Genomic DNA, 144,179 nt, shown 5'->3' with positions numbered 1-144,179 from the left:
ATCCGAATCACTCAACCAGTCAACCTGCGCAGGCGATCGATTAATGCGCGGTTGTATAGTTCCGTGCAAATCATTTCATTCTGTTAACACTTCTTGTCAGTTTCTCTGTTTTAGACTAAAATCAAGTACACAGATATGCTGTTATTCTGCTGTGGCGGTAAAGGCAGATATTGTGTGTTCTGTTTATGTTTTAGTATAGTTTAGGAAAATGTTCTTTCGTCAAATGGGACTAGCAGACGAACTTTTGCACCCGTGTTCCAACGTTAATTACTGTATGAAGTTCAGTTTTCTGGGGAAAATAGTGTATGAAACCGCTTTATGTTGTTTAAATTGATGAGATGTGTGCATTTGGTTGCGTGTGATCTGTTTATAAAATGAAATATTGTTGAAAACTGACCGTCGGATTGCAATCAGTGTTGTCGAAGAAACTGCGTTAAAAGAAGGGGAACTACTCTTGTCGGCAAGAGTATGAGTTACTTGCCTTGGGAATTTGCTTGTGATGAACGGTGTGTGCACGGCAGATCTAGATTCAGAAAACAACCTAACTCATGGATTTTATATGGAGATTCATGTGTTCAGGCCTGTAGTTGTTAATTTAAATGCGGTATGTGTGTATTGTTTGCTCCAGAGATGTATATTTCGTACGCATAGAGCGTTCGGAACTTTTCAGTCGCAAAAGTAGTACCAAAACAGAACAGCTTCTCAACCCATTGCACTATCAAGGATTCAGGCTGTTGCTGGCTCGTTATTTGTTTGGTTGCTGGGTCATTATCGAAAAATAACTAGCTCTACAAGTTTACAGAGGTAAAGAAGCAGAGGGGGGAATAAGTACTTGTCTTAATCCTGTCTGCAAGACAGTTTCTTTCCATCTGAAAGCAGTCTTGTTTGTGCTGCTCCATTCTTACTTTTTCTTCTTTGTTGTTCACGCCCCCCCCCCCCCCCCCCTTTGCTTACGCACGCACTCTTTCTCATTGTTCAGGCTTGTACACCCAGATGAACATAGAGGGCAGGGAAACTGCCAGTACTTTAAGCCACGTAAGTGTATTCTATTATTTGCTGATGGAAGATGTAAGACACACCTTCTTTTCCAGACTTCTGACAAAGAAAAAGAGAAAGGGTATGTTTTGCTTGGTTTCTTTTGATAATGGAATTTCAAGGTTTGCACGGCTACAAAGACGCACATTTCAGTCTCGAGTGGGCTAGAAAGACGCACATTTCAGTCTCGAGTAGGCAAGAAAGACGCACATTTCAGTCTCGAGGGGGCTAGAAAGATGCACATTTCAGTCTCGAGGGGGCAAGAAAGACGCACATTTCAGTCTCGAGGGGGCTGGAAAGACGCACATTTCAGTCTCGAGGGGGCAAGAAAGACGCACATTTCAGTCTCGAGGGGGCTACAAAGACGCACATTTCAGTCTCGAGGGGGCTACAAAGACGCACATTTCAGTCTCGAGGGGGCTACAAAGACGCACATTTCAGTCTCGAGGGGGCTACAAAGACGCACATTTCAGTCTCGAGGGGGCTACAAAGACGCACATTTCAGTCTCGAGTGGGCAAGAAAGACGCACATTTCAGTCTCGAGGGGGCAAGAAAGACGCACATTTCAGTCTCGAGGGGGCTAGAAAGACGCACATTTCAGTCTCGAGGGGGCTAGAAAGAGGATGGGAGAGGGTTGGGACCAAAGGAAAAATGTCTCGCCTTCAGAAAAAGCATTCATTCACAGTGGCATGAACTATGAATAAATGTGAAAGTTATGTGTTTTCTTTTTTTCTCGTAAACAGTTGTACTTTAAACAAAGGAAGAGAATGGAGCTTGTGAGTTCACATCGAGACAGTCAGAACCTGGGAGCTAGCCATTCTCTACGGGGCTGCTATGCTTTCAGTAGACACATTTTCTTCCGCTCCAATTCTTTCTCTCTTTTTTTCTTCTTCTTTTTTTCGTGAACAATAGGGTGGCGGGAACCTCAGTGAAAAGCGACTAGCACTCCGGGAGTGACTTAAAATTGCCTAATACGACACGACGAGGACTGAAATTAAGTTTGCTTCTTCTGCGCGCAGTGAATGAACCTGAGACCGCGAGACTCCATGTGCGGTCTTCCTGTTTTGTGCCCCGTGTTTTGATGGACTGGGGAAGACAGGAACAGATCGATACTAGAGGTCGAAGATGGAAGTGATTTTCTCGCGGACAACAGTACGTTACACACGATTTGTAAAGAAAACCGTTTAAAATCAATCTCTAATTAAAATTTTTTTGTAAAAATACAAAAGCAGAAAGACCGCCAACGCTCAATAATTCACAATAAACAAGTCGCGTAAGGCGAAAATACAATATTTAGTCAAGTAGCTGTCGAACTCACAGAATGAAACTGAACGCAACGCAACGCAGCAAGACCGTATACTCGTAGCATCGTCACTCCACCGCCCGTGGCAAAGGCAGTGCCCGTGGAATTGACAAGAGCGGGGTATTCGTTGCGCTAAGAAGGATAGCACGCTTTTCTGTACCTCTCTTCGTTTTAACTTTCTGAGCGTGTTTTTAATCCAAACATATCATATCTATATATTTTTGGAATCAGGAACCGACAAGGAATAAGATGAAAGTGTTTTTGAATTGATTTCGAAAAAAATTTTTTTATAATAATTTGTATATATTTAATTTTCAGAGCTTGTTTTTAATCCGAATATAACATATTTATATGTTTTTGGAATCAGCAAATGATGGAAAATAAGATAAACGTAAATTTGGATCGTTTTATAAATTTTTATTTTTTTTTACAATTTTCAGATTTTTAATGACCAAAGTCATTAATTAATTTTTAAGCCACCAAGCTGAAATGCAATACCGAACCCTGGGCTTCGTCGAAGATTACTTGACCAAAATTTCAACCAATTTGGTTGAAAAATGAGGGCGTGACAGTGCCGCCTCAACTTTCACGAAAAGCCGGATATGACGTCATCAAAGACATTTATCAAAAAAATAAAAAAAAACGTATGGGGATTTCATACCCAGGAACTCTCATGTCAAATTTCATAAAGATCGGTCCAGTAGTTTAGTCTGAATCGCTCTACACACACACACACACACACACACACACACACACACACACACGCACAGACAGACAGACAGACAGACACACATACACCATACCCTCGTTTCGATTCCCCCTCGATGTTAAAATATTTAGTCAAAACTTGACTAAATATAAAAACCACAAGAATCATATCGCAGGCTTGTATTTTGTATCTTTGATCCAAGCACACAACAACGTTGGTTTACCGACACTAAAGGCTATCCATACAAACTTGCAAAGAAAAACGGCCGTGCACACGAATGTCTATGTACAGTTTACTTTTACTAAGTGAGTTATCAACAGTTTGAATAAATTACCGTCGAACATTGTCACATTAGGAACACTCCATAACTTCATAAATTCTCTGGATAAATACTCGAAACAATTCATGTTTGCGGTTAATTTGAAGTCAAACCTTAAATTTTAAAGGAAAACATGCGAGAAAAACGCTGAACATTAGCGACAGAACTTAGAAAGAAAGAAAAACAGATGAAATCATATAGCAAGCAAAATGCTTATCAAGCCTACATGCCGTAAATACGATATGATGATATGATATGAACAAAATTGTGCATTTTTCTGTACACGATTCCATAATCCTTTAGCCTACTCAGAGAGATTGAACTGAAGTTTTGATGAATCGAAAATGTGTGTTGGTGCACAGGGTGACCTTAAAGGCACAGTAAGCCTCCCGTAAACCATCACAGAGCTCCCCGAACGTCTACATTATTGTACAAGCATACTTCCATTTGAACGCTCACCGAACGGGAACATCCTGGCTGCTTTCTGTCGAGCGTGAGAAATTTTCAAAGAATTTATTTTCGTGGACTTGGCCTCAACAGCAATGGCGCCTCGTTTTGGTGCTGGACGGTTGTTATGAATACCGGAATTCACGCCCGGGCAGTAAGCCTCCCCTAAACCATCACAGATACTGTCAGGCTTTTACACACAGTACAAACACCCTTCCATTTGAACGCTCACCAAACGGGAACATCCTAGGTGCCCTACGTAAAGAGCGAGCAATTTTTAAAGAATTAATTTTGCAGATTGTCTCGAACACTTTTTGGACCCATCCTGAACTCAGGTCAAACATGAATTACTTCCCTTCGGGTCTCATTCTATCGATGTAAACTGACGATAGCCGTGAATCGATGATTATCAAAATGTTTTTGGACCGTGGTGCGTTTTTGCGCTAGACCTAACTTTTAAAATCTAAATAATAAATGGACAGCTTGTTACACAAACATTCTTTAATCATAAAAGAATTCTTTTTTCATCAAGACAAGATCAGTACAATTCGAGGTTGTGAAAGTTTGAAAAAAGAAAAGCCCGGAAGCAGGGTCACGCAAGGGTCGTAGCAGACGACGCCGGTTTATCAGTGCATATCGCCGTTCCTCTCAACAGTCAAAAGCCATCGCTAGAGTTCTTGTGAACCACAGCCGTTTGTTTCGTGCATAAAAACGTGCTATTGTAAATAGTCGCATTCAAATAACTAACTGACGACTACATTGTGAAAAAGGGAAACTGGATCACACGGGTTCACGATGGCTCAGGGGTAAGATAAACCACGCAAAAATAAATTCTTTGAAAATTGCTCGCTCTTTACGTAGGGCACCAAGGATGTTCCCGTTTGGTGAGCGTTCAAATGGAAGGGTGTTTGTACTGTGTGTAAAAGCCTGACAGTATCTGTGATGGTTTACGGGAGGCTTACTGTGCCTTTAACCCAATACAACAGACATTTTTTGGACTAGTTTTGAAACTGGAAGAAATCACTTTTCGAAATAGATGTTTCCGGGAATAAACCTGTCGTTGTTGTTGTCAATTTTAATACCTACAATGAACAACATTTAATCAACTATTCATGAAAAAGGCCCATCATGACGTGTGCTTATCACACAAAAAGTACTATGCACACAATGCTCAGACGAAACGAAATCTTACATGGTTATTACATCAGAAAATCATCGCGGACTTGGTATCTCAGAAACAAAGGGACGTAAGCGTTCTAAGTGCATACCAGAGTAAGCGAACCAATCTCCTGGCATTGAAATGAACTAGCAACTTTCCTCCTCAAAAAAGAATGATCTCCGCAAGATAACATGTCCATCATTCTCCAAGGCACTGTAACTAACAGTTACGTACACAGCCATACACAAGAACCCGTCTTTATTCCTGGTCGGACATAGTCCTTAGATCAAGACTGGTTTTTACGAATAAATACACAATTATAAAAATTGTTACAGGGTTGCCTCGAAAGTATACGTGAGGCCGGTTTAGACTCTGTGTGTGTGTGTGTGTGTGTGTGTGTGTGTGTGTGTGTGTGTGTGTGTGTGTGAGTGTGTGTGTGTGAGTGTGTGTGTGTGTGTGTGCACGCGCGCGCGTGTGTGTGTGTGTGTGTGTGCGCGTGCGTGAGTGTGTGTGTGTGTGTATGTGTGTGTGTGTGTGTGTGTGCGAGGGAGAAAGAGTGGTTGCGTGAATGCGTGCGTGTTTATGTGCTTGAGTGCGTGTGTGTTGTCTCTACAGTTGAAATAATACAACTTTGTAACAGCATTCCAATTAAACACAGTTGTTCTTGCACGTTTGTCTTTTTATGTTTTCTTTTTATATTTAGTCAAGTTTTGACTAAATATTTTAACATCGAGGGGGAATCGAAACGAGGGTATGGTGTATGTGTGTCTGTCTGTCTGTCTGTCTGTCTGTGCGTGTGTGTGTGTGTGTGTGTAGAGCGATTCAGACTAAACTACTGGACCGATCTTTATGAAATTTGACATGAGAGTTCCTGGGTATGAAATCCCCGAACGTTTTTTTCATTTTTTTGATAAATGTCTTTGATGACGTCATATCCGGCTTTTCGTGAAAGTTGAGGCGGCACTGTCACGCCCTCATTTTTCAACCAAATTGGTTGAAATTTTGGTCAAGTAATCTTCGACGAAGCCCGGGGTTCGGTATTGCATTTCAGCTTGGTGGCTTAAAAATTAATTAATGACTTTGGTCATTAAAAATCGGAAAATTGTAAAAAAAAATAAAAATTTATAAAACGATCCAAATTTACGTTTATCTTATTCTCCATCATTTGCTGATTCCAAAAACATATAAATATGTTATATTCAGATTAAAAACAAGCTCTGAAAATTAAATATATAAAAATTATTATCAAATTTGTTTTTTCGAAATCGTTTTAAAAACACTTTCATCTTATTCCTTGTCGGTTCCTGATTCCAAAAACATATAGATATGATATGTTTGGATTAAAAACACGCTCAGAAAGTTAAAACGAAGAGAGGTACAGAAAAGCGTGCTATGCAGCATAGCGTAACCACTACCCCGCTCTTCTTGTCAATTTCACTGCCTATGCCGTGAGCGATGGACCACGAGTATACGGTCTTGCTGCGTTGCATTGCGTTCAGTTTCATTCTGTGAGTTCGACAGCTACTTGACTAAATATTGTATTTTCGCCTTACGCGACTTGTTTTTTAATTTGCATGTTTGTTTGTTTGCACAAGAGTATGTGAGGTTTTGCTGCCTAAGGAAAAACAAAATTTGAATTGTTTTCCCAAGCGCCGAAAATTTTCGCAATTAATTTTTGAATGTTCCCTCTTGGAATGCAATAGATGGAAGGCGACTCAACACCGTGCAATGTGTACTTTCTTGAAGCATAGTACAGTGATGAAAGATTAGAAGCATCCAAACCCCCCGCGGGTTAGGGGGAGTCCCATATTGGTTGGGACTAGAAAGAATTTACCCGATGCTACCCAGCATGTCGTAAGAGGCGACTAACGGTTCTGTTTCTTCTCTTCTTTTGTCTTATTTCTGCGTTACCAGTCCTTTCACCTATATTTCCTTCCAAGAAAACTCTCCCTACTATTCCCTGCAGTTTTCCAATTCTTTTCTTGTTGTCTTATTTCTACCTGACTGGATCCATCACCTTTATTTCACTTACCAAAAGTCTTCTTTTCCACATCCTTATTTCTCTGCACCCCGCATGTCGTATGAGGCGACTAACGGATTCTGTTTCTCCTTTTACCCTTGTTAAGTGGTTCTTGTATAGAATATAGTCAATGTTTGTAAAGATTTTAGTCAAGCAGTATGTAAGAAATGTTGAGTCCTTTGTTCTGGAAACTTGCATTCTCCCAGTAAGGTCATATATTGTACTACGTTGCAAGCCCCTGGAGCAATTTTTTGATTAGTGCTTTTGTGAACAAGAAACAATTAACAAGTGGCTCTATCCCATCTCCCCCCCCCCTTTCCCCTATCCCATCTCCCCCCTTTCCCTCGTCGCGATATAACCTTCGTGGTTGAAAACGACGTTAAACACCAAATAAAGAAAGAAAGAAAGAAAGAAAAGAAGCATCCAAGGCATTGCAACACAAACAAACAAAAAACTCTCTCTGTGTTCACAGTTGGCTCTTTGGATATTTTGATTCAGACTCCTGTTTATATTTTGTAATTTTTTCAGGCTACTTCATGCTCTCAAAAACATAGAGATACACATACACAACACACACAGACACGTCTCTCTCTCTCTCTCTCTCTCTCTCTCTCTCTCTCTCTCTCTCTCCCCCCTCTCTCTCCCCTCTCTGTCTCTCTCTCTAACGCACACACACTTGGCTCGAGCGGTCAACAACAAAACACACACACAAAAGAGCAAACAAACAACGAAAAAAAGGTAGGGTGAGTTCTGCACATGTTTGCAAAAAACACGTGCTGCATGCTTTGAGTTTTAGGAGGACGACTTTGCAGCATTGCGGGGATGTGTACCCTGTGAACTGCGGCTTATGGTTGTAGCTGAGTGGTAAAAAACTAGGCCAATTTTTTTTACCTCAACATTTTAGTATGGACACGGTTCATTGTTCTGCTTAATTTCTTTAAATTTATTTCACACCCAGTCATCCCCTCGGTGATCTCGACACAGTTGTAACATAGGTTTCCATATTGTGAAGATAACATGTTTGGTGTCGAGATCGCAAAACAGAACTCCTAAGGACGACAAACCCTCAGCATCAAACTGTCCATTCAGAATAAGACAGCTGAACTCTGGCCGTGCTCCCTTCACACGCGTAATTTACATATTGCTGAGCTTGTGGAGCTCTGAGATCGTTTTTTGAGGTATGATTTTTGATAGTTTCAATATTAATTACACTTAAAGTGTGAAAGTTTTTCTGTGGGATATGTCGAAAGTGTGCATATTCTATCATTTCAGGCATTTTTGACTCGTTTCTTGTTCATAGATGTTCAAATGCAATGAAACTCGATATCTCACGTCTGCAACCATGCCGAAAAAAAATGGCGTGCTGTCGTGTGTTCACGCGGATGAAGTTTAATTATTTCAAAGCTTAATTCCGATAAAAATATCTTGAAAAGAAAATGAAAGTAAAGTTCCATAATTATTACCAGTGGTGGACGTTCAAAGGTGGGGTATTTTAGATTTCACTGCAAAACAGGAAGCGAAAGGATAGGGTGTGTGTGCCAGATCAGAAAGCTCCAAAATCAAAACACTGCGTTTTTGTTTTTGTTTTGTTTTTCCTGTAGTTTCAGCGTAATATTTCAACTGTAAAACTTTCTGCTTCAGGTTTTGTACAACCCCCCGCGGGTTAGGGGGAGTCCCATATTGGTTGGGACGAGAAAGAATTTACCCGATGCTCCCCAGCTTGTCGTAAGAGGCGACTAACGGATTCTGTTTCTCCTTTTACCCTTGTTAAAGGACCAGACCACGCTGTTTTAGCGTCAAAAACGCTTCGAATCGTGTTCCTGCGCGACCGAACACTTCCCGATGTTTGCAGTTAGTTAGAAAACCACTTTCTTACCGTCTTCAACAATGTTTGGTTTACTTCGGAATCTTCTAAGGCCGTAATCCGACGAATTTTGTGACCGAAGCGACGGATTTCTTCTCCAAAACGACCCGCCATTGTGCCGCGTGATCTTCGCGAGACTGGCTTATGAATAAATTATCCGTGACGTCACACCGTGTGGAGATGGTAGTTTACCAACATGACAACAACAAGCGTAACTGCAGACGAAATTGAACCGTACATGTTCGAACTACCGGTTTCTCTCCTCGAATCAAGCATGAAAGATGAGGGCGGAGGCCACTTCCAGCAGTAGTGAAACAGTGACGATGAAAATTGCGACACTGTTTGTCTCAGCGATCAAAGGTAAACACGCCCGCTCTCTGTGCTGAACTTATCGTCTGCTTTCGAGTCTGTGCTATTTTTTCACTCTCGCCTTGTCAACGCACTCGCGAATAAGTGGGATATTGTTTAAGTGTTCATGCATTGCATTCACGAGTAAAAGAACAACAGCTCATCGCAGTTTTAACTGTTCTTGATTATTATGGGGGCGAGGACGCCCCCATTCTATACGGATAGTTTCGAGGTTGACCATGGGCAGCGCCATTTTGTTGTGAAATACGTCATCAGTTTGTGTACACAGGAAGTTGTGACATCCGTCACCCTATGGGAGGGGTGACGTCAAAATTGTTCATCTGTAGAAAGTTGTGAAATCCGTCACCCTATGGGAGGGGTGACGTCAAAATTGGTCATCACAGAGTTTGTGTAACACAGGAAGTTGTGAAATACGTCACCCTATGGGAGGGGTGACGTCAAAATTGTTCAACAAAAACATGATATGTCGCATTGTGCAGGGTCAACTGCAACAAACTCAAACCGAGCCATTCATACCTAGCTGTATTTGAGTGACTTATATACCCGACATTTTTATTTCTTATTTTTAGCACAGGTGTAGGAAAAATCATGAACCAAAATGTTATTTATTTTCTAATTTAACATTTTTTTTACAAATATGACCATGGTCTTTTAAACATACAGTGACATTAAACATTGTTATGTTAAAAAAAAGAAAAAAGAAAAAAAGCTTTTGTGCACAAATCAGAAAATACATTGTACATTTTACCTACAGGCCAAACCGTGAGTGTCTGTGGCAAAGCCCGACCCAGGAAATTGCACTGATTTTATATTTAGATCAGAGAGAAATTGTCAAGAACAGGCGCTTGCATTTGGATGTGTCCAATGATAGTAGGTTTGGTTGTGATCAATCAGAATAATGTAGGAATAAAAATGTATGACAGTTTAGTATGATGACATGTAATTCACATATGCTGAAATATGATATTATACATCATGTAATATTATTATGGCTGTTGCCATGACCATGAAACCCAACAAAGGTTTAATGTAATGTAATTCAAAATACCAAAACCGAGCACCTATTAATCTCGTCTTTGCGCGTGAAGATTGAGGCCGTCTGCCAGTAGCGGTTAGGTCATACAGTGGAACCCCTCTCTAGCGACCTTTAAAATGTTGACAAAAATCGGTCCTTGTGGAGGAGGGTCCTTACAGAGGGAGGGGGCGGAGTCAGGGGGCCACAAAGATTTAAAAAAAAAAAGAAAACAGAGAAGTTTGAGTTGCTGACGACCGTTCTCTCTGAAAGCAAACTGCTTCGATTTCATGTTTGTCCTTGGTGTCCACCAGTTCTGGTGCATGTACTACCCTGGCCAAGTTTCCTCTCAAGACATCAAAGAGACCGCCCCAGTATACTCTACAGCCTCTGGGCGAACCACCTCTCATAGCTAAAACTGGGTCAATGACCCCTGGGAAGAAGGTCAGTGTCTATAAAAATTTTACTCCTAGGCCTGCGGCCAGGGGGGGGGGGGGGGGAGTATACCGGTACCATTTGAGAATCAGACCAAATGAGAATTGAACCATTTGAGAACATCCTTTTTTTTCAATCACTACATCGAAGGCCTGCGGCCCGGGGTTCACATGGGTTGGTTTGTTTGTTTGTTTCAAACCCACACCCATATACACACATTTCCCATTTAAACCATTTGTCGGCCCCCTGTCGATATTTATCGACTAAGTTCCTTGTTTCAGAGACTGGTGTCAGAGTGGCCACTGTACCTGTTGTATTGTGTGGGAGGGGCAGATTTGAGAGAGAGAGGAAGCTAGCCTGAGGTACATTGTAGAATGAAAACTTGCAGGGGAGCAAGAATGCATCACCAGCCACGAAGGTGTACATACAACTTTTTTTGAGGTGCCTATATTTGTTTGATTGTTAAATGTATGTATTTGTTGTTGTTTTTAAAGGCTATCAAGAAAACTGTTGTCATTTAAATTTGTAACACTCAGTCACATATAGTTTCACACACACACACACAAGATTAACTCACTTGCATGCCCACAGAAGAAGTTTGCTCTTCACATTGTTCTGTTGTTGTTTTTATAATGTAATCATTGTAACATCAACACTCAGTAATAACCAATATTACAACACAATCACTTTTTCATCAGAACTCACTCACATACTACATGACTTTGTATTAAACCCTGGTTTATGGACACTTGCATTTGTACTTTGCATGGGAAAGCAGCCTGAATTTCAGTTAACCTGATGCCTGTTTTAGACAGAAAAAAAAGTTACCACAATCAGCAGAACTTTCACCGGAGAAAGGGCATAATTCTTTCATACTTTCTTTCTCATAGCTTTTTTTGGTTTTTATAATCTCTTCATTACACTAAATAACATCCATCTTAAGACCTATTTTGAGCCTTAATTTAAGTTGACTAGTAATGATATTAATCATAATGTATTTATTTTTATAATGTACAAACTAGAGTATGTATGTGGATATGTGTGTGATGGTGCTGGTATGGATATGTGTGGTTTGGGTTATGATGTGTACATTTTATGTGTTTTGTATGTTTTGCGAGTGCGATTTTATGTGATGTTATTCTGTACACCAGCCAAAACAAAATGTCTGGTATATTAGATAATAAACGCACCTTTAAATTTATTAGCGACTACACCCCGTCACCCTCCAGTCCCCCTCCCCCCCATTACACCCTACACTTTTAACATTGTATAAAAAATCATGCCCCAATATAGGTCCCTAGTTACCTGGGAGGACGTTAAGCTCCATAATCAACATCAACAACGCATTGAATTGAATTGAAAAGCTGGGGTTAGGAGGTCTAACTTCTTGAATTAAAGTTTTTTTTTTCTCAGGTGCATGTAGTTTTTTTATTTGCTTGAAATCATGGTGTATTCTGGTTGTAAGAGAAGAGTCAATTTCCTTGTAAGCCTGCAAAATTAAGATTTGTCATTTTTGAAGTAGCCTACATTTTTGTAAGAGTCCAAAATAGTCCAGGATAAGGAGGAAAAACATAGGGTGGGTCAGGAAATCTGAAACATTGCATAGTTTTGTTTTGCCTATGTAGACACAAAAAGTACTTAGAGCACTTTTTCCCCCCCAAGAGAGCATAGCTTAGTTTTAATTATTTTAATGCCACTGTTAGCAAGAGGAGTACTACAGACAGCAATCAAACAGTGGGTTTTTTCTGTAGACATTGCTATTTCTGTTTAGGTGTTTCAGTAGTTTTCTATGCGGATAAATCATGCTGCATGATCACTAGAAACAATCCAGCTCTGTTGCATGCAAGTTTTTTAAAGGTTTTTTTCCCCATGTTACTCCGAGAGAAAAAAAACAACCCACAGAGATAAAGTTGAACTGGCAGTTTGACTGAAGCAGTGGTAATAACACAGAGTGCTCTTCCTACAATCAATTTTTTTATGTGGATGATGATGTCCATACATGTACTTGGTTGTATTATTTTGCTAGACTATTTGTTTCTGTTAGATATATCTGCTCACATGATTGTTGTTCATAATTTGACATTACATTTACTGCTGATCAAAATGTATTGTTGGAATAGGTCTGCTTAATATTCTGACTGCAGTTTTGTAATAAAATCAAATAACACAGATGTTTTAAGTATCAAAGTGCTTTTCACACACACACACACACACACACACACTCACACACTCACACACTATGAGTATGACTGCAAACATGAATTTGTACTTGTATTAATTATAATTACTGTATTACAGAACCTGATCTGAAAAAAAGGACAACAGCAAATTATTCATGCAAGCTTGCTGTATTACCGATTTCTTTATCTATTTAATACAACACTGAATTAGATAACAACTATAACAACGTGTGTGTGTTTGTGTGAATGTCTATGTGTATATGGACGGACACTGATTAAACCTGAGACTCATCGATTACCCAGGTGAGTGTAAAAGAGGGAGAGAGAGAGGGAACTTTAAGGTGGGTGCATGGGGACGGACATGTAGTAACAGATATATGTTTTAATCTGTAATCTTAACACATGTGCTTAAAATTAGGAACAGATGCCATTCCACTACAAATACTGTCAGTCTGACAAAAACGCCCAGTGACACTGAACCCCTATCCCTTACAGAACACATTCAGTATACATGTACTCACTTCCTTTCGTCTGCGTTTAGTGAAAGCAGATCGTTCTGATGACATTGGTATCCGGTTTCTGACCTCCTGTGAGTGGTCAACAATTGTCGGAACTGGAACTGCGTTAGGCAACAGCTGTTTTGTGTGTGCCAGGTTTTCTTGCCGGCTTAACTGCGTTCGCATTGGAAGAAAGTGTCGCGAAACACAGCACATCGTGTTGGCCGTTTCCAGTTAATCAGTCTTGCTGCAGAAGTTGTAAGCCCATCGGAAAAAGGTGACAACTGATGCCTGAACCTTTTTTCTATTCTTCATAGCTATCAGCAGCCGTGCGCATTCCTTCGGCGTGCTGTTGATGCTCGATTTAGGCAAACGCCCACTTGAGCGTAAGCTGTAACTTTCGGTTTCCAAACACTAAGTGACGTCACAGCCGGTTCTCGTCTACTGGCGGCCATTTCGAAGTCTCGTTTAGCAGACGAATTTGGCGGAACGTTTTTAATTAAATCACAATGATTAAGCTACGAATCGGTGAATTTCTTTACATTTTTGGAATCTTTAGGTGCATTTCTCTAACCTTCAGTCATCGGTTAGTGGTTCTAATAACCTTTAAAACAGCGTGGTCTGGTCCTTTAAGTGTTTCTTGTATAGAATACTCGATGATTACCCGCTTCGCCGGGTACCGGCTTCGCCGGGAAGAAGTAGAGCCGAATACCAGGCTGCGCCTGGGACCCGGCAAAGTGTACGCCGGCGAACGCACGAAGGAAAGGAGATAAACGCGCAAAACACTGGAGACCTTCTAAAAATAGTAACGTGCAGTGACCTTCTAAAAATAGTAACGTAGTTACGGGAATATGGATTGACGCCACACGGAGGAAGGGAGATAATCGCGGCTGAAAACACTGGAGAAGATAAGGAAGAGTTACTGGTAGTGGATCCAGACCAAGAAAAACAAAATCGGTTCAGCGCGCACAGCGCTGCGCGCTGAGAGCACGTGTTGAAATATCTCATCGTCCAGGGTGTACCTGAATATGATCACCAAATTTGAAACAGATCCATCGAGAACCTTGGCCGCGCATCGCGCACAGACACACAGACAGACAGACAGACAGACAGACAGACACTAGTCGTATATATATATAGATAGTCAATTTTTGTAACGATTTTAGTCAAGCAGTATGTAAGAAATGTTAAGTCCTTTGTACTGGAAACTTGCATTCTCCCAGTAAGGTAATATTGTACTACGTTGCAAGCTCCTGGAGCAAATTTTTGATTAGCGCTTTTGTGAACAAGAAACAATTGACAAGTGGCTCTATCCCATCTCCCCCCTCCCCCGTCGCGATATAACCTTCGTGGTTGACAACGACGTAAAACACCAAATAAAGAAAGAAAGGTACGGTTTTGTACAGTCTGTTCACGTCTATGTGGCCGCTCAGTGGTATGGAACTGTATTGCCAAACTTGACAGACTTTTCATCTTGCTCGCTCTCTGTCCCAAGTCCCATATCCTACGCCTGCTTCCCTCGTTTATGTCAGAGAAATCAAGAAAACAGACATGCTTTCACTCAGATGTATTTTATATTCGATTTTTTTTGCAGATTATAATTGAAATTTTCTTCTCTTTTGCAGGCCAGCGCAACCACGGTCCAACGTCAGACAAGTCCAGTGAAAAAACGCCGCAGTGAAATGGATTTGACATGGACAGGACTATCCTTTTCTAATCAAGGACATAGCCGTGTGGAGCTTTTTACCGAGAAACAATTACCAGTTGTGCTTTGGATTCATCAGTGACGCTGCACCAGCTGAAACAGACAGTGCGTGCTTTTTGTGACACAAGTTCAGTGATGGATTTATGTTGTATCCGGCTCAAAAAGTACTGCAACAACTACATCAACAAAACATGGAACATTACCAGTGCTACCTCAAGAAAGTCGGACTTTCATCAGTTCCCCCCAAACAGTGACAAACAATTGTGTGTAACCAGTTGGTACATCTTCATCAAGTTCATGTCCAGTGTTCGCAAACTCTTGCTCAGATAACATACTCTGACTTCTGCAGCTCGGGAGATAAACTCGAGGAAGCCTATGTGTGCCTTGGCAGATAGACTGTGCCATCGTCTCATTCACTAAGGACAATGTGTGTTCATGCTCTGGAATATACTTGACACCTGATCAGAAGAGCCCGAGACGACCCAAGGCAGTAAGAGGTTAGGTTCATTGTCTTTTCATTTTTGTTTTTCAATTTTCGTACGTTATAGTGCTCAGTTCTTTTTGTTACATTTAGTCAAGTTTTGACTAAATGTTTTAACATAGAGGGGGAATCGAGACGAGGGTCGTGGTGTATGTGTGTGTGTGTGTGTGTGTCTGTGCGTGTGTGTGTGTGTAGAGCGATTCAGACCAAACTACTGGAACGATCTTTATGAAATTTTACATGAGAGTTCCTGGGAATGATATCCCCGGACCCTTTTTTTTTTTTTGATAAATACCTTTGATGACGTCATATCCGGCTTTTTGTAAAAGTTGAGACCCTCCGATTGGAGACGTCCTCCCTTTCAAGACCTTGCTTCTTCAGACTCCCTGTTCTTACTCTACGAAAATGTATCTCCAATGGGCAATGACTGAAAAACGTGACTCTTTTTACAACATGATTTTGTCATTTTGAGGTCTTAGAAGGGGATTTCTTTGTTATTCTTTCCAGTTTCCCGACCCTGCTCTTGTATTTATTGCGGGCCTTGAAGTTTGTGTAAAAGAAACCCATCAAAAACAAATAGACCCAGCTACCGTCTTTCAATTCTTCCACATTTTTGTTGTTGATCAGTTTTTGCCCCAATAATCCTGGTTTCCCAATTGCTTCGTTTCCGGCCGATTTATGTGGAGCACGTGATGCGCACAAAAAATATTGGCGGTCTAAAAGTGTCGTCTGCGCAATGATCGCGGCGGCTTTCTTGACCGCCAAGGACGACCACGCACGTTGTGAGACGTCATTCGTTAGACCTCAATACCGGAAAGACGTTGTTTGCAAGTGGGTGTGTTGTCTCGGTCTTAATATCTCATTATGTCGCATTAATAGTAAATTAAGCTTAACAAGCAGGCAGAAAAGTTATGCCTGTTTCTTTTTTTTTGTTCGTTGTGAAAAAGGAGGGTACGCGAATCGGAAGCGCGTAAATGTTGCAAGGGGAGTAATCCATGGTACAGGATGTTAGTTCTGGAGCAGTTACCTCGCTTGAGCTTATTTTCCTCCATATCATAAGTTGTTGTTGTGAGAGCAGTGATCGGCAACTGCACACGGCTCTAAAAAATCAGGGAAAGCAGGGTATTTGAAAAGGGGTGAGGCTTTCTTGAATTGAGGTCTAACGAATGACGTCTCACAGCGTGCGTGGTCGTCCTTGGCGGTCAAGAAAGCCGCCGCGACCATTGCGCAGACGACACTTCTAGACCGCCAATATTTTTTGTGCGCATCACGTGCTTCCCATAAATTGGCCGGAAACGAAGCAATTGGGAAACCTGGATAGGAAGGTCTTGAAAGTGTCACTAGAAATGACAGTGCCTGCCTTTGGTCAGTAAAATCAAGCGACTAATTATATATATTGCAGAAGTGAGCGAGGTTGGCACTGGCCACTGAATGACGCCGTCTGCCGCGAAGACTTTTGACTAATTACAATCCTGGCATCCTGACTTCCAAGATACCATGTTGTCATCTCCATTCATCACCAGGACCCTGAAGAACTGAAGCTAGGACTTGGTGAGGTTTATGTCTTGATCATGACCCTTTCTCGCAAGATGATTGCTTCTTCGTTAATGCTACAAATGAGGCATCCTGTTAAACATTCAACGTCAAATTTTCCAAAGCAGTGAAACAAATAATACAGTTTTGAAAATGTTGTTCTTCTTAACTCAGTAAATTTGCAGCAGCCCCCTCCCCCTTGTGCCGCCCCCCCCCACACACACACACACACACACACACACACACGCACACACACACACAAACACACACACACACGTCCAAAAGACGATAAATTAATCAACTATATCTTTTTGAAATCTCACTAATGGCTCTTAAAATAAAACAACCATTGCAAATTTTTTTTTTTTTAAATTTCATTATTCTGCAAGCTATAATTTTGATGACAAATGGAGAGGAAAATGAAAAGAAGCAGACTTAATTAAAGATCGGTCCAGTAGTTTAGTCTGAATCGCTCTACACACACACACACGCACACGTACACACTCACACACACACACACACACAGACCAGACAGACAGACCAGACAGACAGACAGACAGACAGACAGACAGAGACACAGACAGACAGACAGACAGACAGACAGACAGACACAGACAGACAGACAGACACAGACAGACAGACACAGACAGACAGACAGACACAGACAGACACAGACAGACACAGACAGACACAGACAGACACAGACAGACACAGACAGACACAGACAGAGACACACAGACAGGCAGACACAGACAGACAGACAGACAGACAGACACACACACACAGACAGACACACACACAGACAGACACACACACACAGACAGACAGACAGACACACAGACACAGACACAGACAGACAGACACACAGACACAGACAGACAGACAGACACAGACAGACACACACACACAGACAGACACAGACAGAGACAGACAGAGACAGACAGAGACAGACACAGAGACAGACAGACACAGACAGACAGACACAGACAGACACAGACAGACAGACACAGACAGACACAGACAGACACAGACAGACACAGACAGACAGACAGACAGACACAGACAGACAGACACAGACAGACACAGACAGACAGACAGACACAGACAGACAGACACAGACAGACACAGACAGACAGACAGACACAGACAGACAGACACAGACAGACACAGACAGACAGACAGACACAGACAGACACAGACAGACAGACACAGACAGACAGACACAGACAGAGACAGACAGACACACAGACAGAGACAGACAGACACACAGACAGAGACAGACAGACACACAGACAGAGACAGACAGACACACAGACAGAGACAGACAGACACACAGACAGAGACAGACACACACACAGACAGAGACAGACACACACACAGACACAGACAGACAGACACACAGACAGAGACAGACAGAGACAGACACACACACACACACACACAGACACAGACAGACAGAGACAGACACACACACACACACAGACAGACACACAGACACAGACAGACAGACACACAGACACAGACAGACACAGACACAGACAGACACAGACAGACACACACACAGACACAGACAGACACACACACACAGACAGACACACACACAGACAGACACACAGACACAGACAGACACAGACAGACACACACACACAGACAGACACACAGACACAGACAGACACACAGACACAGACAGACACAGACAGACACAGACAGACACAGACAGACACAGACACAGACACAGACAGACACAGACAGACACAGACAGACACACACAGACACACACAGACACACACAGACACACACAGACACACACAGACAGACACACACCACACCACACCACACCACACCACACCACACCACACCACACCACACCACACCACACCACACCACACCACACCACACCACACCACACCACACCACACCACACCACACACCACACAAACAAAACACGACCCTCGTCTTGATTCCCCCTCCATGTTAAAACAGTTAGTCAAAACTTGACTAAATGTAAAAAGATTCCACCCTGTACCCCACCACCCTGTACCCCACCACCCTCACCCTCCAGTTAAGACAGTATGACCTACTTGAAAGTTGACAAAACCACCTACAGATAGTGCAAAGTAAAGATAATCTAAAACTACTCTTTCCGTGAAGTTTGTCACAAGAAATATTTTTTGTCTTGCCTGATCACGAAAACGTGAAAGTGTATGTGACAGGGGAGGCTACCGCTCTTGGTGTAGCCGTGTGGCGATTTCATGTACTGTTGTCCCTCTCTTTTACTCCCTGTCTATTATCTTCCCCTGACCCAAGTTGTGTCTCCCGCTAGGATTATTGTGTGTTGTAGCTAATTGTAGGTGTGTATGGAGGCTGGTTTCTTAGGCCAAAAAAAAAAAATAGGTGTGGTTACGGTAACATAGCCAAAAAAAATAGGGTAGGTAGGTAGGCAATCACTTTTTTTTTTTTTTAAACTTTTTTTTCTAATGTGTACAAGTTAAACCTACTTGACAGGGAAATAACTTCGTGTGCGACTCGGGCGCTTTCGCTTTCATTGCGTTTTTTGCACTCGGGTTTTTTTTTGGTTTTTTTTGACAAATCTAATAAAAAGTTATAGGATCGGCCCCTAAAAATAGGGTAGGTCGGGTTACCGTAACCACACCTATTTTTTTTGTAGGCCTTATTGGTTGATTGTTTGAACGGGTGCGCGCGTGAGTCAGAATAATAGCGTGGGCTAGAAGAGTACTGACCCGGTGTGATTTCGAAGTGTGAAGACGTGTCAGTGTGCGTATCTTGGATTGTGATGTTTTAGTTGTAGTTGAACGATGTTTGTGTTTCTGTAATAATCAATGCAAGTAGTGTAGTTTGGGGAATACTAGACGTTTCGCACCTTTGACGGTTCGCACTTCGGACGATTCGCACTTAATCTACAACTTGGACATGACGTTTCGCACTTGTTATGTCTTTTCGCAGCCTGGTATTCGCCTCTACTTCTTCCCGGCGAAGCCGGTAATCATCTAGTAACATATATATTTATTAAATATAAGATATAAATTATCTCTAGATACCATTTGTTCAGCTTGAAAGCATCACAGTTATCTTTGTAAGTAATATACTTGGTGTTGTATTACTGGCAGACTTCACATTGGTGAGGCGGAAACTGATGATGCAGAAGCTCTGGAAGCTGAAGATGATGTGGAGGCTGATGCGGAGGCAGAAGCTGATGAGGGAGAAGGAAACTTCAGCTTGAATTTGTCTTCGTGAGTAGACCTATTGAATGTTTTTATTAGCCTATTAGAACAGTCACCTTAAAAAAATGTCTTTGACCAAATTTGTAGGTCTCAGAAGTACCTATAAATACGCCGTACGAGCCAACAAATCTTACCTCGGAAATGAAATTTTCAAACCGAGCAGACAGACACAATGCCCTTTCAACACACCAAATTTTGTATTTGCCTAAAAGCTATAAATTATCTTTCGATACCATTTGTTCAGCTTAAAAAGTGATGTCGAAGCTGAAGACGCAGAAGCTCTGGAAGCTGAAGATGATGTGGAGGCTGATGTGGAGGCAGATGCGGAGGCAGAAGCTGATGAGGGAGAAGGAAACTTCAGCTTGAATTTGTCTGAAGATGAAGAAGGTGATGTTGAAGCTGAAGGAGCGACTGCGTAAGTATTATTATAAATGTCTAATTGTTATTTGTGCACATCATTATCCAAAAACATTTTACACAGTTTTTGGCATGGTTCTAATGCCACAACAAAAAATAGGTGTGTTTAGGGTTTCCCGACCGACCCTGGTTTTTACCGCCGACCGTAGCCTTTTTTTGCGTTTGTTTTCCATTGTTCTTAAAAGACCACATAACTTTTTGTTTCAGTTCAATTGCCCAAATGAGAAAAGACCAAATATCACAAGATATACCAGTCCACGACGAATTAAACATCATCCCTTCGCAAAGAGCATTTGAGTGGAAGGCAAGTCATTTTTGGCTCACGTAAGTGTAGCCTATGCGATCGTAACTTTGTCTGTCTGTGCGTTTGTGCGTGTGTGTTTGTTTGTGCGTGTGTATGTCTGTGGTAGAAACTTTAACATTTCGTCATTTGAAGACGTCACATTATGACGTAAGAGGGTTAGACGTCACGCGAAGGAATTACTGAAAGTCTCGGTCATTGTTATTTTGAGCGGGCCGAGACTAGTTGGCCGTCGTGTCCCTGTAAGTAGACTACATGCAGACAGACAGATCTAGATCTAGTGTCTCGCTTTCTTGCACAGTGTCACCTATGCTTACTGTGTGTGTGTGTGTGTGTGTGTATGTGTGACGGAGTGATTGAGTTTGTGTTACTGTTTGTCGATTTCTTACGTGAGCCTTGAAGGCTTCGCCTCTTGTTGGTATTTATAAAGTTGTGCATGTTAGGGTTTCTCGTTGCTCATATACATATTCTGTGTGGAAAACAAATATGATTTTTTTTATCCGCGTAACATTAACATAAACACCGGTATTTTTTTTTTTTAAATGTCCTGGAAACTGGAAGCAAGGGAGGAAAGCCACTGTTAGTGAACACAGACGGATTTTCGTTCAACTTGAAGACAACGAGCGAAAAGTCGACTTACTGGATTTGTTCTAAACAACGCAATCAAAAGGTCCACTGCAAAGCCACAGTGTCGCAAAAGGGGGAGGAGTTCAAGGCAGGAAAAAATGACCACAACCACGTTGGAATGTTTTATTTTTGTATACTATAGGGTGACCCCCCCAAAGTATTTTCTGTGAAGGCAGTGAGTGGCGACTCAGTGCGCTATCTGTATTGGGTGAGCATTTTAGTCTATGTATGATCACTGGTAGAATTTTCATTTGTTCTAGGGGAACCAGGGATGTTTACAAAGAAGGAAATGAGATCCAAAAACATTTCCTCTTTGGGAGAGACCGGAAAACAAGTACTACAGATTGTAGAAGACGGTTACAAGGCAAGCATCGACGATTGCTCCACGCTGCCAAAGTTTGAGACGGAGCTGCGGGCAATATATAGAGCAGCCCGGGGAAGAATGCCAAAACACCCAAAGGATTTGACTTTCGAGGTACAATAACATTAAATATACACCTGCCATGTCACAGACGTGACGTCATTCCCTCTTTAAAACACTAACTTTAACTAGACTGATAACTATTGAATTTCGGTCAATGCAGACGAAAGGATACTGATATTCGCGGTGAGCACGGTTGGCCTAGTGGTAAGGCGTCCGCCCCGTGATCGGGAGGTCGTGGGTTCGAACCCCGGCCGGGTCATACCTAAGACTTTAAAATTGGCAATCTAGTGGCTGCTCCGCCTGGCGTCTGGCATTATGGGGTTAGTGCTAGGACTGGTTGGTCCGGTGTCAGAATAATGTGACTGGGTGAGACATGAAGCCTGTGCTGCGACTTCTGTCTTGTGTGTGGCGCACGTTATATGTCAAAGCAGCACCGCCCTGATATGGCCCCTCATGGTCGGCTGGGCGTTAAGCAAACAAACAAAACAAAAAAATTCGCGGTGACTAAGAAGCGCGATATAACCTTGAATGGTTGAAAACGACGTTAAACACCAAATGAAGAAGAAGGTGACTAAGAAGGCCAGACACATTTTCATTGATGGCACTTTTAAAACCGTCCGGAAGCCCTTTTATCAGCTCGTTACTGTCCATGCTTTTATGCGATCAGGAGAACACACCAAACAGGAGCCACTGGCGTTCGTGCTCATGAGCCGCAAAAGGGAAATGGACTACGTCGCGGTAAAACACTTTCACTCTTATGAAAGAGAGAGATAGAGAGAGAGAAAGAGGGAGAGAGAGAGAGAGAGAGAGAGAGAGAGAGAGAGAGAGAGAGAGAGAGAGAGAGAGAGAGAGAGAGAGAGAGAGAGAGAGAGAGAAAGATAGATAGAAAGATAGAAATAGAAAGAGAGAGTGAATTTTAATTTGCGTGGGTGCGGAACTTCTTATATTTTCAGGTTTTTGAAGCTCTGAAAACCAAGGCGAACCTGAAACCTGAGTCCATGACTATGGACTTCGAATTGGCTGAGTGGAAGGCAGGAATGAAGGTTTTCCCTGGCGTACAGCAACATGGCTGTTGTTTCCATTGGTGCCAGGTAGTATATTGCATATTTTACTTGTATGAGACTAATCTCTAATCTCTTACTGTACTCACAACGAAGAACTGCAGTTACAGTATTTAATTATTTAATTATTCAAGACCACATGTAACGTTTTGTGATGTTATAAACACAGTATTAACGTTTTTCTATTATCTCTCTCTTTCTCAACTTCTCAACTGTTTTATTAATACAAGGCTAATTAGGCTGTGTACAGGCAGATTTGTGAATTGGGCCTGACGACAGCATACCAGCAACACGCACCAACTCGAACACTGCTTCGACGTGTCCTCTCACTCCCATGGCTTCCCGTCGCAGACATAAGAGAGGCATTCTGCACTCTGAAAGAAATGGCTCTCCAAGGGTGTTCTGACGTTAGACTTCGGGACTTCTTCGTCTATGTCCAGTCCTGGTGGTAATAATATAAAAAACCATTCTGATTGTGATAAATAAGATAACAGGAAATTTATGTAACTTTTAAACAGTTAGGCAATTTTTGTGATACAAAGTTTTGGGCGAATTTTGTTTGCTCAAACTGTATTTTAGCATTATATTCTTCGATTTTTAAATGTTTTTTTTAAATAACACCTGAATACCTGTAAAGTTGGAATACTTTTGCCATATTTACATTTGGGATACAATATATATAATTGTAACTATTCGAGAAAATGTATATACAAAAATTCACATAATTATAATAGTTTTCTTTTTCCTTTTTTATTCTCCATTTTGTCTATGTGTGGGCAGGGTGGAGTCGACTCAGTTCCCCATCAAAACCTGGTGTGTCTACGGAAGAGTGGTGAGGACAAACAACGACGTAGAAGGCTGGCACAACAGAATGAACAAGCGTGTGGGAGCCAATCCAAACATGTACATCCTCATCCAACACCTCAAGGAAGAAGCAGACCTTCTTCCAGTCAACCTCAAACTGGTATCCTGCGGCATTCTCTCATCCAGGAAGCGACACCAGGCTGCCCAAGATAGGTTGTTTGACATCTGGTGCACATACGAGGAAGGGGGCATGTCCTTGATGGATTGCCTCGATATGTGCTCAAACTCCCATGTGCCATTTGCCTGCTAGAGAGAGAGGGACCTTGAGACTTGGACACATAACACCCAGTCGCACAGGCGGTGTCCAGTAGCGGTAAAGCGAAACCAGTAACCCCCCCCCCCCCCCCATTGTGTTCCCAGAGGACCACACGGGCTGACTCAAACTGTGTACAGACATTCTTCGCACAATGTGTGTAACATATTACTGTAGCGCATCTTGTTTATTACTATAGTGCATCTTGTTTATTACTATAGTGCTTCTTATTTATTACTATAGTGCATCTTATTTATTACTATAGTGCATCTTATTTATAAATATAGCGCATCTTGTTTATTACTATAGTGCATCTTATTTATTACTATAGTGCATCTTATTTATTACTATAGTGCATCTTCGTCGCGATATAACCTTCGTGGTTGAAAACGACGTTAAACACCAAATAAAGAAAGAAAGAAAGACTATAGTGCATCTTATTAAACAAGTCAACACGGTGAGACAGTTTGATCTAATAAACCGGAGTGCTGTTCTAATAAAACGGATTAAAATTGAAAATGTTGGGATTTGAAATATATAAGCATTCTTGCTCTCTTTCTCTCAGTCTCTCTCTCTCTCTTTGCCTTTGTGTGTGTGTGTAAGCCGGTGTGTGTGTGTGTGTGTCGCTCTCTCTCTCGCTTTTCTCTCTTTCTCTCTCTCTATTTCTGTCTCTATATGCTTCTCCTTGTCCATTTCTAGCATTAAAGGAGAAAGGAAAAAACAAAAACAAAAACCCAACATAAATACTTATTGTTATATTGTTAGAACCATATTCTCCATTTCGCAGACAGAGCTCGCGTCACATCCGCCACCAGACATAAGACCTTATAAAACCTGTATAGGGGCCTAAGACCTTGCTTTTTCATATACCTTATTCATGACCTGTGAAAAGGGTATACTTTTTTGTGACAGTCGAAGGGTTGCCATTTCTAAAACGAGGCAGCTCGTTTCCGGAAATGCGGCGCTTTGTTGGAAATCAAATGAGGTTTCGGGAAATCCCGATCAAGTTATTCCAACTCTGCACTGGATTCTTACTTCTTACAACACCAAAATCGCTCACTTATGACTATGACGATTCGCACCTTATTATGCTGACGATTCGAACTTTTTCCTTGTGACGATTCGCACCTATCACTATGACGATTCGCACCTTATGCTGACGATTCGAACTTTTTCGAATCGTCAAAGTGCGCCACGGCGAAAGTGCGAAACGTCTGTATACCTAGTTTGGGCCATTATAACTGTATTTTGGCGAAGGAGAGATTCGAGGATTGAATCGAGAGATTTTGTGCACAGTGTGTGTGTTCAGTTGAACAAACGTTTTAGAGCTGGGTTTACATCAGCGAAGTGACTTTCGACCGGGATCGTAATTCAAGTTCCGACGACTGAGTTGTGTGCGGCTGTATATTGAGGAAGGAACTACACTGCTTTCTGGTGTCTGCTTTCTGGTGTACGTTAAATAAAAGTCACGTTATCGCAACCTCTGTCTTGGCGTCTCATTTATGCTTCCTGGCCTATTTCCCCCTTTCACTCCACCCTATCACATCCTGGCGATTTTGACAGGGGAGGCTACCGCTCCTTTCACGGCAGACTCTGCACCCGAGTTGTTGGCCTTTAAGTCAACACCGGTGGATTGTGGAATTCTGTTTGTGATGGGGTCTGGTGGTTTCCGATTGTCTGTATGTTCATTGAAACCTTCGGGTTTGCATAAGTTTTTATAGGGCTAAGAAATTAGCCCTAACATTTTCAATCCTGTTTGATTGCACTTCGCCTACCGAGGTGATCGTAGTGTTTTGGCACTCGGTTACATGTACATACGACCGCTCATGCATGCACAGAAACGCACAGAACAATCAGTCTCCCACAACAAAATGCAGTTTTGTTCCCAGGATCAGAGGACAAAAGTTCAATTGAACCTGGATTGAAACTATGTGTCCTGCATGGCTCTGTCCGTGTAGAAAAAGTGATGGTCAGAAGACCTACGTGTCATAATTATCGGACGGTCAACCAGCAAGGGGTCAGACCGTCAAGGCGTCAGATCAAAAAAGTATGTCAGTGACCGAAGACCTACACCAAGGAACAGCTCTGCAATGCATACAAGACACAAAGTCAGTTCTCACCGTCAACATTGCGATGAAGGGATCCGTGCAGCTCTCCGGTGTTAGCACATGTAGCAGCACGTACGTCAGATTGGTGACGTCAAGGAGAAAGCGATGCCAGCAGTCTTCATCAGACAGCTGTTATCAGGAGGATTCATCAATGAGAGTGAAGAGAAGGGGTAGGTATAGCAGGTAAGTAATCACCTTTGCAGTGGAGGACAGAAAGGAGAGAAAAACACTTAAAAGTCTGGCATCTAATTTCAGGGATGTCATCGGTCATAGTCAAATTACATGCTTCAAATGTCCGATTCATATGGTCAGCAGGAGCGGATCAGTTCATTTTATGGGGGGGGGGGGGGGTTTCCAAAAGTATATTGTGAAGATATGGGTGTGAAGCGCCGAGCCGACGGCGCAAAGCGCCTAGCTTGCTAGGGGGGGTCCGGGGGCATGCCCCCCCGGAAAATTGTGAAAAAAAGGATGCAAAATGGTGCAATCTGGTGCATTCTGAGGATGATCATTACCAGTTTTAGGCAGCAGATTTTGTCACTGATTAATACCCCCAAAAAACACAATTTTTTTTTTGGGGGGGGGGGGGTTATGGTGAAAACTTTTGGTTTCACCATCACAAAACTAACAAGCGAACATACTGAAAACATAAAACACACACAGCATACACCACGACCCTCGTCTCGATTCCCCCTCTACGTTAAAACATTTAGTCAAAACTTGACTAAATGTAAAAAGACCAAGTGCTTGATGAGACACAGCTGAGTACAAACTTGGAACACACTCTCCGTAGAATACTCGTAAAGGAAGACATTATATTTGGTGCAGGTATCCCAAGTCCCACCACGCACGCACTCACACACACACACAAACACATGTACGCACACACACACACGCACACACACGCACACACACACACACAAACACCTTTAAGTGTTTAGTAACGGTTTTATTATAAATTCTCATGACGAGAAATGTGTGTGGGTGTTGGGTTCACAATATATATACAAAAGCATCACCAACGCGTGTTAACATGTTCTTTTCTACCAAAACAAAACATCAAATGAATAACTCGCGTCAACAGGCCTCACCGGCCAAATCCTTAAACTGTCCTTAAATTACCTTCCCACTCTATGCTTCAACCTCAAGCAACAACAACATGAAACACCAATCAAACATGGAAACAATCACATTACCAAAGCAAATTTACATTTTGAATGTAATGGAATAAATTAACACCTTGTAAAATATTCTTTCGCATATTCTGGAATATGTCTTCAATCGTCCGTGACTTCCCTCCAACATTCACTTGTCAAATTTATTTTAAAAAAATTAAATTGAAAAAAAAGCTCATATCTTCATAAATATTTCAACGCTGACCTAAACTCTCCGAGAGCACAACATTAAACAAAACAACATGTTTAAACTCCCCACCCCCCATCATTTCCACAGACTAGCTCAGCAACACCCTAATACGTATTTGTACGGGTAGGGTTCCGAAAGCACCATCATGGAAGGTTTGTTTTGCCCATCACAACAATTGTTTCCCTGTGGAACTACTGCTTGGATTTCTCCACAACCGCTTTCTGTTTAAACCCATTTTTAAATCCTCCAGAACCAACCATCGACCATTTTCTCCCCTTTGTAACGGATAGGCTGGTGTTGAAGGTGTTAGTAGAGGTGTAGCATGTCAAGATGAATACAAACTCCAGTCTAACACAATAAGTACATGAGGCTCAAGATGATAGAACGAGAGTACGGTTATATTGCAGATTTCACAGCAACACACACCTGGGATCTGTTCGTGCCCTCACAATCTTCTGTGATGAAGTATCAGACACAAAACACAACCTACTACAATTTTCTTCTGGGGCTCCAACCAATATCCCTCCATTACAAAGTCCTCTTTAAGACCCCCCAATTTCAGACCCCCCCCCCCCCTTTTTTTTAAGACCTTGCTTTCTCAGACTTTTCTGTTCACAACCTCTGTGAATTTACCCCCATTTTAAGAGTCCCGTATTTTTAAGATCCGATTTTTTCAGATTTTTGTAGGTCTTAAAAAACAATGGGGGCAGAGGGTATCTATACTGTACTTGATCAAAGTAAACAAACTTTCTTTCTTTATTTGGTGTTTAACGTCGATTTTAATCACGAAGGTTATATTGCAAGGGGGGGGGGGGGGGGGGGGGGGGGGGAAGATGGGATAGAGCCACTTGTTAATTGTTTCTTGTTCACAAAAGCACTAATAAAAAAATTGCTCCAGGGGCTTGCAACCTAGTACAATATATGACCTTTCTGGGAGAATGCAAGTTTCCAGTACAAAGGACTTAACATTTCTTATACATACTGCTTGACTAAAATCTTTACAAAAATTGACTATATTCTATACAAGAAACACTTAACAAGGGTAAAAGGAGAAACAGAATCCGTTAGTCGCCTCTTACGACATGCTGGGGAGCATCGGGTAAATTCTTCCCCCTAACCCGAGGGGGGTAAAGTAAACAAAGATTGCTGAAGTTAGCAGGTACATAATAAGAAGCAACAGATACACTTAATGTAAATACAATAGTCAGAAAGAATGTGTTATGAATGAATGAAGCATTATCATTATCAATGCCAAATATAAATGAACATCTCAATATATTAGCTCAATCTTGATCATCTTTACCAGGTGGCAAACCGTGAACATTAAATGTTGAAGGCAGTTGTTCTACCAAGACACAGCACTGGCACAGGACACATGCATGCGGAAGGAAATAATTAGAATTAGAGTATGAAGCTGAAGCTGGCATAAATGTTGCCTTGGTTGTATGAATATATTCTGTAACTTGCATCTCTTCAAAAATATAACACTAACAGTCATGTACCTCCCAGAACTATAACGATAGCTGATCCCAGTGTGAAAACAGTCTTGCAGACACCCATGGCTCCCCTATAGCAATATATTACGACAGTTGACAGTTGAAACAGAAGAATTCAGTAAACTGCACTTTTTTTTAAGCCCATAGTTTAACAAGAAGAGCAAACGCTCGATCGAGTCACTTTCGCAGTTCTGAATATTATATGAGGCATCAGATGGACAGGAAGAAATTGCTATTCACAACACAATGAGTCACGTTCACATAAAATTTGAGCCCGGTCACTTTTATAGTTTCCGAGAAAAGCCCAACGTTAAGTTGTGTGTTGCCGAACAGAAAAGGCTAGTTATCTCCCTTGTTTTTCTGATAACGTTCGTAAAAGGCTACAGATGTAAATACTTTGATGTAAAGAATAATCCTACAAAGTTTCAATCACATCCGATGAACTTTGTCAAAGATATAAAATGTCTAATTTTTCCTTTGACGCTGACCTGTGACCTTGAAAAAGGTCAAAGGTCAACGAAACCATCGTTAAAGTGTAGAGGTCATTGGAGGTCACGACTAAACAAAATATGAGCCCGATCGCTTTGATAGTTTCCGAGAAAAGTCCAACGTTAAGGTGGTGTCTACGGACGGCCGGCCGGACGGCCGGCCGGACAGACTAACACTGACCGATTACATAGAGTCACTTTTTCTCAAGTGACTCAAAAACCGTCAACAAACCCTGTTAAAACCACTGCAAAGGCCTTCAAAACTCGACCAGAAGCATTCAAACGTGAACCGAAGCAAGTGAGAACCAGTGCATGCAGCCCTGCTCTAAGCAATGCAAAACAAGCCATTACAAGCCCAACACAAGCAAGTAGCATACACGAGCAATAGCAGACACACACACACATTTATTTGTGGGCAGAAATGGAAGCCAGAAACAATATGTGTGCCCAATCAAAGATATTTAAGTATCACAGAAAGCGATGTCTTCTCGTGAAATTATCAGACGCCCGTTTCACAAAGGCAAGAAATGCTTGTGGCTTAGCCAGGGTTTGGGTGTCTATGTAACGATTTTGTCCCAATCAAAAATCAAATTGGATTAAAACTGAAAGAGTTGTCTGCAATTGTTGAACAACACACAGGATTGGCAGCTGCGCAGCCGCCATATTTTCTCACGTGGCGAGCACCTCCAGAAAGATGCTCGCCTTTTCTAACCCAATCTTAGCCTTCCTTGCTGCGAGCAGTCCCCAACAAAACGCTACTTCCAAGCTTCACTCGCCATATCTGGCAGCTAAGGAATGAGAAACAGGTGACATATTTCAAGCATAGAGATAGCATCTCACTGACGTAAGTGATCATGTACATCACCAGCACTCAGTCCAGGCTTTTACATGTGATGAGTGTACTCTCATAATGATGTCTGATGAGTGTACTATCATGTCTGATGAGAATACTCTCATAATGATGTCTGATGAGTGTATTATCATAATGATGTCTGATGAGTGTACTCTCATGATGTGTGATGAGTGTACTATCATAATGATGTCTGATGAGTGTACTCTCATAATGTCTGATGAGTGTACTCTCATGATGTGTGATGAGTGTACTATCATAAGGCACAAAAAAAAAATAGTCTGTTTACGGTAACCCGACCGACCCTATTTTTTTCGCGCGACCCTTGACTTTTTTTTGGCATTTGGGGGAAAAAAAAGAAAAAAAAAATCTTGGTTTTTTTGCAAAATAACGTAAAAATATGGTTTTTTGGGGAAAAAAAGAAAGAAAAAAAAATCCCGACCTACCGACCGTCCCTATTTTTTTGGCCTATGTTACCGTAAACAGACCTATTTTTTTTTGTTGGCCTAATGATGTCTGATGAGTGTACTCTCATAATGATGTCTGATGAGTGTACTCTCATAATGATGTCTGATGAGTGCACTCTCATAATGATGTCTGATGAGTGTACTCGCATAATGATGTCTGATGAGTGTACTCTCATAATGATGTCTGATGAGTGTACTATCATAATGATGTCTGATGAGTGTACTCGCATAATGATGTCTGATGAGTGTACTATCATGATGTCTGATGAGTGTACTATCATAATGTCTGATGAGTGTACTATCATGTCTGAGGAGTGTACTATCATAATGATGTCTGATGAGTGTACTCTCATAATGATGTCTGATGAGTGTACTATCAGGTCTGATGAGTGTACTATCATAATGATGTCTGATGAGTGTACTCTCATAATGATGTCTGATGAGTGTACTATCATGTCTGATGAGTGTACTCTCATGTCTGATGAGTGTACTATATGATGTCTGATGAGTGTACTCTCATAATGTCTGATGAGTGTACTCTCATAATGTCTGATGAGTGTACTCTCATAATGATGTCTGATGAGTGTACTCTCATAATGATGTCTGATGAGTGTACTCTCATAATGTCTGATGAGTGTACTCTCATAATGATGTCTGATGAGTGTACTCTCATAATGATGTCTGATGAGTGCACTCTCATAATGATGTCTGATGAGTGTACTCTCATAATGATGTCTGATGAGTGTACTCTCATAATGATGTCTGATGAGTGTACTCACATAATGATGTCTGATGAGTGTACTCGCATAATGATGTCTGGTTAGTGGGCGTAGAGATGGGACCATGAACATGGGACATGAGCTATGTACATACGTCAAATATTGACTGGCTACAATTGTTGCTTTCCACAAGGTATACATCATATGCACTGGAATTACATGGGACTATGCCTAATCTACTTCACTGATAGATGGAACAATTACATGCTCTCAGGTGAGAACAAGATAACATCTCAACAACAACAAATTGAATGAAAAAAAGGCTTACGTACATTGAGATGCAACTTCAAGACAATTGTTCTGAAGATTCAAAAAACAAAAAACCCAACTTCCTTACAAAAATTAGGTACAGCTGAAGAGTTTCTCCTTCCAACAAGAACATGATGACACTTCTATCAGAACAACACAGCACTCCATTATACATTAAACAAGAGACGGAGGGGAATGCCATTTCATAACAAGAAGGGCAAAGCCCATACGACTCACATGCTTTACACATTTTTCCTACCAAAATACATGTGACCTTGACCCAAGGTCAAGGTCATGCAACACAAAGCTGTTAATTCAAGACATAGGAAGTACAATGGTGCTTATTGGCTCTTTCTACCATGAGATATGGTCACTTTTAGTGGTTCACTACCTTATTTTGGTCACATTTCATTAGGGTCAAAGTGACCTTGACCTTGATCATATGTGACCAAATGTGTCTCATGATGAAAGCATAACATGTGCCCCACATAATTTTTAAGTTTGAAACAGTTATCTTCCATAGTTCAGGGTCAAGGTCACTTCAAAATATGTATACAATCCAACTTTGAAGAGCTCCTGTGACCTTGACCTTGAAGCAAGGTAAACCAAACTGGTATCAAAAGATGGGGCTTACTTTGCCCTATATATCATATATAGGTGAGGTATTCAATCTCAAAAACTTCAGAGAAAATGGGAAAAATGTGAAAAATAGCTGTTTTTTAGGCAACATTTATGGCCCCTGCGACCTTGACCTTGAAGCAAGGTCAAGATGCTAAGTATGTTTTTGGGGGCCTTGTCATCATACACCATCTTGCCAAATTTGGTACTGATAGACTGAATAGTGTCCAAGAAATATCCAACGTTAAAGTTTTCCGGACGGCCGGACGGACGGACGGACGGACGGACGACTCGGGTGAGTACATAGACTCACTTTTGCTTCGCATGTGAGTCAAAAATAGCAGAGAACTTTTGTCAAGAATGGTTAAGCAGAGACGAGTTGCCCAGAGCGGTTCGCCACGGGTCGCTCGCAGTGCGAATGACAAAAGCCGTTTCTTAGGGCAGTGCAGGAAAGCGCTCGCGAAGCACTCGGCGAGCGGCTTTGGTATATGCTCGCCCACCGCCCGATCCAAGATGGCGGCGGTGTTTACACTGCGATGCCGTGTAGCGTGTTTCGATCTTCTTGGCGTGGTTTTCGACGTGACCCGAGGGATCCATCGCTTTTCAAGGTTCAGGGACTACCCCAGCTAAATTTCCCATCATAACTACATTCTCTCTGACGATTTCACTGACCGAATCGTCTACTAGTACAACTTTTTTCATATCTCGCAGCAATCGTGCTTTCTTCGTCGCCATCGTGAAGCGATTTGCCTCGTTGTGAGCCCGTTGCATTAGACCAATCCAGAGCGACTTTTCTCTGAGCGGGCTCTTGTGATTCTGAGCAACGCATGGCTGTTGTGTTCTATTGCACCCTTTATGTTCACAAAGTTTTCACAGAAATCGAAGTTTACATGTAAACACGACAACATTTATTAGTTATTTTGATAGCATTACAAAACCCTGGACTAAAACGATGCCATACGAAAAGATTGCAGATCACGTTTGTACAGATTTTGGTGTCCCAGGGTAATTTCACAGTGTAAAATTGTTCACGAATGCTGACAGTATTTGGCAAGATTATTCAAGGTACTTGAATATATATATTACATGACTAGCCCATGTAGTGAGAATCTGATTCCAAGTCTTATAACTGATTTTATGAGCTAGTACCTGAAATTGTCATTTTGACACGCATGTGTATTAGAACCAATATAGTCATATCCGTTATTTCATGAGCTAGTAAACAGTATCTTCACAAAACTGCATGTACAAATAGTGTTTGCAATTAGCATAACTAAAATACGCATTGTAACAAAATGACGAACAAAAAGTGTTCTGTCGCTTACAAACAGCCGAATGACTCTAAACAAGCCAATCCCTCTGTAAGTTAACATGCTAGTTACTGAAGAGAAAAGGCTCAGAAGGACAGAAAAGAAAAAGAAAAGTGCACCAACATGTCTACACTTGACGAAAACCACACGGTCAATGACGATTTCTCGCGATCGCTCTCTCTCCTTACCCAACTCCTCTGGGAATTGTGGGAGATAAAACCCTTGACAGAGCACTCTGCCTTTTAGCTACAGCAAAATGATAGTGTTGGACAAAGAGAAAATAAAAACACTGCCCCTTGACAAAAAAATTAGCATTTTTCAAGAGGATTCTTCAGTCAAAAATCTAGAAATATTTGCTCCACAAACGGTAGATACATTGTACTGTGAACTGACAACAACCTAGAACCATTGGAACTGAATAACAAAGTGATACAAAAGCTTAACCAGAAACTGCCAAATCTTAAAACTCTGAGAGGAATCATGACTTACAATAAAAAGAACATAAATTTACTTATAAAGATGATTAGAATAGATCGACCATCAACACCTCATGACATGCAAATAAAACCATTCTTCCAGCTGCTTGCAAAGTTTTTATTGCTGAATTAGTATGAATGTTTTATTCAGGTATGAGTTTCTGAAGGAATGCAAGAGCCCTCTATTTTACAATACAGAAAAAAATCAACTTCCATAATGAACAGAAACGAGTACGCTTAATCTTTATGTTTCGACAACCAGCTATACAGATTACACTTGCCTGAAACATGTTGATTTGTATTCATGCCGGGAATAGTGATTGTTCTAGTTTAGCTCTCTTGCTTAGCAGGTGATCTATACTGAAAAAAAAAGTTAGCTCCTCGAATATGCAAACATATTCTGTATATTATATAAATCAAGTCCTCCTTATATGCACACAGCTTCACTCCCATAATCATGCATCCATACTGAAACACACACACACACACACACACACACACACACACACACACACACACACAGCATGATATGTCACAAATTTAATTCATCAGCTATGTTCAACATTGTGATACCCTCACAAGTGAAAGTATCTGATCACATCCAACCACACATTCACAGGAAGAATGAAATCGCAAGCCTTTCAAACATCTTTTCTCTCTGTACAAACAGGTTTACATGGGTTAAGGAGCAAATGCGTGATGATGCTGGTTTGTTTCCTGGTCACGACACCACCTCATTTCAGCTGAAGCTAACTGATGCAGTAAGCGAAAACAAATAAGCGTGCTTCTTCATAAATTCAGTGCAGTTACCCTTGGTTTTTGCTTGACTCAAATATATTGAATTTCGTGCACAAGCCCTCACTGAATGCTGCCTGCCACCCCTAGCAAGACAGCATTGTTTTGTGAACCCACGGCTACAGTTCTGTACATTCAGTTCATAGAATATGACAAATACAACAGAAACAAATGCACAACACTCCAGCCCACCCCACCCCACCCCACCCCCCATGCATGAAGTGTTAAAATTATTCCCCTCACCCCACATTTCACCATAAATTTCTTCACTGCAGGCATCAGTAGAATTATGTCTGCACAAACATTTTCCCATTCCTGTCCACCGCAACTGACTGCCAGTTTCATACAAGTGAGGCAGTTGTTTTGGGCTACACATTTTTTAAGGTGATATAATATTAAAATAACTGTCAATTTTCTAGAATTGTAGAGGGTTTTTATTAATTCTTTAGGTATACTAGGATATTAACAAAAATATGTTTGTATGCATGACAAAGCCTCCATTTTGTTCAGGTATACATGTACTTGAATTTCAGTCAAAACAATAAGTTTCAAAAATGGACAAGTTGTAAACACAACACACCCAGGTGTTGGCTGGCACACTCTCACAAGCACACCCTACTCAAAGCCAACACATACGCACCTCATACTCCACTTTCACACCAGGATCACAGCGTCAACTTTCAACCATGCATTCACAACTCAGTATATTACACAAAACATCAATTAGCAGGGGACAGTCTGTGTGCAAAGATACAGTCCAGGCTTCTGCACCTTGATTACTAAAAGACACTACCACAGTCATCACAAGGGTAACAATGTAACAGAGAGTCATGTCATTTCTTTACAAAAGAAAACTAGAAACATCAATACTTTGAATGTCTCAACAACAAGCACGAAACGAGCGAAAGAACAAACCGTCAAAACAGCTCAACATCACAACACGTGAGAAGCAAGTTACCAAACTAACACTGACCGCTGCACTGGAAAAGGAACCCTCCTGCTTCTCACTGACTGATCAAATCTTGGAGGAAATTAACTGCCAACAGTAAAACCAAAACTCAAGCCTTGAGGAATTCAACTGTTTACAGTAAAAACAAAACTCAGGCCTGGAGGAATTCGACTGTTTACAGTAAAAACAAAACTCAAGCCTTGAGGAATTCAACTGTTTACAGTAAAAACAAAACTCAGGCCTGGAGGAAATCAATTGTTTACAGTAAAAACAAAACTCAGGCCTGGAATAATTCAAAGATGAACTTGAAGTCTCATTGTGTAAAGGCAAGATGTACTTATGTTTACAGTAAAACCAAAACTCAAGCCTGGAGGAAATTAACTGCTTACAGTAAAACCAAAACCCGAGCCTGTGAAGTGATCAGTGCTTACTGTCAGGCACTTTAAGTTTTCAATTTGAGCCAGATGTTGACAGCAAGGAGGCAGTGAGACGGCGTGTGCTGTAAATAAGGGGGATAACTGTGATTATGCAGCTAAATTAATCAAAAGTCTGGCAGGGCCTCTTCTCTACCAGAACTTTCTATTTTCTAAAGCTTTAACTACCTTTCTCAAGCTTTCCACTACCTGTGTGGCTTGCTGTAAATAACTACAGACATGCCTTAGATGAAAAATCTACACGTAACAAAAATCATCTACAGTTGCACTACTCAGCACATGATACTGTAGTGTTAGCCTGCCAGCCATGCTTCAAAGCAACACAAAAGGCATTTGTTATGTCCTACTTTTTATCCTAGCATTCTAATCTGATGTTTTCCAAATGAAACCTTTAGTTGATATTGTAACCACTCAGAGTGAAAAGTGGAGATTGCAAGCTTACATCATGCCCCCCTCCCCCCCCAATCAACCTTGAACAAACTTGCCGTCTTGTTTTGACGGAACTATTATGACTGACACTGTACCTCTACTCCATGTCTGCTAGCATGTTTTCACGTTCACATTTCATGTATACCCAGTTGATTTATCACAAATTCAGATCACACTACAAACATAACATGAATGCCTTTTCTTTAAAACAAGTCATGCACCTCTGGAGAAAAAAAAATTATACAAAAAGATAAGAAAGTCACAGCTGGAGAGAAACTTCTGAAACAATATATTTCAGTTGAAACTGAAACTGAACAAAAAGGAAGCATACAAGTGAGAACAGTGGTAAGTCACTAAACCAGAATGTCCCGGCTTTCAGAGCTCTCCTCACACCATCCTCGTGGAACTGTTGACCATTCCCTAGCCTGTCTGCCTTCACACTGTCGTGTCCTCAACTATATTATTGATTCATCCGGTGCAGGCCTATCTGGAGTAGTAGACGCGATAGTAGAGCGTCTTGGAACGCCACAGAGAGTAGGAGTTGTCGAACTTAAGGAGGTAGACTCCGCGTCCCGGGTAGACGTGGCTGCCACAGTACACCTCTTCGTGGCAGTCGCGTCGGTACACTGGAATGATCTCGTCTGTCGGGGGCTTGTCCGATGGTGCCGTCTTCCCTCCTCTCTCAACGTCGTCCCCTTTAGCCTCAGCTGTAGACAAAAGACCAGCTGGTATAAACATAAAGATGTAAGAGCTTCAAAAAGTCTTCTTTATGTAAAGTATGTGACAGAAAGATCAACTTCTAAATCAAATTATGATTCATTAGGACCTCAGTTTTCTGAAGTTTGAAGCACCTGTTGTCTTACAAATCAGATCATTAAGTCAGCAACTTTGTGAAGTTTGAAGCGCCTGTTGTCTTACAAATCAGATCATTAAGTCAGCAACTTTGTGAAGTTTGATGAATCTTCAAAATCAAATATTAAATCATTAAGACCTGCATGCATCTCAGGCAGTCCTGTAAATGTGTAGCCATTGGTCAAACCAGGGCAGTGCTAGCAATGTGAAAATCACAAAGCAGCAAATCACCAGAAGTTGATTTGTTACGCATGCTTTACCAAGGATCCTATTCTCTGTATGTTAGATGATGTAAAAAGGCTGCAATGACAACTGCTAGTCCCTACCACAGAAACATACACTAGTTATACGAGGCATGGATAATGGCCTGTGTAAAATAATCCATAGGTGACCCATAACTCCAAAATAAGGATGAAATTCAGGACTTGAAACTGAAAATACTGTTTATTGTTGTATCCTTGGAGCTCACCTAAAGATCTGATTTAGGCCCAAAGCCTGGACATTCTCATTAATGCTGCATGTAGTGGTAGTAACACTGGAGGAAGAGACTCAAAAATTATAGCTGACACGATACTGACCTTCCACCCCAGGCCTCTCCTCCTCAAACTCCTCCTCATCGCTGGACTCACTGACGTGCACACTGACCGTGTTGCTGGGCGCTATCGTCCACTCAAAGTACACGCCAAACCCTATGTCGTAGTGATCTGTGGCAAACTCCCAGAACAGACACGTGCCGTCCTCGTGTGTTGGCACGCGCACCTGCAAGGAAACGCAACAGTCACGATTGACATCTAGGTTGATTTACCTGTGAAAGTTTCCTTATGACTGTAATCAAATGTTCTAATAACTAAACTTTCTTGATTCTTTGATTCCTGATTAGCATTAATAACATCATGAAAGTGGTTGCAACTAGAGCATTGAACTACATGCGCTCAAACAAGCATGTGTGCACATATATTGTGATTCTGTGATGGTCTTCAGCTCAAGTTTTTGGATGATTACAAACGAAAAGGGCTTAATTTCAAAGAACTTTACATTTTACATGTACAGTAAAAATAAAACCAAACATTATCAGGCAAAGTCAAAACAATTATGAGACACTAAATCTGTTACATCACATGTAAAAAGCCTAATTCTGTCTGCTTTTTGCTTGATTTCTGAATTATCAAAAATTGTGTAAAAGCAAACATTTTCATCCATGTCAGAAATAATTACTGTATAAAATACTCTAGTAATTGGTCCATTCAGACAAACAATAATCAAATGAACTAGTTTTCAAATATTTGAACCATGTCTTGCATATACAATCACAACAAAAATAAGGTGAATTAAGTATTTGAATTTATTGTGCGCAGAACCAGTACTTTCGCTAACACAGAAGCCGTTCACTGCTGTCTTCTAAAGTGCATAATTTCCAGCCAGAAATCAACAAGAAATACTATTGTGCAGGTGACCAGGCCGCTAATAAAGTGAGGCCTGTTTCAGTCGCTACGCAAAGAAGCAGTGCAAATACTTTTTATATGCAGGTGCGCAAATCTAGTCTAATTGTCAGTGTGAAAAATTAGATTGTTTCCGAACAAATCTATCAATTGCAGTCTCCACTTAAAGAGCAAACAATATTTGACTGCAAACATATTTTCCCTTTTTTTTTCTCCCTTTGACACCAATGCATTGCCAGATAATCAAAACAATGTATATCCCGCTCTCACAACAACAACAAAAAAGCTGTGCTGTGCAAACTTCAAGATTTCCTGGCCATACAAGATGTAAAAGCACATGAACAAAAAAGAAATGGTAAATGATTCATTTGAAACTGTAAATCAAAAACAAGTAACACATGTATAACATAATCAAAATAAAAACAAAGTTGTAAAACAAACAGGATCTGAGAAAGCTCGAAATCAAAGTATCCCATCATTAGCATATTGCAAATCAAATGTCAGTTTCTTGTGCTGTGAATTGTAATGCACATGAAGAAAGGTAAGCTTTACAATCGGAACTAAAAGTGTTCCACTTAGGTGTGGTTCAAGCAATACAAGAACAATGAAAAAGAAAAAGTCTTTTAGTACTAAAGAGAGCAAAACCAAAAGAAAAGTGCTAGTTTCTGTGATGATAAATCAAGGTACTCACTGTCACAGTTTCCCCTGAGCCTATCTTTATAACAGAGTCCTTATCTTTACGGAGCGAGTCCTTGAACTCTTTTAAGTCTTTTCTGGTCCACATGGAGGCCGCCGCTATGGGGGGCAAATCGTCTACAACACCGTCAACAAACAGAAAAGAAACATCCAGTCAGATTACAGGACACACAGACGCAAAAGAGGGAGAGAATCCCACAGCAAGGGTACGACGAAGCGAAGGAGCCAGCTAGCCGCTGCACAAGGCTACAGGATAGAAACACCCACCCAAGCTGCAAGATCAACACACACTGTTACACTCGACACTCAGCTGTGGCCATGTGGATATAAAGCTGAAGGTATCAGGATACATGTAGAAACAAGTACACAACAAGGTTCTACCATAATTCTTTATGACAACACGGTCACAACAGATTGAAAGATGTGTACGTGCAATACAACATGTCACAGGAATATAACAAAAGCAACAATGAGCAAAGCTACGACTATTTTCGACTTCAGCAAACTTGCACAATATCATGGAATCTACCAGAATCATTTTAAATGGATAAGGGAGAAGTGATTGAGTTACACTTTCTGATGTAATAATTATTTGATCAGAGCAGTACATCACTACATGCTTATCATAAACCTGAATACTGGAAACAAGAGCTTTTTACCAGGATATTTTCCTTCTAAATTGCAGTTAATGTCTATTCTACATTGTTTTCAATTCAATTGAAGATATTAAAATCTATGCTGGAATAATTCACACATCACCAAAAATGTCTTGCCTTTACTGACTGTGGGGAAAGGGATGGTAACTGAATGCTTTCAGCTTTGTATTTACAACACCACAGCTGAATGTAGACAACGAGAATCTCACCAGGAAAGCAATACAACAAAACCAGGTAAATGCGTAAAGCCAAGAGAACCCAACAACACAGAGAACACGGCGTACAAGAGGGTGGGGAGTGCCAGACAGCTGCGCTGCACCACTTACGAGCGTCTGGCCGGGGAAACTCACCGTGGCCGTGGCCAGAGACGACACTGTTATCACATTCTCTTTACTTTTGCGCAGACTGTTTTTAAATTCCTTCAAATCTTTACGGGTCCAGAGGGAGGCAGGAACTATTTCAGGCATGGGAGGCATAGAAGCTGAAACCATTCCACAATAGTCGTGTCACACACATGTAGACACCCACAGGGCGGAGTCAATGACACACACGGCTACATGTCTGTACCACACAACATGTCTGTACATGTACCACACTACATGCTGACTACAAAGCCTGATATTAATTGGGCGTAGTTGACTTCGCGCAGTCTACTTCACAAAGTTTTGGCGCATCATTTTTGATAAAAAAGACTTCGCGCAGTCTACTTCACAAAGTTTTGGCGCATCATTTTTGGTAAAAAAAAGACTTCGCGCAGTCTACTTCACAAAGTTTTGGCACATCATTTTTGGTAAAAAAAGACTTCGCGCAGTCTACTTCACAAAGTTTTGGCGCATCATTTTTGATAAAAAAGACTTCGCGCAGTCTACTTCACAAAGTTTTGGCGCATCATTTTTGGTAAAAAAAAGACTTCGCGCAGTCTACTTCACAAAGTTTTGGCGCATCATTTTTGGTAAAAAAAACTTCGCGCAGTCTACTTCACAAAGTTTTGGCGCATCATTTTTGGTAAAAAAAGACTTCGCGCAGTCTACTTCACAAAGTTTTGGCGCATCATTTTTGGTAAAAAAAGACTTCGCGCAGTCTACTTCACAAAGTTTTGGCGCATCATTTTTGGTAAAAAAGACTTCGGGCAGTCTACTTCACAAAGTTTTGGCGCATCATTTTTGGTAAAAAAGACTTGGCAAAGTCAACTTCAGGCTCCATTAAGAAAAGCATTAATAGAAGGCTTAGAGGAAAGATCCTTTGTCGCTGCCCTACACGCCACCAGGCGTGAAAGGCAGTAAGTAAGTAAGTTAGAGGAAAGAAAGAGGAATCAGCCACTGAGATTGTCACTGCCAAATGAACTTGTTTAAAGGCATATGTACGCGCTCCCGTGTTTACAAAGTGTAGTTTGCCCATAATCGATGTCAAACGCACCATAAGACCATATAATGATGATATGTCACCATGCGCGGACCATAATACATGCATTACAGCTTGTTCTAGCCTCTGAAAAAGTGAGGATGTCAACAAAGCCGCGGTGTTAGCTCCCTTGCATCAACGTTACATGTGTTGCCAAATCTATAAATAGGACGATCCAGATCAAAATGAAAATTAACATATCTCAACATTGAAGGGGTCCTAGACCACAATATTTTGCAGGGAACTTAATTTAGCATGTCTCCAGCTGTTGGTAAAGCAATTAGCGTGTATAGTCATCGAGTACATATGCCTTTAAATGAATCTGCTCATGATCCTCAATTCAAATTACACACCAAGAATAAGAATAAGAGGGGTTAAGTGGATAATTGTAAGTCATTGAACAAACATATTGTTAGTCAGGGCGCCCTTTTCCCTTAGTTACGCACACTGAGACAATATTCCAATGGGAGGAGAAATGATTTAATTTCATAAATAGTTTGAATGCCAGGGAAACAGTTCTCCACAAGAAGTAGGATAAAGGTGTCATATTGTGTGAAGGCAAGCTAAAACCATCCCTTAGCAGTTCAAGCATTACAGACATTTGCCCTGATAACCCCCACAAAACTGCTGGGGCTGTCAAAAGGTGAAAGTTATTGGGGTGAAGGCTTTACAACAGGGCTTCGATGATTGTTTTGATTTCAAATGCAAACATAATTCATATCACATCCAGACCTGTTTACCCTAAACCCGAGGCAAGAGTACTTTCCCAAAAAGTTGAGTGTATTTTTCAAAAAGTTGGTGTACTTTGCAAGCAAAGCCATATGGGCTAGGGAAAATGTACGCGTGGGTGCAAACGTGTTTGTGTAAGAATAGCATGTCAGTCTTGTGAACACCTTCAGAACTTAACTCCTTCCAATACAACAGGGATAAAACAATTTTATTTACCTGTCAGTTTATAGCATTATAACCAGTGTCTTCCAAACAGATTGATAATGAAAAGATGAAGTTCGTGAAATAACATCTGCGGTTGACAGTGGCAAGTTCATTTTTACAATCATCTCAGAAAACATTGCTACAGCACGGACTACAGCCTTTTCTTCTGGCAGGATTTGCTTTGCGGGAATGAACTTCATAATTCCTTGGCAGCTTTCATCGGATTTCTTTGCAGCAACCTTGTCCAGGTGAGATTTGGAACTGCAGTGTCGTTCAATGTCATATTTCCCAGCATGGGCAACGGAGAAATCTGATTTACAATACTTGCAGTGTGCATGGCTTTTTCCCATAGTAGACTCCACAATTCCTGGCTCTTTCTTATATTTCTCCACGAAAATCTGCTGCTTCTGCTGTTTAGATTTGGTACAGTCATCCGAAACTGGCACATTTTTCCGCTTCACTGCCACGATTGTCCAGACGATCGCACGTGCCAACAACTGAACAAGGTTTTCACAGCTGAAGACTCGCTGTCATGATTATCTCCCTTTGACCGAAACCGGTATCAATTGTACCATCCCGTAATCAGCACACCAACACCGGAAAACGTATTCTAGACTTTTTCTCAGGCGTATTTTGTGCGTGTGTCGCGTATTTGCGTACCGATAATAATTTGGCGTACAAAATACGCCCAAATCGTACTGGTAAACAGGTCTGCACATCCCTGACAGAGAAAGAGAGTTGAACACACTCCACACAGGTTTGTTGAATTATCTTGAAGCATGTGCTTGTTATCTTGGCTATAATCATAGTTTCATATCATATCTATATTTCATTTTGACTTTTTCTCTCCAAGTAACCAGCGTTAGAGAGAAAGAAGTGAAATAACAACAGTACTTTAGGTAGTGTTCAAAGTTTTACTCCACAAATAGAATAGGTCTCAGGTAGGTATGGCAGTTTTGAACAGCTAGCACGATGAGTACTGAATGGAGGTAGAAGAAGAGTGAGATTGGAGAACTTGGCCACTCAGATGTGATAAAAATGAATGGAGAACAGTTTGATTGGGTCTGGGACAAGGAAAAGAGGCATCCACTACAGCAAGAGACAAGTCAAGGCATCATGCGTAAAGAACCAGGTCAAATAAAAGTCAGTCCAAATGCATCATCAAACAAAACTTGTTCAACATACAGGAAAAGAGACATTCATTGATTCAAACAATTCTGCCAACTTGCCTTTCACCCCTTCATCTGTATCTCCCCCATTACCCGACCCTAACTCCAATCCTTACTATACACATAGTCAGTGACTCACACATGTATACACATTCTTAATCCTTCTTCTAAACCCAACCCCCACCCCCGGGGACAGGCAAATGCCTACAAGAGTAAGGACTCTTGGAATAATGCATCAAACAAAAAGAAGCTAAGACTTTGCATCAAACATACAAGTTAAAGCTTGGTCTCTTCTTCTTCATCTTCAGCGTTCGAATTGATGGTTGTTAATGCTTGATCTCAAAATACACAACAAAATCTTGATGCTCAATAGGTTCCAAACAGAACTGTACTTTGAAAAATGTTTCAGATTTTTCTCTTCAAATGCCACCCCCTACCCACGCCGTTAACCAAAGTGGAGAACCCTTCAACAAACACAATGCTTTCTCACCATTTGCGTCATCGCCCTCCTCCGGCGTGGAGCTGTCCCCAGCACCGTTAATGCCGTTGGGCAGGATGGGAGGGAGCACTGTGGACACGGCGGTGTTGTGGCCGCTGTCACTGGGTGGCGTGCCGTCCTTCTGCATCTTCTGCAGCTGCTGGAACTGTTGCTGCTGGTGCAGGATCTGCTGCTGGTACACCTGCTGCATGTACTGCTGGTAGTGCTGCTCCTGCAGGTGCTCGATCAGCGCGTCTTGCTGCAACCAGGGACACAAGTAGATGTCAGCAGTGTGCGCATTAACTGAACATGTCTGGTATTTCATCTATACAGTGCAAATACCAGAACTAAATTGGCCAACCGGTCAGTCCTATTAATCTTGACAGTTTTTCGTACTATAAAGCTTTTGGTTGGTAATTACAAGTTAGTTTGACCGACTGTGGGGGCTAAGTAACTGAATTTTTGGTCGACATATTCCTCTGCCTTTCAGCTAATAGTAATACCGGTTTCTAGAACACTTACCGTGATCACTGAGTAAGTTCTGCAGTGCTGCATTCTCGCTTCATATTTAATGTATAGCTACTTTTGAAGATAGTCCTCTCTTGTAGGATTTCCCCTAATATGACCAGTATTGCGACATTCCAAAATGTGCAAGACCGAGTAGCTTCCATAATAATACATACAAGAATCTGAGCACAGCTGAGCTTGTGCAAAATACAATGACATTTACTTTAACCCAAAGGTATGTAGACATGCAATAGAACACAAAGACACATGCACGGAGAGAGCCTTACCAGCTGTGGGTTGTAGGGGTACTGCTGTTGGACGTACTGTTTGAACTGAGCTGCCGTCTGCTGGTTCAGAGCCGCTCGTATCTGCATTCTGACAAACACAAAAAGAAGAGAAATAAAAACCTCATCTGTTGTTGTTGTTGGTTGTGTTTTTTTTTCACAGTGCCTTGAAGTAAATTCTTGGAGGTACGTACTCAAGCTACATTTCAATTTAAATTAGGACACTTTTTTAGGTTTGTAAACGCTTTTAGCACTGTGACATCTGGCTGTCATTTCTCATAAGTCAAGAGTTCAATGTACCGTAAGCTATCCTTAACTTTTTTTTTTAAAGAAAAACAAACAAACAATAATAACATTTGGCTACCAACAGAAGAAATATGTGTGTTTAGCAACAGGAAAACAACAACATTTATGTCCTTGAAGGAGCGAAAGGATGGCCACAACTGCACCTGATGTGAGAATCATCCCATATTTTCACCAAAGCAAAAGACAGGAGAGAAAGAGCCAGAGACACATACTCTTGATCATGCTGCCGCTGTTTGTCAATTTCCTGCCGCCTGAGGGCTTCCTCTTCTGCCAGTCGCTGCAGTTTGTCTTCCTCTTCCTTTTTCTTGGCGTCCTCCGCCTCTTGCCTGTCAACACCACACACAGACAGTCCCTTCAATTCATAAAACATGCACACAGTGGAAGTCTCCCTCCCCCCGTTTTAAGACCCCTTCCTTTAAGTTTAATAATAATAATGATAATAATAAGGATATTTATAGGGTGCAAATCCTAAAATAGTTCTAAGCGCCTTACAATCAATCTTAAATATCCGGGAACAGACTACTTCCAATTCAGTAGGGGGGCGACTATCCTCAACCCGGCGGGGTCCCCAGGTGGCGGATAGGGGAACGGCACCCCTATATGGGGGCCAGCTGCGAATATAAAATAAGCAGTCCCGGACCAACTAGCGGTGTCTCTACCAGGACGGGGTGGGTTGGCAGATGGCACTGACTACCCTATAAATGCCCTACGTGTCTGATGACGGTTACACCATGCGAGTAAGAGCCGCATTAAAAGCTCTAGCCCCGGGGTGGGACCCCCGGTAAGAAATCCCCCATGTGTTCCCAGGGTTAAGTTTTTGAGCCAGGAACTAAGGGCGGTGTAACCCTGAAAGAAACCTAAGGGCTGAAGTCGGAGGATCTGGGCCAACAGGCGCACCTTAACCAACCACAGATCCACGCAAATCGCAAAACAGCGAACGACAAGAAGAAGGATCTTAAATATAATAATATTTAAGACTTTAAGACTCCCGTCCTTTTAAGACCTTACTTTTGCACATGTTCTGTTCATATTATCTGTCATTTTGTAAATGTTGAAGCCTTTTTCAAGATTACATCCTCTTTAAGAACCAATTATCTCACATTTTTGGAGGTCTTAAAAGGGAGGTCTTAAAATGGAGGTCATAAAAGGGAGGTCATATAAAGGTCATAAAAGGGAGGTCATATAAAGGTCATAAAAGGGAGGTCATATAAAGGTCATAAAAGGGAGGTCATATAAAGGTCATAAAAGGGAGGTCATATAAAGGTCATAAAAGGGAGGTCATATAAAGGTCATAAAAGGGAGGTCATATAAAGGTCTTACAAGGGAGGTCATATAAAGGTCTTACAAGTTCCACTGTACTGTACATGGACAGGGTGACCCAAAAAAAAGAGTACCCAAACAAAATTGAATAACTTTGTCAATTTTAACTTTTTTTTCTTTCTTTTTGAGATGAGTCAAGCTAATCCACTGCATGGTTGAATGAAATAAAAGCTGTTCTCACAATGAACTATACTAATGATCAACGGACGTTTTGCATAGAGACCTATTTTTGCACAAAATTATACAGAGATGTGCAAGTACAGTTCCAGAGACACTTCGGTCAGCACGATTTCTATCTTTGGGGGTTCCTGAAAGACAACGTCTACAGGAACAACCCACAGACAATCACAGAACTCAAGAGAGCCATCACAACAACCATTCGCGGAATCTCGCAACAGGAGTGTGTGCGGGTGATTGATAACTTTGCGCGGCGAGTCCAAGTTTGCCTGCAGCGGCGTTTGGAGCATGTTCTGTAGAATGAGCATAACTTTCCTGAAAGACAAGCTAGAACGCTAAAATTTTCTGTGCAAATCATGCAGAGGAGTACTTGTGTGTGTGTAAATAAATTTTATGAAGATTGCTTTATTTTTGTTCAATTTATGACGTTTTGTTTAGGTACTCTTTTTTTGGGGTCACCCTGTATGTAAGTGCAAGAGTTTATGTAAACGCTGCAATAGATGTATAAATGAATGAAAAACCAACATACGCATAAAAAAACACAACTTAAATGAGTATGCACAACAAGCGCAAGTATCTTTTTCTGCTGATCTGTCCTTCTTTTAAATTACACTGTGATCCACTGCAATCTCTTCAACGAAGAGAATTCTCTACTTTCTGAAAAACTAAGGGACTATCACTACTTTAAAGAAAACACACTTCAAAGATTTCAGACCGTAATTAACTCTGCCTATGATGACAGGTATTTACCTGGCCAAGCAGACCACACAACTTCCTGTCCTGTGCTAACATTTTTACAAAGAGAAAAGATAACTAATTTACATGAATGCAAACAAACATCAAAAGGAAATGTTTCCATTGCCGCTTGAGAGCTAGTTTTGCTAAGGAAAGGCAGCATGGTCGCATGCCTCAAATTGTGATCCTTATTCAAATACATCATCCATATGATTTCTCTGAGTGCATGGAGTGGATTAATACTGTATGACTCTATGAGAGCTACTCTCTTTCTTATAACATATCAACTTTACGCCCCTCTTTAATGTAAACACAAACATCCAGAGAAAAGAATGGCCACTTCAAACCCGTTTGCGACATACAATACCTAAAAAGCAATGCAAAGAGCAGAAATGAAAGCAAACAAAGGCTCACGTTTTCCTCTGCATCTCCTCCTGTTCCGCCTTGTGTGCTTTGACGTAGGGTTTGAAAAGAGAGCTTTTCGCGTCCAACTGTTCCACAAACTCCGTCATAGCTTTTTCTTTAGACATGTCACCTAGAACTTGCCACGCTTGCCTGGAAAACACAAAACGACACAAGTTCCATCAGCATGATGATTGCGTTGTATAAAAGATACGTTTGAGGGAAAGAGAGGGTGATATAAAAAAGGATGGGGAGGGCAGTTTACAAATAACAGGAGCGCATGGCTGAGAAAAGTAGAGATCATTAGGGCAAATTTTGTAATAGCATTATACTCGCCCCAAGCTCCAGCCTGATATGCAGTCACATCTAAATTTTCACAGTTAGTTTAGACCTGAACCAGTTAGTTTCTGAACCTTTCAGCAACACCACAAAATTTAAATTGATCTTCTGGCAAAGCCAGCTCAGACTACAAGCGCAGTACATCTCCAGGAAAAAACAACATTTTGTGTGTGTGTTTTTGGCATTATTTTTTTTCCCCAAGAGATCATATGTTACCCTTTCTACACAGACTCATGGAGTCCTTGTAACTCATACCTATGTCCCATAAAGAAGCAGGCTTATTTGAAGGCAGTACCTGCAGTACACTGTAGTGTACATGCAGTCATACATTCTAATGTTATCATCAGTTGACAATTCTTCTGTAGGCCAACGGTAATCAATATCCATTAGGAATAGAAATGTTATCTTTTTGTTTACATCATTACAGAAATTGCTCCCACAAGCCTGGATGGAACAGAGCTTGTGGTGGTAAAGATGCCGAGAAAACCACACCCAGACCTGGGAATCCCTCTTTATTCTCAAGCAAACTTGGTGTATAATCAGAAAAATCAGCGTACTCCACACAGCATTTGAACATCCATGATTCAAACATGTTTCACAAGCCTTTGTCGCACTGTTTATAAAATTTACCAAAACGTTTAAACAAATGCTTCTTTCAATGTTTACACAAATAGTAATCATGTGTCAAAATACTGGATAATTGGCTTTGGGATGCACTTGTGAAAAAAAGTAAACTAGGATTTGTTCTGGTCATATTTTTATCCACTAACCACACTGCTCGTATTCTAGACAATCATGCGTACAAAATACGACAAAATTGTATGGGTTCCCAGGTCGGCACACCTCAATCTAATAAACATAAATTTTGCCAAAATTTCAGAGCCACTATCGTCAGCGTGTATACGTGTTGGTTACAATTTAAGTTTGACTATTTAAAAATGACCATGTCTCCATTATAACTGAAATCCTATACGTATTATAGTATGAACTGAAAACATTGAATTATAGAAACAGGGCAAAACAGACATCAGAACCAAAGGGAAGAAAAGAAACAAGGAGAGATAGATTACAAAACAAGCTTGCAATGTGATACAATGTACACATGTATGCATTGAAATGTGCAGCTTATACATGTATACACCGCTACTTCAGATTATAGTATATATGCAATCATTTTGTTCTTATTAATTTACTTTCAGGGAACTTAGCAGAACTGCATGAACCTGCCAGAGTCTTTGATAGCTAACAGTAAACAAAATCAAATAATATGTAGACGCTGAGACAAAAATTATTAAAACAAATAATCAAACCAATTCAGACAGGACAAATGATAAATTCACCAGAAACCAGGTTTCAAAGGCAACATTAGAAGAAACAAATTATAAAGTAACCAAATATAACAAAACACAACAATGAACAAGGATTTATTCAGTGCTAACTGCTAATAAATAGATTACACCCTTCCTGACAGAATTTCTACCAGCACTACACAAAAAAAACACGTTTTAAACTATCGGTATCCCACAAAAGCATCTGTAACTCCAAAGAGAGAGAGCTTGAGTCTAGAGAGAGCTCTCAGTGCACAAGACTACTCAGCAACAACCTGTCGTTCAATGTTAATGCTACCTTCGTTAACAAACCTGAAACTGACTGCAGCTCAAACGGACACACACACAACTGTCAGCTGTTGTCCTTTCACAATTCTCAGTCACCAACAAGGTCAAGAAATGTCACACACAAAACTCTGTTTCACACCATAAATCACAGATCCTCAATTCAATCAAGCTGTCAAGTTGCTGGATAGAAACAGACACAACAGCAGCGTTCACAAAAAGTGCTTGTGTTACACAAGCAGAGGGCCAGCAGCAGCAACAAGCAATCCGACACATTCCCAGACCAGGCTGGCTTACCCAGCCAGCAGAGATAGACTGGCAGTGCCACATCTTGTCGCACTCGCAGGAACAATGCTTATCAGTGCTATATTGATTACTTACTGCTGCTATATATGTCGCAAAAACAAGCTGGGCGTCATCCGGAGAGGCTGTCACCCAGATCAATACAGCCGATAATGCCTTCAGCCTGTTGCCAACGTTTTCCTCTTTGGTGCCACTAATACTAATAGGGCTGTTGCTTCAACTTTGCCATGACAACTGGGGAGGAACTAAACTAACGGCACCCCAAGGCCTGTATCAGGAAGTGCGTGTGGTTGTAATTTTCTCCTCCAAGCACATGTTGCTTTACACGTGAAGCATTATGTAAGCGTCTGATGCTCGTGTTGGTTTGACATGTGTTTTGCGACATACCTATCCCAGTATGCTCTGACAGCGTGTGTGTGTGTATGTATGTATGTGTGAGTGTGAGTGAGTGTGTGTGTGTGTGTGTGTGTGTGTGTGTGTGTGTGTGTGTGTGTGTGTGTGTGTGCGTGCGTGCGTGCATGCGTGCGTTCATGCGTGGCAATCAGTGGATAATAATGCAACTCCCTATATATGGCCCAAAGTCAGAATAGGTGTCCATTTTTGTGACATACAAAATCAATTTTAAAAATGAACATTTTCTTTGTTTTGAAAATAGAGATGTATTTTAGAGCATAAATACGCAAGGAACAGCTATGATTTAAGAAAACTCAACTCAACTCAACTCAACTCAACTCAACTCAAATTTTATTGGCTTCAATTTTCATAGAAGAATTTGTCTTGCGCTTGGGAGAAAATAAGAGTATAACATATAAAAACAGCATTCATATCACATTTCATGTATCACACACAGTAATCACTAGTATAAGCCTACAATTATCACATTTGTACCTGTATCATACATGCAAATAAATAGTATCACATTTCCACGTATCACACACAATATATACATTACATAACATGTTTGATCACTTCACAGATTCAGGTTTAAAAGTTTGCAGGAGTTCATAACTTCACACCGTCACAAAATTTAGACTTGTTAAATCATTGTTGCTACATGTATTGGGTCTGTTTTAGACATCTGAGCAAATTGCTACAGCAAATTACTTTGCATTTCAAGCAAGTTAAACTTGTTTTGGCCACGCATGATGCAGATGTGAACTCCATTGATGGGAAGTTCATAACTTCACATAATTTACTTTTATTGGTATAATAAATTTAATTTATACAGGCAGGAAACAATTTGTTTTGTTTTTTAATCTGAAAAAGGTGAGCTGGAACATGAAGGTAATTTTTGAAGATGAAGTGTGGAGAAGATTTTTTGGTTATCTGTATTATTTATAGAAATTAATATTGTCACAATTTTTTCACAGCAAATATTGGCATAAGTTATCATTAAATCTACAATTTTGCTGTTTTTGTGCAAAATGTGCTTGAAAAGTACCATCAAAAGGATTTCAATACACCAAAATGTTTGTCTGACTCAAAGAGTTGGCAGAAACTGAAAGTTTTTTTAGAATGTCCTAGGAGTTCATAACTTCACACCGTGACATCACAAACTATGGCTAATTCAAACCAAAGTAAGAAAGTGCATATGTCATCTTATTTTCTCTCCAGCTACTCTTTGTAATCAACATACAACTAAGTAATAAAAGTAAAACATTTGTAAAAACAAACGATAACAAAAATCATAAAATGTGAGCGTGCGCATAACTTCACAAGAATTTTTGTTATGTTGGTCTCTAGTACAGTTACTGTATAGTATATTTGCAAAACAATGACAAACTGAGAACACAGAGTTATAGTATAGGCTAAAGCTGCACTTATATTACAAAATCAGATTTTAATTGCCAAAATAAAACAAATTGTTTGAAACTTGTGAAAGTTCATAACTTCACATCAATCACACATTTATACTAAAATAACTAACTAAAGTCTCTTGCAAATAATTCTAAACAAGGTTTTGTTACTTAATGATTTACTTAACCAAACTCAGTCATGAAAACTGTTACCGAAATCATTATTTAGTTAGTGTTTATGTCAGCTGACTGTGTGTTCATAACTTCACATCATTTATTTAACTGAAAAGCTACGTACTAAAATCTGCTGGTAAATTAAAATAAAAATGACATCAAACTGTAACAGCCTACTCTGGAGAAGAGCAGCACATCATTTGAGGTAGTGATTTAGTGTAGTAAATTAATTATTGTGTATAAATCATACTCATGGCATGTGTTCATAACTTCACACCGTGGGGCTGAGGGTCAGTTGATGTGAAGTTATGTACACCGTGCAGTCAACCCAGATTCATGCTGGAATTATCAAAATGTAATTTTGAGGGTTGGTATTCAGAAAACTTCTTACAAAATGTCCAGATAAAGTCAAATGTACTCTTTTGCTATTAACCCTTAGGCTGGTTGTCGCGACATATGTCGCGCTACTTTACGTATACTGTCACCTGGTTGTCATGTCACCTGGTTGTCACAACATATGTCGCGCTACTGGCTCAGTCTGTTTGGTCGGTTCCGATTACCTCCCATGGCTGCGAAAACCTATATGACCGTTTTTTGTTATTTTTCTCTCTGTTATTGTTAATTCACCAGTGGCTATGTAACATGTGTTAAAGAATTGCACCAGTGTAAGGGTTAACAAGGCATTATTTTAAACACGCCCTTGAAAAATGAGCTTGAGTTATGTGAAGTTATGAACTTCATGACAAAACGGCTAAGTACTTCAGAAAGAAACAGTCAGCAGCCAGTAGATTCTTTTTGTGATGAAAATCATGGTACAGTGTAATTTGGAAACTGAAAATAGTCATTTTACATATATTTTGGGTTTTGACATGAGTTAGTAACTCTCACATAAAAATAGTGCGCAAGACACAGAGAAAATGGTTAACTAAAGCATACTGCTTGACTTTAGTGACAAAAATTGCTTAGTATCTAAATCTAATGTACTTTTATATGCAAAATTGCTGTTCCACTACAACCTTAACTTTCATGGCTAGCATTTAAGGACAAAAAACACTCTCAGTGGAGATAGTAGGAAAGTTCATAACTTTCTCACAAGAATTTTTTATTTCTCAATTACTCAAACACCAATGAATGAACTTGATGCAAACTTTCAGTGTGACTGCTGCTAGTGGATCCAAATGCATTACAAAGCTAGGTGTTCCCCAACCAGTCAATTTACTCTTTTTATAAGGCAAAAGGTTGGAAAGTTCATAACTCTTTTTTCACAAGAAAATCTGCACGTAAACTTCAAACTACTTTTGAACATGCAAAAACAAGTCAAACAACCCTTTTTATGTTTTATACCTCTGCAAAACATACTGTAAAATACTTTTTTTTTTAAATATATCAGGTTTCAATCTTTAATTATTATTTAGAGCTGATCAGTGAACAAAAATGAAGTCTTACGGAAATAGTTATGAACTTTCTGTGAAATTTTGTCTCCCCATTTTCTGCAGGCTCACTGACAAAATTCAAAAACTTTGCTTTGTCAAAGGTACATTTGAGTTTTACTGGCTCAGTGAAAAGTCATTCATGACATTCTGTCCCATAAATATGACAGAGTAGACCATGTTTCAATATGCTGTAAGGTCATGTCACAAAAAATGGCCAAAATGTAGTGCTGCTGACTTCAGATAATGGCGACATTTTCATTAAAAACAACAACTGAGCACACAATCTTTCTCTAGGTGTGTACTTCATACTTTTTTTTACAAGTCTCATTAATCTTTACAAGGATTTTATTTTTCTTTGATGTACAAATCAGGTTAGAGCCAAGGTTGCACAGCTATTTCAGCTGTGGACACCATTTCAGACTTAAGGCCATATATCAGTTATATATCAGAATCCAACAAAGTCAATTCCTGACTAATGCAGAAAAACATCACGCCCTATTCCCTCTTTCTCTCATAACACTCAACTAAACTGTAGTCTGCGGTAATGAACTACAGGTTTTTTTAACTCTGCAGTCTCATCAAAAATACATGTACCAGGTACATGCCAAGTTGTCAACTGATCCACACATTATCAGGCCAATTAATTATATATGATCACATCTCAGTGGCTCCATTAGTCAGACGTACCTCAGGTGGAAAACTGTACCTAGTTTAAGACTGGCAACTACCATTTACACAGAGACACTTGCTGCTTAATTTCCCTTATTCTTCATGTTAAACAGTTCCAGAACAGAACAAATGAGGGAATCTGAGTGTCGAACTGTCATTGCCGTAAGTGATCAAAACCCTCAAAAATATATGCACGAAAAAGAATCAGGCAGCAAAAGTCTTGTAATATTAAATTCTACGTATACACATGCTGACTGCTGCCTTTATATCTCTCACGTACGCCACTAACCAGATAGATCCTGCATTGTCAGACTGTCACACTCTCACTATCCAAGCTTCTGAAGAAGTCACACCATTCTTCAGTTTGAATTCGATTGTTTTCTAATTGTGTGTGTCCTTTCTCCGTACCGTGTCACTGTCGACAATAACATGTTTTTTATAATTTGAATCAGAATAGTCTATTACCTGTTACTGTAACTGTAAGGCCAAAATTCAAATCTCATCTTTCAATGTTGAATTAGTTTCAGTTCTATAGTGGTTGCAATCACATCCTCCATCCATCACATTTAAAACAGAGCTGGCATATGCTTTGGGACACTATGCAGGCTATATTTAACCGCATACCTCATAGTCATGTTAAAAAGGGTCAAGTGTGACTGACAGCTTTTTAAGTATCATTACTGATGCAGTACAGACTATCTGCACAAACAGTTCAACCTCGACCACACTGCTAATTACTGCGTTTACAGTGGTTCCTGCAATAACACTTAACAGGACACCAGTGTGGGTTCAGCCAAAAAGTGTTCCTTCAACACAAGTGGCCTTTCACGAGAGGGACAATATCTGTGTCTTGTTACTTGTACCCTTGGGACCAAACAAAAGTGTCTCTTAATTGTAAATGTAAGTGGCCTGCCAGTTTTATGAGAAGGACACTGGTGCATGTGATGATGACAACCTTGGGACTAACGTTCCTACATAGCAGGTGGCCTTTCATGAGAAGGACAGCGGTACCTGTGATGAGAGGACACCCTCCGCACCAACGTTCCTACATAGCAGGTGGCCTTTCCTGAGAGGGATTACTTTGTTCAAATTAACAAATGAGCACAAATAATGTCCTCTAACATGAGGTATCCTCTTATCTGTGAGCTCTACATATCTATACCACTGTCTGCATCTAGTTAACTTTTAATAGGGGGGGGGGGGGGAGGCATTAATTTGCGTCCTTGACCTGCCCCCCCCCCCCCCCCCCCCTCCAACTAGATCAACAGCAACCCTTCCCCTTTGAATTCAAAACTGTACATAACAATTCACATTCTGAATGTCATGTCTGCTCCAAAGACAAAATGTGATGACACAGCAGTTACACTGCCTGCAGCAGCCTCACCCTTTTATCCCCATAAAAACCCTGGCCCTGCCATCAGCAGATGGAGTAGTCTTGTTTACTTTAAATCTTGGATTGCAGCAGAGGACATTATTGATTTTTCCCGGGCTTTCAAAACAGGATCTGTGTCATTCCGCCTGGCAAGCACATCTTCTGTAATGACAGAGATAACTACCCTGCGCCTGCAGCACTCACAGTTGACTCACCAAGTTCCCCCCCCCCCCCCTTTTTTTTTTTTTACAAAATAATATTTTTGTTGTTAGCTGAACATAACAACACACAGTAAATAGAATTCTGAAGTATACAGGCACTGCATTCCTCAGGTAACTGTTATTGTTATCACACTGTGCTATACTGTCAATAAAAGTTGCTGTCTTTGCTTTTATTAGATTAGTTCTGATACTAATTGAGCTACTTTATAATCTCACTCTCAGCCTTCCGGGGTCAGGCTATCTCCAATTAGGTGGCGGGGCGACCATCCCCAACCTGGCGGGTCCCCAGGCGGCGGATAGGGGGCGTCCCTTAGATAGGGGATTGCAACGATATATGTCCGGGCTTGCCCGGATGAATAAGCTGTCCTGGACCAACTGGTGGTGTTCCTATCAGAGCGGGGTGGTTAACAGGTGGCACTGTTGACTAGTAAATACCCTATGTGCTCATACGGGTTCATCACACGGGTAAGAGGCGCGTTAAAACCTCTGCTACCTGTGCTCCCAGGTAAGGTCCCTGACCAGGAGCTAAGGGTGGGGTAACCCCGACAGAAACCTCTAGTGCTGAAGTCGGCGGTACTGAGCGAGACAGCGCACTTTAACGGATCACAGTACCACGCACAACACCGCCATGAATACACTCTCAGCCTTCATAACCTTCCTGGCAACAGGTGAACATATTCCTAGCTGACATTTCAGTTATTCTTTACATTATTATAAAACACCCCAGGTGGGAACATAAGACTGGGGGGATCAATAACGCCATAAAATGCCTTCCTGCAGAGACAATCATCATCCCGAACTTTGCAAAACATGACACTCCCACACATCATCCATCTTCTCTGTGGGAAATGCTTTCTGGAGACAATAACTAAGAAACCAACAGGCAATTTCTAATTAATGGACGATGTTGGGAAATAACGCTGTGGGGTTTGTATGGGTTGTGACAGAGTGAATACCCTTGCTTTTAGTGAAATATAGAGAAGGAGCATGTGTAGAAAGCTTTCTTTCTTTATTTGGTGTTTAACGTCGTTTTCAACCACGAAGGTTATATCGTGACGGGGGAGGGGGGGGGGGGGGATGGGATAGAGCCACTTGTTAATTGTTTCTTGTTCACAAAAGCACTAATCAAAAATTTGCTCCAGGGGCTTGCAACGTAGTACAATATATATATTACCTTACTGGGAGAATGCAAGTTTCCAGTACAAAGGACTTAACATTTCTTACATACTGCTTGACTAAAATCTGTACAAACATTGACTATATTCTATACAAGAAACACTTAACAAGGGTAAAAGGAGAAACAGAAACCGTAAGTCGCCTCTTACGACATGCTGGGGAGCATCGGGTAAATTCTTCCCCCTAACCCGCGGGGGGTGTGTAGAAAGCTTGCCTCACTAAATGCAAGAGTATTATCTCTTTCACAACCCATACAAACCCGACAGATATTTCCGGAATTCATCTGTTCTGAATAAAATATAAACCTTTGGGTATACAAACAACTGCTGAACAACAATGAACTCACAAAGCAATACAAACGAGAAGAAATAGAAAGGTGTAATTTAACAGGAGGGATAACAACAAAAGCCATGTGTACAACAATGTCTTTTTAGGACTGCTGTACTTACCAATCCCCAGGATCACAACTGGGAAGATATCACAAATGTCCAGCTCATCAAATCAAATCAAGACAATGATTCTCTGCTAATTGCAATAATAGTCTTGTGTCAACGGATTAGTTTAAGGCAATGGCAGGCATTCCTAACATGGTCCAACCAAAATGTAATTGAATTTTGAAATGCAGTGTTGTACTTCCTACAGGAAATATTGACATTGTTTGTGTGCATGTTCTGGAACAATTGATTGTGCTGACCAGCACTGTACGTTTTTAAAAAGTAATTTCTTTATAGTTTATACAATGCGTCATTTTTATGTGGACTTTCTCTTCTTCTTCTTCTGCGTTCGTGGGCTGAAACTCCCACGTACACTCATGTGTTTTTTTTGCACGAGTGGAATTTTACGTGTATGACCGTTTTTTACCCCACCATTTAGGCAGCCATACACCGTTTTCGGAGGAAGCATGCTGGGTATTTTCATGTTTCTATAACCCACCGAACTCTGACATGGATTACAGGATCTTTTTCGTGCGCACTTGGTCTTGTGCTTGCGTGTACACACGGGGGTGTTCGGACACCGAGGAGAGTCTGCACAGAAAGTTGACTCTGAGAAATAATTCTCTCGCCGAACGTGAGGACGAACTCACACTGACAGCGGCCAACTGGATACAAATCCAGCACGCTACCGACTGAGCTACATCCCCGCCCATGTGGACAATTGCTGACATATCCCATTTAAAATCCTGGATGGACTCGGAAGGTCTACAACGTGGTTTAACTTTAAGAAACAATAAGAACGGGGAGGGGGTGGGGGTATCTTTGATTTGAGATTCTCTTCTGATACATGTATTCGGGCAGTTGTGTGTATACCCCTAAATAAATAACTGGGGAAACAAAAACTAAAAAATAATAATGCATGACATTTCCTATAAACAGCATACAGCTGGAATATCATAGTGTACTAAAAAATGAACTAATAAATCTATCAGCATGTTGCTACCCCGAATCCAGAAGACATCCCATGGATGTAGCACCATCATCAACTTGTTCAACATCACTAAGCTAGCGGCAGAACAGCTGCCACGCTGAAACACCCTGCACTAACTGGACATTATACAGAAAGAACAGGATGCCACTTGGCCTTTGTTTTAATAGTGGATAATTATGTCCGAAATATTCAACAGCTTTGATAACTTTATTTTCTTTGTGACACTGCGTGCACACTCTAGTTGTACTTTTAGCCAGTGGTTCATCACAGACTGTTCTTATTACTTTTAATGTCTTGTTTTTCCCAGGATGACTGGTTGAGAATGAATGGGTGCTTTTTGTGTTCACATTCTCAAACTCTTTCATGCTGGTAATTTCAGTATTTTTATGAACAAAATTGTGTATAAGTATTCAGCTTTACGGTAGTATTTACCAGGCCAAAGAAAACAACAAGTAAAACTAAAAGCCACAAATTAGTTTTTGATGCACCAACACATCGCAGTCACTGATTCAGCATGGTGCATTCAGTAAGATGCTTTGTACTATTAATATTTCAACGCATTAATAAAGCCAGCTTTGGCTTACTGCCTTCACCAGCTTGTCAAAACTCCCAATGCCACCCTCAGTTTTACTAATGAATAAAACTAGATAATTCATTTGGCCCCTCCATCACACATTAGTTATAACTCAACCACTGACCCAGTTTATGGTTTACAGATCCGGCCACTCAGAATGGAAAAAATGAACACATTTATAAACTGCAACACACATGCACATGGAACTAAAACTTGGCATGAACACATGGTTTAAACTTTAATGTAAAAAGAGTTTACACACAAAGTTACTGAGCAGAACAGTTTCTAAAAAAATCAAAGTGAACAAAAGTATGCACATTGCCGACAATTCGTTCTGCATTCATACACATACATTTCAACTATCATTGTCAGTATCACTGACATAATGTAAAAGAGTAGCCCGGGATGATGATCCTGATAAAACAATAAGAACAAAGTTTTATTCTCAACTTTATAATTATGATATAAAATGTTGTCTCACCTTCTGTCATTTCCAACAACATCCAGAAATCCCACGTCTGGCATGGCTTCTGCGGTGTATTTGCCATGGGATACTTGTTTTGTGTATGCTACCAAACGTAGTTTGTCTTGGTAGGACAGCTGCAATGCTTTGCCTTCTTTTTCTGCACAACAAACCAGGACGACAATCAGTAAAGTCATAACTCATAGTCATACTACTACAGGCAAATCCAGCTAACTCACAAACGGTTAAGTCAAAAATTCGCTTAGCACACAAAGAAATTCTGGTCCGGAATTATCCCTCTTTATCTATGTGTACAAAGTACCCTGAGCTCGAAATGGGATTTCTCTTACGTAAGTCGAAAGACGGATAGCACACAACAGAAAGTCAGTCCCAAAGACAAAGTTTACTCTATATTTACTACAGCAACTCGAAACACGAAACTTGGCGTCTCACACTAGCGCATTGTGTAACCTTATTCCCTTCTTCTCTACACGGACGCCACACCGACTGGTCAGTCGGCACGCAATAAAGTATGAACTGAAGTTAGGAGGGGGCGAGGAGTAAGGAGGGGGCGAGGAGTAAGGAGAATTATCCAACTCCAAGAAAACATTCTGAAAAAGGTGGGGAAGTGGTGACAAGGCAGTGAACACACTCACCATGCACTGACATCATACGAAAGCAGCCACACAAACACAGCACAGAGGCAGAGGCAGGTGTGCAGATGCTTTGTGAGAATAAGCGTTGAAAACCAGTTTGAATAAAAAAAAACCAGCAGATAGAGCCGCATGTCATAATCATTCTTCTTGTCTGGCTTTATTGACTGCATGCCGATCTTGTGGCAGTGACTTTTCACTCTTTAGTCGGACTGTACACAAACCGCTCTCACTCTCCCTCACTGACTACCCTAAGCCCCGACAACTGATCCTTGGAAATTGTTTGGAAGAGTACACCTCTCTATTTCTCTCCAATGCTCTTCCTGCTGACTTCAGTGACACCGGACACCCCACTGAGTTTAGCCAGCTACCCTCCCCCCCCCCCCCTCTCTCTCTCTCTCTCTCCCCCCAGCCATGTACTGTTTGGTGCTGTGGCCAGAGAGGTGTCACCGGCTAATTGAGGCCAGCTGCACCGTTCACTCAGAGCAAAACTAGTTGACTGTGTCTAACTTTTGACAAAGCAACACAACTGAAGGGTTCACAGATTAGGTAACCGACTCACTGGTCAAGGCTGCAGGGAAACAAGAGTATCTTGTACGCGATGCTGAGAACGGTGGCCGATTTTTCACTCTCTTTCTCGGAGGGCCTTCATCATTGCAGGGACTGCTGTAAAGAAATGCTTGCTCAGAAACTAACTCTTTTTGCATTGAAACATGCACCAGAACTGGTGGACACCATCGACAATGTCAAACATGAAATCGAAGCAGTTTGCTTGAGGAAACGGTCGTGAGCAACTCAAACTTCTCTGTTTTCTTTTTTTTAAGAACATCTGAGGTGACTTTCTTTGTGGCCCTGCCCCCTCCCTCTGTAAGGACCCCCCTCCATAAGGACCGATTTTTGTCAACATTTTCAAGGTCGCTAGAGAGGGGTTCCACTGTACTATGACCAAGTCGAAATTTCGGATAGGACACAATAACAATTCGGTCCCTTCAATTTCGTCTTATCCGGATTTGCCTGTACTAGAATTCATTATTCATACACACTTCTTCTAAAACACTGAATACTGTGAACTTATGCAGTCATGTTTGGGCATACTTTGTAATTCTAGCAACTCTCATTCTTCACTAAAAACTGTGCTCAAAAGAACAACCCCAGGCAACACAGAAGTTAGACAGCTTACAAGTTACAACCCCAGACAACACAGAAGTTAGACAGCTTAAGTTACAACCAAAGAAAAACAGACTGAAAACACTAACACCAACTGTCGAAGCAACCAAAGGGACAGACAAAAAGTAGGCATTATACTTATACTATTAGAGAGGTGGTCGCTATGGAAAGATGAATTACAGAAAAGCTCGTCTGGGAGTGGGAACTGGGATTCATCGAACTCGAAGTGGTCACTTTGGGCACATTATAGCTCTTTCAAGAGGTAGTTTCAACTGCACTTTGATACTAACAGAACCATGCAGAGCATTACTCATAATGAAGTAATTTAATGAGCCAGAATAACACACAGCCACCAGTACTGATCTCCAGAGCCAATGTCAATTTTTTTTTTTTAGAGCTAAGTTGTAATTTGTAATGTAAGGCAGCTAGTTTAGTAAAGCAACATGTTACTTACACTGATATTGATAAGTAATATGTTTCCCTGTATACATGTGTAATACCAATAAATAAATGTACAACAAACATAAACAATAATCAATACCAAAAGTTTATCACCAATTGTTACTAACTGGTAACTTAATTATAACCATGATAGTGATACACAGACCTGGGAACCCCTGTTTTGAGTATTCTCAAACAAACTTGTTGGATTTTCAGAAAAATTAGCGTAAATCCACACAGCCTTTGAAACTCCATGATTCAAATATATGCTGAAGGATTTGTATAATTAACAACCAAAAAGACGTCACTACAGACATTATGAATCCGGATTTCCAGCATATATGGCCCAAAGTCAGAATAGGTGTCCATTTTTGTGACATACAAAATCAATTTTAAAAATGAACATTTTCTTTGTTTTGAAAATAGAGATGTATTTTAGAGCATAAATACGCAAGGAACAGCTATGATTTAAGAAAACTCATGTTTGATCACTTCACAGATTCAGGTTTAAAAGTTTGAAGGAGTTCATAACTTCACACCGTCACAAAATTTAGACTTGTTAAATCATTGTTGCTACATGTATTGGGTCTGTTTTAGACATCTGAGCAAATTGCTACAGCAAATTACTTTGCATTTCAAGCAAGTTAAACTTGTTTTGGCCACGCATGATGCAGATGTGAACTCCATTAATGGGAAGTTCATAACTTCACATAATTTACTTTTATTGGTATAATACATTTAATTTATACAGGCAGGAAACAATTTGTTTTGTTTTTTAATCTGAAAAAGGTGAGCTGGAACATGAAGGTAATTTTTGAAGATGAAGTGTGGAGAAGATTTTTTGGTTATCTGTATTATTTATAGAAATTAATATTGTCACAATTTTTTCACAGCAAATATTGGCATAAGTTATCATTAAATCTACAATTTTGCTGTTTTTGTGCAAAATGTGCTTGAAAAGTACCATCAAAAGGATTTCAATACACCAAAATGTTTGTCTGACTCTGAGTTGGCAGAAACTGAAAGTATTTTTAGAATGTCCTTGGAGTTCATAACTTCACACCGTGACATCACAAACTATGGCTAATTCAAACCAAAGTAAGAAAGTGCATATGTCATCTTATTTTCTCTCCAGCTACTCTTTGTAATCAACATACAACTAAGTAATAAAAGTAAAACATTTGTGAAAACAAACGATAACAAAAATCATAAAATGTGAGCGTGCGCATAACTTCACAAGAATTTTTGTTATGTTGGTCTCTAGTACAGTTACTGTATAATATATTTGCAAAACAATGACAAACTGAGAACACAGAGTTATAGTATAGGCTAAAGCTGCACTTATATTACAAAATCAGATTTTAATTGCCAAAATAAAACAAATTGTTTGAAACTTGTGAAGTTCATAACTTCACATCAATCACACATTTATACTAAAATAACTAACTAAAGTCTCTTGCAAATAATTCTAAACAACTTAATGATTTACTTAACCAAACTCAGTCATGAAAACTGTTACCGAAATCATTATTTAGTTAGTGTTTATGTCAGCTGACTGTGTGTTCATAACTTCACATCATTTATTTAACTGAAAAGCTACGTACTAAAATCTGCTGGTAAATTAAAATAAAAATGACATCAAACTGTAACAGCCTACTCTGGAGAAGAGCAGCACATCATTTGAGGTAGTGATTTAGTGTAATAAATTAATTATTGTGTATAAATCATACTCATGGCATGTGTTCATAACTTCACACCGTGGGGCTGAGGGTCAGTTGATGTGAAGTTATGTACACCGTGCAGTCAACCCAGATTCATGCTGGAATTATCAAAATGTAATTTTGAGGGTTGATGTTCAGAAAACTTCTTACAAAATGTCCAGATAAAGTCAAATGTACTCTTTTGCTATTAACAAGGCATTATTTTAAACACGCCCTTGAAAAATGAGCTTGAGTTATGTGAAGTTATGAACTTCATGACAAAACGGCTAAGTACTTCAGAAAGAAACAGTCGGCAGCCAGTAGATTCTTTTTGTGATGAAAATCATGGTACAGTGTAATTTGGAAACTGAAAAGTCATTTTACATATATTTTGGGTTTTGACATGAGTTAGTAACTCTCACATAAAAATAGTGCGCAAGACACAGAGAAAATGGCTAACTAAAGCATACTGCTTGACTTTAGTGACAAAAATTGCTTAGTATCTAAATCTAATGTACTTTTATATGCAAAATTGCTGTTCCACTACAACCTTAACTTTCATGGCTAGCATTTAAGGACAAAAAACACTCTCAGTGGAGATAGTAGGAAAGTTCATAACTTTCTCACAAGAATTTTTTATTTCTCAATTACTCAAACACCAATGAATGAACTTGATGCAAACTTTCAGTGTGACTGCTGCTAGTGGATCCAAATGCATTACAAAGCTAGGTGTTCCCCAACCAGTCAATTTACTCTTTTTTAAGGCAAAAGGTTGGAAAGTTCATAACTCTTTTTTCACAAGAAAATCTGCACGTAAACTTCAAACTACTTTTGAACATGCAAAAACAAGTCAAACAACCCTTTTTATCTTTTATACCTCTGCAAAACATACTGTAAAATACTTTTTTACAAAAATATATCAGGTTTCAATCTTTAATTATCATTTAGAGCTGACCAGTGAACAAAAATGAAGTCTTACGGAAATAGTTATGAACTTTCTGTGAAATTTTGTCTCCCCATTTTCTGCAGGCTCACTGACAAAATTCAAAAACTTTGCTTTGTCAAAGGTACATTTGAGTTTTACTGGCTCAGTGAAAAGTCATTCATGACATTCTGTCCCATAAATATGACAGAGTAGACCATGTTTCAATATGCTGTAAGGTCATGTCACAAAAAATGGCCAAAATGTAGTGCTGCTGACTTCAGATAATGGCGACATTTTCATTAAAAACAACAACTGAGCACACAATGTTTCTCTAGGTGTGTACTTCATACTTTTTTTTACAAGTCTCATTAATCTTTACAAGGATTTTATTTTTCTTTGATGTACAAATCAGGTTAGAGCCAAGGTTGCACAGCTATTTCAGCTGTGGACACCATTTCAGACTTAAGGCCATATACCAAAAGAATCCCACCCATGGTATCACTATCAGGCATGGGAATTGTAAACAGTAAAAAAGGCTGAACAATTTTAAGTAATAGCAAAGTTGACGGCGCAGCGCCGAGCCTCACTAGGGCAGTAGGGGGGTCCGGGGGCATGCCCCCCGGAATTAGTTTTCTCCAAATGGCAAATGGTGCAATTTGGTGTCATCTGAACTCTAAGTTTGACATTAAATTCTGTTTTTAGAACCATTTATTGTTTCGGCAGACACTTTTGCTTTTTATGCGAAAAAAAAAATGGGGCGGAAATTTGCCTTACGGGGGACAATTTCCTTGCCTGCAGGTATGGGTTCCCTGGTCTGGATACATATTACAATTTACATGTGTCTGGCTGTCTTTTTAATTTTATGCATTAAATAAATTTAAAACTGCTTCATCTTGACTTCATTTAGCCTAGTTCATTGCAGCATTTTTGTTGTTGTAATTTTACAATGTCAAAAAAAGAGTAAATTGTATTAATCAATCAATCAATAACGAAGTTGCTCAAGCACGAAGTAGCAAGTAGCAGTATCACTTAAATTAAAACAGTTTGCAGACACTAAGAGTAAGAGTACTATTACTAAGACTGAGTGAGACAGCAGCCGGCTAGAGGAAACAAGAATGACGATGTTGATTCAATGATTGTGATTGTGAATCTTGGTCAGTTACCAATGATGAACGCTTGGGTTTTAAAGGGGACATGCTTGCAGTTGCACACCGATTATTTTACAACTGAAGACTGTTATAGTATAGTAGTATTTTTTCCAAGCTATTGGTTTACTCTCGAAGAAACAGAATTACACACATTTACAGATCAGTGAAAGTGAAACGTTACAAATGAAGTAGCATGATAAATGCACCTACCTTTGAAGAATTTCAAAGCAATCTTGTACAAATCATCTAGAGCAAAGCCCCATAGCTGGACGAATGCGTCTGATTGTTCTTGGTATGTTAAATTATTTGATTGTTCATCATTCACTTGCAAATCCTTGATTCCGTTTGCAAGGGACTCGGCAGCGGCCATGTTTACTCTCAGCCACGTAGGAAGCGAGGCTCTTGTCTCGGCCTCGTTTTCACTTCACGGGAGTGGCAAATCGATTTTGCTGTCTGCTACGAGCAGTGTTTTGATGTATTCGAATGATTGGGCCAACAGAATACTTTCATGTGCTGACTGATACAACAACATAAAACTAATTAAATAGCGTTGCATTTTCTTCTTTTATTTTATTTGCAATATTTGTCTACGCATTTCCAAAAGGAAGATTGATGCCTTCAGCGGTCTCAGAACCAAGGGAGAGTACTCCTATCAGAGATTTCCGACGGTGTCGGGTGTAAATTTATTCCCTTCATCCTTCATTCCTTGTGATGAAAATCCCCTTTTAAAGCTAATCCATGTATCGGAAGGGGGGCAAACAACCCGACAAAGTCATTTTATGACTTTTTAGATAGAATGTCATTTTAATGCTTGAACGGGAAAAGCAGCCCACAAACAGCGCACACAGTGATCATTTTTGGTAGGGGCTTATTTTCCCAGCTCGCCGGACAGCAAGACTGTTGTGTTATGGCGGACAAGTAGGAGCGAAAACCGCGAGTGTGTAAAGTGGACGCAGATAAACAATCATCATGCCTAAAAAAGAGCCAGGACCCCTGGCCAAGGCGACCAAGGAGATTGATGTCGTAAAGAAACATGTGAGTTGCAGCACGATCTGTGCAGCTGATCCTTGCTTCCCTTTGTGTTTTACAGATTGTATTATTTATTCCATGGCTGACCTGTATGGACAAGTCGCTGTATGGGACGCAGAGCAACATTCATTTGAATTTATCAATCGTGTCAGTGCGATCTGATTGCAATTCATATGCTGTACAGTGTAGTAGTAGGTCAGTTTGCAGGTTTGCGGTTTTTGATTTTCTCATAGACTGAGAAAACGTAAGATAAAGTATCTGTAAGTTACGCTGCACTTGTGGGACAAGTCATCCAGATGTCTGGCATTGATGCAGCGGAGTGGGGGGTGCGCAGCTGATTCTTTATCGTCGTCTGGCTACTGCCAGCGCCGACTTGAAGCTCTCGGTCGATGCCGAGGTTACAATTACTTCATCTAATTGGTTCCAGGCCACTACAGTCTTTGGAAAAAACGAATGTCTGTATTGCTCAGTGTTACAGCGTGGCACGGTGAAGCATCTGCTATTGTTCCTGATGTAGTTGTCTACTGGGTTCGAGGTGCTATAGTCTCTGGAAGATTGACCTGGACGAATGAGGCGTCCTGGTTTTTGAGGGATCAGGAACTTGTCAGGCGGGATTGCCGGCACCAGCCCCTCAACCACTTTGTAGAGGGAGGTTAGACGCAGGTGTTCGCGACGTTCCTGGAGGGTTGGTAGTTGAAGCTTGTGTAGGAGCCCAGTGACGAAGCCAGGAGTCGTGGTTCTGTAGTCACCAGAGATGAAGCGGGATGCGTTCCGCTGTATGCGCTCCAATCTCTCGACGTCCTGCTTAAGGTATGGGTCCCAGATGGTGGCACCGTACTCAAGAAGAGGGCGGATGAGGGCAAGGTAGGCGTTGTGCCTGCAGTTTGTAAGTTAGTAAGATATAAAATATACCACCTATTTGAAAATACGTAAGATACCATGCACCTATCATGATGGCCCATTTTACAATGTTATGAACTGACAAGTGATTTCCCTTTCAGATTGATGCTGCTGTGAAAGAAGCAAACAAGACAGTCGGCACCAAGAAGCTCAAGACAGAAGAAAGACTGAACACTTTGTACAGAAAGTATGTTAATAAGTTGTTGTTTTTGAGTCACTTGAGAAAAAGTGACTCTATGTAATCGGTCAGTGTTAGTCTGTCCGGCCGGCCGGCCGGCCGGCCGGCCGTAGACACCACCTTAACGTTGGACTTTTCTCAGAAACTATCAAAGCGATCGGGCTCATATTTTGTTTAGTCGTGACCTCCAATGACCTCTACACTTTAACGATGGTTTCGTTGACCTTTGACCTTTTTCAAGGTCACAGGTCAGCGTCAAAGGAAAAATTAGACATTTTATATCTTTGACAAAGTTCATCGGATGTGATTGAAACTTTGTAGGATTATTCTTTACATCAAAGTATTTACATCTGTAGCCTTTTACGAACGTTATCAGAAAAACAAGGGAGATAACTAGCCTTTTCTGTTCGGCAACACACAACTTAACGTTGGGCTTTTCTCGGAAACTATAAAAGTGACCGGGCTCAAATTTTATGTGAACGTGACTCCCAGTGACCTCTACACTTTGACGTCTGCTTTGGTGACCTTTGACCTTTTTCAAGGTCACAGGTATGTCTTGAAGGAAAAAAATTGAAATATCATATCTCTGAAACTATTCATCGGATTTGATTCAAACTTTATAGGATTATTCTTTACATCAAATTATTTACATCTGTATTGTGTTGTGAATAGCAATTTCTTCCTGTCCATCTGATGCCTCATATAATATTCAGAACTGCGAAAGTGACTCGATCGAGCGTTTGCTCTTCTTACTAAATACCTTTTTCTTTATCAATATATATAATATATATATCATGTTTACTGCTTCAATCCTTGTAATTGTATGTTTTGAAGAATTCATATAGAATATGATATGGACACACAACATGCACGCACAAACTCACACTCACACACGTAAACAGCTTTGAGTTTAGATTGTTTTCCCTTGGATGTGAATTGTGATCTACATATATCTATATATATCTAGACCTTGACACATTTGATTCTTTCCATATTTTACATGCTAACACCCAGGTTTCATTTAGATGAATCTGCATCATTTCCGCAACTGACGACAAACATTTCCCTAATGTCTCCTAAAAATAAAAAGACAGAACATTTATCTCAACTGTCAATCAGGCATCACGTTAAAAATGTTCAATACCACAGTCGCTTCTTACATTTACAAAGACACTATTACGTGGTCAATTTAGAGCAAAACCAGTCCCAGTGAAAATTATCGAAAAGAGAAGTTGCTTGGAACTAATGAACATTGAAATTGAATGTATTTATAACTTTGTTTTGCTGTGTTATAACAGCTGCTTTGACCGCAAGGAGGAGCTGAACAAACTTCATGCTACAGTGGAAAGCTTGACAGAGGTATGTGTTGTGACTTCATTCATCTTGCATTCTTTACCAAATTATCACTTTTCCTTTTACTTTTATTTTCTTGGTAGGTTGTGCATGCTCTTTCTCTCTTTCTCTTTTTGTCTCTTTCTGACTCTCTTTCCCTGTGTCTCTGTCTTTAGACTCTTTGTCTCTTTCTGACTCCCTTTCCCTGTGTCTCTGTCTGACTCTCTTTCCCTGTGTCTCTGTCTGACTCCCTTTCCCTGTGTCTCTGTCTGACTCTCTTTCCCTGTGTCTCTTTCTGACTCTCTTTCCCTGTGTCTCTTTCTGACTCTCTTTCCCTGTGTCTCTTTCTGACTCTCTTTCCCTGTGTCTCTTTCTGACTCTCTTTCCCTGTGTCTCTTTCTGACTCCCTTTCCCTGTGTCTCTGTCTGACTCTCTTTCCCTGTGTCTCTTTCTGACTCTCTTTCCCTGTGTCTCTTTCTGACTCTCTTTCCCTGTGTCTCTTTCTGACTCTCTTTCCCTGTGTCTCTTTCTGACTCTCTTTCCCTGTGTCTCTTTCTGACTCCCTTTCCCTGTGTCTCTGTCTGACTCTCTTTCCCTGTGTCTCTTTCTGACTCTCTTTCCCTGTGTCTCTTTCTGACTCTCTTTCCCTGTGTCTCTTTCTGACTCTCTTTCTCTTTTTGTCTCTTTCTGACTCTCTTTCCCTGTGTCTCTGTCTGACTCTCTTTCCCTGTGTCTCTTTCTGACTCTCTTTCCCTGTGTCTCTTTCTGACTCTCTTTCTCTGTGTCTCTTTCTGACTCTCTTTCCCTGTGTCTCTTTCTGACTCTCTTTCCCTGTGTCTCTTTCTGACTCTCTTTCCCTGTGTCTCTTTCTGACTCTCTTTCTCTGTGTCTCTTTCTGACTCTCTTTCTCTTTTTGTCTCTTTCTGACTCTCTTTCTCTTTTTGTCTCTTTCTGACTCTCTTTCTCTTTTTGTCTCTTTCTGACTCTCTTTCCCTGTGTCTCTTTCTGACTCTCTTTCTCTTTTTGTCTCTTTCTGACTCTCTTTCTCTTTTTGTCTCTTTCTGACTCTCTTTCTCTTTTTGTCTCTTTCTGACTCTCTTTCTCTTTTTGTCTCTTTCTGACTCTCTTTCTCTTTTTGTCTCTTTCTGACTCTCTTTCTCTTTTTGTCTCTTTCTGACTCTCTTTCTCTTTTTGTCTCTTTCTGACTCTCTTTCCCTTTGTCTCTGTCTGACTCTCTTTCTCTTTTTGTCTCTTTCTGACTCTCTTTCTCTTTTTGTCTCTTTCTGACTCTCTTTCTCTTTTTGTCTCTTTCTGACTCTCTTTCCCTGTGTCTCTTTCTGACTCTCTTTCTCTTTTTGTCTCTTTCTGACTCTCTTTCTCTTTTTGTCTCTTTCTGACTCTCTTTCTCTTTTTGTCTCTTTCTGACTCTCTTTCCCTGTGTCTCTTTCTGACTCTCTTTCTCTTTTTGTCTCTTTCTGACTCTCTTTCCCTGTGTCTCTTTCTGACTCTCTTTCTCTTTTTGTCTCTTTCTGACTCTCTTTCTCTTTTTGTCTCTTTCTGACTCTCTTTCTCTTTTTGTCTCTTTCTGACTCTCTTTCTCTTTTTGTCTCTTTCTGACTCTCTTTCCCTGTGTCTCTTTCTGACTCTCTTTCTCTTTTTGTCTCTTTCTGACTCTCTTTCCCTGTGTCTCTTTCTGACTCTCTTTCTCTTTTTGTCTCTTTCTGACTCTCTTTCTCTTTTTGTCTCTTTCTGACTCTCTTTCTCTTTTTGTCTCTTTCTGACTCTCTTTCTCTTTTTGTCTCTTTCTGACTCTCTTTCTCTTTTTGTCTCTTTCTGACTCTCTTTCCCTGTGTCTCTGTCTTTAGAAGACTCTTTGTCTCAGTTTTTAATGTACCCATTTTTTTTAGATTGTTGTTTTTATTTGTACAGGAACAAGAACCTGAGAAAGTGAAGAACTTTGAAAACAAGAAGAAGAATGAACTGAAAAGACTGGATACAATGCTTGTAAGTTCGTGTATTTTCCCCCCTTATACATTTCCCTCTTCAGAGTGGTGACACAACAAGCTGTTTGGACCAGAAATAAAATGAGACATTCATATTCTGAGAGTGCCTTAAATGTGTGTGTGTGTGTGTGTGTGTGTGTGTGTGTGTGTCTGTGTGTGTGTGTGTGTGTGTGTGTGTGTGTTAAATTAATATGTATTTCATTTATTTATTCCTTTGATTTATTTTTGGTTTCCAAGGATGTGTTTGTGATAATCATTACCAAAGGGAACATGTGGTTTAGGTCTTCATAATAGACTGAATGTTGACTGTTATGGTTAGTCTGTAACTGCTTATTATGTTTGATTGCAGACTCAGATGACTCAGTCCATGTCAAAGCTGTTACCTGATCAGAATGAAGAGGAGTTTGCAAGGTATCACATGTTCACATGCAGCTAGGGCACAAAACTAAAATGTTTTGAAATTCAAGTTACACAGATGACAGGTCACAGCATCATAGCATGTTTTATTATGTTTTTCCTTTCTTTCTTTTTCTTCACGGCCATTTTGTCCATTTACTTTTTATTATTTTTTTTTAAACATTAAAATGGTCATAACATGATAATCTTCTTTTGTCTAAAGTCAACAGTATTCAAATGCTTATAAAGGAAGTTGAAAAGAAGCTTTCCTTGTTGTTTTTGACTTGCTTGTTGGGGTTGTGCAGATCTTTGTGTATTTATATACTGTTCAAAAAAAGAAACGCATAGTTGCTACTTGCCAAATTTGTTTTATTTTTCTAAAAAATTAACAGAAAATCCAATATTTAGATTATTTGTTTGAAATTTGGTATGGACACAGTTGAATGCACACACAGTTCATTTGCATCTTCAAATCAATCAGTCAATCAATACGATTGGGTGCCGAGGCTGTCAAGTCAGTAGGGGGTGTGACTGTCTTGAGCAGCAACAACTGCCCGGCACCTTCTGGGCATGGACTGGATCAGATGCCGGATATCTTGCTGTGGGATGGTGTCCCACTCCTCCTGAAGTGCCTGCAATAGATCGCGGTGATTTGCCGGCGCTTCTTCTCGCCTGCGCACACGTCTGTCCAATTCATCCCAGAGATGTTCTATCGGGTTCATGTCTGGCGACATGGATGGCCAGGGAAGCACCTGGACATGGTGGTCGGTGAGGAACTGGGTGTTGAGTCGTGCTGTGTGCGGGCGAGCGTTGTCCTGCTGGAATATGGCATCCTGGTCAGCCAGAAGAGGAAGGGCGTGTGGGCGCAGAATTTCCTCCACGTATCGCTGGGCAGTTATGCGCCCTTGGACGTGCACCAGGGTGCTCCTTCCAGCGGTATTGATCGCCCCCCACACCATGACGCCTCCACCACCATGAACGGGTGCCTAATCCACACAGTTGGGCGCGTAACGTTCGTTTACTCTCCGGTAGACCCTCCTCCGACCATCATGTCGCTGGAGCAGGAAGTAGGACTCGTCGCTGAACCACACGTGTCTCCAGTGATTCCGGACGGTCCAGCGAAGGTGCTGGTTGCCCCACTGCACTCGGTTCTGGCGATGGCGGCGGGTGAGGACAGCTCCTCTGTGAGGTCTGCGAGCTCTCAAACCAGCTTCATGCAGGCGGTTCCGCACGGTCTGGTCCGATAATCGGTGTGGCCCGGGGAGAGCCTGGACAGAAGATGAGGCCGACAGGAAACGATTCCGGAGGTGGCGGAGCCGTATGAAGCGGTCGTGAGCAGCAGTTGTCGCCCTTGGTCTTCCCGCTCGTGGCAAGTCAGCAACGGAGCCAGTGGCTTGAAACCTGACCCACAGTCTACTGATGGTGCTCTGGGACACGTGGAAGTGCCTGGCGATTGCACTTTGACTTTGGCCTGCTTGTAAACGACCCAATGCAATTTGGCGGTCTTCTCTGCTCAATCGGGCCATCTTTCGTCGCTGAATTGTCGTCTGATTTCTTTGTGGCGAACAATCCGCTTTTATGGGTTTTGGAAGACATGGTGAGAGCTCAATATTCCCCGAGTTTCACGAGATTACACTGAAGCATGACGAATGGTCATGCCAAATGAGCAATTTTGACATTGTAGCCACTGATAACGCATGCGTCACGTGCAGAGCTCACTTGTGGCAATGGACGAAAGGTCGACGACCAGATAAACATTTTCTGCAGTTTGGTGGATATCCTTGTAGCCATATAATTAAATTAACCAAATATTACAAGCTATGCGTTTCTTTTTTTGAACAGTATAATACTTTGTAGCTAAACTGAGAATTCTGTCATCAAGTATTTTAGTTGGTTAAAGGAATCTGTAACTGAGTTATTGGAACCAGCTTCATCTCCAGGATCACTCACGGGATAGCTCAGTGCCTGTATGTATTCAGGCTTTTTAGTCATTACAAATACATTCTGCATGTGCATGTATACATATACATATGTAATTCAATCAGAGCATTTAGGCTCAGGTAGCTCTGAACTGCAAACAGATGAATGTTTCTACTAAATCTGGGACTCCTTTTTGTAAACAAAATGTCCACTTTCCCGTGCAGAAAAGTTCACCAGGAGCTCGATGAAGCAAAGAAGAAAGCTGAAGAAGAAGAAGAGGACGAGGAAGAAGAAGAGGATGAGGAAGAAGAAGAAGAAGAGGAGGAGGAGGAAGAAGAGGAGGAGGAAGAAGAAGAAAGCAAGACAACTAAAGGTGCACCTGGAAAGTCGGCGGGACCTGGTATGTGTTTTAATTAATCTTAGCTCAATTTCTTGGCCACCTTTCACCTATTTTCATATAAAGCTGCACGTTTTTGATGTTTTACTGTGGAATTTTTAAATAAACAGGAATTTCAGATAAACAGATTTGCTTCATAAGAATATTGACTTTAACGAGAACCCTAACACATGTACATCTACATGTGATAACAAGAGGCGAAGCCTTCAAGGCTCACGTAAGAAATCGACAAACAGTAACACAAACTCAATCACTCCATCACACATACACACACACAGTAAACCCATTGTAGTTTCTTTGGCATAGGTGACACGGTGCAAGAGTGCGAGACACTAGATCTAGATCTGTCTGTCTGTAGCTTACTTATGCAGTTACGGGGACACGACTGCCTGGAGATGGCCAGATCGACACTGCGCTTTCGACAGCGCTTCCTCGTGCAGACACTGGAAACACGCTGTGCAGATTAACCTGTAGGAAATCTCCTTTGGTATCTTCTTTATCTATTTTTCTGGAGCTACGAAACCGAACAATGTGAAATCATGAGTCGTCTTCTCCGAATCGGCGAACTGCAGCTCGGTGATAACTGTATCTATACCACAATCCTTCACGCGATCTGACCTAACCTTGACCCCTGACCTGGTCTACATACCACACACGACACAAACAAACCAGTCAGCTGTTTTTACAACAGGAAAGAGTTGTATGAGTTGCTTGAAGCTGAGACAAGCACTGATCTGCAGGAGAGTCAAGTGGTCATGTCGTCATTGAATAATGAGCTCTGATGTGTATGCCATTTATGTCCGCTCAATATGATCCCTTTTTATACCTTTGAAAATATGGACATTGGAGCTCACTATATTCACTGCCGTCATGTTCGCTTGCCTTGGCTTTAAGCAGTGCAGGTCTTACGAAGCCCAGAAAGAAAGACAAAAATAGTTACATGTACACATGTACAGTCCAACCTGTCCTGACAAGCACCTGGTTCTCTAAAGCGACCACCTGCTCACAACCCCCACTCCGAAGAACCCCAGATGCCTTTTTCTTCTACGTATATAATTCACCTTTCCGTAGCAACCACCTGTCTAAAGCGACCACTTTCGGTTGGTCCCTTGGCTGGTTGTTGCAGACAGATTCAACGGTATTTCAAATATCTGGATGTTGTCTCATTCCCTCTTATCATAACAGACCATGATTTTTGGAAATCGTCCACATATTACTTATATTAGGACTCTCATATCCCCTCTTATCATAGAGTTAGTTCTCAGTTTCATGAACAGGATACTGTACGGTTGATCATCATTGCAGCGAAGAAGGCCGCTGAGGAGCATGAAGATGAGGAAGAAGAGGAGGATGACGAAGAGGAGGAGGATGAAGAGGAAGATGAGGAGGAGGAAGCAGAGAAGGAGGAAGTGAAGAAACACGCACAAAGGTACGACAAGGTTATCACTGGCATGTGAAAGCAATTATGCCAAAATCCCTCCACTCCATAGCCACGACAACCTAGCTCCTCCATCTCCCTAGTATAAGAGAAATCATATGCAAAACTAAAGGAATAATCCATTCCAGAGATTGGTTGTATGTATGACTTAAGATTAGTGTGGAACATTTTCTTTCGAAACCATGCTGACCACTGTGTCATGGAATGAGTTTCTTTTTGTTCGGTTGACTGTTTTGACATTATTGGAAGGGGGGGGGGGGGGGGACACTTGGAAAATGTCGGTGATCATTGATTGACAGACTGCAATTAAAAATCATCAGTCTTAGAACAGGTCGCGAGGCTGACTGATTGTTTATTAAAATGACCCAGTGATTTTATGATGCATCAGTCCAATACTTTTGTTAATGCTATAATTCTGGCATTTCAAGCCTTTATGAACATGATCACAGCAACCAGAAAAGATTATTGGACTGTTAGCTGGTCATTTGAAGAAAATCACCTCAAAGATCATAGAGAGTCCATATATGAAGTACATTTTGTCAGCATTATCATTTTCATCATCTTGATCTTCACTGAACATTTATCATCATGTACGTATAAATGATAACTGCGAGAGTCTGTTGCTCTCCAGGGCATTACTGGCATCCAGGTCTGGTTCAAAGCCAGTCATGGCAAAGCGATTAAGATTTGAAAACATAAGACAATCACAGACAAGGTATTGTAAAACCAGTACACCCCACGTTTCCTTCAGCCAAGCATGACGTTCCTTGCATTTTTGTTCGCTGTTTTGCAACTGTGACGCCAACGCCTGCATGGCCATGACAGTCGTAGCTAATAGAAACGAGTACATGTTCAACAGCTTAATTTTGTTGGTGTCTTCGTCAATACCTTTGTACTTCTGTGAAAACATGTTGTGGATGAAGAATAGGTATGAGCTACAATGTAGATGAAAATAAGTGCTGGAAAATGTGTATTTTGTGTCGTTATCTGGGTTTGTTAGTCTTTGGGGTAGCAGCAGTGCATGAACAGGTTGTTGACAACACATGACTAAAAGGACAATTACAAGTGAAAACAGGAATGTTTGACAAATACTGGAGTCAGCCATGGAGGAAATTAGTTCTCTGTGTGTCTGTAGAAAAAGTGGGATTTGTTATCATACACAATGTGAATGTTTTTGTTATCAGTGGATCCATAGAGAAAGTAGGATTGGGTATCATTAATCGTGCATTTCGTGGCTTTCAGTATTGTGTACAATTTTGCGGAACATTGCAAGGGCTGTTCTAAAGCAAAATGACGTTTAAATGTATATTACTATTATATGAGACCGCTGAACACAAACTTTTTTCCCATGACATTCATGATTTGCTTGCTTTGCATGCCAGCTCATTTTTATAGAGCATGGGCTATTATGTCAAACTAAAGTAAACGGAGAATCAATATTCGATAACATATTTTCTTCTACATGTATTCTTTTCACTGATATTGCATAATTATGGGATGTTTCACACAATATCAGTGTGGAATACTTTCAAGACAGTTTATTGTACAGCGACTGTTTACTTTGGTAGTTTGGCTTTTTTTGTTGTTGTTACATGATATTTTTTTGGAGATTGATCTTAGTAAATTCAATTGTTTACTATTATTCACTCATTTACTGATACATGTAGTAGATACTGTATTTATTTGATATATTTCAAAGATTAATATAAATACTGAGTTACGTTCATTTTCTCTTCAATATCTTATAATTATTTGTTTGTCCGTTCACTTCAAAGACCACTAAGTTGATGTACAATTGTACATATACTACTAGTGAACGTTTCGTTCCGTCTATGATCAAACGTTCCAATAACTCACCATTCTTCATTTTTGATTCTTCGTTCATTTATACTTTATCTTTTTTTTTACAATGGTCAGTTCCCCTTTTGTTGTGGGTTTGTTTATTTTTTACATTTTGTACGGCATGACTTGTTCCTACCGGTGTAGTTGTTACAGTTTGTCTGTCTAGATGTGCGCAATTAATTTTGATACTAGTGCAGCAGAGCGTCTAAGTTAATTATCTGTCTCAAGGCATCACAATTCTGATTTTATATTTACAGAAGTACAACTTAATTTTAAATGCTTGATGCAGTTAACTGTAATGAAGATGTGAGTTGTGGTAGCAATTTGGTAGCAATTAAGTGTACACACCCAAATTGCTAAAAAAATACATTTTGAAAGAGTTTAGAGATTCAGTGTTTTCCAGGACATTTATCAAATGTTTATTATACATGTATATATAGCTTTCCTTTTTAACTTGCTTCGCTCCAAGTTTTAATCTGACTTCCTCCACTTTTTGTGGTAAATATGCTAATGTTCTCACTGATTTATATTCTTGCATGTTTGTTGCATACTTCAGTGGTATTTACTGATATGTACTGTCTACAAGTTTTGATGTGATCATTTCTTCAGAATGTTTATTTTTTCAGAATGGTCGATACCAAAAAAACCCATTTGTGACCCTCCACCACGGAATGAGTCGCATGTCACCTTTTCATGATTTTCATATTTTTACATTTTCTGAAAGCGTTTTTTATTCTCTATCCAGTGGTGAAAACCGTTTTAGAAAAGAGTGAAAACTTTTCGAGTTATAAGCCTGTGACTATGGTGACCCTCACACTGTTACTAGACACCCCCCGGACTTACATTATGCCTAGCGCAGAACCGCGTGAGGTGACATGCGACTCATTTCGTGGTGGAGGGTCACATTTGAGCATTATCTTTGGTTAACTTATTCTTTTTATTTTTTATTTACCATGTTCTTGTTTATCGTTAGTTTTTCACATTGTCAGTTCTAAGTTTCAGTTATTTTGTGGTCTAGCTGTTTATGATCTTTTCAAAAATGAGCACCGAAGTGCATTAGATGTCTATCAAGTCCTATACTTTTCTGTTTTCTCTTTGAGTTTTACGTTTTGATTTGCACAAAAAGGCATTCTCTGGCTATAAACCTCGGTGAGCCTTAACCTGAACTAGAAAGAAAGGAAAACCCAGGAGGCAGAAGAATCTGAACATGAATGACACAATGTGGATACTAATTTTTTAAGATAAGTCTGCAGAAGTTCTACTAATAATAGTAACTAATTTTCGGTTTTTTTTGTTTTCAGTCCAGGAAAGCCAGGAAAGCATGTTACAGTCAGCAAAGAAGAAGAAGAAGAGTCTGAAGAGGAAGAAGAAGAAGAGGAGGAGGAGGAGGAGGAGGAAGATGATGAAGAAGAAGAAGAAGAGTCTGAAGAGGAAGAAGAAGAGGAGGAGGAAGATAAAAAGAAAGCAGCAAAAGACGAGAAGAAAGGCAAAAAGTCCAAAGATGAAGTTGAGAAAGAGGCAGCGGTAAGTCGCAGATCACTGCTGTTTTATTTGTTCTTAGAGCACTAAAGAGGTACATGTAATATTCTTGCTATTTTTTTTCTTTCAGTTAGCGGACTAAATAAAATTATTTGAAAATCCATGATAGATTAGAATATCTTGCTGTGCGACTGAATGGGTCAGAATCTACATTTTGTTCTTTAGTTTTATGTTTATGTTTCATCCTTGCATACTCAGTGAAATGCTGTACAAGCTTTGGAATATGAATGACAGACAATCATTGCTTTTTGAAAAGAGTTGATGCGTGTTTGTGTCTGTGAACCAGCCCACTCAGTGGATCACAGTGGACGACTATGAAGGAGAGGAGGGAGACCTGTGCTTCAAGAAAGGAGATCTTCTCACTGTCATAGAAACAAGGTATGTCGATCCTTATTATAGTCATTTGAAAAACACTTTTGCACCCCAGACAAATTGACTTGTATTGGTCCTGGATAGCTACATATCAGCTGAAGGGACGTTAGAAAAAATGTCCACTCAAAGTGAAACAAGTTACACTCAGCAAAGAAGTAGAAGAAGAGGAGGAGGATTCTAGGGACATTTACTTTTACAATGTTTACTAGTTATTTGATTAATGATTCTTGTTTTTATCCTCTTGCAATGATGTTTCAATGTAAGAGGTCATTTGGACATGAACTGGCGGATGGTAAGGCTTTTCTTCGTTACCCTGGACTATACATGTAGTAGCAGCTGGCAACAAACTAGGAAGAGAGAAAAGATGCCGAGAAGAGATCCAAAGTCAGATGAATTATGCTCACTCATGTGGCGAAGAATTTCTGAGTTACTTGAAAACTATGACATACAAAATATACTTGTGACTGTTGTTGTTTTATTTCTTCGCCACAGGGAGGACGGCTGGTGGGTGGCAGAGAACACAGACGGGGACAAGGGGCTTGTGCCCAAAACTTACTTACAGGTTACATCTTTTTTCTTCTTTTTCTTTCACACCTTGATTTTAAAACTGGTGTGTCTGTGTGTAAGGGTACGTTGCATAAGGCCTAAAAAAAAAATAGGTGTGGTTACGGTAACCCGACCTACCCTATTTTTAGGGGCCGACCCTATAACTTTTTCTTACATTTGTCAAAAAAAGAAAAAAAAAGAAAAAAAAACGAGTGCAGAAAACGCAATGAAAGCGACAGCGCTCGAGTCACACACTTATTTCCCTGTCAAGTAGGTTTAATTTGTACACATTAGAAAAAAAAGTTTTAAAAAAAAAAGTGATTGCCTACCTTCCTACCCTATTTTTTGGGGCTATGTTACCGTAACCACACATATTTTTTTTTTGGCCTAACTGTTATTCAACTTAGTGTGTGTAGACACACATTTGTGTCCGTGTCTGTGTTTTATTTGAAAGCAACATTTACTGAAAAAATTATGGTGGTAGAAATCTTTAATCTGTGTGTTTAATCTGCATGCACGTTGTCCTAGCTTATTTGGATTGTTAATCCCAATTCTGGAATTAGACTGCACAGAATGGGTGCTCACACAGTGAAGAGATCAAAATGTGTACCCGGCATGCTTTATTGCCACAGCTTAGTGTCTGTTTGTCATGATCCTTGACCTTGTGTTCTTGTCTTGACAGGTGTTCAACAAGTACAAAGGAGTTCAGCAAGATGATGAAGGTAGTTGCTGTCATTTATTTATTTACTCTAATACTTCTGTCACAATTATTCACCTTTCATCTATATATATATACGACTAGTGTCTGTCTGTCTGTTCGCAATGCACGGCCAAAGTTCTCGGTGGATCTTTTTCAAATTTGGACACCGTATTCAGCTACACCCCGGACACAACCTCATCGATGAGATATTTCAACACGTGCTCTCAGCGCGCAGCGCTGTGCGCGCTGAACCGATTTTTGTTTGTTTGTTGTTTTTTGTCGGGATCCACTACCAGTAATTCTTCCTTATCTTCTCCAGTGTTTTCAGCCGCGATTATCTCCCTTCCTCCGTGTGGCGTCAATCCATATTCCCGTTACAACGTTACTATTTTTAGAAGGTCACTGCACGTTACTATTTTTAGAAGGTCTCCAGTGTTTTGCGCGTTTATCTCCTTTCCTTCGTGCGCCGGCAAAGCCGGGTCCCAGGCGCAGCCTGGTATTCGGCTCTACTTCTTCCCGGAGAAGCCGGTACCCGGCGAAGCGGGTAATCATCTAGTTTGTCATAAAAGGATAAACTAAGTCATTTAATTATCAATAATTACTAATCATTTTTCCATTACAACTGCACTGTAGAATGTTCTGGTCTCTGTTTGACATTGTTTTTTGGTTTTTTAATCAGCCAAACATTTGTGTTCATTTATCATGCTGTATCTTACTTGTTCCACTTTTCTATCTATTTTAAAGATAAATATAACAAGACAAATTATGTGACATGTAATTTTGTTTTTAACAGAAGGAGAAGAAGAGGAGGAGGAGGAAGAGGAAGAAGGAGGAGACACAACCAGAAGGTAGGCACTGGTCTCTTGTTTTAATTAGCACACCCCCTGTGCCAAATGCCCGGCTTAGGACTGCGTTTCTCACTATAAATCTATCTCTTCAAGATCAGTATCGTCGTCGTCATGGAATTTTGGCGTAACTTAATTGTTTTGAACAGCCTTTCAGGAGAAGGACAACATTGATTATATGTATTACAAAATGGGGTTTATATTCGTCCCTGGTATGGATAGAAAGGTAGATGAATTTTTAATTATGCATTGTCAATCATATTGAAGAGAATATTTGTAATGGAGAATGATTTACTTAGTCTAAAGCTCAAAAACATCAAAATCGCCAAGAATCGAGTTACACCAACATCCCATGAAGACGATATGTGTACCTGCCTTTCAGTTCTGGTATCCATGTGTACAAGTATACGTGGCAAGGTTTCCTCTTAGGGCTTAGTAATAATGACGAAAGAGTTAACCTATTTGTATGAAACAATAGTAAAAAAAACAAGCAAAATATTTGGAGTGATTCTGCACTTTTAAGTTTACCTTACCAGTAAAACGTCATCTCTCTGATTATATACAGCCCATTAAGGTCCATTTCATTGCTCCTAGTGGGGATAGTGTACCTGTAAATATAGACGAGTGTATTGTTATACAGATTTAGATCAAAGTGTTTAGCATCACTGCACAATTGGCCGCAATTATTTGCACCAGATCAGAGTGAACTCTAGCTGTGTTTGTAGCGTAGTTCTGCTATATATATGTTGTGTATAAGGACGGTGACTTTTTTCTTGCAGCAGTGGAAAGAAAAGATGGGGCAGCATCAAGAAAGCAGTTACAGAGGTATTACACTTACAGCTTATTGATTTTTCCGCTGATATCAGCAATTCTGTATTACATATGGCTTTACAGACAATTCACCACATGATAGTTCATACAGCAAGCTCATTCCAGTGATCTGAGAGCCCATGTCTGAAGTACACTTAACCCCTCTCCTATTTTCCATCCCACCACGCAACCATCCCTGCCTTGTGCCCCTTCCCCCTTCCTCCACACAACTTCTCTCCTCACTCCACCCCCCCCCCCCCCCCCCCCCATCCATTTACTTTGAAGTTTTAGTTTTCTTGTGTTGCTGACAAAGTGAAAATAAAACCATGGGAGCTGGCCTACTTCACATTTGCATATCGCATTCTTGATGCCTTTTCAGAAACAGTATGATGATGGGGTAAGAGAAATGAAGTTGTGACCTATACAATGCCCACTTTTTGTTTGTCATTTCACGGACTCTGTTTCTGCTGTATTCCATTCACAGAACAAACATAATTCAGTCACCTGCTTCTTCCCAAAGTGTGTCCCGGTTTAGAGGTGTCTTTGAACAGAAAACTATCCTAGATGTGGACTTTTTTGTTGGTTGATTTCACCCTTTAATTTAATTTTATTTATTGATTTGGAGGGGGGAGGGGGGGGGTATAATTTGTCATGAACACATCTTCTTAAACAAGTTCAGATCCTAATCAGCTGCCAAAGTTGGGCAAATTCATGCACATTTAACCATAATTTCTTGAATCAGAATTATAACTGGTGAGGTTCTTTTGCCAACTTTTCAGTTCAATCAAACAGAATTTTGTCTGTCTGTGTGTCTGTGATAAATGTGTTAGTTACTGTTAAGAATTGTTGAAGGAGGAAAGATGGAAAAATATTTCAGATACATCTGTAAAAATTATATATATTGAGATAAACACTTTATCACTGGGCAGACTATGTTATGCTACATGTGCAGTAAATTGTTGTTTCATGGACAAAAGGCATTAATTGTTTTGCTGTTGCTTAACTGTTCCTATTACTGTTCACTGCTGTAGATGTTGGCATGGTAGATTTGGCTGACTATAATTATTTGGGAGTTAAATTAAACAACAGTAACTAATTCACTTATTACAGAAACTGATAGAAGGCTTTAGTTTAAGCTGACTTTTTTGTTTAAACTGTGTTTGAAACAGATAATACTGTCATAATATACTGTGTGATATGTATATATATTTTTTTAATATTTTCATTACATACTTAGAAGGTGTCCGGTCCATTAGTATCACCCTAATCTTCACCCAAAGAATAAGTCAGCAATTTTAAGTCTCAACAGAATAATCTGATCCGGCCTGCATAGATCAACATTTTTATTTGAGTACAAAATGCTTGCAGAGGGCTTGTTATCCTATGTTAGTTGTTTGCTTGTGTATGTTTGTTCCTTACTAGCAGTCAATCCCGGCTTCGCCCCGGTAGAAACAGAGCCCTAAAGCATTTAAAGACATGCATGTGTGCTATCCAATTAGACTGTCAGCATAATCAAATTCCAACCACCATAGTTTGTATGGCATGAGGGACCTACCCTCTCTCAGAAACTTCTAGAATCTTATTCCAATAAGGATAAGAATAGATGTAAGTGTGTGCTCATACATTTGGATTAAAAGCTGGGTGACAATGTAAAAGTATTACTGTCAACATAATTTTACCTTTCACTGTTTAAAAAAATAAGTTTGATATGAGTTATCACCCTTCCTTTGGAAACTTCTAGATACTTGAGCAACAGGTCTAACTTCGACTCTGTAAATTCGACTCTGTAAATTGTTTGAGAATGATCAGACATCCTGCATGATATTCAGAGTTACCTCCCTACAATGTATTTTAAAAAAAAGTTCTCTCCCTTTCCTTCTTCGCTTAGAAATTTCCTGAACTGTCCAGTTAATTTTTTCTTCTTCATTTCCTTCTCTTCATAGGAGCAATAGAGAGTATCTGATATCACTCGCATTATGTTCTTGCTTCAGGTGAACACTTATAGGCACTGAACTGACCTTGCACTATATATCTGCTGTATTCAATAAGGGGGAGGTTCTGCTTCATAATCTGAGAAAGGAAACAATGAATCAAGAAACTAAAACCCAGGTGCACATCTTCGGCTCCTATCTTGTTCCTGCCTCTAGCCATCTCTGAGGTATGAAAGTAAGAGTTATCTCCCTTTGCTTTTAGAAATTTCCTGAACTGTCCGGGAGTAGTAGAGAAATGATAGATCACTGACATTATGTGCTTGCTACAGATGAACACTAGGCACTGAACTGGCCTTGCACTATAATAAGGCTGTATTCAATAAAGGGGAGGCTCATAATCTGAGAAAGGAAACAATGAATGAAGAAACTGAAACCCAGGTGCACATCTGCTTCTCCTAAGCAGTGTGCATGCACAACATCTTGTTCCTGCCTCTTGCCATCTCTGAGGTATAGTGACCACAGACAGACAGACACATGCACACTCACACTTACATCCATTCTTATATATATTAGATTAGATTAGATTGTTGTAAGTTCGTAGCATAGTTTTGATAACAGGTGGATGAAAGCATTGTACATGTAATTCCTGCCATAATATATTATAGTCATCCGTGTTTTTGTGTCAGTTTTCTAGCAGTCACAGTGTATAGCACAGCAGACCTAGTATTAATATCCTATTTATTCTGTGTGTGTATAGAGATGGTTGCCTAATGCACTTGACAGGTATGGTCGTTAATGGAAGAAATGGAAACATGAATTGTCTGGGTGACAATTTTCTTGAATTAATCACAAATGTATAAGATACTGATGTTTCCTGACTTGTAGTGTTTGTGTTGTTTATAATTATTGTTGCACATCATAGAACTTGCCAGTCATATACGCATTTATCACTAAACGTACACACTTCTTCAATTGTTTTTCAATGAGGATTTTCACATTTGCAGACGACGCTGTCTGACGTGTTGCACGCAATGGGAGCTGTACCGTCTGGTTTCAGACAGTCCACACTTCTCCGCAAACACAATGAAGGTACAGTCACATGATTGTGTCAATGAAAGAAAAATAACAACTGATCCACATTAACACACTCTTCAGTTCCATAGTCATGATTCTTTAGTTGTCAGCTTACCAGTACTTAGCTTAACAACAACAAGTAAACTTTCCAGACGATTGATATTTTTGCACAGAAAAGGTATAATGTTTGGTGATGCCATAACACTAAGCCCTAAACAGAACTGCATGGGTAGTACCTCTTAATTGGGGCAATTGGATACAGTGGTTTGCTGTGCCAATTTATTATTATTTTGTTTGCATTAACTTGAGAAATATTCTCACATTGAGGGGAATATTTGCTGACTTCCACTCTTTGAACAAAGCTGGGGATTTGAACTTTTGTTTTTTGATTTTAGAGCTTTTGTGTAAAGATTGTAACTTTCATATTTTTTGCAAGCCAAATGCAGTACAGTGAGAATAAACTGAGCTAGTTCAGTGTTAGAAACCCTCTCCTTAAATGTTTGAATCAAAGTGCTCCAAATTTACTGCTTTCCCTGAATATTAACCCCTGTAAACAGTACGTACTTCTTTCCATAACACTGTTACGACTGCAACCGTAGCTATGTAATCCACAGTTTAGCAAACCACCAGCCTTAGAAACCACCAGCCTGTAATCCACAGTTTAGAAACCACCAGCCTGTAATCCACAGTTTAGAAACCACCAGCCTGTAATCCACAGTTTAGAAACTACCAGCCTGTAATCCACAGTTTAGAAACCACCAGCCTGTAGTTTCCCCAAGAGGCTCAGATAATTATGGAAACAACAAGACATCATTTTGCTTTTGTTTTGATGACAGGTGACACTCACAGAATGACCAACCACCTGGCCGTCAAACTCAGCCCCTCCAATCTCATCTACAAAGATCTCTTCTTCGATCCTGCCACAAACAAGGTTTGAAGAAAATGCTGTTTCTGTCAAGTTGTTCCTACTGCTGTAATAGTTCTGATATCGTTTCTCAGCTTTAGAAAACAGGTAGAGTGGAGCATGTCTATAACGACTATCAAAGGGACCAACCAAAAGTGGTTGTTATAGACAGGTGGTCGCTAGGCGAAGGTTAATATATACAGTGGAACCCCCATTTTAAGATTTCCAAACAATCTGAAAAAAATCAGGCCTTAAAAAGGACTCCAGGGAGTCTTAAAATGGGGGTAAATTTAGAGAGATTATGAACAGTCTCAAAGTCTGAAAAAACAGAGTCTTAAAAGGGAGGGAGTCTTAAATTGGAGGGTCTTAAAGAGGGGTTCCTCTGTAGAAAAAAAAACTTGTCTGGGATCTTTTGGAGTGGGTCATTGTGGGCAGATGTTAGCTTTCGACAGGTGGTCGCAATGGCAGGTTTGACTGTCCCATTTGCTGGTTGACAGTTAGAAACTGAGGTAGAAACATCTGTGCCTGGGGTTTTTTTTCCATCAACCCCCCACCCCCCCTCCCCACCCCCCCTTCCCCCCCCCCCCCCCCACTTCGTTCCCCCATTTACCTTGAGCACACACTCAGTTACCTTCTCAGTCTTGTGTATGTTTGATGCTGATCAGCTGTAGACTGGATTTCACACTCCATGGAGCTCCACAATGCCTGAGGTCATCTCGCCTTGGTATTCTGAAAATGTAAAAACAAACAGAAACTAGGCGTCAGTGTTTAACTGTCATGCTTCATATTCAACGCACTCAGTAAAGCAAACCATACAGTGGATGCCCCTTTTAAAGATCCCCATTTTAAGAGTCCCTCCCTTTTATGACCCTGTGTTCTTAGATTTTCTGTTCATAACAATTACAAATTTACCCCCATTTAAAGACTCCCCCTTTTGAAGAGCTGATTTTCGTAAATTTTACGTGATCTTAGAAGGGGGGTTCCACTGTATCTTCGCATTGAACACACCCAGTCAAAGGTAAAGCTAATCAGTTTGATTTGATGTCTGTCTGTCTGCCACAGATTCGTCCACGCATGACCCGCATTGAGCGTGTCGTAACCATTGTCTCCTGCCAGCAGATTCCCCCGCCGAGTGTAGGTGAGGTCAACACAGAAATGCAGTTTGTGTCTGCTCTTTTTGCAATGTCTGTGGTCATTTTTGAATGCTCCAAATTTCTTGTTGAGGATATACTGGTGTTACCCCCCGCGGGTTAGGGGGAAGAATTTACCCGATGCTCCCCAGCATGTCGTAAGAGGCGACTAACGGATTCTGTTTCTCCTTTTACCCTTGTTAAGTGTTTCTTGTATAGAATATAGTCAATTTTTGTAAAGATTTTAGTCAAGCAGTATGTAAGAAATGTTAAGTCCTTAGCATTGGAAACTTGCATTCTCCCAGTAAGGTAATATATTGTACTACGTTGCAAGCCCCTGGAGCAAATTTTTGATCAGTGCTTTTGTGAACAAGAAACAATTGACAAGTGAAGTGGCTCTATCCCATCTCCCCCCTTTCCCCGTCGCGATATAACCTTCGTGGTTGAAAACGACGTTGAACTCCAAATAAAGAAAGAAACACTGGTGTTACATATTTGTTCTCATGGTACCCTTACAAGTTTTGCTTAACAACAGCACAGTTTGATTGTCGTCAGTTTGTGTTTTTGTTTTGTTTATTTTCCTGGAATGGGGTATGCACACAGTTTAGATGAATATTGAGTTTTCTGATAGCAGTACAGGTGTTGATGTTTTGATTTTTTCTATTTACAGGTGTAGATGTTATTGATCGTACAGTCAGAATCTGTCTCTTCGATGGAAACAATGTAAGTACATGTATATACCTGCACAATGGTTTTCATACTGTAAAACATGAAGACAACTGACTGTTCACAAATCAGAAAAAAACCAGATTAGCAGTGTTTGTTAACATCAACTTGTATCTGTTTCTTGTTCTTTTATTTGAAACTTCAAGCATTTTATATTTGCGTTTTGTTGCTAATTGCACAGATGTCCTCTGTTGCAAATGAAAATTGTGTATTGTTGAATGACCTTAACGGGACCCTGTTTTGAAAGCCTTGTTCTATGGCAAAAAGTATAGAGGTATAGATTTTTTTAACTTAGCACTGCTCACATGTTGGGGTTTTTCCTGCACAGATCCTGAGTAACATCCACTCTGTGAAGGTGACGTCTGTGGACAAGTCTCAACACAGCTGGTCCTTCACAACCAAGGTGAGTGCATGGAGGATGTTCAGATAGAACTTTGCCTTAGTTTGTATGATCTGTTGAAGAGCTTTAATCCTTCAAGGTGAGGCAAGAATGTAAGCATACCGATAATGTCACAGTGAACAATGAGTTCCAATGCTCAAGTTTTCACACACACACACACACGCACAAAATAAACCAGTCATTATATTGCGCTGACTCAATATTTTGACAGTGTCTGGCCAATATTTTTGAAAATATGCGCATCAGAGCTCATTGTGACCTGAAGCGCTATTGGCGTGTTTACAGTCTCTCCTCAGCACATTAAAACCTAGGTCGAGGTATTTCCAGAAAAGGTCTATTGGCGTAGTGTATAAAACATGCATCTTTTCATACCTCACACAGTATTACATGTATAATGCATAATATTTATATAGCGCATGTATCCAGGGTTTAACCCTGCTCAAAGCGCTCAATGTACTTCTGTTGTGTAATGTTTATCGGCCGTCCTCTTTTTTGTTACTGGTGTCTGATCGTACCCCCATCGTTATCGCTTTCATTAGTTTTATGTTTTGATGTCTCCTGTGTTATGATGTGGTGTGAATTATTTGTGTCTTTATGTGTGTGCAGGTGATGGACAATATGGAGTTGTCTCCTCATGCAGAATTCTTTGTCAGAACCAAGGACACCTCTGATAACATTGGTAAGTCACCTCATGACATTGTGCTTGCATGCATGTGTGTGTGTCTGTGTGTGTGGGCATCTGCATCTGCGTGTGTGCATCTGTGTGTATGTAACAAAACACATGTTAGAAGTGTATCTTTTAATGAGAACCTGAGGGGATAAAATCATTCATTCAAGATTGTTATTGAAAAAGATTTCAGGAAGAAAATTGTTTACAGCTAGTAAATTCACATATCAGTCTGACCATGTTCTTCATATAATACATGAGACACAGTTTGCACATTTGTGCTGATAGGCATACAAATACTCTTGAGGGACAAGCCAATTGTAACGTTTTGTCTTTCCTTTTCAGGTATTTTGTTTGAGCTGGGTATCACCACTCTGAGAACAGTGAGTAAACCTGCTTTTCACCTTTTCTCCACTATTTCTCTTTCATTTCTACATGTTTACCACGGGCAAAAGGTTCTCACATGGAAAAAGAATGGTTTTTTCTCTGCTTTCATTGATGACTGCCTGAATGATGTTTTGCCGATCTGTTTTGTGAGTCAGACTGATGGATGTAACTTGCTTGCAGAGCACGAAAGAGAAGACGGAGATGAGCTGTGGCTGGGTTCATATGCCTCTGCTGGATGAAAACGGTGCTGTCATTCAGAACAGGTAGCTACAGCTTTCAGTGCTTCTCATTCAGCGCAAATTACCTCGTACTGCCTGTGTGTGTGTGTGTGTTACACGACACTTGAGATTGCCACAAGTTCTCAAACGTCGTATAGTTGTGTTCTTTTATTCTACGTCGCCCGTCTTCGCAGCAACAGAAAACAACTCGTCAAATTGAGTTCGAGGATTTATTTAGCATTACATACATACAACTGCACATCTAGCAGAACTCAAATAGAAGCTTTTTTAACATTCAAATCGCGCTGGCATATATAGTAAATACTCAATCTCGAGAATATTCCAGACCGAACACGATACAACTACATTATACGAGCCGTGCATGGACTAAACTAGCGACATTCTCTCTGACGTACATCAAAAGCGCCGACACACTTAATCCGAACGAACGCCACGAACTCACGACTAAAACAGCATGGTAAACAACTTGTTTTGACAGGACTAGAAAGTTCACCTGCATTCTCGTCCAAGCATAAATATTGTGTTTACAAAATATAATATCGGTACTTTCCCACAAAGTACAAATAAGTCAACTACATGCAACACACAAAACTGAACCAAAGCTCAGCAACGGTAGCGTTTCCTAACAGTGTGTGTGTGTGTGACTGAATCTAGTGTATGAGAGGGAGGGGCTTCCAAAATGAGGCAGGGGTACAGTTGCTGGCCAGGAGGAGGGTCAGCCCCCTCCCCCCTAGATCCAGCCCTTGTGTGTGTGTATGTGTATGTGTGTGTGTGTGTGTGTGTGTGTGTGTGTGTGTGTGAGGCCTTGTATCTGTGTGTTTTCCCATCTATATACCAGAACAGAAATTGCTGGGTGAACATTTATTTGAGAAAAAAAAGGTGAGTGTTGAACAGATAAAATGGGTTTATGACCAGCCTTTTTACAACAGGAATGTTGCCAAATGTAGCCATAGTAGAAGTAAGGTAGAGTAGATGATGGTTGTATTGAGTGTACTGTGACTGTTTCAGGTCCATGGATCTGTATGTCAATGGCGGAACACCCTACGAAAAAGGCGTGGAAGTCGATCCCAGGATAAGCAGGCGAAGTACGTTTCTCATATTTTCAGTGATTGTGTTTGTGTTTTTCATGTTGTCGCTCTGCCAGATGTTATTATCATAGGATTGCCTTGAGTATGGTGTTAGAAAGCTTTCTAACCTACTTGATCCCTTTTTGTGTGTGAACTTTCTAATTCTGGAAGTACTCCAGGTGGATTTTCCTTTATTTTTATTCTAATTCCAGTTCTTGAAAACTATTCTTAGCGTTTCTGTGGTAACTCCTCAAAATGCACTTATTTTCCTTTCATTTTTGTAGTCCATCAGATTTGTAAGACTTTAATGTTGTATTGGTGTTTTTATCTTGGTTTGTGTTGTCTGTTAGCTGGCGGTGTTTTAATTTGTTCGTTGGTTTTTCGTCTGTTTTGTTTTGCTTGGTGAGCCTGTCAGAAAGTTTGCCGTCCATGTTCTCTCACTTTCTGCATTTGTTTGTTTTCTGTTCCAAAGTTTTTGAAAAAGAAATACAGCCAGTTGTCATTGATTTGAATTGTTGCACGAGCTTGTTGGGGTAGATGCATCTTCCCAGAGCAGTATGTAAGTGGTTGATTGTAAAGAAAAGTGAGTACTGCACTTCACGTCAGCACACAGTGTGGAATGGAATTATTGGGTGACTGACTCTTCTTAATTCTTGTCACCATTTCGTGTTCTGTGTGTGCTGCACTTGATTTTCTAGGATCTACTAATCAAAACTCTACAAAGCTTGCACCAAGCTTTGTTCTCATGCATGTCAATCAGGCTGTGGGGGTTGTTTCACTACCATTTTCCCTTTCAACAGAAATTAGGTCTGACAAGAAGAGAGTCTGTGTGGATAATGCACTACAGTTGAGAGACTAGTATTCCTCAGTCCCTTTCCAATGGATTCATTTTTAAGATGGTTTATGACCTTTGCAGATAAAAAATATCACTTCAATATTCTATTCGTACTCATCGGTTGCTACCAATATTAACTTCAGGCAACCATCAGATTTGCCTGATTCTTTTTTGCAGTGATGATAATAATTACTCATTTTTTTTATCAATTGAAGCAGTAGATCAAAGTGTTGGCACATGTATCTTGTCAAAAGAATACTAATTAAAGTACATGTAGGTTACATGGAAGGGTTACAAAAAAAAGAGCTATGTTTGTTTTCTAGGATTTAGTTGTCCCTTCGATGGTGTGTGTTAATATCGTTCTTTCACCTGTGCAAAGCGTGTGTGCATTTGTGATTGCTGATGGATATGACTTACAGAGTTGTGTGTGTGTGTGTATGTACCAACGTCTGAATCTGAATGGACTGAAGATGTTGTTAGTGCTGAACACCATTGTGGCCCAGTTAATTGCTGGCTTGTTGTCTCCCCTATATTGATTGTCATTTAGACTTGTGCAGGTTGATAAAAATATTCCCATATTCTATGCATGGAAATGTGTAATCTTTCAAAAATTTGTCGTCATAATTTCATGAGAATGGAGCCAGTTAACTCTACTTCCTTCTCATACATCGATCTATGCTATGTACACTAGCTGTTGAAAATGACCTTTCATTGGACAGCTCTGAAAACAACAAAGTCGTAGCTGCATGCATGAAACCAATCAGCTGTTGTCTGTGTTCCAATCATTTAAATCTTAGCCAACACTATGAATAACATGGAAAAAAAAGTCTTATCCCTCAGCAGTAACAACTATTTTGATGAGATTCTGAAAATGCTCAATTGAGTTTGGAGTCATGCAATGATTATTACGAATACAGTGAAACCCCCGTTACCTTCATTCTTGGTACATTCACAAAGTCAATGTACTGTTTCATCGTGAATCCATTTCATCTGTTGCAGTCTGCGTGGTTACTGAGAGTGTTTTTCTGTGTTGTGTGCAGCTAGTTCCAACGCTCTGGTGTCGCTCATGTCAGGGAACAAGCAGCCGCGCCTGGTGGTCAGACTGGCCCTGCCCAAGAAAGAGTACAAGGATCACATGGAGTGAGTTGCTTTGATATACAGTGGAACCCCCCTTTTAAGACCCCCCAATTTAAGACTCCCTCCTTTTTGACTCACATGCGAAGCAAAAGTGAGTCTATGTACTCACCCGAGTCGTCCGTCCGTCCGTCCCCCCGTCCGGCCGTCCGTCCGGACGTCCATCCGGCCGTCCGGAAAACTTTAACGTTGGATATTTCTTGGACACTATTCAGTCTATCAGTACCAAATTTGGCAAGATGGTGTATGATGACAAGGCCCCAAAAAACATACATAGCATCTTGACCTTGCTTCAAGGTCAAGGTCGCAGGGGCCATAAATGTCTAAAAAACCAGCTATTTTTCACATTTTTCCCATTTTCTCTGAAGTTTTTGAGATTGAATACCTCACCTATATATGATATATAGGGCAAAGTAAGCCCCATCTTTTGATACCAGTTTGGTTTACCTTGCTTCAAGGTCACAGGAGCTCTTCAAAGTTGGATTGTATACATATTTTGAAGTGACCTTGACCCTGAACTATGGAAGATAACTGTTTCAAACTTAAAAATTATGTGGGGCACATGTTATGCTTTCATCATGAGACACATTTGGTCACATATGATCAAGGTCAAGGTCACTTTGACCCGTATGAAATGTGACCAAAATAAGGTAGTGAACCACTAAAAGTGACCATATCTCATGGTAGAAAGAGCCAATAAGCACCATTGTACATCCTATGTCTTGAATTAACAGCTTTGTGTTGCATGACCTTGGATGATCTTGACCTTGGGTCAAGGTCACATGTATTTTGGTAGGAAAAATGTGTAAAGCAGTTCTTAGTGTATGATGTCATTGCTAGGTTTAGTTATTTGACCTTGACCCTGAAGGTCAAGGTCATGTCTAGGTCAAGCATGTGAGTCGTATGGGCTTTGCCCTTCTTGTTAAGACCTTGTTTTCTCAGATTTTCTGTTCATAACCTCTGTAAAATTACCCCCATTTTAAGACTCACTCCTTTTTAAGACCTGATTTTTTCAGAATTTTAGAGGTCTTAAAAGGGGGGGTTCCTCAGTACACACTTGCAGTGCATTTGCCTCTCAACATGTGCTGTATTTGTGGCTTTTTTTCTATAAATATCAAGCATTCTTCATATGTATAATCAAAAACCTTTGGTCACATATGTTCCAATTCCTTTCTCTGATACTTGCGGTGTGTTTGTTTCTTTCTTAGCATCTACATCTGTCCCTCTTTGTTGGTAAAGAAACAAACCCCATTGTACACATTTTGACTGTGTGTTGTGTGCGTTTGAGTCTTGGTAATTGCAAACGCTGGCCTGGCTTTTGTCTTGAAAAAATCAAGCATTTATAGTTTCATCCATCATTCCCTAGCTTAGTCAAAAACTTTGCATCATTTTTACAAGTGGTGGTTTCAGTTTAGAAATACTTACAGCTTCTTGTGGAAGAATTCCAAGTGATCTTCTGGTTGTAAAGTTTCCTTTTTTTTGGGTTCTTTTTTTGATTCTTTTTTAATTTATTTTTTTAGGATTGGATGAGTAGCATGTTGTACTTATCTGCCATATTTATGTTATCTGCAGTTTGCTTCCTGACCCCCTGATGGGCAACACGGTGTTACTGCCCTTCTACAGTTACTACCGACAGATCATGGCCGACGTCCTGCTTCGCGATCGTCTTGACCTTGACTCCACTGGTATGACCTAGGACTGGCATAACCAGCATTATCTTATCTGACAGATGTCGTCTTTTGAAATATAGTTAATTTTGTTTTTGTTAGAAACATTAGTTTCGAGTTTGTTTTTCTCTTTTGAATAAAGTTGTTTGGGACTTGGTAAAGTATTCTCTGGTTTGATACTACATTCTCCCTCCCTCCCTCCCTCCCTCCCTCCCTCCCTCCCTCCCCCCCCTCCCCTCCCTCTCTCTCTCTCTCTCTCTCTCCCTCTCCCTCCCTCCCTCCCTCCCTCCCTCCCCCCCCCTCCCCTCCCCTCCCTCCCCTCCCTCTCTCTCTCTCTCTCTCTCTCTCTCTCTCTCTCTCTCTCTCTCTCTCTCTCTCTCTCTCTCTCTCTCTCTCTCTCTCTCTCTCTCTCTCTCTCTCTCTCTCTCTCTCTCTCTCTCTCTCTCTCTCTCTCTCTGTGAGGCATAATGGCTGACCCAGTGAAATATCATTTCCAGAACGGTGATGCATGTTTTGTTGTTGGTGTATTACAGAAAGGATCCACAACCCCTTCCTGTCCCTCTTCCCTTCTGTGGCAGAGCAGATGGACCTGATGAAACTGCTCAGGGTAATGACCGGGCATGCATCCAATTAATTAATTAATTAATGCTCTCATTAATAGATTAGAATCAGAAGTCAGCTATGGGATGGTGAATCATTTTCTTTATCTCTTCTCAACTAGATTGCTCATTAGTCCAGGCACACACATGAAACTAACTGCAACAACAACAACAAAGCTAGTGCATTCATTGAAAACGGAAACTGGAAAGTTCAGGGCACACTATCTAAGAACCATAAAGATACTGAAGAACCGCTGGGAAGAGTAGGAAACGTTCGGTAGCTTTGAACAAAATATCTAAATTCCATCACTGTGTATGTTTTTGTTTTTGTTTAACTGTGTATGTTTCATTGTGTATTGCACTAAAGGTAAATGTAATAAACAGACACAGGAAAAGCCTTTACATCTGACACTAACAACTTTCAGGTCATCCGTTAAGCTTGAACGTTTCTTTCAGGAGAGAATAAAATATGTCCAACCAACAGAGTGAAAAGTGAAAATAATTGTGTTTGACTGTCTCCGATTCCCTACAGATGGCCTGGCTGGATAGACTACGCAATCTTCGCAGAGTGGAAAAGGTATGTGTTGCACTGTCTTAGTTTTATTGCTCGCATGTTGGGCAATGTATTTTGTCATAGGTAGAGTGCTGTATCAGAGTTATTGGTGATTTGTGCTGATAACGGACATAGAATAGACATCATGTTTTCGTTTGAGATGCAGGCCTTTATTTTTATTTTTGATATTTTCTGAATCACATTCAACACTAGTTTCTTTTAAAATCCCTAAGTTTTTCATCTGGCTGTAGCTGCTTTCCTACAGTTGTGCATTTGGTTGGTGTGATGCACGGGTAGTCAAGGGAGTGTTTCACAACAGTTTGAAGCACAGATACATATATATTATTTATCCTACATATGTGAGAGAGACACCCGTGAGATAATAATCGTTCAAATCACACGTGTGTATATCATGTAAATGAGGTCATGTCAAGCAAGTCTGGCAGGGACCTGTTTTTCCACTCGCGGCTTATGGTGCCAAGGTCACCGAGACAAACGTCATTATAGAAACAAAAATTGCGCTCGCTAATTACCCTCCATGAATCTTTAGAACTAACACGTCACGCCACATTTTCAGAGTGACGTTTCTTTGCTTTGACGTAATAGATTGCACAAGGCTTTAGAAGAGATCGAGGTTCCAAAACAAGCGTCTTCAATTTAGCTGCCTCGACTGCGGGACATTTCAGTAAAATACACGTAAGTACAGTATGTAGGATAAACAGATTACTACATGGCTTGCTGTGTCGTACCAGATTTACACTCGTTGCTTTTTCAAATAGTGAACAGCTCGCTTTCGCTCGCAGTTCAATATTTAAAAAAACAACTCGTGTTAAATCTGGTACGACACAGCAAACCATGTAGTATTCTCTATATACGATCCACGCAGCTGACTGGATGATCTCATATGTCACAATGACATTTTAGTACACTAAACCACCGTAGTACTTTCACATGGAACAGCGTTTGCTTGATGTTAGGCTGAAGCTCAATTATAAGAAGTGGTTGCAGTGTTAGATAGTGCAGTTATCGTTGTTGTCACTTTGGCTTTTGATTAACGCAGAATTTACGCTTGCACTCATACTGAGTGGAATCTCAGCTCAATATTAAATGCAAAAAACTGACAATTTCCACGCAGAACAGCGTTTGTTTTGATGTTGGGCTGAAGCTCAATCATAAGAAGTGGTTGCAGTGTTAGATAGTGCAGTTATCGTTGTTGTCACTTTGGCTTTTGATTAACGCAGAATTTACGCTTGCACTTATACTGAGTGGAATCTCAGCTCAATATTAAATGCAAAAAACTGACAATTTCCACGCAGAACAGCGTTTGTTTTGATGTTGGGCTGAAGCTCAATCATAAGAAGTGGTTGCAGTGTTAGATAGTGCAGTTATCGTTGTTGTCACTTTGGCTTTTGATTAACGCAGAATTTACGCTTGCACTCATACTGAGTGGAATCTCAGCTCAATATTAAATGCAAAAAACTGACAATTTCCACGCAGAACAGCGTTTGTTTTGATGTTGGGCTGAAGCTCAATCATAAGAAGTGGTTGCAGTGTTAGATAGTACATTACTCGCTGTTGTCACTGGCTTTTGATGGCGCTGAACGCAGAATTTATGCTTGAATTCATGTCGAGTGGAATCTCTGCTTGATATTAAATGCAAAAAACTGACAATTTCCACACAGAACAGCATTTGTTGTGATTTTAGCCTGAAGGTCAAAAGAACTGGTTCCAGTGTTAGATAGTACATTTCTCATTGTCATTTAATTTGGCTTTTGATGGCGCTGAACGCAGAATTCATGCTTGAACTCATGCTGAGTGGAATCTCCGCTTGATTTCAATTGCCCAAAACTCATGACCATTTCAACAGATTGCAGAGAGGCAATGTGTCAGTCTCTGCTAGTACTGGCTGCCCTTACAGTGATAATATTAGCTCATCAGCTTCATCAAGGTGAGGAAAATAATGAAACAGAAATTGAGTATGGAAAACTGAGCAAAAGATCAGACCGAAGAAAGGTGGGTGGGGGAGTGGGTCAGGGGTTGATCGACTCACGATCAATAGCCTTATTCCCCTTCATGTGTACACGCAAGCACAAGACCAAGTGCTCACAGAAAAGATCCTGAAACCCATGTCAGAATTCGTTGGGTTATAAAAACACGAAAACACCCTGCATCAGCAACTTCCCCCGAAATCGGCGTATGGCTGCCTGAATGGCGGGGTAAAAGCGGTCATACACGTACAAACCCACTCATGCAAAAACATGAGTGAACATGGGAATTTCAGCCCATGAACGAAAAAGAAGAATTAAGATATGCCCTTAATGACATAAATGGTTTTTCCTTCCTCAGCGTGGTTTCATGTCCAGATATGATATTCGGGTAAAGATAATAACTTTCATGTGTCCTTTCTCATTCATAATTATGTGTTGTCGCAGAATTTGTGTCTGGACAGAACTTGTGAACAAAATAACTGCCAGTGAATAATTATAACTGCCTTCAGTTCACTATTTATGTTGAACAGTTTAGCAAAACCGACTTTATCTTGCGTAAACTGTAAACTCAAGAATAGCTGAACTGACTTTATCTTGCGTAAACTGTAAACTCAAGAATAGATGCACTGACGTTATCTTGTGTATACACTCAAGAATAAACTTGTTTTGCATTGGGTAGTGTTTTGATCATCCTAGTTTAAAAGCTTTTCTTTTGCACATGCAATTTTGCTTTTTGAGAAAAAAAATTTCTTTGCGTACTGAAAAGAAACAGCTTAGAGATTTTATTTTATTTTATCACGTTTATTTCACAAGAGCACCTTTTTCATTGGACTGTTTCCAAGTTCTCTGCAGACTTGTAACTGTGCTTATTATTCCCATGTTTCATAAGTACATGCAGTAGAATGGCAAAGTTATCAATGTCAAATACTGGCTAGTGGCTGCTCATTGCCTTTTAGCTTGTGTTGACAGATGTCTGTGGTGAATTGATTGTTTAAATGTTCAGCACCAATTTTACGTGTTGTTTGCTCGAGAACCTTGTTGTGCTTTGGAGCATATTCAGGCATGGGAATTGTCCGCCGAACGGCGGATTTCCGCCAAAATTTTTTTTTTGTTCCGCCGAAAATGCAAAAATGTCCGCCGAAAAAATAAAGGGGGAGGCACACAAAAAAAAGCACCGGTTACTTTGGCCTTTGCGCAAAAGCCCGCGAAAACTTTCCGTACTTTGTTCACGCACTGCTACCGCCCGCCTCAGTTACTTGAACTTTTATGTTTGAAAGTAAACCAGATTGCACAGATTGTGTTACAAGTTACATTTTCCTGTTTGTCTCAACAGATCAATTTTTTTAACAAACCATATAATACATGTATATTTTTTTCTTCTTCAAAAAAGCAAAAATTTGTACATTTTTGTACTAAAAACTCTGGTTCTAAAAACAGAATTTAATGGCAAACTTGGAGCTCAGATGACACCAGATTGCACCATCTGGGTTCTTTGGAGAAAAAACATTTCCGGGGGGGCATGCCCCCGGACCCCCCTAGTAAGGCTGATGGGGTCTATGTCGACCAAAAGAGTGGGATTCCCTGTAGGTGGAGTTCCTGGAGGGGGATTCCCTGTACACAGGGAATACCACATGGTTTAGTTCCTGTAGCGTGTCGCTGATATCGCTGAAAGTCACGTGATGCTTGGCGACATCGGTAGAATTTGATGTTTTTTAATCTTTTTTGATATTTCTTAGAAATTCGAGTATGGTTTGCAAGTTTTATTGAAAAACTCCACCCTGTGGGATTCCCTGTATACAGGGAATCCCCCTCCAGGAACTCCACCTACAGGGAATCCCACTCTTTTGGTCGACATAGACCCCATCAGCCCTAGTAAGGCTAGGCGCTTCGCGCCGTCGTTTTGACGCTTCGCGTCTTCAGTTATAAATTTTCAGCCTTTTTCAATTCCCATGCCTGCATATTACACCATGAAGCATCACAGTTCGATGTGCGTTTTCTGTTTATTCTGTTCTGCTTTCATGTATACATATTTATGTATACATATTGTCACAAATCACCGTGATTGTATTTTGCACAGACTGCATTTGCAGCGTTTTACTGGGGGCAGGGGGTTAGGGGATGTATGTGATCTACACAGAACTGACAGCACACGTAATGGGACGTTAAACAAAATGCATTACAAAATTGTGAAAATGATGATGTCTACACATTTCACCCTCAGCCACAACTCTGCCGGATCTGTATGTGTTGTGAAAGAGTGAATACTCTTGGAAAACATGAGGCAAGCTTTCCGGCTTGACATTTTGGGCAACACGCTAGCCAGCAGCCTATCTCCTCATGTCAATAAGCCCACGAGTGGCGACAGACCGCTCGCAAGTGATTGGCAGTATAATGTCATGCGAGCGTGGCCTTATATATTTTCAAGAGTATTCACTCGTTCAAAACCCATACAAACCCAACAGAGTTATTTCCGAACATCATCTATTAATTGTCTCAAATATTCCATGCATCAGATTTTGTTACTATATTGTACGTGCATTTGTATAATTGTGACCCTCCACCACGGAATGAGTCGCATGTCACCTTTACATGATTTTCATATTTTTACATTTTCCTAAAGATTTTTTTATGCTCTATCCAGTGGTGATAACCGTTTTAAAAAAGAGCGAAAACCGTTTGAGTTATAAGCCTGTGACTGAGGTGACCCTCACACTGTTACCAGACACTAACCGTTTTAAAAAAGAGCGAAACCCGTTTGAGTTATAAGCCTGTGACTGAGGTGACCCTCACACTGTTACCAGACACTCCCCGGACTTATATTAAGCCTAGCGCAGAACCGTGCGAGGTGACATCCCGGGATGCGACTCATTTCGTGGTGGAGGGTCACAATTGTGCTTCTGCTGCCAGTGTACACTTGTGTTGCTGGCTGCTTTTAGAGATTGCTTTTAAATGATCTTGCCATATTGATTGCTATGCTTCACGGTATTGTCATCACCTTTCAAGCACACTAAGTATTCATTTGTAAAAGGCCGGGACATACCTGCTTTGTCATAATGTATACTTATACTTTTCCCAGTACATGTGTTACATAGTTGGCTAGTAATCCTGGGTTTTGCATCATTTTCCCATTTGCAGCACTATGCACTGTTTTATTTTTATCTTTGGCTGCATTTGTTTAATTCCTGCTTTTCATTTCTTTTTTTGCGTGCTTGGTTCATGTTCATTGATTCATCTCTTCACCACCATGTATGGATGTGTAGGACAGGCTTGTAAGTATCAATTTTGCAGTGGCTTTCGGTTGCCCAGTTTTTGATGAATAATTAGTGATTGCCCAAAATTAACACGAAGGCAACCCATGATTCATACTTTTCAAGTTCAGTATTCACTTAATTTGTTTGAGAGTGTTTGGTTAAGGCTGCCTTCACACGATTAATGCTTTAATTGTTTGACAAGTCAGCGTAAAGCTGCAAAACCCCCTTGCAAAGTTCTAAAATCAAAAATCCTTGTGCACAAAAGTACTAACATACATAACAGCTTTAAGTGAAGAAAGCACATAAAGTGGCAAATGTGTGCATCTCTCTCTCTCTCTCTCTCTCTCTCTCTCTCTCTCTCTCTCTCTCTCTCTCTCTCTATATATATATATATATAGACTAGATTACCTTGCGATACGTCCCCCACAAAGGGACTTTGCTCGATCTGTAAATCTCGGTCCCCCTTGAGGAGGGTCTGATGCTCCCAATAGGCTGTCTGTGAAGGGATACTTATTTCTCTCTCTATCTCTGCTAAGAGATTTTAACAAATCTCGGAAGAAAGTCTCTGCTGACTTTCAATTGTTTCTTTCACAATTTCTGATGTTTTATATATATATATATATATATATATATAGAAATTTATAATGAGAGCGCTGCTTAAAATGCCAAAATGTGCACTCGATCGCTTGTACTTTTAAAGAAAAGTTAAATATAGAATGACGTCAAGAGCGAGAATGCATAGAAATTACGTCATGAGCAAGGGAGATCATCCTTTACTCTGTGTGTGTCTCCACCGCCTACATTCCAACAAGGAATTTTGAAAGCAGGGAGCACACTAGAGGTAATGGAAGAGGTGGGGGGAGGGGGTAAGAATTAGATCTAGAAAGAACTCTTCACAGACAGCCTACTGGAGAATCAAACCCTTTCGGAGCCGATTGCAACACTGCACAAGAATAACCCGAGGAGAGTTCTACAACCTCAAAGGATTGAGAAGTCACCGAAGTGCATTTAAGGGCATTCTCATAGAGTGCTGAACCTGAAAAGGTCCGTTTTTGTTTAGCCAAGACTGCTACCGGTTTCGAGCTGAGAAGCTCTCATCAGGCAGTCTCTTGGCATAAAACAGAGAAGAACTCTCAAACTTCTATGCAAAAGAGAAAACCACATTTCTGCGGTAGGCCCTCTGCATATATAGACGAGAATCTTTCTTTGATTCCCCTGCAACTGTCAGTGAAGAGTATGATAATATATATAATACACAAGCTGTGTTTGCTGACTCAGTCTGCATGATTTTACTTGGAAGTGTTTTATGCACGAGGGTTTGCAGATGTTAAGAATAATATTTAACTGCATGAATTGTTGTGAATTCAAATTCAAATTTGTTCTTGCATTTGTAGTCAAGCACATTTCTATTGAACAACTTATTTCCTTTATCAAATTCTGTGAATGTGATACCCTAGAATAACAGCATGGAAGAAAGCATCTTGAACTGACACGTTTCTTGTGATGAAAAGCTATATTTTTTTGTTTTTAATTGAAATTTAACATAATTATGGCAGTTTTCTCAGCTTTTTGTGTAGTGCTAGAAGGCACACTCACCTTACCTCCCATACCATATGTGGAGGGATTGGGTGCAGAGAGAGAGAGAGAGTGTGTGTGTGTGTGTGCGTGTGTGTGTGTGTGCGTCTGTGTGTGTGCATGTGTGTGTGTGTTTGCCAAGGTTGAATGATACAATGAATATGAAGGTTTTAAATTTAAGTCAAGAAGTAAAGCTGAGAAGAGATTCTCAGAAACACGATGTCCTGTAGAGACTATAAAGCAAGACTTGCTGGTGATTTCAGCGTGATGAGGAGCACATGAAGGATCAGTTCCGTCAGACCTTCCTGGAAACTGTGTACCCTGCCACACACATGGTCACCCTGCCTCCCTACAGACCGGGCGACTATGAGACCACTCAGGTATGGATTACTGCTCAACAGGGACACGGGTCAACTGTATTTGCAGACTCAGAGACGGTATCCATGTCCCTGCCCCATGTCACCACAGTGGCACATAAAAGACCTCGGTCATTCTGCCATAAGTGCAGGTGGCTGATTACACCTACACGACACCTGGGTAGCGCGACTCTTGTCGCTGCTATAACTTTCCGCTGGGAGGAAGCAACCCGAATTTCCCAGCATTGGGATAATATTAAGTACATGAAATGAAAACGGGTCAACGTGACAGACATTAATTAAGACAAACGGTCATACACGTAAAAATCCACTCGTGCTAAAAACATGAGTGAACGTGGGAATTTCAGCCCATGAACGAAAAAGAAGAAGAATTAAGATATGCCCTTAATGACATAAATGGTTTTTCCTTCCTCAGCGTGGTTTCATGCCCATGAACGAAGGAGAAGAAGAAGAAGAAGTTAGTTGATCTTTTTAACATTGTAGTGAGACTTTCTGCTTGAGGAATTAAGTTCAGCACTCTCACGAGATTTTCTTTTGAACCTAGACTCGTCGAGAAGAAGTCAACAAGTTCCGTGAGATGAAACAAACGCGGAATTCAGCGCTGGCGGTTCTCCTGTCATCAGACCTCATGTTCGAGCCTTTCGACATGGAAGAAGTGACCTACAACATCATCGGCCAACACTGTCTGCTCAAACCTGTCACTGTAAGTCTGGCCTGTGCTGACCAATAGAGAGAGAGAGGGCGAGAGAGAGAGAGAGACAGAGAGAGAGAGAGAGTGTATGTGCGTGTGTGTGTTTGTGTGTGACAATGTGTGTGTGTGTGCCGTGAGAGACTACTTAGGATTTGTATGTGTTTTAGTGCAATTTTAAATTCTTACTAAATGTGATACGGAATAGTGTTGTTAGTTTTAAGTGCAATCCTTAATTCTTAGTAAATGTGATGTATTTTATGTCTGTGATCGCCTGACACTGCATGGCAATTTTCATCGTTTTTATAAGGACAGTAACATTTTGAGTCTTGAGTCTTGAGTCATATAATAATACAATTTACCGTATTTTCTGGACTATAAGGCGCTTTCGTGTTAAAGGCACAACCCCCACTTTTACCTTTAAAATGAGACAAATCCACACAATAGGCGCTTCCGGTGCATTGGCTGCAAGTCAAAGGACGTTCACAGAGTGGAAATATGTTTTCTTCCGGATGTGTGGTGAGGTCCAAGAGTGCATTCTCAGAGCTGTTTGGCCTTGTGACCTCAGGTCAATGACCATATTTCAGCCTACCCTTGTTTCCAGACACTGACCTCCAGACCCTGGGTCAATGAACGAGTTTTAACTATGACACCTAATAAACAAGTAATTTTGAAATGTTTATATCTACAGTAGAGACGGGAAAATGCAGTATTTATTGCTTCAAAAGGCACAACCTATTGAATATATACCCAAAAACAATTTGAACTCGAATGTAAAGAAAAATGTATTTATTTCTCTGTTAGTAGATTCATGATCTCTTTCCCTTGCAGGTGAGACATAAGAGAAAGAAAAATAAGGAAAAGAAGTTGAGTAAGAAAGCCAACTGATTTCTTTGAATTATTTGTAGCTTCAATGGCAGTTTCAGTATGCAGCTTGCAATCTTATTCGCAGTTTTCATGTCGGATGAATGAGGCTTTATAATGTTTTGCCCATTTTTATAGAGCACACTTTTTTGTAGGCACATTTTTTGTATGAATACAGTCATGTAAAGAGAGAATGGAGAGAAAAATAAAGCATATGTACATGTACTCCGTTTGTTAGACTATAAGTTATCCACTTTCATCCCTTCTAATTAACTGATCTCTGCATTTCTGCTGAAATATATACCAACAGCATCACAAGCTGTATCAAATGTAATCACTTACGTTCTCTTGCAGGTAAATTATATCCCCCCGTGCCCCAATATCTTTTCAAAGGGCTTCTTCTATTAATTCTTCAGTTTTATAGAGCTCTATAGTGTTTCAGAGTATGCTTGTTTTGTAGCTTTTCAATCAAGTATCAAGACTTCGACTCTTTTCTTTCTTCTTCTTCTTCTTTTTATTCATATGTTAAGTGAATTAAACCCTTAGTCTCAGCAATAATGTAAGCTACTCTGAGTATTTTGCATTCCCCGTATTTTAACAGCTTGTTATTGGCTCACGAAGTGTAGCCTATGCGATGCTAACTTTTGTCTGTCTGTGCGTGCGTGCGTATGTATGTCTGTATGTATGTCTGTGGTAGAAACTTTAACATTTGAAGACGTCATATTACATTGACGTCACATTATGACGTAGGAGGGTTAGACGTCACGCGATGGAATTACTGAAAGTCTCGGTGATTGTTATTTTGAGCGGGCCGAGACTATTTGGCAGTCGTGTCCATGTAAGTAGGCTACATGCAGACAGACAGATCTAGATCTAGTGTCTCGCTTTCTTGCACAGTTTCACCTATGCTCTTTCTGTGTGTGTGTGTGTGTGTGTGTGTGTGTGTGTGTGTGTGTGTGTGTGTGTGCGTGCGTGTGTGTGTGTGTGTGTGTGTGTGTGTGTGTGTGTGTGTACTGTGTGTGTGTGTGTGACGGAGTGATTGAGTTTGTGTTACTGTTTGTCGATTTCTTACGTGAGCCTTGAAGGCTTCGCCTCTTGTTGTTGTTGGAGATGCTGCTTGTCTTCTTGTCATTTTTTTTTTAAACTGACACTTTGAGAAGCAGCACGTACACAATTAGGTGTGCTCTCTTGTCCCAGATAACTTTCTTTCCCACAACCCACAAACACAACAATTATTTTACATTTTATCAGTAACTGATGCTTGTACATGTAGTGATGCACATGGAGGTGCTCTAGTTTGATTCTGTGTTGCTATTGGTCTTGGTGATGCTATTGTAATAAGAGAGAGACAAAAACTGCAAGTGTTTACAACAGGAACAATGTACACACACACACACACACACACACACACACACACACACACACACACACACACACACACACGATCAACAACTCATTATTAAGCCTTAAGAAATACAATGCTTTTACAACAGTTCACCATTGAAACCATAACTGAAAGCTTTTTGGCTATCAAGTGCAGGTCAAGAATGTGTCAAAATTCAAAGTGTTTGGTAGCTATAATGACGTACAGTGTAGTTATCAGAAATAAATTGAGAACTGTCACCATGCGGTCGCAGTCTTGTAACTATTGCTCTGTTTTCCACAGGTTTCCCAGAGCTAGTGCCTGACAATTAGGTGTGCTCTCTTGTCCCAGATAACTTCCCACAACCCACAAACACAAAAATGATTTTACATTTTATCAGTAACTGAAGATTGTACATGTAGTGATGCACATAGGTGCGTTGGTTCGATTCTGTGTTATGGTCTTGGTGATGCTACTGTAACAATAGACATGTGAATAAGAGAGAGAGAGAGAGAGAGAGAGAGAGAGAGAGAGAGAGAGAGAGAGAGAGACAATGACAATGACAAATTTTTTATTAACGAGGGTAATGGCATAAGCAAACAGGTGCTTTTTTACACAGAGAGAGAGAGACTCAGAGAGAGAGAGAGAGAGAGAGAGAGAGAGAGAGAGAGAGAGAGAGAGAGAGAGAGAGAGAGAGAGAATGACAAATTCTTTATTAACAAGGGTAATGGCATAAGCAAACAGGTGCTTTTTTTATATATATATATATATATATATATAGAGAGAGAGAGAGAGAGAGAGAGAGAGAGAGAGAGAGAGAGAGAGAGAGAGAGAGAGAGAGAGAGAGAGAGAGAGAGAGAGAGAGAGAGAGAGAGACTGCAAGTGTCCACAACAGGAGCAATTTACACACACACGATCAACAACTCATTATTAAGCCTTAAGAAATACTGAAAGCATTGTCATTTTGGCTTCCAAGTGCTGGTCAAGAATGTGTCAACATCCAGAGTGTTTGGTAGCTAATGAGGTATAGTTATGCTCCAGAAATTAATTGAGAATTGTCATAAGGTAGTTGTGGTTTTATAACTATTGCTCTGTTTTCCACAGGTTTCCCAGAGCTAGTGCCTGACATGTGATGGATAGACCCATCTTCTGTCTTGTCAACCTGCCATCATCCGTCCATCGATTGTATCATCGTTTGTGTTTCTTCAGCAGTTCAAGGAAACTTGGCTTTGTAATATTTATCAGAAAAAAGGTGTTCTGGTTCATTATGTACATATAGGGGTTGGGGTGGGAAGAAACAAGAAGAGGGAGAATTGTTCAAGGCAAGGGGAAGAAAGCTCATCTCATGTAAAACGTATACAGATCTATGCGTGGTTTAAAGATGGTTTAGAAGTGAAGAAAGGTACCATTAATATTTATATTGTCAGGTCAGCGACTGGCTGTAACTGCAGGGCAACATTAGTTTTGTGCCATCCACTACATGACAGTGGAGTAAAAGTACTTGTGTCTCAAGGTAACACTCAGCGCTCAATATCAACTGCTAAATATAGTCCGTATACACATCTCGTAGCGGCCACATCAATCGTCTAAAAAATTGCTTTGACGCTTTTGCACCAGTTTGGGCAGGTGAGAGCAAGCTTTGCTTCATTAGATTGTTCAGTTAAATCTCATGGGAAGTGCATATGCATGATTCTGTGTTAAAGGCAAAGGGTTAATGCTCAGAAGATAAGAGAACATTCCACTGGGACTGTTGGGCAACGCCCTTAATTCCCCTTGCATCTTATTTGTTAAAAAAAAGTGTCGGTGGGTCTCATCGCTGGTATCTTGATTGGCAGCAACTTCATTATTGTTGATTAATACAATGTATTGTGAAAGCTTTGTTAGTTTAAAACCTATTAAACCCTGTATCATTGAATAATTTGTTGTATAAACAAATCCTTTTCTTGCATTATTGGCGATATACATTTTGTATATTGTCTTTGAATGGTAAAGACCTATTTACGTGAATGGTAAATTGATAAATTCACATAAATGGATACGTACTGTAGATATATATTCATATAAGTAGGTAAACAGATAAATTGAGACACATACCCAGCTGATGTTTTATGTGACTTTATTGGTTGCAAGGTAGGATCAATGGTTTTGTTTCTGCTGTTATCTCTCTCCCTCGCCCACTCACTCAATCATGCATCAACTTACTATTGTTTTGGTGTTGAATGTTGTCCGTCCATGTGTGTGTGTTTCAAACTTTTGAAATAAGCATCATGAATGATATTGCCTTTTTTTTCTTTCATTTTGTTTGTTTGTAGGGAAGGGTGTATCTGTTTAAGTTGAGTCTTAGACCCACTGCCATTTGTACAAAAGATAAGGGTGTTGCCAGACTTATGAAAACTATTACATGACTTGGCTCAGTTTTGTGTTTTATTGTAATTGTATTGTTACTTTTGCTTTTTGAGTCACTTGAGAAAAAGTGACTATGTAATCGGTCAGTGTTAGTCTGTCCGGCCGGCCGTCCGGCCGGCCGTCCGTAGACACCACCTTAACGTTGGACTTTTCTCGGAAACTATCAAAGCGATCGGGCTCATATTTTGTTTAGTCGTGACCTCCAATGACCTCTACACTTTAACGATGGTTTCGTTGACCTTTGACCTTTTTCAAGGTCACAGGTCAGCGTCAAAGGAAAAATTAGACATTTTATATCTTTTCTCGGAAACTGTCAAAGCGATCGGGCTCATATTTTGTTTAGTCGTGACCTCCAATGACCTCTACACTTTAACGATGGTTTCGTTGACCTTTGACCTTTTTCAAGGTCACAGGTCAGCGTCAAAGGAAAAATTAGACATTTTATATCTTTGACAAAGTTCATCGGATGTGATTGAAACTTTGTAGGATTATTCTTTACATCAAAGTATTTACATCTGTAGCCTTTTACGAACGTTATCAGAAAAACAAGGGAGATAACTAGCCTTTTCTGTTCGGCAACACACAACTTAACGTTGGGCTTTTCTCGGAAACTATAAAAGTGACCGGGCTCAAATTTTATGTGAACGTGACTCATTGTGTTGTGAATAGCAATTTCTTCCTGTCCATCTGATGCCTCATATAATATTCAGAACTGCGAAAGTGACTCGATCGAGCGTTTGCTCTTCTTGTTATCTCTTGTTCTAATGTTGTTTTGATTATATTGCATGTCAGAAGCTACCTGTGATGAAACAGAATATATTTAGTAAAGAGTTTGCATGTAGTTGATAAAGTAATGATGAAACAGTAATAAATAGTGAATAAAAACTTGGCTTTTTGGTGGTTGTTGCTGGTTGTGGTTGTGGTGGTGGTGCTGCTGCTGCTGGTCAGTGTTTTTTGAAGTGTGTGTGTGTGTGTTTGTTTTATCATAGTTTTAACGTTTACATCTGATCTCATATTCCTTATTAACTATTGGTACAGCTGGTGCACCTCCTAAATGACAAAATGAAGGGAACATGATTTTTTTTTAAATCCATAGCTTCCATAGAAGCAGGGACCTGTATCTGAACACACACACACACACACACACACACATAAACACACACACACAGACGGACGGACACACACACTCGCATAGAAACCCACACACACACGATTGAGACGCGTTACGCCCGAATACGTATCCAGACGGTTGTTATGCCCGATTTTGTACCCAAGAGATCGACGAGGCGAGTAGGTATGCTGACTGAAATGTGATTATCTCAGGCATAAACTACTAAATGTCTCTGCCATTTGACAGAATCAATTTAACAGAGATCGATCTTGTTTTGCAGGCGAAAATATCAAAATTACCGCATCTTTCACATCCCGTATTATTAGTGCACCGACCGTTTCGTCGGAAAATATTTATCATAGGCTACTTACAGAAGAAGAAGGCACAGACGTCTATCGAGAATGATTTGTAAGTTTCTGTTGAAAAGGCTAGGAGACGAAGGTAAATTGAAGAGTGTTTTCGAATCATGTATTTTGGTGAACGAATGACAGTCACACCCAGTTGTACACAGGACATTCTATGTCTGTCTCTCTTTGTCTCTGTCTATGTGTCTGTCTGTCTCTCTGTCAGACTGTCTGTCTATCTCTCTCCCTCTTTGCGTGCGTGCGTGGTTGTGTACGTCAGTGCGTACGTGCCAGTGTCTCTCCTTCCTTCGCATTACTGTATCATATATCTTTGTCGTTTAGGCTTTTTGCTTTTTTACATTTAGGCATAACATAGACGGGGAATCAAGACAAGATTGGTGGTGTATGTGTGTGTGTGCATGAATGTATGTGTGTGTGTGTGTGTGTGTGTGTGTGTGTGTGTGTGTGTAGAGCGATTCAGAGAAAACTACAGGACCGATCTTCGTGAAATTTAACATGAGAGTTCCTGGGTATGATATACCCAGATATATGATGTTTTTATTTTTTCGATAAATGTCTTTGATAACGTCATATCCGGCTTTTTGTGAAAGTTGAGGTAGCACTGTCATGCCCTCATTTTTCAATCAAATTGATTGAAATTTTGGTCAAGCAATTTTTGACAAAATCCGGACTATGGGATTGAATTTCAGCTCGGCAGCATAAAAATTAGTTAAATTAATTGTCATCAAAATCGAATTTTCACTAACAGCTTTAAAACTGATTGCATCATATTCCTCAATTTCTCCTGAATCTATATATATATACGACTAGTGTCTGTGTGTCTGTGTGTCTGTGTGTCTGTGTATCTGTCTGTGCGCGATGCACGGCCAAAGTTCTCGATGGATCTGCTTCAAATTTGGTGGGCATATTCAGGTAGACCCGGGACACGACACAACCTGGTCGATATTTCAACACGTGCTCTCAGCGCGCAGCGCGGAACCGATTTTGGTTCCACCTCAGCTATTTTGGTTCCACCTCAGCTACCCGGGCCCCCATACCGACACACCATAGCCGCTACACCACATCACAACGCCAAAGTTCTCGGTGGATCTTTTTCAAATTTGGACACCGTATTCAGCTACACCCCGGACACAATATCATCGATGAGATATTTCAACACGTGCTCTCAGCGCGCAGCGCTGAACTCATTTTCGTTTTTGTGTTCATTTCACCATTATAAGTAACTCTTCCTTATCTTCTCCAGTGTTTGGCGTTTATCTCCCTTCCTTCGTGTGGCTTTCCCGTTCAGTTCTAAGTTACTATTACTATTTTTAGAATGTCACTGCGCTGTCCACTGCGCTGTCCACAACGCTTCCCTTGCACCCGTAAGTTGTTCTTACTGTCAAAGTGAAAAGGTCGAATCAATTTATAGCCACGCGAAAAATACACTCTCACCTATCTCTATATATTTATAGATACAGATATGCATATATATATACGGCTTCTCTGTGTGTGTGGGTGTTTGTGTGTGTGGGGGGGCAAAAACCTGTGTATTGTAGAGTTCTGTTTGTGATGTGGTCTAGCGGCTTTTGTCTGTCTGTATGTTCTGGCATGTGAGAAGCCACAGCAGATAATATAGGGCCAAGAAATAAGCTCTAAAATTCTCAATCCCGTTTGACAGGACTTCGCCTTCAAAGGTGATTGTGGTGAACCGCCACGCTGTCTGTCTCTGTCTCGCGCCGTTCACCCCAAATTCCCGTTTCTGAGTAACTATTTTTAGAATGTCACTGCGCTGTCCAGAACGCTTCCCTTGCACCCGTAAGTTGTTCTTACTGTCAAAGTGAAAAGGTCGAATCAATTTATAGCCACGCGAAAAATACACTCTCACCTATCTCTATATATTTATAGATATAGATATACATATATATATATACGGCTTCTCTGTGTGTGTGTTTGTGTGTGTGTGTGTGGGCAAAAACCTGTGGATTGTAGAGTTCTGTTTGTGATGGGGTCTAGCGGCTTTTGTCTGTCTGTATGTTCTGGCATTTGAGAAGCCACAACAGATAATATAGGGCTAAGAAATAAGCTCTAAAATTCTCAATCCCGTTTGACAGAACTTCGCCTGCAGAGGTGATTGTGATGAACCGCCACGCTCTCTGTCTCGCGATTCACCCCGGCGAAGCCGGGTATTCCTCTAGTTTAAAAATATATGCATACTAGCTGTACCCGTTTTTTGTGTGTAAACCGTCGGTTATTTCCTGGAACGGTCCTTGATGAGCAATGAAGTATTTCTTTCCCACACCATAAAAATATACGCTTATAATATAACATGTGTTTTATTACACACACACACACTCACTCGCAAAGAAAATCCCTCGCACATACAAACACACACACACACACTCACAGATATACTGACCAACACATGCACTTCTGCAAAAACGCAAGCACACACACACACACGCGCGCCTACGAACGCGCACGCACACCCGGCCCGTCCCCCCCCCCCCCCCCCCCCCCCCCGCCCCCTCCACTGACGCACACTCGCCTCACACCCGCACGAACACAAATACTCGCTCGCGCTTTAAGCATTCCAGACAAAGGCACAGACAGACAGACATAAATAGAACAAGAAGCATGCAAATACTCTCTCCTGTGCTCGTTCATAAAATCACACGCATTGACATGCACGCACGCGTGCACACAAATACACACACTGTCAAACACAGACACAAAAACGCTAAAAGATGGACATATTCTTGGTTAGCCTCGAGTGACCGAAAGTGATGTCCAGCTGAAGCTTAGCACTCAACAATGATGCCACAAACATCATGACGCAGAGAAAGACAGTGGCCGCGTAATAAATTGACGAGATGTGAGCCAAGTTTGGCTAGCCCAGACTGGCAGGATCCTCGATAGCTCATAAGATATTTACTGTTAATCGCCGTTTTTAACGACTCCTTTCAGGTTTGGTTTTTCCAAAAGTACCCTATGACACAATGTAAGTCAGGGCCGGACCAAGTTCGTTTGAGGGGGGGGGGGGGGGGGGTCTGAACTGAAGGCAGGGGTCCACGCCGAGGCATGAAAACTCGGACTGCAACCAAAGACAAGTTGTGCGCTAGCTGTTTTCGTTGTCTTGTATTCTATCTTTGTGTCGACTTACTTGAGTACATGCATATCCGTATTCAAGAATTAATCTCATTAAAAAAAATATTGAAGTCGAGCGAAATGCAATCGTACAAGAGTCATGCAGTCTGATTGTCATTGCCTCGGAAAGCAATAGCGATAAAAACACAACTGAATTGACTGATTACTAGGGGAAGGGCCCCTAATATGGACCACTTTTTACATTTAGTCAAGTTTTGACTAAATGTTTTAACGTAGAGGGGGGAATCGAGAATAGGGTCATGGTGTATGTGCGTGTGTCTGTGGTGTGTGTGTGTGTGTGTGTAGAGCGATTCAGACTAAACTACTGGACCGATCTTTATGAAATTTGACATGAGAGTTCCTGGGTATGAAATCCCCGAACGTTTTTTTCATTTTTTTGATAAATGTCTTTGATGACGTCATATCCGGCTTTTCGTGAAAGTTGAGGCGGCACTGTCACGCCCTCATTTTTCAACCAAATTGGTTGAAATTTTGGTCAAGTAATCTTCGACGAAGCCCGGACTTCGGTATTGCATTTCAGCTTGGTGGCTTAAAAATTAATTAATGACTTTGGTCATTAAAAATCGGAAAATTGTAAAAAAAAATAAAAATTTATAAAACGATCCAAATTTACGTTCATCTTATTCTCCATCATTTTCTGATTCCAAAAACATATAAATATGTTATATTTGGATTAAAAACAAGCTCTGAAAATTAAATATATAAAAATTATTATCAAAATTAAATTGTCGAAATCAATTTAAAAACACTTTCATCTTATTCCTTGTCGGTTCCTGATTCCAAAAACATATAGATATGATATGTTTGGATTAAAAACACGCTCAGAAAGTTAAAACAAAGAGATGTACAGAAAAGCGTGCTATCCTTCTTAGCGCAACTACTACCCCGCTCTTCTTGTCAATTTCACTGCCTTTGTCATGAGCGGTGGACTGACGATGCTACGAGTATACGGTCTTGCTGAAAAATGGCATTGCGTTCAGTTTCATTCTGTGAGTTCGACAGCTACTTGACTAAATGTTGTATTTTCGCCTTACGCGACTTGTTACATTTAGTCAAGTTTTGACTGAATGTTTTAACATAGAGGGGGAATCGAGACGAGGGTCGTGGTGTATGTGTGTGTGTGTGTGTGTGTGTGTGTGTGTGTGTGTAGAGCGATTCAGTGTAAACTACTGGACCGATCTTTATGAAATTTGACATGAGAGTTCCTGGGTATGATATCCCCGGATGTTTCTTTCATTTTTTTTTTTATAAATGTCTTTGATGACGTCATATCCGGCTTTTTGTAAAAGTTGAGGCGGCACTGTCACACCCTCATTTTTCAATTGATTGAAATTTTGGCCAAGCAATCTTCGACAAAGGCCGGACTTCGGTAGTGCATTTCAGCTTGGTAGCTTAAAAATTAATCAATGACTTTGGTCATTAAAAATCTGAAAATTGTAATTAAAAATTATCTTTTTATAAAACGATCCAAAATTTACGTTCATCTTATTCTTCATCATTTTCTGATTCCAAAATCATATAAATATGTTATATTCGGATTAAAAAGAAGGTCTGAAAATTAAAAATATAAAAATTATTATCAAAATCAAATTTCCGAAATCGATTTAAAAACAATTTCATCTTATTCCTTGTCGGTTCTTGATTTCAAAAACATATAGATATGATATGTTTGGATTAAAAACACGCTCAGAAAGTTAAAACGAAGAGAAGTACAGAAAAACGTGCTATGCAGCACAGCGAAACCACTACCGCGCTGAACAGGCTCGTCAGTTTCACTCCGTTTTGCACAAGCGGCGGACTACGGTCATTGTGAAAAAATGCAGTGCGTTCAGTTTCATTCTGTGAGTTCCACAGCTTGACTAAATGTAGTAATTTCGCCTTACGCGACTTGTTGTTTATTGCTGATAACTAGCTTGTTTTCTTGCGAAGAAGTTTCATTGATTTTGTGGTTCGGGTAGTCCTTCTCTCTTAGTTTAACCGTTAGGCATAATTAGAGTGAAATAGCTTTGATAGACCTTCAGCAAAAATTAAATACAGAAAAAAATCACAAAATTAATGGTCCATATTAGGAGCCTGGGCGCCCAATATGGACCAGTGAAGCGGCCTTCACGAATCACTGTAAAAAGCCCCCTATACTTCAAAATAACATGATACAACTTAGTGTGCAAGTCAGACAAATTCAAATATGCTTTAGATTTATCTGTTTCGGGTTGATGAGAGCATTATTTTGAAGCACACCAGGAAACTGAAAAAGCTTATCAAAAACAGAGTGAAAATAAGTGAAATTATCAACTTCCACAATAAAAAGACTATTTGTTATATTTTGTTGAAATCTCGAGGGCTAGTTATAGGTTATTTTCAGCAAGCTTCTTAATGAATTAATTGAAATTGCCTTTAGTTTTTATTTTCTTCGATTTGTTGAAGGTCTATCTATATTAGGGAACTCACACATACTTTGAGGTTTTGCTATTATTTTTTGTTTGCAGTAGAAACTCGGGGTACACACTGTTAAAATGTAACAAATACTGTCTGAACTGTCATATATAGCCATTTTTGTGTTATGAAAGCTTTGGCTGTGGACAGAAACGAGTCCGTTTTAGGCGGCAAATTTAGAGTGAACCCTGCCAAAAGTGAAAAAAAGAGAAAAAGCCTAACGGTTTTGAGGTTTGTGTTTTTGCAACTGTTTTGACATGTGCAACGTGTCCAGAGAGGGTGAATATAGCGAATGAAATTGTTTTGAGCGCTCTAGCGCCGTTAGTTTGTCAGAACAGGAGGTGGTCCATATTAGGAGCCGGTCCCGCATATTAGGAGACTTTCTCCTAACTTAGTTAGCATTCAGCCGGAAAGCACATTTCCCACAACACTGAAAAAACACTCAGCTATGTTTTCCTGAATACAGAGATGCATCCTGAGGTGTAACTGGTCATCCCAGTTCGGGAAAAAAAAGGAGTTTGTGAAAAGTCGAAATCGAAGCGCTTTTACAGAGCAGACGACAGATAATCCGGGCAACGCATTGGGTCTAATATCTGATTTTCACGCAAGCGTTGCTTACTCGTGTTGGAGCTACCTCACGCGCTACGTCGTCTACTTTTTACATTCAAGTGGTCAAGTTTTGACTAAATGTTTTAACATAGAGGGGGAATTGAGACGAGGGTCGTGGTGTATGTGTACGTGTGTCTGCGGTGTGTGTGTGTGATGTTGGCTACCTATCACTAAGAAGAAGAAGAAGAAGTGTGTGTGTCTGTCTGTCTGTGTGTGTGTGTAGAGCGATTCAGAGTAAACTACAAGACCGATCTTTATGAAATTGGACATGAGAGTTCCTGGGTATGATATCCCCAGACGGTTTTTTTCATTTTTTCGATAAACGTCTTTGATGACGTCATATCTGGCTTTTTGTAAAAGTTGAGGCGGCACTGTCACACCCTCATTTTTCAACCAAATTGGTTGAAATTTTTGTAAAGCAATCTTCGACGAAGGCCGAACTTCTGTATTGCATTTCAGTTTGGTGGCTTAAAAATTAATTAATGACTTTGGTCATTAAAAATCTGAAAATTGTAATTAATTTTTTTTTAATAAAACGATCCAAATTTACGTTCATCTTATTCTTCATAATTTCTTGATTTCAAAAACATATGAATATGTTATATTCAGATTAAAAACAAGCTGAAAATTAAAAATATAAAAATTATGATCAAAATTAAATTTCCGAAATCGATTTAAAAACAATTTCATCTTATTCCTTGTCGGTTTCTGATTCCAAAAACATATCGATATGACATGTTTGCATTAAAAACACGCTCAGAAAGTTAAAACGAAGAGAGGTACAGAGAAGCGTACTATACAGCACAGCGAAACCACTACCGCGCTAAACAGGCTCGTCAGTTTCACTGCGTTTTGCACGAGCGGCGGACTACGGTCATTGTGAAAAAATGCAGTGCGTTCAGTTTCATTCTGTGAGTTCCACAGCTTGACTAAATGTAGTAATTTCGCATTACGCGACTTGTATTATGTGCACTATACACATGCAAGAAGCACAGCACTGAGCTTCTGCACAGTTTCTAGCAAAACAAACAAACGACGAGAGGCGTCGTCCGTCTTGACGACCACACGCCTTAGGTTCGTCCAGCGGTCTATACCCTCAGCTGATGTTTAACAAAAACAAAAAAATAATAATAAGTTAAATAAAAAAAAAATTCAATGATACTGGTTCACAATGACTGTCAATGCCTTCACGTTAAGGGACTTGAAATACAAAAACAACACAGAAGTTGAAGTCGAGACCACCATAACGTCAAAACCTTGACCCAGACCTAGCTGCTCTGTTTTGTGCATACACTCTGATAAACAGAAAACACAGTGACCATGTCTTTATACCCTGATTGGTTATTTTTTTTCTAACACATCAAATGTATTTCTTACAAACTATTCTTCTCAATACTACCCCCCCCCCCCCCCCCATCGATGGCTTGAAGACTCAAAAAACAAAACACACACAAAAGCGTAAAAGAATGGAACGTACAGGCGTGAGTAATATGATAAACAAAACCTGTCTGGTATGTTCTGTGCATGCACTCTCAGTGATGGTCCTGCGAACTGAAAACACCGTGATTATATCTTTACCGTGTTTTATTTTTAATTTAAACATTTTTTTCAAAGTATGCATTCCTTGTATTGGTGAGTAAAGAATTCTTTTGTTTGTCCACTTTGTTCATCTCACCCGCAGTCATTTTATTGTTTAGATTTTAAAAAAAAATATGGTTATCATGGAATTTCCCTGGAATCGGAGTATGACTGCCTTTGTCTGTCTTACTGGTTGGAAAAAACGACCATACACGTAAAATTCGACACATGCCTATACCAATGTACGTGGTAGTCATAGACCACGAACGTGGTAGAAGTACCGTCTTTGCTTACGTATTTCATTTGAGTCATGATTTTCAGTTACTTCAAGTTGTTCGCCCCCATGACAGTAAAGAAACAGGGGGGAAAACATGGAATTGAGCAATTATAACCGTTGACTGTGTTCGGTGACTGAGAACGTCTGTGCATTTCCTACAGAAATTAGTGCGAATTAACAGACAATCACTGTCAACGATGATAATCAGAAACCGTACTACTATGCTGGGCATCATCTTTTTCAAATTTGTTTTTATGCTCCTCCGGGTTATACTGGAGTAAGTAAGGAAAACTTAGTGCAGTATATTTAATTTTTCAAGAATTTCTGGCCGTGCTCGTGCTCGTTTTCCTTCGCGCAGAACACCTCTGAGCTATAGTGGTTACAACCCTTCAATATCACCTCTTGCAGCCACGCCCACTTTTTGATGCGACTTGCATAGCAGGGGACGCTACTCTCGGCAATCAGAAAACTCAACATGGCGTAAAAATTGAAGCAATCGATATTAGTCTCGCTGTGTAGCTCAGCTGTCGGCCCTCTGGACTGTACATCAACAACCTGCAGGTGTGAGACGTCGGCAGGACTCTAGCCCAAGTGTCATGGAAACAGCGGAAGCGACGTTAAGAAAGAGAAAAGTGACAAAAGGCTGTTCGCGGGACGACTTGGCTCGCGCGAACACCAAAAGTTCACAGGCGGACATCGTCAGAGGGAAGCAGGGACAGGATCGCTTCGCGTCAGCTCCTCTGTCGTCTTCTCGGCTTTTGCACAACCGGTCCACGTCTAGTCCGACAACTTTTGTGGCGGAATCGCTCAAAATGAAGTCAAACGTTGCTCGAGAACTTTCCGGCGGTGCTGGCGACTGTGACAACGACAGAGAGTGTAAATCTGTAAATCACAGGGATTTGTCAGGAGCCAAATCCGGTTTGTCGGAAACCACAAAAAGTAACGATAAGACTATGGACTCAGAAAGTATTACAAAGCATGTAGACAGCTGTGAAAAAGATGCAGTGCCAAGTTCTTCAAATAAGACTGAATGTGAAAGCAAGAGGACAAAAGAAGAGGAAGCAAAAGACACAAGAATGTACTATGTGTGTTTGTTGTTTTTGACGCTTGTCGCTTTGTACATGAGACTCTACAACATTGAGGTTCCAGATCATGTTTGGTAAGAAACTTAATGGCTTTTTGTACACAGCTACATGGCTATTTGATAACTTACATGAGAGGTGCAGTACTTTTGAACTGTTTGAAAAGGATAATGAAACAGAAGGAGCAATTTTAAAAGTTCTTTAAGTGCTAGTGCTATCTTTTATTTGTTGAGCAGCCCTGAAAGTCCAACAAATGGTAAACTCGCCTTTGGCTATAGTAATTCTGAAAATGTACTAGCCAGATAGAAAACTTTACTAGCCAAACCAACAATTAATTTGTTTCAGCAACTATACTCGCATTTGGCGAGTAAATGAACATTTCTACTCGCCAGTTACATGTTTAAATACTCGCCACTTTCAGGCCTGTTGAGTAATCGCAAAATGCCTGCTTTTATGGTGACTGTTTTTAAGAGCAGATGAAAAGTGTATAAATTATACTAATTTGTTTCATAGCTAGTGGATTGGGAACTAACGAGTCGGTTAATTAAAGAGCCCCCGGCTGGCCAAGCTCAAGAAACACGCACAGTTCTATCACAGCTACAGCGCGGTTGCTCTCAAAATATAAATTCCCTTTTTGCTTGTTGTTTTTTTGGTCTCAGATGACTATTAACTCTTAGGCCAAAAAAAAAAAGGTCTGTTTACGGTAACATAGGGTGAAAAAATAGGGTCGGTAGGTCGGCTTTTTTTTTACATTTAGTCAAGTTTTGACTAAATGTTTTAACGTAGAGGGGGGAATCGAGACGAGGGTCGTGGTGTATGTGCGTGCGTGCGTGTGTGTCTGTGTCTGTGTCTGTGTGTGTGTGTAGAGCGATTCAGACTAAACTACTGGACCGATCTTTATGAAATTTGACATGAGAGTTCCTGGGTATGAAATCCCCGAACGTTTTTTTCATTTTTTGAATAAATGTCTTTGATGACGTCATATCCGGCTTTTCGTGAAAGTTGAGGCGGCACTGTCACGCCCTCATTTTTCAACCGAATTGGTTGAAATTTTGGTCAAGTAATCTTCGACGAAGCCCGGACTTCGGTATTGCATTTCAGCTTGGTGGCTTAAAAATTAATTAATGACTTTGGTCATTAAAAATCTGAAAATTGTAAAAAAAAAAAAAAAAAATTTATAAAACGATCCAAATTTACATTCATCTTATTCTCCATCATTTTCTGATTCCAAAAACATATAAATATGTTATATTTGGATTAAAAACAAGCTCTGGAAATTAAATATATAAAAATTATTATCAAAATTAAATTGTCCAAATCAATTTAAAAACACTTTCATCTTATTCCTTGTCGGTTCCTGATTCCAAAAACATATAGATATGATATGTTTGGATTAAAAACACGCTCAGAAAGTTAAAACAAAGAGAGGTACAGAAAAGCGTGCTATCCTTCTTAGCGCAACTACTACCCCGCTCTTCTTGTCAATTTCACTGCCTTTGCCATGAGCGGTGGACTGACGATGCTACGAGTATACGGTCTTGCTGAAAAATGACATTGCGTTCAGTTTCATTCTGTGAGTTCGACAGCTACTTGACTAAATGTTGTATTTTCGCCTTACGCGACTTGTTTCATTTTTTTTTTAATTTTTATTTTTTTAAATTTTTTTAAAAATTTTTTTCTTTCTTTTTTTCTCCCCTCTCTAGTTCACAGTTCATTTCTTCTCATCAATCCCTGTTTTTGCCCAACATAACTAAGATTATTGTTCAGGAATTTATAGCTGTAACTGTTTTAGTTTGTTTTAAAGTGTTCAATAAATATTATTAGGCAAGCTGTTGTTTTAAACTTTTAATGTATTGTTAATGTATACTAAAACTTGCTGAATAGGTACTGATAATTTTCACCCCATCCTTTTCATGACAACATTTATCAAGCTTTACAGCTAGCGGGTGGCGACCACCACTGCGTGCATCCATTTTGAAAGGAAGTAACACGAGTGATGACCCTTTACTCCTAACAGTACTTTGAGCTTACCTCCCTTCTGTCGTCTGCTGTTTGAGCGCAAACAGCTCTATTTTGGATGCGGTTTGTTTTTTTCAGACGATCCAAAAAAACGATTAGGGTCGGGCCTAAAAACTAGGGTCGGTCGGGTTACCGTAAACAAACATTTTTTTTATTTTTGCCTTACCAGTTCGGGGGTTTTAGGGCATATTTTACTGTGCTGTATTGGTGCCTACTTGCCGAGTGGCTATCTGGGGTCATATTCTAAATGAAATATAGAAAGTTATATATCAAATGAAAGGAAAATGAATAAGCTTTTCATATTTGCAAAGAGAATTGTGCTCTCTTTAAAGGTAAAAAAGGTTATGGGGGTGACAACATGATTTTTGTTGAAATTTGTACGCCCATTTTTTTGGAACACGTGACAAACACAAAGAAGAAATTTATTTTGTGTTCAGTTTATTTTAGATATGCTGCTAACAAGTCTGTTTGGCATTCATTTTACATAACATAGCAAAGTTTTATTGAGCTTTGCTGATAAACAAATAAGTTATTGTCACCTGAATACCCCCACCCAAATTTCAAAGTTGGACGTTTCATGACATACGCATGCCTAAGGCCAAAAAACCCAAATAGTCTGTTTATCTCGGCCGACCCTATTTTTTCGCGCGACCCTAGACGTTTTTTTGGCATTTGGGGGAAAAAAAGAAAAAAAAGTCCTTGTTTTTTGGCAAAATAACTTAATGTTTTTTTGAGAAAAAAAAGTCTTTGTTTTTTGGCAAAATAACTTTAAAATATGTTTATTTGGAGAAAAAAAAGTCCCGACCTACCAACCCTATTTTTTTGGCCTATGTTACCGTTAACAGACTATTTTTGTGTGTGTGCCTAATAATGCATTCCTATAACTAACTTATAACAAAAACCCAGCTTGTTTCTGTTATAAAGTGTGTCTAACATATGAGTTTATCCACTGTCCGACCCATCCAATGTATAATTATATAATAACCAATTTTTTTTGTCGATAATTAGATAATTGGTCAGTGGAAAACTACAGGGGGCGGGGCATCATAAGCTTGCTTATGATGGGTAAGGGAGCGAACTGGTAAGAGTTAATGGCTGTAAGTGTAACGCAGTCAGTAGTGCTACCGACCATTGTCATGACAGCTAGAGCCCTTCTTCTTCTTCTTCAGCGTTCCAGAATTGTCTGGTTACGTGTGAGCTCGTTTGCCCATTTGGGTTCCCTACACTATACTCTAAGAGCATAGTCAGCTTCACTCCGCTTTCGTTGAGTAGACATGCTGGGTATTTTCGTGTTTCCATAACCCACCGATCTCTGACATGGGTTACAGGATCTTTTCCGTGCGCACTTGGTCTTGTGCTTGCGTGTACACACGAAGGGGGTTAAGTCACTAGCAGGTCTGCACATAAGTTGACCTGGGAGATCGGAAAAATCTCCACTCTTAACCCACCAGGCGGCAGCGACCGGGATTCGAACTCACGACCTCCCGATTAGGAGGCCGACGTCTTACCACCACGCCACGGCGCCCGTCAGCTAGAGCCCAAGTTACATGAACACTGGATGCTTCTTTGTATAGTTTTCTTGCCCCTTACATCTTTTCAATCCTGCAATGTGTTTAAATGTACTTTGTTTCAGTTGGGATGAAACTCATTTTGGAAAAATGGGCAGCTGGTATATCAACAGAACTTTTTTCTTTGATGTTCACCCTCCCCTTGGAAAGGTAAGCACAACAGTGTATTTCATCATTCATGTTGGGAAAGGAAAATAAATCACTGAGATGTTTCTTTTGCATTATAAACCGGTTAATTTGATTTGATTGCGTGTAAATTATTGGTAGTGTGACGTACAGAACTGTAGCTTTGACAAATAAGATAAAGTGATTTATTACCATTAGTTATACACTCACAACTTAAATAAAATGTAAAACACATCAAATTACACAGGAAATAAAACTCACTCTCTCTCCGAGTCTGTAGCTGTCCACACCTCTTCTTTTTTTTCGGGGGGGGGGGGGGGGGGTCAGAGCTGACAGACAGGTCGAAGTGTAGCATTTGTCTTTCTCAGGGCTTATCCTTGACCAATAATCTTCTGAATAGCCAAGAGGCAAATTGGCTTTTGTACTACAATGCAAGCATTTCTGTCTGGGAGTAGAAGTTGAAACTGGATAGTCACTGCTGGTGTAGCCTTTCAGCATGGGCCAGCAAAACAATCACAGTAACTCATTGACTGTTGGCCACTTACATTTTCTTAGTTAAATAAATTATTATTGTGCGTTTTGTGAAAGTCATACACAGCTTGCTGTTAATTTTATTACATCCCTATTTTGGTGATGTAGTCACTATATTGGCTCGATCATCCTATAAACAGTGTGGAACTTTAAAGCATTCACACTTTCTTGTATTAAGACTTAGAAGAGGGTAGCGTTGCATACAGGTGTTACTGTACGTTGAGGATCCTTAAAGGCACAGTACGCCTCCCGTAAACCATCACAGATACTGTAAGGCTTTTACACACAGTACAAACACCCTTCCATTTGAACGCTCACTGAACGGGAACATCCTAGGTGCCCTACGTAAAGAGCGAGCAATTTTCAAAGAATTAATTTTGCGGATTGTCTCCTCAAAATCGGACCATGGTGCGTTTGGGCGCTAGACCTAACTTTTAAAATCTAAATGATAAATTGACAGCTTGTTACACAAACATTCTTAAATCATAAAATAATTCTTTTTTCATCAAGACAAGATCAGTACAATTCGAAGTTTTGAAAGTTTGAAAAAAGAAAATCAGGAAGCAGGGTCACGCAAGGTCGTGGTTCTCGTAGCAGACGACGGTTTATAGGCATCGCCAGTTCCTCTGAACAGTCAAAAACCATTGCTAGAGTTCTTGTGAATCACAGCCGTTTGTTTTGTATAGATTCAGAGGTACATAATAACGTGCTATTGCAGATAAGCTTACAGCGAGTCGCATTCAAATTACAAACTGACGACTACATTGTGAAAAAAGGAAACTGGATCACAAGGGTTCACGATGGCTCAGGGGTAAGATAAACCACGCAAAAATGAATTCTTTGAAAATTGCTCGCTCTTTACGGAGGGCACCTAGGATGTTCTCAAGCGGTGAGTGTTTAAATGAAAGGGTGTTTGTACTGTGTGTAAAAGCCTGACAGTATCTGTGATGGTTTTTGGGAGGCTTACTGTGCCTTTAAGTGCAAATCTGTCAGTTGTGTGCAGGTGTCATTGGTGTTCTCGGCCCTGTTCTTCTTTTCCTTTGCGTGTGCATGTATTGATTAAGTGATTATGTTTCTTACCGACGCAGGCTGCATAATTTATAAAGTTTTGCAGTGTCACGTGTGAGAGTCAAGCAATTTTGTAAGCTGCATAAATAATTATAAGCAGCTGCCTTTCGTTTGATCAGATTTTGTCAAAACGTTTTTGAGTGCAGTCCCTTGTTCTGTTGTACCCTTTGCCAGAGACACAATAATTTATCATCATGTCTTTTCAACTTTGACCCATTTTAGACCCGAGGATTTCATGTTAATGACACCGAGTGGTGTTGTTGATCATAGTACTCAAGTGCATATGTTGAAATTAAATTAAATAGATAGCGAGTCTGACCAGTTGCTCAAGGGATTCAAGAAATACTGTCAAATTTTTTTTCCACCCCTGAAGGTTTTTGAAAGATAATCAATCCTAAAGGATGTATGACTGAAAAGACAAAGAATAACGACCTTTTCGCACTAGTTCTCCGTGCCAGACCATCCTGGGGAAAAAAACATAAGAAAAAGGTAATGATGTCACAATTGCTTGCATAATACATGTCCTAACACATCGCTCAAATGTCTCTTGTCACGAAAGACATCCGCAGAGGATTTTTTGTTTATTTGTTTTTTGAGTCTTTAAGCTTGTTATGCATTTGATCGATTGTGTTTTTGTGTGTGTCTGTTCTAGATGATGGTAGGCTTGGCTGGTTACCTCACAGGCTACAATGGGTCTTTTCCTTTCGCCAAGCCAGGTGATGAATATGGCGATACCAACTATGTAGGCATGAGAGTTGTAAGTGCATTTCTTTGTATTGTTTTCTTCTGTCTTCAATCTGAAAAAAAATGTCATCATACATTTTCCTGACTGATAGTTGCTTCTTTCTTAATTAATTAAGCTGTATTCTTTGGTCATACCCCGGACATATGGTGCACTTAATATATACATTCTTTGGTAATATAGCCTTTATAGGCAAGATATTTTCTGCTGAGAAAGCACTCTAGAACCGTACAGTGGATTCTACCCACTGGACAAGATTGATTGGGGCTCAATAGTTGTTGCAAATAATACAATTGCTTGGTATATATATTGCAATATATGCAACACAGGTTATCCTCAAGCAAGCTACTACTGATTGTACCAAGTAGGTTTGCACAATTTTGATTAAAATGCTCAACTTTGAGATGTAAAAGTGACTGAAAGCACTGCCAGTCAGGCTCAGGTGTCTACATGTCTTACGGACAAGTGCTTGCATTTAATAAAAGTGAGCCTGTTCTATGACTGTGAGTGTCACTGCTTTTACTAATCCTAAGGAATAAGAAGGCGCCATGGGAGTTAAATGTTTCAGTAAAATGAATTGTTTCTGCTTGTGTTTCAGTTTTGTGCTTTGCTAGGTGCTGCGCTTGTTCCGATGGCCTATCAGTGCGTGTACCTGTTGACACAGTCTTTGGTGGCATCTATCTTTGCTGCTTCCTTCATTCTCTTCGGTAATATATATGATATTGCTTTGGAAGATGTAAAAAAAGCTTAATCAGTGTGTGTGTGTGTGTGTGTCTGTGAGAGGAGGGGGGGGGGGGGGGCGGGGCTCTTAATCATCAAACATCATGTGTCTGCAACAAACATGTATATCCACCAATGCTTTATGAACTATGTTTTAGATTTTTCAATTGGTGTTTGTCTATTCTTTTGATGAGCCCAAAAACAAGATTCATTCAAAGTACATGTAGCACTAAAAAGACACAGCAACAGGATAATTAAACTTGTTCACATACTTTTGTAAGCAAATTTTAGTTTGTCAGTTATCATAACATTATCTCTTAGTACTGATTTCGAGCCACTTGTTGTGATGAGATGTTCACTCAGACTTTGTTGCAATCGGATGAATTAACATCAACCTTTGACCTGATCTGGTTTCAGATACAGGGACCAGTACATTGTCTCGATACATCCTTCTTGACCCACCTCTGCTCTTTTTCATCATGGCAGCCACCTACTGTAACCTCAAGTTTCTCTCCTTCAGAGACAGGTAATGGAGTGCATTTATGAGTGTTGGAAAATCCTCTGTCCAAGTTGGGACATGAGAAATACACACGCTACATGAAAGGTGTTTGTGCATGTGGCCCATTCTCACGAAAAGAGTTCCACTGCAGTGGCACCCTTCGTTTATAAGACCTCCAAAAATCTGAGAGAACAATGTCTTAAATGGAGGTGCATTTTTAGACCTTTTGACCAGGAAATAAGATCAGCTAGGGTCCTGAATTGGGGCAAGGGTCAGTGTCCTTAAAGGAAGCTTCAATTGTACATTCAAATCTTTCATATCTGGAAAATGAACATTGCTGGCATGAAGAAGAAGAGATTTTACAGGTGTTACTGTGCTATATTTTTAGTTCATTCTTGTGAAGATTTATTCTGATCCTTGCTGACTGTAGTGTTCTTTTTTCCAACCAGACCTAACCAGCAGTTGTGAGATGTTGGTGTCCCCGTTGCATTATATCATTATGTGTCTATAAGAAGCAGTATTAAGACCAGATGTTTAAATTGTGGTGTCTTTTTACATTTTGTGTTTATGTGTCATATAAGCAGCAGTGCTGAGACCAGACGTTTTAATTGTGGTGTCCTGTTTATGTTAAATTTTTCCCTATTCATTTATGTATTTGTTGAATAATGACGAAAGAGGTGTGAGTTAAGCTGTTAACTTGCCGTCACTCCTAGTTCTTGTCCTACCCTTGTACAATGACTTATTTCTATCTTGTCTCAGGCCCTTCTCTATCAGCTGGTGGCTGTGGATGGCGCTCACAGGACTCAGTCTATCAGGTGCTATAGGGTGAGTCTCATCATATTTGGCATATGTCCCATCAGTGGGAAATTGGAGTCGCTAATCTTCCCAGTGGAAAGTTATAATATAGCAGCAACATCTAGAGTCCCTCTACCCAAGTGTGGTGTGTTCAGGTGTAATCTGATCAGCCACAGCTAGAGTCCCTTTACCCAAGTGTGGTGTGTTGAGGTGTAATCTGATCAGCCACAGCTAGAGCCCCTCTACCCAAGTGTGGTGTGTTTAGGTGTAATCTGATCAGCCACAGCTAGAGTCCCTTTACCCAAGTGTGGCGTGTTTAGGTGTAATCTGATCAGCCACAGCTAGAGTCCCTCTACCCAAGTGTGGTGTGTTTAGATGTAATCTGATCAGCCACAGCTAGAGTCCCTCTACCCAAGTGTGGTGTGTTTAGGTGTAATCTGATCAGCCACAGCTAGAGTCCCTTTACCCAAGTGTGGTGTGTTTAGGTGTAATCTGATCAGCCACCTGCACTTCTGGCAGAATGATTGAGGCATTTAACGTGCCCCAGTGGTGACGCAGGGGTGGGACATGGATACTGTCTCTGACACTGAATTCAGTGCTCTACCAACTGTCTGCTACCGGGCTCTTGTTTTTCCAAGTGTTTGAAAAATACAGATGTAACTGCACTATGATTGCATGCAAATGGGAAGCAGCTTTAGGATATCGGGTGAATAAGAAAACTTTTCTGCAATATAATCAGTTTTGATGATCAGGATAGCAGGGCAGTCTACATTATATGTGCCTATTGTGTGATTGCATTGCCAAAGAATATTGAAAACGAAAGAGATCCCGACTCACTAGTCAAGAACAGCACAATTTAAATGTTGCCAGTGAAGACTTTTTCTGGACAGCATTCAGTAAATGTAAGGATCTCTTGGGTGTCTACTCAGCAATCTAGATTGTAAAAGAGTGTTTGGAATGCTGTAGTTTACTTGCACGACTGTTTACAAAGGTTAGGTGTTCAGTTCAGTGCTTCTTCTCATGGGCTAAATGGATATGTATGGTATGTTTGCAGTGTGAAGTTTGTGGGTCTGTTCGTGGTGCTGCTGGTGGGTCTGTGGACTGCTGGGGATCTCTGCTGTCTGCTGTCTGATGTTTCTCTGTCATTGGTGAGTACAGTGGAACCCCCTTTAAAGACCTAAACAAATCAGAGAAAATTAGGTCTTAAAAAGGAGGGAGTCTTAAAAAGGATGGAGTCTTAAAAAGGAGGGAGTCTTAAAATGGAGTTGAATTTACAAAGGCTATAAACAGAAAGTTTAAGAAAAGAGGGTCTCAACAGACATGGGACTGGTCCGAATTTTATCGGAATTCCGATATTTTCCTTAACTCACAGACCATTCTTGAAATCGATGCAAATTCGTTGAGAAAAAAAAAGGGGGGGTGGGGGGTGGTGGTATGAACCGTTCAGCTGAAGCTGTCTGCGTCTGAAGTCAGTGCATTCGCACCCCAGCACTCGCGTGAACCCATAGCAGTATCATGGGTCGCGTTTGATTGGCTGTCGATCTCCGACGATTATCGCCCAGGCTTAATTATTCACCGATGGCAGTTTGCGGGTTGTTTTGATTGACTGCCGATCTCCAAACGCCGAAGGTGAAAAATGTAGCATCATGGCGTCTGGATTCCGTATTGTTTTGTCGGCTGTGGAAGCTCTTACGATCGACGACCAAAGTGTGAAAAACAAGTGGAAAGCCAACTGGCTGTCAGAAGAAGTGACTGTCATTATCAACAAGAAAGAAAGGCGCCAGCTCATTGGCGACAGTATCGCCAAGATATCCATTCCCGGTCAGGCCGTGTGCACGTGGTGCGACAACGGCCACTGCGTGGTGAAATACGGACTTGGTGGAAAAAATGTGTTGGTTCTGAAAGTTTTCAAGTAAGTTTTGTGTGTGTGTGATTGTTATAAATTACACTTTTGTTTAAAATGCTAAAACATATTATTCTTGTGGTTTTTATGGCTTTTTAAAAAGGCATGATCTAATTTTTTGCTATCAGGAGAGGCCCCAAAATGGCCTTTATAATTCAAACATTCATTTTCCGTCAGGGGGGCTTTGCTCCCCTGAACCCCCTACCGGGGCGTTGCTCCTGGACCCCGGCTTAGTTTCCTACTTTTGGAACATTTGCTGGTCTCATGTCTGTCTCAAAAGAGAGGGAGTCTTACATTGGAGGGTCTTAAAAGGGGGGTTCCACTGTATTGTCTGGCTGGTTGTCTGGCTGATTGTCTGGCTGATTGTCATCTGTTGGTATTATTTTGCAACAATGTTGTCATTTTGCCTCCAGTGTTACCTTAGAAGGGGCAGCATCCAGAAATAAGTGATCATCTATCATGATTGTTTCCCCTTTGGGCGGTCGTTAGAGACAGTTTTGACTGTACTTACTTTGCTTGTGCTATGACTGTAATCTAATGTTTTTTAATTGATTTTTCTCCAAGTGAACAGTTTGGTTTCGAATGTGTGAGACAGCTGTAAATACTGATGCTGTGACTAATTATTTTTTCTTTTTTTTTCTTTTTCTTAATGGACAGTTAGGGTTTGAATGTGCGTGACACCTGTAGCCTCTTTCAAGCCTGTTAGCTTCTGTCCCTTCAAATGACGTGTACTGTAATAGAGAAGTTTACTGCGTGTGCAGATCTGTATAGATACATGAGGTGATGCTGGCTGGTGTGTTAATATGTATGAGGTGTGATCATGCGGGTGAAAACGAGCTTTGATCTTTTGCTCTGTTGTTTTCAGAGTCAAGTGGCGAAACACCTGTGTGCCAGAGCGTTGTGCCTTATTGTGGTTCCTGTGGTGTGCTACGTCTGTTACTTCTATGTCCACTTCAAGGTGCTCAATCACAGGTAAGGACTGCATGTAACTTTAAACCAAGATTGTTCTCAGTACAGTGGAACCCTCCTTTGAGGACTGCATGTAACTTTACACCAAGATTGTTCTCAGTACAGTGGAACCCTCCTTTGAGGACTGCATGTAACTTTACACCAAGATTGTTCTCAGTACAGTGGAACCCCCCTTTGAGGACTGCATGTAACTTTACACCAAGATTGTTCTCAGTACAGTGGAACCCTCCTTTGAGGACTGCATGTAACTTTACACCAAGATTGTTTTCAGTACAGTGGAACCCTCCTTTGAGGACTGCATGTAACTTTACACCAAGATTGTTCTCAGTACAGTGGAACCCTCCTTTGAGGACTGCATGTAACTTTACACCAAGATTGTTCTCAGTACAGTGGAACCCTCCTTTGAGGACTGCATGTAACTTTACACCAAGATTGTTCTCAGTACAGTGGAACCCTCCTTTGAGACCCCCCAGTGTAGGACTTCCTCCCTTTTAAGACCCTGTTTTTTCAAACTTAAATTCTGTTTATAACCTGTGTAAATGTCCCCCATTTTAAGACTCCCTCCTTTTTAAGACCTTATTTTCTCAGATTGTTTAAAGATCTTAGAAGTGAGGTTTCACTGTACAGTATTGGTGTTAACCGGTAATTACGGGTATTTTACCGGTTAAAATAAGAAAATACCGAAGCAGTGGTAAAAAAAAAAAAACCAGTACTCTGAGTTAGACTCTTACTGGTTCCAATGCCCAGACTACCGTTTTTTTCTGGACAGTTTGCATCATAAAAGTTTGCGTACCGGTTTGAAATAATACTAGCCCCATCACTGCTGTCGTACTCCTTTGTTCTCAGTCTATGGAGCACGTATCTTCTTCCAATCCTCCTGAAATGCTCAGCCAGTATCCAGTCAGACATGTTCAATATGTGAAGGCCCATAACACTGTCAAGAATATAAAGATGAGAAAATTCAGAAATGGGTAGAATTTAATTTTTTTTCATCTTATTTTCTAAATTAAATAAAGACCGAAAGATCAGCTGCTTTGAAGAAATTCGTACATTTACGTGCATTTTTTTTTTCTCACAGTTGTCAAGAAATGTATATGTATGTTTTGATTTTTCAGTGGCAATGGAGATGGCTTCTTCAGTTCAGCTTTCCAGTCTCAACTCATAGGAAACAGACTGTACAATGTCAGCATGCCACAACGTGAGTCAGATGGGTGTGATTTCAAGCACTTCTACCACCAGCTTGACAATTAACGACAACAGCAAAAACAAATTTGAAATAATAAATGACAGATTAAAAGAAACGAGCAAAAAATAACGGTGGAAAGATGAATAAAGGAAGACAGATGCAAGGGTCAGGATGGTGTGGTAACATCACGAAGTGACATCTGGGCGATTTTCCGTGTGTGTGTGTGTGTGCGCGCTCATGTGTAAGATGGATTTGGGAGAAGAAAAAGAACAGCAACAGCTTTGAATGAAAAATAAATGTCAAGTTTTACCTGCTGAAAAGAAAATAATTGTGTCTCTTAAATCCTCTTGTTGGTTTCAGATGTGGCGTTTGGCAGCCTAATCACACTGAAACAACGGAGAACGGGTGGTGCATACCTCCACTCCCACCCTCACCTGTACCCAGAGGAGGTTGGGCCTAGACAGCAGCAGGTGAACAACTATCTCATTACAGTGGAACCCCCCTTTTTATTTCAGACCCCCAAATTTAAGATTTCCCCCTTTTTAAGACTGTGATTTTTTTTTTTTTAAAGATTCTCTGTTCATGATCTCTGTAAATTCAACTCCATTTTAAGACTCCCTCCTTTTTAAAGACCTTAGTTTTTTTGAGATTTGTTAAGTCTTATAAGGTTTCACTGTATTTGAGCAAACCCAACAATCCAAGTACATTTTACATGTTCTTCTTTTCATCCATTATTATTTGTCTGTTGGATTGGATTGGATTGGATTGGATTGGATAAGATTTACAGTCCAGTGAGGTTACCCTCATGGAAATTCGGGCTGCTTTCTCCCCGGGGAAAGCGAGCTGCCATACATACGGCGCTACCCATATTTTTTTTTTTCCTGCATGCGTGTATTCATGTTTCCTGAGACTTAATGCCGTGTGAGATGGAATTTTTTTACTTTTTATTCCAAGTCCCACGGGTATTTGATGGACATTTTTATCTATGCCTATACAATTTTGCCAGGAAAGACCCTTTTGTCAATCGTGGGATCTTTAACGTGCACACCCCAATGTAGTGTACACGAAAGGACCTCGGTTTTTCGTCTCATCCGAAACATGGTACAGTTGTGTACCATGTTCAAAGATAAATAGATTGATGTTCTAATAAATGTTTCTTTTTGCCTCTGGTTAAGATGTTAATCTCGTTGAAGTTGTTCTTCCAAGCATTACGTAAAGAAGAGCTGAAAAGATGATATATCTGAGGTTAACAGATTATATTATGCGCGAAAAGGTATGTATACACATTGATTTTCTGAATGTAATGAAAAAATCTGTATCTGGTTGAGCAGGAGCTATCTACAGTTACAGTTATTCCCCTTCGTATGTTCACACAAGCACAAGACCAATAGGTGCGCATGGAAAATATCCTGTAATCCATATCAGAGTTCGGTGGGTTGTAGAAACATGAAAATACCCAGCATGCTTCCTTTAAAAGCGGCGTATGGCTGCCTCAATGGCAGGGTAAAAACGGTCATACACATCAAAATCCACTCGTGCAAAAACACGAGTGCAAGTGGGAGTTTCAGCCCACGAACGCAGAAGAAGAAGAAGAAGGGACAGTCTTATACATATTTTGTTGTTTGTAAGTTGATTTTATTCCTTAAAAGGGTTTTGAAAAATAATGTGCCCAACTGTAACATTTTTAACTCGATGCATTTTTAACTGGGCTCGTCCAGGTGACTACATACAGCCATAAAGACGAGAACAACGTGTGGAAGTTGAAACCAGCAGACCGTGACGTGGATGGAGATGAACCCGTTGTGCTTGTCAAAAATGGAGACCTCATACGTCTGGAACATGTGTCGTAAGTATTGCCATCTCACTGAATCCTCTACTTAAACGAGATAGCTTGTGCATGTGTTGTTAGTATTGCCATCTCACTGAATCCTCTACTTAAAGTAGGTAGCTTGTGCATGTGTCGTTAGTAACTTAAAGTAGATAGCTTATGCATGTGTCGTTAGTAACTTAAAGTAGATAGCTTGTGCATGTGTCGTTAGTATTGCTATCTCACTGAAACCTCTACAGTAGATAGCTTGTGCATGTGTCGTTAGTATTGCCATCTCACTGAATCCTATACTTAAAGTAGATAGCTTGTGCATTTGTCGTTAGTATTGCCATCTCACCGAATCCTATACTTAGCGTAGATAGCTTGTGCATTTGTCGTTAGTATTGCCATCTCATTGAATCACTGGGCCAAGCATTCAAGCCGAGCATCTGTCTCCAGGGCACAAAGCCTTGTTATAGTAGAAGGACACAGAGGTAAATTTAGCGTCGCCAGCAACACCGGATGTAGTCCAGACATGAAAAAAACAGAGCTACATCTGTCTCGCCCCGCAAACTAGCCGAAGGTTGCCCTTAAAGTGGTTCAAAAGCTGTGACTATTTGTGAGTTGTCTTGAAACAGCTGGTGCATCTTGAAATATAAGACAGGCTTTGTCGCTAGATTGTTTTTCAGATTTGCAAAGTACATGCTACTGTTTAAGTCTCATCAGTGCTGCCTAAGTGCGAGTGATTTAAGACAGTATAGTAGAGTGGAACCCCCCTTTTAAGACCTACAACATTCTGAGAAAATCAGGGGGAGTCTTAAAACTGGAGATACATTTACAAATGTTAAGAACGAAGATACGGAACTCCCACTGATATTATAATAATGTTTGACAAAGAGAAACAAATACGAAACGTAGAATAGTGTATCATATATACTTCTTTTCTGGCTTCCCTCACCGCCCCCTCTTTCTTTCGTTTCGCTAAAAGGAGAACGGTACCGGGGTAAAGGCGGAACTTACATTGTTACACTAAACACCACTTGTATGAAAAGAGAACTGTTACTAAGAAAACTTTAGCACGCTTACAATTTGCTTTTCCTCTTACTTATTGTGATTGTTACTATGTTAACTCCATCATGACACCGCCACAAACAACACCTAAGTCAACCCAAACACAGACATATGTAAGACAATAACCAACATTAAAGATGCAAGATTTTGTCCATTGTAGAAAACCACATACAATTGATAAATTTATAAAACGCCAATGAAGAAGGACGCTCAGCTGTAGAGAGAAAGAAAGAAAGAAGAGAAAAGGAAGAAAAAAAAAAGAAACAAAAAAAGAAAAAAAAGAGAAAAAAAAAAGAAAAAAATTAGGATTTCATTCTTTTCATTTATTTTTCAGCTTGAAGCGGACTGCATGCAACTGAGGCAAAAAAAAAAAAAAAAGAGAAAAAGAAAAAAAGAAAAAAAAAAAGAACGAAGATCTGAAAAATCAAATGTGATTGATTTAACATTTCAGAACAAGGCGTAACTTGCACAGTCACAAGGAACCTGCCCCGCTCAGTAAAAGACATTTCCAGCTGTCGGGCTATGGGGTGGTAAGTTTTGTGTGTTTCTTTCTTTCTGTCTTGCTCTGTCTCTAAGAAATACACATGCTTTTCAAGGCTTTCTTTAATTTATTCTTGTTCAGCTGTGAAAAACTAGCAAGACTGACTGGAAATAATCCCAAATCAGTGTGTTTTTATGTCAGATATATTTTGTGTTGAAAACAGGGGGGGGGGTGGGGGGGGGGGAAGAGGTATGAACGCTTCAGCTGTATTTTACTAATGGTTAAAAGCGTGAGCTTAACGTGTGTTTCAGAATGGTTCTGGTGACACTTACACATTAACATGCTTCCATTTGAAACTCCGAGGTCGTCATCGTGGATTGACGCCCGACCAAAGCTAATTGAAGCCCGACGGAACGAAGCGACGGAGGGCTTCAATTAGACTTTGGGAGGGCGTCAATCCACGATGAAGACCGAGAAGTTTCAAATGGAAGCATGTTAATGTTATTGTAATTTAATTTGACGATGATCTCTTTCCTGCTTTCATGCGATGGTTCTGTTCTGTTCACACACTACTTTCAGTCCACCTACCTGCAAGGGTCAAGTACCAGGAAATATGTCTCTGTATTCCTATCTTATCACTCTGCTCCTGTTTTGTTTTCTTTCACATACATTTTCCCTTCTTTTTTGACAGGTTTCTGGACAGCAAACTCTAAAACAAATTCTTTTCATCACAAAAGCGATCTTTGGAATTGACTGACGTAGTCCGGAAGAATTCATGCATCAACTTACGTCACGTATTCGACATCATCCCTTCGCATACCTTATGGTCTCGGTATTTCGTTGGCCTTCATATTTCCTACTTGTAAAATGACCCTCAAAGCTAACCGAGGCTAGTTTAGGTTGTATCAATGCTCCTCGCCAGCAGGTGGTTAATGGCTTTTTTAGCGAGTGATTATCGACAATTAATGACCGGTAATTTTTAATGAGTTGGGGCATTCTGACCAATCACAGGATCTGTTTCATTAAAACGCCAACTTGATTGAATTACAATTACACATTAACATGCTTCCATTTGAAACATCGAGGTCTTCATCGGGGATTGACGCCCGACCAAAGGTAATTGAAGCCCGACGGAGCGAATCGCTCGGGCTTCAATTAGACTTTGGGAGGGCGTCAATCCTCGATGAAGACCGAGAAGTTTCAAATGGAAGCATGTTAATGTTATTGTAATTCAATCTGATGACGATCTCTTTCCTGCTTTCATGCGATGGTAAACAGACAGAATTGGTTCTGTTCTGTTCACACACTACTTTCAGTCCACCTACCTGCAAGGGTCAAGTCCCAAGAAATATGTCTCTGTATTCCCATCTTATCACTCTGCTCCTGTTTTGTTTTCTTTCACACACATTTTCCCTTCTTTTTTTTTGACGGGTTTCTGGACAGCAAACTCTAAATTATAAAGCAAATTATTTTCATCACAAAAGCGATCTTTGGAATTGACTGACGTAGTCCGGAAGAATTCATGCATCAACTTACGTCACGTATTCGACGTCATCACTTCGCATACCTTATGGTCTCGGTATTTCGTTGGCCTTCATATTTCCTACTTGTAAAATGACCCTCAGATCTAACCGAGTCTAGTTGAGGCTGTATCAATGCGCCTCGCCAGCAGGTTGTTAATGGATTTTTTAGCGAGTTGTTATCGACAATTAATGACCGGTAATTTTTAATGAGTTGGGGCATTCTGACCAATCACAGGATCTGTTTCATTAAAACGCAAACTTGATTGAATTACAATATTGGTTAAAAGCATGAGCTAAACGTGTTTCAGAATGGTTCTGGTGACGCTAATGGTTAAAAACAAGAGCTTAACGTGTGTTTCAGAATGGTTCTGGTGACGCTAATGACGTGTGGCTGGTGGAGATAGTGGGAGCACCGCAGGGAGCACCGGTTCAAACAGTGCGCTCCCAAATACGTCTTGTGCACTACTATGTGAGATGCGCGCTTTTCTCCCACGACAAGAAGCTACCCAAATGGTAGTTGTTTTGCAAGCGTTGTACTTTTTGGAGGAGAAGGGGTGTGTGTGTGTGTGTGTGTTTACAATGCTTAGCCATTGAGACATTTCCACATGGTTACTATCTGCAGCAGTGATTGCTTGGCATTATTTTTCCGTTCTTGTTAATTTATAGGTTTGTTTACGTGAGGATTTTATTTATTTATTTATTTACGAGGATTTATATCGCGCACGTATCTCACCACACAAGGCGACTCAAGGCGCATGTTACCTAGTAATGCCGTGTGAGATGGAATCTTTTACACAATATATTACACAGGATATTTGTGTAATTTAATTGTCAGCAAGTTGCTTGGGTCTTGTCGTGATGACTTTAAATTGTCAGCATGCACATGGGACCTGTGAGACAGCTGCTTCAAAGGTCCTGTTATGTCTGTATTGTGAGCTATGCAAAGCTGTTGCTGTTGTTGCTGTTGGGTGTACCCGCACTTAGCACTTGCAGGCCTCAGCGTACAGAGAGGTTTGATCATTAGCCATCGCAGACGCACAGGCTCCTTCAACACTCCTGTCGGGGCTTTAAATGATGGTAAAACATGGGCCTAGGGTCAGTGATGGCAGGAATCCATACTGATTTGGGGTGTAGTGTGTAACTTCTGTAAGAAAGCTTTTCAAATCTGTGTGTAGTGGAACCCCCTTTTAGGCCCAAAAAAAAAGGTCTGTTTACGGTAACCTGACCGACCCTAGTTTTTAGGCCCGACCCTAATCTTTTTTTTGGATCGTCTGAAAAAAAAAAAAAAACGCATCCAAAATAGAGCTGTTTGCGCTCAAACAGCAGACGACAGAAGGGAGGTAAGCTCAAAGTACTGTTTATAGTTATGTTGGGCAAAAACAGGGATTGATGAGAAGAAATGAACTGTGAAACATCATAGAGAGGGGAGAAAAAAAAATGGAAAAAATGAAAAAAAAAATAAAAATAAAAAAGCCGACCTACCGACCCTATTTTTTCACCCTATGTTACCGTAAACAGACCTTTTTTTTTTTTTGGCCTTAAGACCCTGTTTTTTCTTTTTTCCGGTTCATAACCTCCGAAATTTTACCCCCTATTGTAAGACTCCCTCCTTTTTAAGACCTGATTTTCTCAGATGTTTGGAGGTCTTAAGAGGCCGGGGGGGGGGGGGGGGGGTCCCCTTTTTATTTGGCCAGTATTGTAAAAAGAAAAGGAGAAACGTAAGGTAAGGGAATAAGCATGGGCATGAAATCATCTACCTTCTGTCTGTAGACATTCAAAACTTTGAGTTTAAACATTTCTTGCTACTGCTGTTTGCACTATATCTTCTGCAAAGGCATTCAAAACCTTGAGTTTAAACATTTCTTGCTACTGCTGTTTGCACTATATCTTCTGCAAAGGCATTCAAAACCTTGAGTTTAAACATTTCTTGCTACTGCTGTTTGCACTATATCTTCTGCAAAGGCATTCAAAACCTTGAGTTTAAACATTTCTTGCTACTGCTGTTTGCACTATATCTTCTGCAAAGGCATTCAAAACCTTGAGTTTGAACATTTCTTGCTACTGCTGTTTGCACTATATCTTCTGCGAAGGCATTCAAAACCTTGAGTTTAAACATTTCTTGCTACTGCTGTTTGCACTATATCTTCTGCGAAGGCATTCAAAACCTTGAGTTTAAACATTTCTTGCTACTGCTGTTTGCACTATATCTTCTGCGAAGGCATTCAAAACCTTGAGTTTAAACATTTCTTGCTACTGCTGTTTGCACTATATCTTCTGCGAAGGCATTCAAAACCTTGAGTTTAAACATTTCTTGCTACTGCTGTTTGCACTATATCTTCTGCGAAGGCATTCAAAACCTTGAGTTTAAACATTTCTTGCTACTGCTGTTTGCACTATATCTTCTGCAAAGGCATTCAAAACCTTGAGTTTAAACATTTCTTGCTACTGCTGTTTGCACTATATCTTCTGCGAAGGCATTCAAAACCTTGAGTTTAAATATTTCTTGCTACTGCTGTTTGCACTATATCTTCTGCAAAGGCATTCAAAACCTTGAGTTTAAATATTTCTTGCTACTGCTGTTTGCACTATATCTTCTGCGAAGGCATTCAAAACCTTGAGTTTAAATATTTCTTGCTACTGCTGTTTGCACTATATCTTCTGCGAAGGCATTCAAAACCTTGAGTTTAAATATTTCTTGCTACTGCTGTTTGCACTATATCTTCTGCAAAGGCATTCAAAACCTTGAGTTTAAACATTTCTTGCTACTGCTGTTTGCACTATATCTTCTGCAAAGGCATTCAAAACCTTGAGTTTAAACATTTCTTGCTACTGCTGTTTGCACTATATCTTCTGCAAAGGCATTCAAAACCTTGAGTTTGAACATTTCTTGCTACTGCTGTTTGCACTATATCTTCTGCGAAGGCATTCAAAACCTTGAGTTTAAACATTTCTTGCTACTGCTGTTTGCACTATATCTTCTGCGAAGGCATTCAAAACCTTGAGTTTAAACATTTCTTGCTACTGCTGTTTGCACTATATCTTCTGCGAAGGCATTCAAAACCTTGAGTTTAAACATTTCTTGCTACTGCTGTTTGCACTATATCTTCTGCGAAGGCATTCAAAACCTTGAGTTTAAACATTTCTTGCTACTGCTGTTTGCACTATATCTTCTGCGAAGACATTCAAAACCTTGAGTTTAAACATTTGTTGCTACTGCTGTTTGCACTATATCTTCTGCGAAGGCATTCAAAACCTTGAGTTTAAACGTTTCTTGCTACTGCTGTTTGCACTATATCTTCTGCGAAGGCATTCAAAACCTTGAGCTTAAACATTTCTTGCTACTGCTGTTTGCACTATATCTTCTGCGAAGGCATTCAAAACCTTGAGTTTAAACATTTCTTGCTACTGCTGTTTGCACTATATCTTCTGCGAAGGCATTCAAAACCTTGAGTTTAAACATTTCTTGCTACTGCTGTTTGCACTATATCTTCTGCGAAGGCATTCAAAACCTTGAGTTTAAACATTTCTTGCTACTGCTGTTTGCACTATATCTTCTGCGAAGGCATTCAAAACCTTGAGTTTAAACATTTGTTGCTACTGCTGTTTGCACTATATCTTCTGCGAAGGCATTCAAAACCTTGAGTTTAAACGTTTCTTGCTACTGCTGTTTGCACTATATCTTCTGCGAAGGCATTCAAAACCTTGAGTTTAAACATTTCTTGCTACTGCTGTTTGCACTATATCTTCTGCGAAGGCATTCAAAACCTTGAGTTTAAACATTTCTTGCTACTGCTGTTTGCACTATATCTTCTGCGAAGGCATTCAAAACCTTGAGTTTAAACATTTCTTGCTACTGCTGTTTGCACTATATCTTCTGCGAAGACATTCAAAACCTTGAGTTTAAACATTTGTTGCTACTGCTGTTTGCACGACCAGGGGCTGGGAAGGCATTCAAAACCTTGAGTTTAAACATTTGTTGCGACTGCTGTGTGCACGACCAGGGGCTGGGAAGGCATTCAAAACCTTGAGTTTAAATATTTCTTGCTACTGCTGTTTGCACGACCAGGGGCTGGGAAGGCATTCAAAACCTTGAGTTTAAACATTTGTTGCGACTGCTGTTTGCACGACCAGGGGCTGGGAAGGCATTCAAAACCTTGAGTTTAAACATTTGTTGCGACTGCTGTTTGCACGACCAGGGGCTGGGAAGGCATTCAAAACCTTGAGTTTAAACATTTCTTGCTACTGCTGTTTGCACTATATCTTCTGCGAAGGCATTCAAAACCTTGAGTTTAAACATTTCTTGCTACTGCTGTTTGCACGACCAGGGGCTGGGAAGGCATTCAAAACCTTGAGTTTAAACATTTGTTGCGACTGCTGTTTGCACGACCAGGGGCTGGGAAGGCATTCAAAACCTTGAGTTTAAACATTTGTTGCGACTGCTGTTTGCACGACCAGGGGCTGGGAAGGCATTCAAAACCTTGAGTTTAAACATGTCTTGCTACTGCTGTTTGCACGACCAGGGGCTGGGAAGGCATTCAAAACCTTGAGTTTAAATATTTCTTGCTACTGCTGTGTGCACGACCAGGGGCTGGGAAGGCATTCAAAACCTTGAGTTTAAACATTTCTTGCTACTGCTGTGTGCACGACCAGGGGCTGGGAAGGCATTCAAAACCTTGAGTTTAAACATGTCTTGCTACTGCTGTGTGCACGACCAGGGGCTGGGAGCAGCTGGAGGCAACCTGTAACACCAACACTCGTGACCAGAGAAGTCGCTGGAACGTGGAAGAAGTGCGCGATGCCAGATGTAAGCTTTGGTTTTGGGAGCAGCTCAGAAGGGGAATCTTGCATAATGTGACTTTTATTACAGTGGCAGATTGTTATTTTGAAGAAAAAATTTTTAATCATGTGTTATTAGTTAATTTTTTTTTTTAAGTACAGTAACTGTTGGTAGAAGTTTTTTTTTACAAGTTTTATTCAATTTAGATTTTAATCCAAGGGGGCTTTGAAGCAATGTTGGCATTTATGTAAGTGTGGCATTAATAGTTTGCAATTTTCTTGTCTCATGTTCATTTAACAGCCACTTGGGAAGTCTGTTGTTTCATGCTTCTAAATAATAAACTGAAATTGTTTGGGTTCTCTTAAAGAATGAATCATAACTGTCCTATCATTTTAGAATAGAGAGCGTTAAAAAGTACATCTATCAGCATAAAAACAACAAGAAAGGTATGGTATTGGAATGTCACAAATTAAACGTTCCAATGGGCGGGGATGTAGCTCAGTCAGGGCGGGGATGTAGCTCAGTCAGGGCGGGGATGTAGCTCAGTCAGGGCGGGGATGTAGCTCAGTCAGGGCGGGGATGTAGCTCAGTCAGGACAGGGATGTAACTCAGTCAGGGCGGGGATGTAGCTCAGTCGGTAGCGCGCTGGATTTGTATCCAGTTGGCCGCTGTCAGCGTGAGTTCGTCCCCACGTTCGGCGAGAGATTTATTTCTCAGAGTCAACTTTGTGTGCAGACTCTCCTCGGTGTCCGAACACCCCCCGTGTGTACACGCAAGCACAAGACCAAGTGCGCATGAAAAAGATCCTGTAATCCATGTCAGAGTGTGGTGGGTTATAGAAACACGAAAATACCCAGCATGCTTCCTCCGATGGCTGCCTAAATGACGGGGTAAAAAACGGTCATACACGTAAAATTCCACTCGTGCAAAAAACACGAGTGTACGTGGGAGTTTCAGCCCACAAACGCAGAAGAAGAAACGTTCCAATAACATTCCGTCCTTGTTTTTTTTATTCTGAATTTTGAAACATCGGCAGTGATTTTGTTTTTGGATTTGTTCATGTACCAGCACTTTCGAATTTTCTTTTAAAAAGTGTGAGGAATTACATTCTAGATCTTGATCCATGTGTGTTTGCCATTTCTTTCAGTGCCAAACGTCAGTTTTGAGCTGTATTCACCATCTTTTGTGGAGAAGTTCTTGGAGAGCCATGCTGTTATGACACAGGTTGGTGAACAAAACGAAAACTATGAAAATAAATGCAATACATACATCAGAATGATACTGGGTAAAGTATACTGGAATCCAAATATTCTGAAACTCAAGGGAATGATACTGGATTAGGGCTAGTCATATCAACAGAGTTTCACAGGATATGTCACAAACAGAGAAGACGCCTTGAGTGAAAATAAAGGTGCCCTAAACAGGGAAAAGCTAAAAACTCAGTATGATATGTAAGTGTAATATAACTCTCGATTTCTGTTGTAAAAAATGTCATTGGTTCTAGTGTATTTTATTTACAGCGCAAAAACCTAAGCTCAAGTCATACAAATTCATGAATGAACTTCGCTTGGTAAGATTCGCATTTTGAAAAATTGAACTTTCCAAGCTATAGTTTAACGCCTATTCCTCTCAGGTTTGCCTGTGTATTTTACAGCAAACGTTTAAAATACTGTAAATTATCTAATAATAAATATTCCTTGCAGGGAAACAGTGGGCTGAAACCCAAAGAAGGTGAAATAACATCCAGGCCCTGGCAGTGGCCAATCAACTACAGAGTGAGTACATGGAAGTTGATGACTAGTCGGTAGTGTAGATATTTTCTTCTTTGTGAGAATTTGAATGAAGAAGAGAATAGTCTCTGAGCAGGGTTATTGTTATCCTTGGTGGTATTGTTATTGATGATAAGATGCATTAGTTCAGCATAGGAACAGTTTTTGTTCTGGGCACTTACCATCTTTATCATTCTTTTTGTGATGATTCAATCTCCTTTGTTTCTGTATTTTATTTTTAATTCTAAGGACTGAATTTTGACTTGAAATTTACTTCATAAAAGATAATTGGCTGATTTAGTGAATTAGTGAGTTAACACCGTTCTCTTGGCATTGCTTGCTGTCAGAATTTTTGTTTATTTGTTGTTTTGTTTTGTCCCTCAACTCTACTTTGTCATGCTGCAGGGTCAGATATTCTCAGGCAAAGACCACCGTGTGTACTTGCTGGGCAACCCTGTGTTGTTCTGGGCGGCTCTAGTCCTCAAGGGAATCTTCCTCATCTGCTGCACTGTGCATGCCGTCAAGAAGAAGAGAAACGTCCGTATGCACCCTGCCATAGCAGGTAAGTTTTAGAGTGTATGTGAAGGAACTTCACTATGAAAAGTAAGGACACATTCGTGTTAGCCTAGTTGTACACTGTCACTATTGCCATCACTCTAGTGCCTTCATTAGATCTCGAGGTTAATAGGGATACGTAACTTATTCCAGTTCTAAAGTTATTGACAAAGTGTGTGACGCACAATAACTTTCTTTCGATTCAGATTTACTTTTAAGTGCAGTCTAGTCAAAGGATAGGAAAAAAGCCCTTACATTGTCACAAGATTATCTTGCATGCCTTGCATGTGAATGAAACCAATAGATGAATGCTTCTGAGTGCATACAGCATGGGGGGCTTAGTGACTTAATCGCTGTGCTAGGTTGCAGTCAATATTTTTAATAACCTGGACAAATTCATTAGACTGAATGAAGCATTTTTTTTAGTCTGTCATAAGAAGTATGATATATACATAATGTAATTTTTTCTTGCCTTGATCACCTTTTTTCCCCCAGAAAGATAGAGAAAAAGCATGGAGCTATTCATCATCGTTTGTTTTCTTGTTTTCGATCAGACTACAGTGACAAGATGTTTGGCGTAGCGTGGTGGCTGCTGCTAGGCTGGGGCCTGCACTACCTGCCGTTCTGGGGAATGTCGCGTGTGCTCTACTTTCACCACTACTTCCCCGCCTTCCTCTTCAGTGCCATGTTTTGCGGTCAGTTCAATAACTTCATGCACTTTTGTTTTGTTTTACTCTTTGTTCGCCAGAACTAGCCCAAATAATGTTTGGGAGGAGAGTGGTATTTTGCTGTTGGTGTGTGTTTTGTTTTCGTTATGGTTTGTTTTCCTTTCTTGTTAGCATTGTAGGTTTTTTGATGGTCAGACAACCTTCACAAAATCTTATCCCCATGTTTATCATTGTAATATTCTCAACTTTGCCAATATATTGTGGGATAGTAATAGGTGAGTAACTGTTAGTAACACACCACTAATCAAACCAAGGAGAACAAATTGCACAAGTTATTTTTCTATTGTAGCTAATTGTTATGAGTAGCTTTTTAATGACTTCTGTCTTCTTCTTCCATTTAACGCCCAGGGTCAACATTCTGACTATTAGTGGCGCATTGAGACTTAATGCCGTGTGAGATGGAATTTTTTTTTACTTTATTCCAAGTCCCACGGGTATTTGATGGACATTTTTATCTATGCCTATACAATTTTGCCAGGAAAGACCCTTTTGTCAATCGTGGGATCTTTAACGTGCACACCCCAATGTAGTGTACACGAAGGGACCTCGGTTTTTCGTCTCATCCGAAAGACTAGCACTTGAACCCACCACCTAGGTTAGGAAAGGGGGTAGAAAATTGCGGCCTGACCCAGGCCTGAACACGCAACCTCTCGC

The 144,179-nt window shown here is 40.3% G+C and overlaps 4 protein-coding genes across 14 annotated transcripts in view; 3 read left to right on the top strand and 1 right to left on the bottom strand.

Annotated features, from left to right (window-relative positions):
- The first annotated feature begins 21,457 nt into the window (after positions 1-21,457).
- LOC138952985 (uncharacterized) lies at positions 21,458-24,803 on the top strand. The gene is made up of 3 exons (XM_070324752.1): positions 21,458-22,130; positions 23,033-23,588; positions 23,921-24,803. Exons 2-3 carry the CDS (start codon positions 23,524-23,526, stop codon positions 24,252-24,254), a joined length of 399 nt encoding a protein of 132 aa, XP_070180853.1. The 5' UTR covers positions 21,458-22,130; positions 23,033-23,523; the 3' UTR covers positions 24,255-24,803.
- A 2,487-nt stretch (positions 24,804-27,290) lies between these two features.
- On the bottom strand, positions 27,291-66,420 carry LOC138953947 (Golgi resident protein GCP60-like). 4 transcript variants are annotated; one of them, XR_011451654.1, is made up of 11 exons: positions 66,225-66,420; positions 59,999-60,140; positions 57,968-57,985; positions 48,435-48,575; positions 46,001-46,114; positions 45,486-45,573; positions 44,704-44,950; positions 41,061-41,191; positions 38,498-38,678; positions 36,488-37,774; positions 27,291-36,445 (listed from the first exon to the last, which is right to left on the bottom strand). XR_011451654.1 is itself a non-coding variant. In XM_070325959.1 (10 exons), the coding sequence occupies exons 1-10, from the start codon at positions 66,382-66,384 to the stop codon at positions 37,551-37,553; spliced, it is 1,446 nt and encodes a 481-aa protein (XP_070182060.1). In that variant the 5' UTR covers positions 66,385-66,420; the 3' UTR covers positions 27,291-37,550. The 4 variants fall into 4 exon arrangements, 3 of the variants coding, with proteins under 3 accessions (XP_070182060.1, XP_070182061.1, XP_070182062.1); XM_070325959.1 differs by having other exon boundaries at positions 27,291-37,774; XM_070325960.1 differs by lacking the exon at positions 41,061-41,191 and adding an exon at positions 40,050-40,171 and having other exon boundaries at positions 27,291-37,774.
- Positions 66,421-66,910: 490 nt separating this feature from the next.
- Positions 66,911-108,982, top strand: LOC138953868 (nephrocystin-1-like). Of its 6 annotated transcripts, none has more exons than XM_070325824.1 (32): positions 66,911-67,049; positions 68,045-68,130; positions 69,420-69,480; positions 71,383-71,457; positions 71,806-71,867; positions 73,997-74,172; positions 75,475-75,598; positions 76,239-76,322; positions 78,751-78,973; positions 79,275-79,366; positions 79,853-79,922; positions 80,589-80,628; positions 81,400-81,454; positions 82,231-82,276; positions 85,197-85,281; positions 86,103-86,197; positions 87,233-87,308; positions 87,971-88,023; positions 88,355-88,429; positions 89,033-89,105; positions 89,439-89,476; positions 89,661-89,743; positions 90,728-90,804; positions 92,662-92,761; positions 94,328-94,440; positions 94,956-95,029; positions 95,554-95,598; positions 97,921-97,950; positions 102,652-102,768; positions 103,310-103,468; positions 104,285-104,324; positions 106,785-108,982. In XM_070325824.1, exons 1-32 carry the CDS (start codon positions 66,984-66,986, stop codon positions 106,811-106,813), a joined length of 2,622 nt encoding a protein of 873 aa, XP_070181925.1. In that variant the 5' UTR covers positions 66,911-66,983; the 3' UTR covers positions 106,814-108,982. The 6 variants fall into 6 exon arrangements, with proteins under 6 accessions (XP_070181925.1, XP_070181927.1, XP_070181931.1 ...); XM_070325826.1 differs by lacking the exon at positions 106,785-108,982 and adding an exon at positions 105,984-106,311; XM_070325830.1 differs by lacking the exon at positions 76,239-76,322.
- A 9,099-nt stretch (positions 108,983-118,081) lies between these two features.
- Positions 118,082-144,179, top strand: part of LOC138953147 (protein O-mannosyl-transferase 2-like) — a 31,260-nt gene continuing 5,162 nt past the window's right edge. For all 3 annotated transcript variants that reach the window (XR_011451493.1, XR_011451494.1, XM_070324939.1), the window contains exons 1-18: positions 118,082-118,765; positions 122,341-122,425; positions 124,653-124,757; positions 125,341-125,449; positions 125,880-125,988; positions 126,721-126,786; positions 127,811-127,904; positions 129,525-129,631; positions 130,744-130,826; positions 131,175-131,284; positions 132,533-132,660; positions 134,144-134,222; positions 136,058-136,209; positions 140,412-140,500; positions 141,621-141,697; positions 142,177-142,248; positions 142,648-142,804; positions 143,352-143,492. Coding sequence is in view for 1 of the 3 variants with exons in the window: in XM_070324939.1 (XP_070181040.1) it covers positions 118,203-118,765; positions 122,341-122,425; positions 124,653-124,757; positions 125,341-125,449; positions 125,880-125,988; positions 126,721-126,786; positions 127,811-127,904; positions 129,525-129,631; positions 130,744-130,826; positions 131,175-131,284; positions 132,533-132,660; positions 134,144-134,222; positions 136,058-136,209; positions 140,412-140,500; positions 141,621-141,697; positions 142,177-142,248; positions 142,648-142,804; positions 143,352-143,492 (2,326 nt within the window). In the remaining 2 variants the exon portion in view is untranslated. The remainder of the gene's footprint in view (positions 118,766-122,340; positions 122,426-124,652; positions 124,758-125,340; positions 125,450-125,879; positions 125,989-126,720; positions 126,787-127,810; positions 127,905-129,524; positions 129,632-130,743; positions 130,827-131,174; positions 131,285-132,532; positions 132,661-134,143; positions 134,223-136,057; positions 136,210-140,411; positions 140,501-141,620; positions 141,698-142,176; positions 142,249-142,647; positions 142,805-143,351; positions 143,493-144,179) is intronic.

This window comes from Littorina saxatilis, linkage group LG17, assembly GCF_037325665.1.
Source record: "Littorina saxatilis isolate snail1 linkage group LG17, US_GU_Lsax_2.0, whole genome shotgun sequence".
Lineage (NCBI taxonomy): Eukaryota > Metazoa > Mollusca > Gastropoda > Littorinimorpha > Littorinidae > Littorina > Littorina saxatilis.
Note: the sequence above shows the minus strand (reverse complement) of the source record. Positions and strands in the feature narration are given on the sequence as shown.

Coding starts and splice junctions, on each gene's coding strand:
- LOC138952985 (XM_070324752.1), top strand. CDS start 23,524: ATGGCTCTCCAAGGGTGTTCTGACGTTAGACTTCGGGACTTCTTCGTC. Junction 23,589..23,920: donor GTCTATGTCCAGTCCTGGTG/GTAATAATATAA, acceptor ATGTGTGGGCAG/GGTGGAGTCGACTCAGTTCC.
- LOC138953947 (XM_070325959.1), bottom strand. CDS start 66,384: ATGGCCGCTGCCGAGTCCCTTGCAAACGGAATCAAGGATTTGCAAGTG. Junction 60,141..66,224: donor TGCTTTGAAATTCTTCAAAG/GTAGGTGCATTT, acceptor TTTGTTGTGCAG/AAAAAGAAGGCAAAGCATTG. Junction 37,775..38,497: donor GGAGAGGCCTGGGGTGGAAG/GTCAGTATCGTG, acceptor TTTTGTCTACAG/CTGAGGCTAAAGGGGACGAC.
- LOC138953868 (XM_070325824.1), top strand. CDS start 66,984: ATGCCTAAAAAAGAGCCAGGACCCCTGGCCAAGGCGACCAAGGAGATT. Junction 88,430..89,032: donor GCTGGTCCTTCACAACCAAG/GTGAGTGCATGG, acceptor ATGTGTGTGCAG/GTGATGGACAATATGGAGTT. Junction 89,477..89,660: donor GTATCACCACTCTGAGAACA/GTGAGTAAACCT, acceptor ACTTGCTTGCAG/AGCACGAAAGAGAAGACGGA.